This window comes from Lytechinus pictus, chromosome 17 (assembly GCF_037042905.1).
Source record: "Lytechinus pictus isolate F3 Inbred chromosome 17, Lp3.0, whole genome shotgun sequence".
NCBI lineage: Eukaryota > Metazoa > Echinodermata > Echinoidea > Temnopleuroida > Toxopneustidae > Lytechinus > Lytechinus pictus.
The window spans coordinates 29,359,286-29,473,633 of record NC_087261.1 but is presented as its reverse complement, the minus strand read 5'-3'; the positions used below and the strand labels follow the sequence as shown (position 1 = coordinate 29,473,633).

Genomic DNA, 114,348 nt, shown 5'->3' with positions numbered 1-114,348 from the left:
GTAAATTGCAGGGAACTAAAATAAAACCAGGTGGATTGTAAATAGGGACCAATCAAGTTCTGGATAAATTCTTAATCCTAAGAATATAAATATTTGAATCTCTAGAGACTTAGAAATAAATCATTTTAAAGGTCAAGTCCACCTCAGAAAAATGTTGATTTGGATCCATAGAGAAGAATCAGACAAGCATAATGCTGAAAATTTAATCAAAATCGGATATAAAACTAGAAAGTTATAACATTTTAAAGTTTCGCTTATTTTTCACAAAATAGTTATATGCACAATTTAGTCACATGCAAATGAGAGAATCGATGATGTCGATAATACAATTTTTCTAGTTTTACAGATTTGACAATAAGGACCAACTTGACTGAACCATAAAATGTTAAACAATGGTAATTCGACAAGTTCAGGGAGAAATTAAACCTTGTTTCACAGGACAATGATAAAAAATAAGAATATTTCATATTTCATATAACAAAAATAGTAAAGAAATAGTGAGTGATGTCATCAGTTCCCTCATTTGCATACCGACCAGGATGTGCATATAATTTTTTTGTGAAATTAAGCGAAATTTAAAAATGTCATAGCTTTCTTATTTTACATCCTATTTTGACGAAATTTTCAGTGTTATGTTTGTTGATTTTCCTCTTTTTATTCAAATCGTCTTTTTGTTAGGATGGACTTGTCCTTTAAGATTTAAAAATGAATCTTTAGGATCCAAAATAAATCCAAAATTCGATTGGGTTAGTTAAAAGTCCCTGCAATTTAGAGTCTAACGTTCTAAGGTAGATTATGGAGATACGATTCATTGATTTTTATATATTCTTGTTTGCAAAGCCCTTCATTAACAGATTGCAACAATGTATCCAAGAAACATTATTTCCATATACCATCCGAAGAACCATAACTTGTCATTCCAACATACCCAAATGTTCGTAAAAATACTTGCATGACAATTGCACAGTAACTGTAACCGCATACAAAGAATTGAACCATCCCTGAAAAAAAGTGAGACAGAAAAATCTATTGAAAGATTGAAGATTTTTTTTTTAAGTGTTTTTTGTATGGTAGGTTGGCCATTTCCATTATTTTATGTGAGTGATCTATTCTTTTAATCTAAGAATGTGTTTGGTTACTAAAATCATCATCACCACAATTTTTTTTTTTATTTATGATGTAACTTAACCAAGGTTTGTGAACATGGTGAGAGGATTGAACATCCCCTCTTATTTATTTTTAAAATAAAGAACCCGGATTAAAAGTAAAAAGATATATTCTTTAAAAAAGTATAAAAGGAGATGGCGAGGATGAAAACTAATTCCATGAAACTAGATAAAAATTCTTAACTCTAAAACGTGAAGTGTATAGTAATAATAATAATAATAATATAGAGTATTTATAAAGCGCCAAATCCACATTGATTATGTGCTCAAGGCGCTGAAATATACTTGGTATATTATTATTACCCCGGCTGTAGCTGAGCGGCCATATAGGCGCTAAAGCATTCAAGGAATAAATCCTACCGGGTACCCATTCACCTCACCTGGGTCGAGTGCAGCACAATGTGGATAAAATTTCATGCCGAAGGAAATTACGCCATGGCTGGGACATAGTAGTGACATATTCTAAAGCACAAAAAGAGCAATATATTTCAGTCATATTGAACCAAAACTAAAGGGATTGTTAAACTCGTTCAGTATAGATTTTTTTTTTTTTTTTTTGTAGCTAGTGCCAGTAATTATATATGCAACACTTTAGGTCATTCAGACAGTAATCACCTGATAAACTGATGTATGTTTTGATTTATCCAGGAAAAAAGTAAACATTATGGTGGAAAAATAAATTAATCCATCTGGACTTACTTAAACAGAAAACAGCTTCACGTCCGATCCGGGACGCTTTTCCCAATTCTACATTCTGAATTTCAAGAATAAAAAAACCATATCCCATACGATTTTTTTATCAATTGTTAATCCTAAGGATAAACTTTTGAAATAAAAATTTTAAAATTCAAATCTTTCTAGCTTCATACCTTAATCCACAAGGTTTAAATCTAAATCTAATATTTGGCTGGTCACTTTCCATTCCCGACGTGGGTTTATTTGAAATCCTGGTAATTTAGATTGTAGGGTGTATAATGTATCTTTTAACTGCATGAAGGTGAATATCATCGACTCATAGTGATGCTTTAGATTGGTCAATAGCACTCGAATTTCAGGGATTTCAAATAAATTCAAAAGGACTGTAATTTGGAACAACCAAATTTTAGATCTAGTTTGAATCCTAAAATTATTATTTTTTTTTTTAATCTCGAGGAAGTTGAAATGCAATCCTCTGAGATTTAAAAATAACTCGATGGGATGCTCACTGTCAGGAATTTACTTTAAATCTCTTGGATTTTAAGTTAGCATCCCATGGTATGCTATTGATTGCTTAGTTGAACCCTGATTCTTAGTGGTATGCTCTTATTGGGAAATCGATTTTATAAAGTATATTTATATGCAAATCTTCAGCCAGGCACGGAATAATAGCCCATGATGTGTTACACTCGAAATTCTTTAGATTGAAATTCTATCTAGTCATGCTAGTAGACTGTGGTCAGGTACCAATCCAAATTCGATCGAAAGTTTCAATCGAAAAAGATTGAATTATAAATCTATAAGATTGTAAACCTTAATCCAACATTGAATTGGTCCCTGATCAAAAATTATTTCAATCTAAGTAATTTAGAGAGTCGTTCTACATACTATTGTTTTAATTCATACCTCATAAGTTTTATAATGCATTTTTTCAGTAATGATTGATCATGTTTATGGTATAAGAGTCCGCAAACTTAAGTGATATGATAAACTGTGATATAACATTATGATTTGAACTGATTGATTTATGATGATGCTTTGATACAAATAAATGTTGATGTGATCATTTCATTTGTCTCTTGAAAAAGGAAACACACATGCCAATATTTTGCTTTATTATTTCTGCTTTGAACAAAAATGTGTTTGGAAAGAACGTTGGTGTAATTTGAAATTGTGCGGCTTTGAATGGTATATAAATGCCTCCACACAGCTTGTAATTGATCCACGAATCGATTTTCTTGTTTGTTTATTTTCTGCAAATGAACATGGAAAATAACTTTTCAATTGATTTCCAAATTAAGTTTCAGAATATCAATATAAGAAGTTTGGAGTAAATGACCAATTGGTTTCAAAATTCGTGGCCAATCGAAATTCAAATTGGTATAACGTCACTACGACTAGATATCCTATTTACTTACGGAGATGGTAGCATAATTATAGATTTGAACATAAGTATATATTTGTACGATGATTTCGAACTTGACACAGTAACATTAATTCAATTTATCAATATTTGCATCAAATTTCACTACTTTTTATTCCAAATCGGGTCATAGAGCAATCGTGGGGTGTGCAGTAGCCTTTACCCTAAAAGTTTTGGGCTATTTTGAAGCACAAGAAGACTTATTATCAAGGCCGTCATGATCTCGTCATATAGAATCAACGACCCTTCTACATGCGCTGTTTCTATCCAACTCTGATGGGGACATTGGTGTACATTGTCTGGGGGCGCCACGGGGAGGTGGGGACGAACAAATGTGAAAGAGAGAAAAAAAGGTTAAAGAACAAGTCCACCCCAACAAAAAGTTAATTTAAATAAAAAGAGAAAATCAAACAAGCATAACACTGAAAATTTTGTCAAAATCGGATGTAAAATATTAAGAAAGTTATGATATTTTTAAGTTTCGCTTAATTTCACAGAACAGTTATATGCACATCCTGGTCGGTATACAAATGAGGGGACTGATGTTATCACTCACTCACTACTATCTCTTTGTATTTTATTATAAGAAATAAAATATGTTATAATTTTCTCCTCATTACCCTGTAAAACAAAGTATCATTTCTCTCTGAGCATGTGGTATTACCATTGTTATAATATTTATAGTTCGGTTATGATGGTCCTTAATGTCAAACTAGTAAAAATTGAGATGTTGTATAATTTTGAAAATGAAAAACAAAAGAAATAATCAGTGATGGACATCATTGACCCTCTCATTTGCATGTCATAGAGTTGTGCATATAACTGTTTTGTGAAAACTAAGCGAAATGTTAATGTCATAACTGTTTTATTTTACATTCGATTTTGGTGACATTGGAAGCATTATGCTTGTTTGATATTTCTCTATTGATTCAAATCAATAGTTTTCTGGGGTGGACTTGACCTTTGAAATAAAGAGATTGAAAGAAAGAACGAAGAAGGTTGAACGAATAGATCTGGATCGGTGTATAATAGCCTGATGTCACCAACGAACGTTGAGGGCAGAAATCCAGCAACACCGATCGCTTTTGATCATGGTCATGATGATAAAAACATGTTCATAATAGTAATGACATAATTACAGCACAATCTGCAATTAAGTAAGAATTGCGTGGCGACGCTTTATCAAGGGAAAGTTTATGTCTACTTATAGGTCTCATAACTACGGAGCCTTTAAAGTGCCAACGACTTGACGACTTGGCGAGATTCTTTATCTTGATATGTCGACAAAATAACCATATTATGTCGACATGGCGAGATACGTTATCTCGCCTAGTCGACTTATAAAAAGTTATATGTCAACTTGGCGAGATATTTGGACTCTCGCTGGGCTTTGGACATATAATGTTTAATAAGTCGACTTGGCAAGATAAAAAATCTCGCCATGTTGACATTTAACTATTTATAAGTCGAATTGGCGAGATAACGTATCTCGCCATGTCGACATATAACTTTTTTTAAGTCGACTTGGCGAGATAACGTATCTCGCCATGTCGTCAAGTCGATGGCACTTTAAAGGCTCCGTACATAACACAAAGGTTAGCAATTGATCGTACGCTTGATTTTCACCTTTATATGTACATTGTATCCACTGCAATCAATCGTAAAAATATTATTTTATGATGATTGCTAAACTTTGTGTCCCGGGCCCCTAAATTACAAAACATCTCACTTTTAATTATTCAAATTTCGTCAAATATCTGTCAGGTCCCATGTTTTTGGTCATAATTCATTTGTTTATTTATTTTCATTCTTCTTATTTTCCCCCTTTTGAGAAACATTTGGGCTGTCAACAAAGTATAGATTAGACAGAAATATATTTAGATTCGAAAAAAAAATATATATATATATGATCTTGCTAAATGTATAAAAGGGAGTACATGATGCTTTTGACTCTCGTATTACAGGTTTGAGGGTGACAGATAAACCACGCCAAGCAAACACGCAATTTTTTGGCGTACATATGGGATGGGGGTCATGGAACCCAAAAAATCCCGTCGAAGAACTGGAAAAGAAAGGAAATTAAAAAATGGTTAACTATGAAATTTTTTTTCCAAGATATAGGATATCATTTTCCCATTATGTCGTTTACATTACTTTGTAATGTTTTTTCATGTCTAATCCATCAAAATTTGGTTTCGGTAATAAAAAGGTCAACATTTTTACTTCCTCACTTCGCTTCCTCACCGAAATTACCATTCCAATTGTGGTATAGAACATTATTTGAAAATAAAATTACCCATGCCTATTGTGGATGGCAACGACCGTTTAAAATCATCTGTTAATTGATGTTGTGTATTTGAGGTTTATCGAGAGAGATTGAATAGAGAATTCTATTATTATGTCAACGTCTAGGGAATAGGGGGTTGATGTGACAATTGCGTTTTTTTCACAATCGCGACGGGGACGGATTCTACAACACAGACAATCTATTAAAAATTACCGTCAAATCACAATCTTGAGAAGTCTTTGTCGAAAATTTGTGAACAGGGACAAGTTAATCTTCGCAAGATTCTTATACCCTTTTCATACTGCCCTCTTCATTTTTCACCTGCGAACTTCTCCGCGTCGCATTCCTCACTTCACCGGCGAAGAAAAAAATATACCCTTTCGCACTGACATTTCTTCCCCGGCGAAAGTAAACGGGCGATTGCAGAACAGACGAAAGAAAATTGTAAACATTACTTCTTACCTATTACAAAAGGTATAAAAAATTAATTACAACATATTTTGGGAGTATTATGAGAAAGACGAACAATATCACCTTGTTTTTATATTTTAGCGCATTTTATACATGTGAAAATTGCTTTTTAATAAATATTGTTAGTAAAAAAAAAATTATGTTCGAGGTTATCTACTTGGCCATAGCATTCAGCTGAGCTTGCAACTATCGCGCGCGGAATCTCGGTACAGGGGACTTCGGGAGAGAACAAATTGACCGCTGACGTCATTAAAGAGGAGAAGTTCTCCGGTTTGCTTTCATACTGGCCTTTTCACCGGCGAATTTCGCCGGTGAAACAGTTTCGCCAGTGAAGTTTTTCCACCTCTAGAGGTGGAGAAGTTCGCCGGCGAACTTCACCGGTGAAGTTCTCCTGTGTACCTTTCATACTGGACACTTTCCCCTTCGCTGGCGAACTTCGCCGGTGATGTTCGCCGGTGAAAAGCGCAATATGAAAGGGGTATTAGCTGACGAACATTACAAATTTGTCGTTTGTCAAGAGACCAGCTCGAAACTGCTGTTTTGATTCACCAATTTTCGACAAAGACTGCTTTGTCATGAAGGGCTTTTGGCAGTAGGTTTTTCAATGTTGTAGATTGTCGCGATCGTGAGAACTCCCTATTTAATGACCTTAAGAGGTGTTGATATCTACGGTTTATCGTAGTTATGGGACAGAAAAAAAAACGGATGGATTGTTTCATTTACACCTATTCCCACTTACACATAAACACACCCCCATCCACTTCACAACAGATACAAAACACGACACGTCCCTGCATAGTGCAAGAGTGGTATCTTGGAAGAATGACGTCAGTCGGAAAAAAAGGGGAGGTGTTTGCATGTTTTGTTTTGGTTTTGTTTATTTTCCATGGAAATTCATGTAGACGTCATAATACGAGAAGGCATATTCACATTTTTTTTTAGATGTCAGTTGCAAAAAGATTGCATTTGAAAGTTAGATCAGGAATTTAACCTTTAAATGCCATGCATTTAATCAAAATATGAATGTTATTTTGCACTATTCGAAGAAGAGTTTCTGTTTCTGTTCATGGTATTCTCCCGTAGGAACACGGCGGGACAGCACTTTGCTGGTAAACGCCAAGCTGGTATGAAACCAATTACCTACATTATGAAATATTTTACGTCTAGGTTAATCAGTCATAATGGCTGACCTTATAGACGACAGATATTACTCTCGGGCCTTTTTATCGAAATTGAGACAATGGCAGACGGGATTCGAACTCACGGCTTTGCGATTATGAGTCCAATGCTCTAACCACTGGACCACACGACCCAAGTTCTTCCCTACTAGAGAGAATTGTAATGTCACAAATGCTCTGTCGTCCCATGGAAAGAAAAAACTGTGGAATAAATCAGTTTGTTGAAATATATAGAGTAACCTTCTTTTAAAACATTAATATTTCATGAATCGGGGGCTATGTGACTCCAGTTCGTTTCGAATTATATCCTTAGAGCATGCTGAAAATATTTTATATCAATTAAATAGTCCATTTCAAAAAGCAAAAAAAAAATCAGTCCCATTCTTTCCTCATTGGATGGTAATGCTCCATTACTATGTTTACTTTACCATAATGGAAATAGAACGCAAATTTATTCATGTTTACAATATGATATCCCTTGTTAAAATGAAAAGTATATAGGCCTAGAGTGCAAATAAAACGAATATTAACCCTACAAAATGAAAATACAGTTGGTTATAAACGAAAAGGACAGAGCAATTTTCATTACAAAGGTAATGACCTTCAACTTTACCACGGGAGAACAGTATTTTCCCCACGTTTGCTAAATCCTAATCAATATTTTCACACGAATTTCTGTTCCGCCCAACGATGATTAACAATTCCATTATCGAAATATATATCAGTTCATTTTCTATTGATACGTTGCCCACCGCAGACGAATAGGCAGAGGTCAAAATGTATTGGAATAAGGGAATTATATTAGGAATAATCTTTATAGAATGTTTTTTCCTTTGCTTTGGTAAGTATAGAATAAATTATTAATTGTAATATATTGGTTCGCTTCAAACTGCGATTTGAAACATTACAATGGATATTTCATGTTTGCCATCCTCGTTTGCTAGGTTAGAGGGCTGTTTTGACAGTCAACCTCATAGTTTGACATGGAATCTGACTTCATATGGGACCGTCCACTATCTGTATGCAAAATCATGTAAATGGGACGAAGCCATCCAATCTTTTCAGAATGAGCACTTAAAATGGCCCCAGTCATAACGAAACACTTTAAAGATAGCCCACATCCCTGTCTCCACAGAGTGCCTTATTAGTTCATTCAGCACTATGCTCTTCTACAGCCGTCGCGATGCGTCGGCTCCTATCCCCTTTATACCCCCGTCACACTTATTCGGAATAAGCAGGAATCGAGCAGAAGCTGGAAAGAAAAAATATTCAAAAAATCTAGAAATTTTTGGGAGGAACTTATGAATTCATCAAACTGGAGTTGAAATTCAGTAAATTGACCAGGTGTATCATCATACACTAGTCAAAATGAACCGCAATGGAGTCAGATTGATAATTCGTGCTACGTTCTTGGACATTCTAGGGGCATTCTAAATATTCTGACTGCATTCTGAGTGCATTCGAAATACTTTGTCATTTATTTTGGCCGTCCCGAAGGTTTTGGTCATGTGCAAAACATTCGAGGGGTATTCTCGAACGATGTTGGAAGTAGATTTAAATGACCAATTGGTGGTCAAACAATAGTCCTTTCATTCAGGCCAATTCTGCTTGATTCGGAATAAGTGTGATGGGGGCTTTACATGGACCTGGCCACGGAGGATTATCTGCTGTTACTGGGGGTGCTGTGACAATGCCCAGCACCACCAGTAATAATAGACTAATCCTACGTGGATAGGTCCCTGCCCCTTTATAAAGGCCGCTCCCATTTTTGTTCAATATATTCTTTATTAAACAACCGAATACTATCCGACTTTGGGACAGCTACCGGATACCCATTTACTACACCTGGGTGAAGAATAGGAATGCAGAAATCCGTCTTGCCAAAGGACGAGAGTGTCAAGGTGGGATTCGAACCCCGGACCTTAAGGTTCAAAGTCAGGAAACCTAATAGATATAATGATAGATATGATAATGACACAATATCCTGGAAAATTCTTGAGTGAGGCACTTTTAATACATTGCATTATGTTGCAATATTATTATTACTAATATTAATATTAACATATTGATATTAGTATTAATATCATTATTACTATCATTATTGTTGTTATTATTATGATCAATATTATTATTAATATTATTATCATTATTTTCATTATTATTATTATCATTATTAGCTGTAGTAGTAGTAGAAGTATTATATTCATTGTTATTATCATCATCGTTTTATTTGTATTTCATATAACATTTTAGCATCAGCAATAAGAGATTTGGATCTATCTTCAACTACATGTACTCTGCATAAGTAACAGTCAGGACTGGTACTCTTATTTGGTCTACCTCCGTTGTGCAAATCTTACGACCTCACCTGCCAAAAAAATAATTTGCGCAAAGTAGCGCCACACCTTCTCGTGGTCTCTTTCTCGGTTGGCAATTCAAAATACTATGGACAATAAAACTTCAAAACAGCAGATGGTTGTCGTCGTCAGAAATTGAACTTTGTCTTGATAAACGAGTTGGGTGTATAGTTTTTAAAATAAGAGGTATTTCACATTTTGCATTCCAGCATTTTGACATTAAAATTTGGTAGAGAATGATAAAATATCGCCACCACACACTGGGTTGAAATCGGTCCATGGCGGGGGGCCCAAAATATTATGGAAACTTAATGAGCCTCATTGTAATCAATGTATAATTGGCCTGGTTCTAAATATTATGAACCAGGGAAAATGAAAGATAGACACCGTTCTCATTATTTGCTAGCGTTCCTATTTGATCACCCGAAAGTTGTTTTCAAAATCACTTCACATAAAGCGGTCTTGTTGCTATGGGAACACTCTCAGTGGGGTGACGTGTTTCGCGCAAAATTTGAAACCGCAGCGTAGAAGTGTGTGGAGTAGCGCGCTCGAAATGTGCGAAGATCGCTTCCCGAAGAACGATTGTGTCCTCACGCTAAAACCACTCTAAAGAGGCGAAGCGATCTTTAAAACTACATCGCGAGGTGGTTTTCTGAACCGGTTTGGAAGATCGCTTCTAAGACCGCTTCGACGGTTCTCATTACACATTAAACTAGTTTCCACTAAACGAGTTTCCAGTAAACTTGTTTTAGGACGGTAGTGAGAACGGTGTTTTACATGTTCATTGGTTCATTATGTATTAACGAGGTCATATTTTGGGCCTCGTTTTCAGATTCTTACCAAATTTTGGTTGTGGCGGTGTTTTCTACCGAAATCTGCTATCAAAAGTGCTCAAATGCACAAAAAATTGTTATTCATCACTTCGGTACTAAAAATTGTGGAAGAGCCGTGGTGTAATGGTTCGGACTCTCGCCTTGTAAACAGAGGGTCGTGTGTTCGAATCCCACCGCGGTCTAGCATCCTTTGGCAAGGCGTTAATCCACACTTTGCCACTCTCGACCCAGGTGCTAATTGGGTACCTGGTAGGATGCGAAATATATTGTATGTTTGATTTTGCCAGCGCCACAATGAGGCTGCGATGAATGCAAGGAATGCTCCCCGGGGAGTGGAAATTGTGCACTTTTCGTGCGGGATTAAAATGAACCCAATGACCGGGGTAATAATATGCTGTAATGCGCTTTGAGCCATTCTGGGGAAAGCGCTTGATAAAAATTGTCTATTATTATTATTATTATTAATTCTTTATGTCGACGTAATTCTTAAGGAAAAGAAGGATTATTATATTACTGTTTTATAAGTTAAAGAACATTGGTGAAAAATCATTTCATTTACTCAACAGGTCAAAATGAAGGTGACGTGAGACTCATCAACGGTGAAGATGATCTTTCTGGATTTGTTGAGATCTACCACAGCAACCAATGGGGCAGAGTTTGCAATCAAGGCTGGGGCCTAGACAGTTCAATAGTAACATGTGTCCAGTTAGGTTCGTTTCTACGCCTATGCACTTAATGTTGTGGTTTGTTCTCTGATTTCTCTCCCATATTTTCTATGTTCCCAGTAGACATCTCTGCTAGCTCCCTTTTAATGATTTTTCACGTTATTTCCCTTTTTCTTTTCAGTGGTTTTTCGTGTATGCATCCGCCCAAAATAGGGTGTTGGAGGCACTATGTTTTCTGGTCGTCTCTACTTCGATCGATCCATTTTTGTTCTCGCGATAGCTAGAGAACCGCTAGACTGGTCAACGTAAAACTTGGTCTAGCTATGAATAATGATGTTACAATAGTGTAGCCACTTCAGCTTATTAGCCTCTCCATTTTAAATGCCAAGCGCGTAGCCAGACCTTATGTTCTACTTGACAATTATTTGACTCCTATGCACCAGTACCATAAGTACTTGCTTTTACCTGTAATTCCCTAAGCACAGCTAATTGCTGTTGAGCTCCGCCACCTATCGGAGAAAGCTGAAGAACAAGAAGAAGTAGCTAGATGGCTACAGGCTCCATAAAAAACTCTTTGGTATTAATCGGCCTTGTATCAAACCACGACCAGGCGCAAATCCAGAGTCGGACTTTTACCATGTATAACGGGGTGCAAATGTGCCTTGAAAATTGACAAGCAAAATAGGTCATCGTTCATTTTACGGGGTGCACATCACTCTCCAGCCTCCGACCTCCCGTTCTAGGCGCTCTTACCACCATATCTAGAGTAAGAGTGATCTGACTGATTTCGACACCACGTGAGAAGTAGCAGCGACGCCCCCCCCCCCCCAATGATTTTCAAATAGGGAAACGGTTGTTACAAAATAAAATAAGGGGAAAAGAACAGGAAGAAATGAATGACAGGGGGAGGTATGTACCTTTATCTGTACAATATATGATTATCTCAATCTTTACAAAAATATGGCATCACATCTTGGTAGTCATCCACCCCCCCCCCCCCTTAAGATACCCCTGACTCCGCACTTGGATTCCAATAATCGATCCATCCACGGCCGTGTTAGATTTTCTCTCACGGTGATATCATCACTGTCTGAAACGTATTTCACATAGGTCATATCAGCAATATTATCGTTATGGTCACTTTGTTCATGATATAGGCAATTATTTAATTTTACTTGAATTACTAGATTAAGCCTAATCATGATTTGCAAAAGATGATTTTAGCTCTGACATAACAACGCACCTGGCGTTTTCCAAAACCCATTGAAAGTGATTTTGCCCTTTTTTGGAAAAATACCTCAGGTTTTGACCACCACAGGTTATTGTCCTGATGGGTGTTTCATAAAGCTGCTCGTAAGTTAACAGCGACTTTAAGAACGACTGGTGATCCTTTCTTCTTCAATGGAGATTATTAAGCGCTCAAGAAAGGTTCAGCGGTCGTTCTTAAAGTCGCTATTAACTTACGAACAACTGTATGAAATGGCCTCCTGAACTCTGATTTATACATAGGCTATTCAATTATAAACTGTGTATGAAATAAAGAAATATTGCTTGTGTCTAGCCAATTATACCAGCAAATATGAATATTTGTTCATGTTGAATACTATTATTAATTTTTTCGATATCTTAATAGGCCACAATGGTGCCTTGGACTCGCCATCTATACCCCAGGACTTGGTCCGTCCTGCTAGCGGACAGGTGTGGCTTCTCAGGGTAACCTGTATGGGTGATGATACCATGGTGCCTCAGCAAGCCCGCCTGGTTGACTGTCCGGGCGGACAGACCTGGCTCGGCTCTGGGACAACTAACCCCTGCGAGAGCGCATACGTCAACTGTGTGCCATATGGTAAATTACTTATGTTAAAATTCATATTGATTAATGAAAATTAGCAAAAATAATGGACGCAGACGAAACCGAGAAGAATAGGTGGAGGCGATTAGTAGAAGTGTTTCAATATGACTGTTTTCTTTTCACTAGACCTGAAAAAATATAGGGCCTGACTATGGTGTGAATTCTCAAATCCAGGACCTTTTTTTAAACTTCTTAACCTGCTGAGGATTTTTCAATTTAATGTAAATGTTTCCTTTGGAATTTTGGGTTTAATCTTTTTGTTCTTTCACTTTCTCAAATTAGTGATTATACATGTATTGGATCGACACAGCGCTGTGCATATATACGATTTTTTTTTTCTCTCACTTCTTTTGCAGTAAACCCATCCCAGTACTTTCAAACATATGACAATATTTGATAAATAAATAAGAAGAATATAGAAATATATAACATTTCTATAAACTGGTAATTGCTCCATGAAATCGGTTGGCATTGCCTCATTAATTGTGTCAGCTATGGCAATTTTAGTAAAGGTTTATTTATGATTGGCCACTCTCTGATTAATAGTGTAATAAGTGTTCGAAAAATGAACGATAACTTGTCAGCATTATCGACAGAGCAGGGGGGTCGATTTCAGAAACGGGTGTGTTTACAATACATGCAGCCACATAAAAAGCGCTCGCCCTAATTTCATGTACCTGATTGGCTCATAGTCAAGTTGCGTTTGAATTTTAGTTAGGCCCTACGTTTATTTGCAACTCTCTCTGCAACCGATTCCATATCAAGGCTCGTGATGAATATTCAATGAATAAACTACGGGGGAGTTGGCGGAAATTTGTTATCCTCGATAATCGCCATTGAAAATATCTTTCCATATAGAGAAGGGATACAGAGGGTGTTACTGGGATACCCAACAGCGTATATTAGCAGATTTTGCTTCTTGTTCCAACAAGGAACTGTGTCACGACTGTGTTACGTCTAGTTCCGGTGAGTATCTAGTTCCTGCATATTTTTATTCCCCTGAAGAGTTGTAGTTTTCAATTTGAATTTAAAGCAAAAGGAAGAATTATATGATATTGTTCAAAATAGCGAGGTAAAGGAAATAGTTAGAGTGCCGCACCAGAAATCATCAACGATACACCATGTCACACTTGCCTCTGACACCGCCCTTGCCCTCAGTATAGTCTTAGTCTTACCATGTAGAATTTTGCATTAGCGTATCTTGCTTCATATATAAATGTCGTAAAAATAACATGAAATCATTTTGGGAAATCATTGTGATGAATTTTCCAGTTTGGTAGTACGCTTTTGAAGTACAGCTGAGGCCAGAAATTTACATACACCCAGGAAAATAAAATAAAAATTGACACTTGCCAAACATTATACAATTTAATGTATATTATAAAATAATTGTGCTATCATGACGAATTTGATATCACACATAGTATTTCATCACATTGCTTTGTCATCAGGAGCTGAAAAATATTTAGGTGTATTTTTACCCAAATAAATTCTTCATATTTTAGACAAATATAAGATAAAAACTTGACAAAATCATTCCATATTTGTGCTAGATACTTAACACAGACAATTCAGATTACACCTTTCCGGTGTGTTGGCTCAGTTGGTAGAGCGTCCGTCTCACAACCGGGAGGTCGGGGGTTCAAACCCCGGCCGCGTCAGACCAATAGACGTTAAAAGATGGGAGGTGCTGCTACCCTGTTTGGCGTTCAACGATTAAAAGGATAGAGCCTCTTCAGCGGCTGCTGGGCCCATGATCAATAATAGGGCAAAGTAAATTTTCCGAGTATATCATTTCATGTCTATTTCGAGCAATAAAATACGGAATTTCATTTTTCTCAATCATGTGAAAGAACTTAATACATTCTTTCATTTGATACCAAATTTGTCATGGTAGTATTTATATTTTTGAAGATGTTTGGCAAACGAACAAATTTTACTAAATTCCATGGGTGTATGTAAAACTGTATATCCCTACCTGAAATAATACAGTGCCCCCACCGTGTGTTCACACTGTGGAACACAATAAAAAATCCCGTCACACTGACGAATGTGAGCATTTTAACAGTGTGAATCACAATCATATTGACATAGTCGACCATGATTGTGAACACACTGTGCGCAGTCATGCTGTGAAAATATCTTCACTCTGTTGAATTTGGGCATTTTGATGGTGTGAATATTTTTTTCACATCATCCACTATGCGAACACACTGTGATTACACTGCGTGATACTGCGTTCTTTCCTGCGGGATATTCGCCACCTCCTTTCATATTATAAACACACAATGACAATTATTTGTTAAATCGATTGATTCATATCTACTGTGGATATGTTATGATGATTATAGAACTTATGTATTGACGTCATCACGCCGCCATTTTAAAGCCTGAAGTTGTGGGATTATGACGTCATTATGCATAAGGTCTAATGACATAATAAAAAAAATACCACTGCGAGAGCTTGAAATACAAAATAAACATGACTTTAAAACTATATATAGACTATGGTTTTTTTTCATTGTATTTGGTTGTTCTGAAGTCGAATACACGTCACAAATGTATAAAGGCATGATGTAGTCAACCGTAGTACGTATTCTTCTAGAAGTGGCACAAGTCTATATACATTTCAGTTAAAATATAATAGCAAGAAATAATTAATTAAATTCAAATGATTACTCTTCCATCATCATTTGTTTTAATTGTTCTGTTTTTAACAGGTCCTGTACCTGGCGCAGGGATCGGTAAGCAATCAATATTTACAATTAATCATTAGTGCTATATACTACTAATATCAATAAATGCTTTTTAGTAGTAACAGTAGTAGTAGCAGCAACAGTAGTAGTAGTGGTAGTAATAGTAGTAGTAGTAGTAGGAGTAGTAGTAGTAGTAGTAAAAGTAGTAGTAGTAGCAGCAGAACTATTGTTATTATTATTATCATTATGATTATTATCATCATCATAAATATACTTGTTGTTATTAGTAGTAGTTATGCTGGTATTGTTCTAGTAGTAGTTGTTATAGAAGAAGTGGTAGAATGAAAAATCGCAGTAGTAGTAGTAGTAGTAGATGTAGCACTAAAGACAAATACTCTATTTTTACCACTTTCTAGTTTGTAACCATTGTCAACATTATTTTATTTTTGTTGTTGTTACCATCAACATCATCATGTTATTACACTTTTTTAATCTAAAACGATTTATTCTAGTAGTAAGTACAGCATCTGAGGAGCTCTGGCAAAGCAGTAAAATACTTGTATATAGAAATAGTTTTTGCGCTATATAATGCATATTATCATTATCATTAGTATTATTATTATTATTATTGTCATTATTATCATTGCTGTTGTTGTTATTCTCATTATTAATGTTATTATTTTTTATGTCATTAATATTATTATTAGAAGTAGTATATAATAGTAATATTAGCAGTAGTAGTACCTAGTAGTAGTAGTAGTAGTAGTAGTAGTAGTAGTAGTAGTAATAGTAGCAGTAATAGTAGTAGTAGTAGTAGTAGTAGTAGTAGTAATAGTAGCAGTAATAGTAGTAGTAGTAGTAGTAGTAGTAGTAGTAGTAGTAGTATCATCATTATTATTGCCGTTAGTTTTGGTCTGTCTATTATTTACTTAGGATGTTACCGCGAGGACATGACATGTTGTTATTCTCATTATTATTGTTATTATTTTTTATGTCATTAATATTATTATTAGAAGTAGTATATAATAGTAATATTAGCAGTAGTAGTACCTAGTAGTAGTAGTAGTAGTAGTAGTAGTAGTAGTAGTAGTAGTAGTAATAGTAGCAGTAATAGTAGTAGTAGTAGTAGTAGTAATAGTAGCAGTAATAGTAGTAGTAGTAGTAGTAGTAGTAGTAGTAGTAGTAGTAGTAGTAGTAGTATCATCATTATTATTGCCGTTAGTTTTGGTCTGTCTATTATTTACTTAGGATGTTACCGCGAGGACATGACCACATCAAGGTGTCTAGAATTGTGTTGTTCAAGGGAGCAAGAGCAGTATCTATACGCAGGCCTGGAATCCTCTAGTGAATGCTTCTGCGGGAATGCCAATTCGGATTTCGCCTCCACCCAGCCGAATCCACTACCGGATGGAGGTTGTAACCAGCGATGTTCTGGAGACTATGGAACGCGATGTGGCACGGTGTTTAAAATTCAGATATATGATTGCGGTAAGTGGCATCAAATATTCAAATATATTACTAGTGATGAGTAAATAGCATTGGTTAGAATGTTTTGGTTGATTTCGACCATTATTTCGGTCGGAAATATAAATCATTTTCAAAATATTGGTTGGTTTGAGCAGTCTGTGTGTACTTTATGTTATTTCTTACTCTTACTCCCAATGTTCTAAACATACTAAAATAATATATGGAAATAAAATCAGAAAGCATGAATCAAATGTGAATGAATGGTGGACACTCCAGAATGTAAGCAAGACAATTCAGTTTTTGGGTGAAAAAGGGGGGAAAGTGACTATATGTACAAGTCGGAAGAGTCGTAAAAAAAAGAAAAATCCTGTTTGTAGATTACACTGGAAGTATACACTGCAGTACAACGATTTGACCTGAACTAGCATTCATAAGGTTATGATAAATGATAAACTTGTCATTGTGTTGTGAACAAATTTGATTTTTTAAATACCAAGCCTGATTATAAATATAATCATCAACAAGGGGTATACAAAAAATGCAAGCAAATGTTACCTAACAAAGGAAAAGGACAATAATCATGTTAATTTAGAGAATGAAGTCATACTGTTATTCTTTTTCGAAAAGTTATGCTTGATAGTGAGATACTTTATGATTATTATCATCATTTGGCTTCCTTTTCTTTGTTTTACCAGATGCCTGGAACGGACGTGGTAAGTAACCTTTAATTGCAAATATTATTCATTAATAACGGTTACCAGAGGGATTGTAAAAATCTACATGACGTATATTACCTGATATTGATACACATGAACGAATAAGTATTCGGTAACCCCTATCAGCATAGTAAATTCAGCTTCAAAAATAAGGAGACAATATTAATTAAACAAATGAACAGGAATTCTAGCAAAAAAAATAGACTTGGGGTAAACTCGTTTAACCTTACAAATATCAGTAATACATTAGGCCAATGTATAATTGTGATACTGATGGGCCTATCCAACATAGATGTTATACTTTATTTTGGTTAATAGCATTGGAGGATTTTAAGAAAAAACCAAAAATAGGGGGAGGGGAGTATGTATTCGCCTGTGTTTCTTACCGATATGAACAAAGTAATAATGTAAATAAAGTCCGGAAATCGCTTTGTTTAGACCCTGATATTATTTGGGGAAAGCCCTGTTACCCATTGGGGCGATTGCGCTGTAACTGTTGTTCAATTTTCATGTTTCCTGTAAATCAATACCAGACATGATTTGTTTGTCCGTATTTATTTCCATATAGAAATAATAAAATAATTATGTACATGTACATGTTCAAATTTAACATATTTAACATCATATAAAATATGAAGGATGGCCCATTCGAGCGGTATTTACAAATTACCACTGTTCTTCCATTGGGTTCTTTATAACGTGACTACATGCATAAAACATATTAAGATATACAGTTACAATACATTGGAGCGTTGTGGCCCAGTGGATTAGTCTCCGGACTTTGAAACAGAGGGTTGTGGGTTCGAATCCCAGCCATGGCGTAATTTCCTTCGGCAAGAAATTTATCCACATTGTGCTGCACTCAACCCAGGTGAGGTGAATGGGTACCTGGCAGGAATTTATTCCTTGAAATGCGTGTGCGCTGTAATCTTAGTAATTACGGCTGCCAAGCTACAGCTGGGGTAATAATATCCAAGTCCTTTGGAAGCGCATAGAGACATTATTCATAATCGTGATATGCGCTATACAAGAACTGTTTATTATTATTATTATTATTATTACATGAAAGAAAATACAAAGACAATCACCCGACCTCACCCACCCCTAAAAACAATGCAACAAGAGGCAGACACAATTATACGGAAAACCAAGATACAATTGAATATTGGATTAAAATGAATGGATCGTTGAACTAGAAGACAAATGAATTGGTAATTAATTATAAATTGTAGCCCCCCCCCCCCCTAAACACACGAATTTTCGTTTACAGCTATTTGATTTCGGTTTTGGGGGACTAAGGAGATTTACTGTACGCAGAGAGCATGGATATGATTTACGAGAAAACGTTGTTTTCATATAATTATTCACATAGGCCCTTCTAGTGACATGGTTGATCTTCTCTAGACGTGACACGGGTCGCGGAATTTGAGCGGCGGGCTGCAGCCCTTTCATGTTTTTTTTTTCAATTCATCATGAACGAAAAAAAAACATCTGCTTTTGCATGTTCATCTTCCCCAACCCACTTTCAAACGTTTCGCATCCCATGCTTAAGCTTTTTTTCTCTCTCTTTACCATTGAAGATGTTCGATGTCCAGTTCCACCAGCGCCTGAGAATGGTATGGTGGACGGCACAGCAAGGGACTTTGCCCCTGGTGACGTCGTATCATTCTCTTGTATCGAGGGATATAGCATCGTAGGGCAAGCTACATCACTGACCTGTGGTACCAATGGCGAATGGAACTCGGGTCCGCCAATGTGTCAAGGTAAGCTGAACTATTGTTGGTCCTGTACTTTTGAGGTTGATTTGAATAAAGTTATTTGTTATGTTTCGTTTTAGTTTTTTTCTTCTATCAGTCTCTCTCAATAATACCGCCGAACGTAGAGAGAGGCAAGGTTCCGGGCCCCATCTCACAAAGAATCGCAATTGATCTGATAAATAACTATGGAAAGTCAGCAACGTCAACTTCTGAAGTGAATGATTGTTCAAAATATTTTCTAGATAAACTGCATATTCATACATTCATTGTTTCCTTGAAATTTTAATGTGATTTTGTCCGTTTTCAAAGGACATTGTACAAGTCTTCTGTAGGAAAAATATGACATTGGTGGAATTCCATACAGTTAAGATTGATCGGATCAATAGTAACTCTTTGTAAGACGGGGCTCTGTAAAATGATCATTTGAAATATTTTTAACGTTGGTGTCTGACATTTCAGAGCAGAGATCGAGTAAGAATGTTTTCTTCTGAACGGGAGCAGTTAATGTTTATCGAACTTGAATATACATTGCGTAGACATAGGCAGAAAACAAGAGCTCACTGGTTATAAAACTTCTGTTATTCTACGCAGTACAACTCTCTCTCGAGATATTCACTATAATTTTGACGCCCTCTATCTTCGATGATTAGTAAAGTCATAATCTTGCTCCTGAACGCGTAGTTATTCAGAAGTCTCTGTACAATAATGCCGGATAATTACCTTTGCTTTAGCAGAGCAGCAATATGACGTATCTCCAAGAGGCACTGCTGAGCACTGCGTTTCAAGAAACACATTTCTACAAGGTCCATATTTCCTTCATCTGGCTCAAGACCAGTGCGATGAGGACCAAGGAAGCCGACGGTGCGAAGTGGATTTCGAACCTCCAACCGTCTGATTCAAATACGTGATAATAGAGAACGGGCCCCAAAGCGTGATAACCGTTCCCCTTTTGCCTTCATCAGTCAATAGGGGGTTCAGGAAGACTTTCTTTAATCATCGTCGTGGCAGGATTTTGATTGTGTTAAACATTGATAAATATTAAATACAGTAATTGTAAGGGATAATTTAATATAGTCAAAATGTTTTGAATGAATGTATGTAATTTATACTTATATGACTTAAGAGTGAAAGCAATATATCATGTTTTTAAATGTTTTAATTCTAAAACGTATTGATTAGAATGAAATAGCGTATTGAATTATTGGAAGCAATATTTTAATATCATTATGAATGATATGAGTTAATATCTGAATGTATGTAACATGTACATGTACCTATATGACTTAAGAGCGAATGTGATATATCATGTATATAATCCTAAAACGTAATGATTAGAGTGAAATAGTGTATTGATTAAAAATAAATGGTAAATGGTAAATTTAAAGAAATCTGAACAGGTACGGATATAACTTTAGGCTGTTAGGACAATGGAATTATGATCATATTATTGTTATATACATTGTTACATACAATTATAATGTGTTTCGCTTAAATTTTCCTTGGTTTAATAATGCAACATTTTAGTTGATGTAGGGTGAGCATTTTTTATGTATTATGGGAAAGAGTTTTTATAGCTATTTTTCATTAATGTAGCCAGAAATTAACCTTAAAAATAAAATTGTGTGCGTGTTGTTACATTCGGGAAGGGGCGATCACGGTGTATATTACTAGTAGGCCTATGGTTTTTAATGAAGCAAAATTATCTCCTGTCTAGTCAGGGCTGCTAAGTTTTTCAATCAGGATGTTATGTAAATCTACATCTTCAAATAGGCAGTTTGAATGTTACGAAGGTTGAAATATGTCATAACGGCGTTACACAGAATTATCTGGGTGTAGATGACGTCATCGTGAACCGATGACCTTAGCTCGAATGATAAGTGATATGAGCATTGGAAAACAAAAATATTGAGAAGGGAATGAACACAGTTTCTTGTAGCGACAATTGCCATGCTGATGGTGGTTTATATTCTGTAGTTGTTTTTTTTTTCTTCTATTAATTGGAGAAAAGCCCACAACCACTTTCCACAAAATATGCCTAAACTACGGTTCTCGATAGAGACATTAAAGCATTTATGGTAAACGCTTGTTAGTTGTTACACTCTAAAAACTGGAGTGCTAATTTAGCTCTTAAGGAGCGTGTATAGTGACTGCACTTCGGAGTGCTGATTTTCTCGTTCAAATTTGAACTAAAAAATCAGCACTCCGAAGTGCAGTCACTATACACGCTCTTTAAGAGCTGAATTAGCACTTCGTTTTTTAGAGTGTACTTTAAAAAAAATTTGATTGGTTTATTACTAGCATGATTTGTGACAATTTTATAAAAACATAAGGGGACAAGAAAAGGGTGAACTAGCATCATTTATGAGATAATGTAGTGGCATGACGGTTGAATATTTTTTTCACGAAACGTGGATTGTAATCATTGACCACTTTTTTAACGAATAACGAATTAAAAAAATAATAATCATGACTTTTCGTGAATAGTGTTTCGTTTTCGGAGATGACCTTAAGCCGTCGGTCCTCTGGTTGATTGCTTACAAGCAATCATGCTCTCTTAGCAATCATATTTAAAAAAAAAAAAAAAAAATCACCACCAATAATCTTTTCTCTACTATGCTATTGTTTTATGTTGTGTTGCCTTTACATTTTGTCTTACATGCCTTTTTTCCGGGCATAAGGTTGTCATGGTTTAAAAAAAAAATAGTAATAAATCGCAAGTCCCAAATATCCGCTTCTGATATTGGTTGAAAATTAAAGTTGTGTTTGTTTCTTGAGTTGGTCCAAAATTTACGGGGTGTCATTGATTAGATTGAAATAGAGTTGACTTTGATTTCAATTTTATAGGTTGCTTTTGATTGCAAATACTATATTTTACCAGCCATTTCGCACACGCTTTTTGCAATGTTTAGAATATATTGAAAATACCCGTCAAGTCGCAATGGACAAATTAGAGGTCATTGTCGAACGTTTGTGGATCAGGATGGCACATCGACTTAAGAATCCAGAACGGACGAGAAATTACAATATGTCATGTGTCCAAGACGACACTGCTTTGTTATGAAAGGTGTTTGACAAAAGATTATCTTCGTTAAAGAAAGCGTCTGCGAAATGATTGCTAAAATACCCTATTCTTTCTGCTTGGGGCCATTGGACAAATTTAGACATAGTTGTTGATATTGACTTTGCTTCCTTGTTTGCAGTTGACATTTGCAGAATCTTTTAGGGGGTTCCAACTTAATTGATAACATACTAGCGGGAGCTCCAAATGTCACAATATATCATAAAAATATGTCCTCGGATTGATTGCGCACCTGGGTCCTTTAAAAAGAGTTGCGATTGATCCATTCAACCATGTCTATGAAATGCCAACAACACCTTCATCTAACATCCATGTTTGTCCAAATTATTTCCTAGATATGATGTACGATAATTCATGCATTCACCATTGTCTTGACAATTCAATGTGCTTCCTCTTTTGTTTACAAATGACATTGCGCAAATAAAGAAATAGAAATATATGACGATGATGGATTTCAAGAAGTTCATTGGATCATTCGTACCTCTTTGTCAGACGGAGCCCTGATCAAGCGATTAATCGTTGATGTTAAAATTTGAGTTACCAGACCAAGGTCACTCACATATGATCACAGTTTATATTTAAAACATGATTGCAAAATTCAAGCTTGTTGTACGAATTGAGTATTTTAAATTCAATTTATTAATATACAACCTTCTTTACAAGCCTTTTTTTTCATTCAATATTTCGTTTCATTGACATGAACCTGTGCGAACATATTAAATAGTTATCATGCTAAAATGTAAAGATCCTGTCTTTATATAATACGTTTCATAACCAATGTAATAATATATTTCAATACATTGTAGGAGTGGTCTGCCCTCTTCTCCCCGACTATCCAAATGCTATTCCAAGTACAACCGAGAGGGCGTATGACACTGTTGTGACTTTTGAGTGTGAGGAAAATTATCGTCATGTCCGAAATGAACTTTCATTCTTAACATGCAGCGGCGATGCGTCATGGACCGGGACTACGCCACTTTGCAGAGGTAATGTATCGTGTCATAGCAAAATCATTTAGCGTTTTCATAATTCTATTTCATCAAACGCAAATTGCTCTTTCCTGGTAAACGAGCTAATCATTCTTCAACTACTCTTCATCATGTCAACGCAGCTATCATGTAATGTTTTGAAAGCATTTCCGAAATGTTGCGTTGATATTTTTCAAGTACTCTTCTTAAGAAGATTTTTAAGCATTGTTGCATAATAACATTCCTCATTTTTGTTGTTGTCGTTTAGTGTTTTCAAATATCGCAATAACATTTCCAAAACATAAAACATTCCAAAAATAATATTTCAAATATGAAGCTACTCCTCAACAAACAAATTCATTTTATTGATAATCACAACATAGTACCTTTTGACATCCTGAAAAATTATTTTTATAACCTTAACAAGCAATGGTTATGTTATTGTTGATTTGTATTTTTAATCAAAACTGATGAATATTTGGTCCCCTGCCTTATTAAGTTGTACGAAAATCTTACGGATTTAACTTTTATTCTATTCTCCATACAGATGAGAGTGACTGTAATGTTCTTCAGGACTATCTCAATGCGATCCCGAGTCTCGTGGATGAAACAGCATTGGGGACGAGAATCACGTTTACGTGTAGTCCAGGACTAAGACTAGGAGACAACGAGACTATGATCAAGACATGTACAGAGAACCAAAGATGGATAGGACAGGATCCAGTTTGTGATGGTCAGTAATTATTTCCTCTGAATGAGGCCATGGGGTGTGATTTACACTCTCTGGGGGTAAAAAACAATTTGGATTGTTTGTGGTTTGATTATACCTGGGCCCCTTCTTGCAAAACAGAAGGAAAATAGGGTTAGTTTTTTTACTCACCTGAAGGATGTGTCCAAAGCTCCGAACAATCAAGCAGTTAGAAACCAGTTACAGCAGTGCTACATGTAGCTTGCATTGGTTGAGTCCACTGGAAAATGTCGAACGGTAACCATGGTAACTGGCCATAAACTACCGATAGAGTTCGGAGTGACTCACGATGACTCACGAGTCGCGACTCTTTGCAAACCGCGAAAGTTTAAGTTCAGATATTATTGCACGGTCCCGGTGAAAACAATGAAAGATGCATGGAATCCAATGTATAAATGTTAATCCAATAATGAGTGAAATCAAAGTATAGATACAAAATCCACATAGGAATTCCAAGAGAGATGAGAAAATACTCCAGTTGATGGAAATGAAGAAAAAATGACTTAACTCCTGATAACAAATACGTGACGTAAACACATGTAGGCCGTTACAAACTGGACAGTGTTTTAAAAGCAAGTGTCTGATTAATCGATCACGTTGAATTAAGCAAACTTGGCAAATCGGTGACCAAATTCAAAGATGGCGTTTATTGGCTGAATTAATTGATGACGTGAGATTATGCTGAACGCTGATTGGTTAAATAATGAAGATACGCTTTGATTGGTCTGTATAAAGTTCGGCGAACTAAATAATGACATGTGATTGTCATGCGGTGCGCTTGACACAAAACTTCCTTTATATGATACAGTCTAGCGCGAGGAAAGTTTGAAACAAGATCAAGAAGTTCAAGAATGTCTGCATACGCGTGAATGAAGAAACGTAGTCAAAACAAACAAGGTGAAATGAACTACATGTAAGTGTTGTCTGCTGACCTTTCAAGCAGTTCGAAGCAAAACATATTAACACAGTCTTGTTTTGAAGAAAGTTTTATGCAGATAAATCAGTTTGGGCACTACACTAGCAAAGAGTTGCGGTCGATCCGATCACAGGGCCGTAGCTAGAGGGGGGTATGGGGGGTGTGACACCCCCCCCCCCCCCCAACATTCGTGGCAGTCGGCAAAATCATGTACCAGTTGGCAAAATGGAAGATAGGGGAGAAAAAGAAAGAAAGAAAGAGAGAGAGAGGGGGGAAAGAGAGAAAGAAAGAAAGAAAGAAAGAAATAAAGAAAGAAAGAAAGAAAGAAAGAAAGAAAGAAAGAAAGAAAGAAAGAAAGAAAGAAAGAAAGAAAGAAAGAAAGAAAGAAAAGGAAAGAAAAATAGGGGTACTAACTTCGAAGAAGGTTACGACTTTTAGAGTAAAGACAACCAATTGGCAAATCCAAGTCCATGTAGCCAGGCTTAGAGCCCTACTAGTCAGCAAAATACTAAGTACAAAACAGATGGAGCTATAATAACACACAAAGTAAGCCCCCGGTCCTCCCCCAATATGAACAAGCTTGTTAGTTTGCAAATTATACCACAATTATTGACGATTTAACAAACACATTAGTTTTGTCAAATCAGAGGCAAGACTAGCTACATAAATATTGGGTGAGATGAATTTCCAAGGTTTAAGTTGAATAATCAAAGCCAAAGTATAGTTGGCAAATTATAAAGTGGGCCTATTAAAGTGGCAGAACACTATACGCTCTACCAGTCAGCAAAGTGATGTACAAGTACTGCCCCGTTTCAGATCTGAAAAGAACAGAACACATGACTTAAAAAAACTGGTAACTCTGCAGTTGGCAAATTCATGAAGACAAGTCTACAACTTGTAGACTTGTCTACAAGTTTGCAGTTGGCAAAAAACACAAAAATGTTTTAAGTTATTTTTACTAACTTTTTTTTTAATTTATGGTGTCAGAAGGTGCTTAGGGTGGGTATTGGGGCAGGTTGGGGTTGCATCATTCCTGGTGCTCGCATTGTCTGACTAATGAGATATATAGTCCTGTTGTATTTTAAGCCCATAAAGATTATGCACCAAACTATCTCCTTGCACTTCAAGTTATCATTGTTTTATGTAGTGACATATGCTTTTTTCATGACTATATACTTAAAGTGATTGCCCCCTTTTAAGGCCTTAATAAAACATTTCTAGTCTGTGCTTACGTTCGCATTGGTGTGGACCGATATAGATACCGGGCTGGTGTTAAATCAACACCGGCGTTTTTGCAGTGCACGAATTCCTAAAGACAGTCCTTAAAATTTCCCTTTTTCTGATCTAATTATAACAAAATTTCAGCTCGCGCTTCGCGCTCGTATCACTTAATTAGTGAAATAGTAAATTCCTACAAACAAGCCATAGAATGCCCCTCTTCAGGTCTGAATTTCAAAAATTGTCAGCTCGCGCTTCTCGCCCGCAATATTTCATTAGTGAAATACGTATCATGTTCATGATTACAATGACCACAAAAGTGCTTCATGTGCCAGTGTAATTCTAACAAAATCAGCAAACGCTTGGCGCTCGCATTAGATGACTATGATGAGATACGTACGCACTTCATAAATTCCAAAAGATAGTCCTGAAAATGTCCCTTTTTAGGGTTAAGTTATACAAAAAATTTCAGCTCGTGCTTCGCGCTCGCATTGTTTGTTTTGTAAGACAGGTACGTATCATGATTACAAAACTTTGCTTATTATGTCCCTTTTTAGGACTGAATATCAAACATTTTCAGCTCGCGCTTTGCCCTCGCATTATTTGATCACTAAGATACATATCCTTTTAATGGCACAGTCCTTAAAATGTCTCTATCAGGTCAGTATACCTGGCAATTGAGCGCACTTCGCGCGCCCACTTAATGACTCTAAATTTTTGCTGGTGCCCCCCCCCCCCCCAATGCCGTGACCCACGGTACGCCACTGTTAGCAGTAGCAATTTTAGTTGAGACATCTTGCACAGAAGGTCAATTAAAAATTAACAAATCTTTGATTTTGATATTATTAATGCATAGGGTATATCATTATACTGCAAGTTAGCAACTACGGCACACTGACTAGCCTTTCTATTTTGATCCAAAATGTTTATTTTTAAAGTGCAAATATCTTTGTATATCTTTGTATAATTTATTCACCAAATGCCACTAATTCAATTCTAAAAATTCAAAATCTTTTAGCATGTGATTATTGTAGGGGGGGCACATCCCCCATCAGACTCCCCCTGTGCTCACGTTGGCGCTGTCACGCCAAATTCAGTTGGCAAATTTAGCTGGTACACCCCCCCCAACAAAATGCTTCTGGCTACGGCCCTGTCCGATCATCCACAACTTTGAAAAACCAGCATGTTATCATTTAAAATGCATGTTTGTTCAGAGTATTTTCTATAATGTGCATGTATATTCAAACAAATATGTTTACAAAGGACATCGTGTAAATTTCCCATGTAAAAAAATATGACACTGATGGATTTCCATAATTGTAGTCGAAAGTAATTGTACGAGAGATGCCCTGGTGTAACGTTGTGAGTGATTAGAAATCAATCGTTAATTATAACTGCTTGAGTCACCCGCCCTTGTTTTGGGGTTTTTTTTTCGTGTGTGTATTTTTCTACAAATAATTGCGCCATCTTGTGCTTTTGGTGAAAGCACTGTCAACAACAGACGCTTTCCATCGACCTTCCAATGTTTGTCATGGCCCTGGGAAGCGGGGGTACTAGGGATGCTGAAGCACCCAAAAATTTCCTTGGGGGTGTTACGTGTATTATTCTCCAAAAGCAGCACCCCCATGTATTCTGGAAGATGTGTAAAACGGAAAATCGTAGCCAAAATGACCTTCATTTTGTAGTAGTAGAAGTGAAACTTCTTTTTTTTTTACTTTGCTTTGCTTTTCAAATTTGCCGGTAACAATTTTAGCAAATTTTTTTTTGTGAAAACCTTTTTTTTTTTCTTCAAAATTTAGATCATCACCCTCATTGAAAAAATAAAGTTCCCAGGGGCCTATGTTTTTTGTTGCAGAATTCGGATGATTTAAGGGAAAAGGCCCTGAACTGGATTCCAGGGACTAGATCGGCCTACCTTTCACGATGAACTGGCTCAAACTTTGGCGAAGTTATCCAGCAATAACCACCTCTCCCCCCTTCCTTTCCCGCCATTTCGATCCGTTTCCTTAAGAGCACCACGAGACCATTTCATAAAGACCTAAATCAATTATAGCTTTGCCATTATCGTTACTACCATGGAAATAATGATTATGATTGGTTGCTGAGCCCTGGTAGGTACTAAAATGGCCAAGTTAATACCATGGTTGTACACATTCAAGATTTGGTTTTTCTTTGCCGAATTATTCCCATCATGGATGGTGAGTAGCATATTTTGTAAGTAACTGTGTTTTTTTTTGGGTTCTGTTAGATATTGATGAATGCGAAGATAGCCCCTGTCAGAATGGAGGAAGATGTCGGAATACCGAGGGAGATTACGGCTGCATATGTACATCAGGATTTACAGGCAAGGATTGCCAATTTGCAGATGGTAAGTTCAAAATAGGTTCCATTACATTTACTCCGGCGACAATTGCTCCGATGGAAAATCTGTACGTTAAGCCAGACATTAAGCCTAACCTCCATAAGTAAATAAACACTAATCTTTATCTTTATATTATTCCAGGGGCCGCGGAAGCAGGGGGCATGGTCAGCCACCCTCCCCCCCCCCCCCCCCCCCCCCACTTTGAAAACCGTTCCGCGGCCCCTGTATTCTGATTCTAAATCTCTAAGATATTAAGACAGGAAATATTAAGACAGGAGCAAATGTCGTGTCACCTCAAAAACCAATTAGGCATATTAAAAATATTTTTTAAGGAAAATTTAATACGTATACAAAATTATGCGCGTGTAAAGAGGTGGATCCAGTACTATATAAATGCGGGAAACATTTTTTTTTTTTTTAATGGGAACATTTTTTTACTGAAAGAGATATCGATGTTCTCGTTGACATTGCATAACGTCATTTTTGCAAGTTTTTGATTGACACTACAGAGTTAAGTCCTGCAGTGTATCCACCTTTCACAAATGAAAAAAGAAACACATTAAGAAGTAATTCATGTACGTATGAAATAATGTAAATTGGGGTCTTTGTAATGACATAATCATAGATAGAGGGGAGAGATCATTCTAATACCGCGTATGTACAAGCATGTACGTATGGTAATCGTTTATTGCAAAATGTTGCATGTATCAAATGACTTTTAAAAGCAGTGACTGGTTTGTTAATTTCACGAACATCCATTCAATGTATTACTAATTTTCGCAATTCAGTTTTCGTAACTTATTTTGCCCAATAGGTTAAGATATTAAATAAATTATACCGTGTTGATTTCATTAAGTTCATTCTTTCTTAACAGTTATCTCACCGTCGACTCCTGCGGGCAATGGTAAGAAATCAGTATAGTTTACTTTTTGTTATATTATTGCTTGTTATATTTATTATTATATGACGCCTAGACAGATCCTTGTGATTTGATTGGTTGTTTGATATCGTTCATTCAGCCCATTTTACAATGACGTCATCAACCGTGCAATTTTAGATCCATTCATCGTGCAATTTTGGATCCATACGATTTTGTCCATTGCACTCGCGCATCGAGACTGCATCTACAGGCACCAGCAGTGCGCATGTTGTAATGACGTAACAATCAACAGACCAAACTCGCACTGCATGAGCATGTTTTGCATCGAAATTCATAAATTTCATATGAAAATAAAATCAATTTTTAGGTGTCATATAAACCAACTAATGAATGTTTTTTATTCGTGCAATGGACAGAATACTTCATTCGGTGAAAGATGAAATAATGATCCATTCAACTCGGCTACGCCTCGTTGAATGGATAATTTCATCTTTCACCTCATGAAGTATTCTGTCCATTGCACTCATAAACATTCATTATTTGTATACTGTAGTATTACTTTTATCATCATTATTATTAGTAGTAGTAGTAGTTGACGCAGCAGCAGTAGTAGAAGTGAAAGTAGAAGTAGTGGCAGCAGTATTATTAGTAGATGTATTATTAATATTATTATTGTTATTATTACCATGTTTTGGTGGTGGTTTCGTAATATAATCATTATCATAACCATTTCCGTTTGTTAGTTTTATCTCGCATTGATTTTTGCAATAATTGCCACGGTCTTTCTACAAATCCCTAAAATAAATTCTTATTCAAAATGACAACACAGTCAATCTTACAGGTTTCTCGAGAGCATTCTTCCAAAACACTGTTTCCCTGTTTTTTTTTTCCATTCTCATCGCATAATAGTAATCAAACTACTCACGTGTGTCTACAAAAATAATTAATCAACAGAGTCCCGGCTAATTAATTAAACAAAATGACTTTGAAAACACACTCTAGTTTGTATTAAGAGCTATGGTAATAAGTGAGCAATTATATGTGTCCAATTTGCAATATTGAGTGACTTAACAAAGCACTTTTATTGATTTAGCATTAACAAAATTAACATGATGCCAAATAAAGATGCGTTTTTTATTTTTTTTTCCACAACTCTCCCTTTCTTTCCAGGAACCAATGTAGGAGGAATAGGTAAGTCTTCGGCAGTGAAGTAAACACTAAACACTGCAGTGTTAATACAGCACCATTCGGTGTTGTGAGATGGCCGTATCTTTCCCTTGTGTTAATGTATACACCGTATAGTTTGAAAATAGCACCTTGTGTCGATTTAACCGACAGTATCACACCGCTGTGTGTTAGACAAATACAAATAGAGTGTATATAATGCATATTGCTGCCCCCTCAATCCACCCACGGATGTAGTTTTGTATATTTTATATATTTTACATATTTTATAATGTATCGTTTAACATTGAATGTAGAAGAAATGGCTATCAAAAGGTGAAGGTTTTTGACATGCTGAATGAATTCAACAGTTGCATATATTAACGAGGGAAATATTGTGAATTGTCTGCTTTGAATGATATTTAGACACTTAAGACATATTTTTTTCTAATGAAGGACCATTTTGAGAGGGTATATTATTGTTTGTTACTTTATCATTTGCGTACTCTCAGTTATGTTTCCTTTCTTTTGTTTCAGGAGGCGAAGAAGGTGGATTTCCTACCTGGGCTTGGGTTACTATTCTCATTGTATCTGTCGTTGTTCTACTAATATTAATTGCTTGGTTAATAATCTATCGAAGGTAAATAAATCTTTGCATCGTGCTATGGTAATTTCCATATAAAAGGTTTAATTGTAAATATTATTCAACATAGACTGTCTGAATTGAATGGCAATTTGGAAGAAATAATAATAGAGTTTCCGGACAATATGTTTGCTCCAATAATATCAATCATGGCATTAACTCTTGTAATGATCATTCTTTTTACTCTTAAAATATAAATGATTCATATTGGATCAGACTCCATGATATTATTTATCCCGTAAATATGGTATACACCATGTGACATATAATTCTTGATCATCCATAAAAAATCAATAATGACAACAGTAGTCCTAGAAGTGGTAGTAGTAGTAGTAGTAGTAGTAGCAGCAGCAGTGAAGACGTAATAGTAACAGTAGTGGTAGTAGTAGTAGTAGAAGTAGTAGTAGTAGTAGTAGTAGTAGTAGTAGCAGCAGTAGCAGCATTGAAGAAGAAGTAGTAAAGTAGTAGTAGTGGTAGTAGTAGTAGTAGTAGTAGTAGTAGCAGCAGCAGCAGCAGCAGTGAAGAAATAGTAGTAGTAGTAGTAGTAGTAGTAATAGTAGTAGTAGCAGTAGTAGCAGTAGAAGTAGTAGTAGTAGCAGAAGTAGCAGCAGCAGCATCAGTAGTAGTAGTAGTAGTAGTAGTAGTAGTAGTAGTAGTAGTAGTAGAAGTAGTAGTAGCAGAAGTAGTAGTAGTAGCAGAAGTAGCAGCAGCAGCAGTAGTTGTAGTAGTAGTAGTAGTAGTAGTAGTAGTAGTAGTAGTAGTAATAGTAGTAGTAGTAGTAGTAGTAGTAGTAGTAGTAGTAGTAGTAGAAGGAGTAGAAGGAGCTGTAAAAGTGGGACACTAGGAAGAGTGAGAATAAAGTTTGTATTAGTAGAAGTTCGATTTTTTTTTTTATTGATTGGTTGTTTTTGTTATTGTTGTATTACATGTAGTAATTTTCACCAACATTAATTTATGAATAGCAAAAGGAAATCTAAAAGAGCCGATCCCAGATTGCTACCCCATAAGACAGCAGCGGTTTCACCCCGCCTACACCATGCCGATGGCTACCACAGTGGGCGCTCCTCCCGACATGGCAGCGGTTTCAAACCTAACAACAAGCATTCAGGGGAGTACGAGAACAATGCTTACACCGATTCATTGCCAGCTTTCACCAGTGCGACGCAGAACCAAACCCCATCGTCTCATCGAGTCACAGTTCCACCGGGCCCGTCTATCGGTATGTTGTCATGGTTACCATTGCTGATCAAGATGCAATTAGAAGATTAATTATGAAGTATATTAGCGACATGCAATCAACCCATTACAACAACAGGAAATTTGTCCACAAATCACCTTCATTTTCTTTTCACTAGACTTATTGATGTTTTAATGGCAGATGTCGGGAAAGATCAGTTTTAAAGTGATGATGATGATGATATTGATGGTGACGATGATGATAGTGATGATGATTATGATGACGATGATAGCGATGATGATGTTGGTGATGATGATGATGATTATGATGATGATGATGATGATGGTGATGAATATGATGATGATAATTATGGTAATAACGATGATAATGATGGTGATGAATATGATGATGATAATGATGGTGATAACGATGATGATGATGATGATTATGGCAATGGTGAGGAGGATAATGATAATGACGGTGAGGAGGATAATGATAATGACGGTGATAATGATGATGATGATCGTGATGATAATGATGGTGGTGGTGGTGGTGGTGGAGATGATGATGATGATGGTAATAATGGTGGTCGTGGTGGATATGATCGATGTTGGCGATGATGACGACGGTGATGAGGATGATAGTTATTATGCTGATTGTGATGTGATGATGATCATCATCATCATTATCATCATGATAATAAAGGTGATGGAGAAAGTGATTCCGATGATACAAAAGGAGGTTAACACGTTAAGAAGAGATGAAGATAAAAATATTTTTGGTAAACATGACGATTATGATAGTGTGATTGTTGCTTTGATTTTGCTGATGATCATCATTTACAGATCATCATCTACAAAAACAAATTTGGCAATGAAAATCCAAGTTTGCAATTTAAACTCTATGGTTTATTGAAGTTCGTAACCCTGGTAAAATCAATCAACATTTTTTTTCTCTGTTCACGCAGAGGTAACTACATGCATGGTCTAACTGCCAGGCGTACTATCAAGATATTTGAGCTATTACTTTGTTAGTTATTACTTGAAGGCTTTATCGTTTTTATGTTCATTTCATAAGCTACTATTACAAAGCAAAATAATTCCACATGTGAAAGTCATATATATACTTTTTTTTATAATACATGTGCGTCATACTGGTATTGGCAAAGAACTGAGATATTGTTGACGAAAATACATACACATCTTTCCAGCATCAGTTGTTACATGCATGATTTGCCTTGTTATTCTTCCTAGGAGCTGGTATCGCTAGGAACGTTGATAGACTACCTGAGAACACCCAGCACCGGGACAGAAGTGCCTTTCAAGCTCCTCGTGACCGACAGAGAACAGCTGCTAAACCACTGGTCGTCCTTGCCCAAGCTGCATCATCGCCACAATCATCGACCACTTCGACACCTATATTGTCCCGTCGTACTCCTGCAGGCCCTTCGGGAAATCCTCCATCATCAGGTACTAACCTAGACAGACCAGTTTCTCGCAACCCTTCTGCAGTATCTTCTGCTCCTCGTCCCGTTGCCCGTAACCCTTCCGACGAGTCAACTTCCGGTCGACCGGTTTCCCGAAACCCTTCTGCTGTGTCAACTGAAACACGACCAGTCGGTCGTAATCCTTCTGCGGTGTCATCTGCTGCACGACCAGAGAGTCGTCATGCTCCCGCAGCATTACCTGCTGCTCAACCAGTTGCTCGTAGTCCTTCAGCTTTGTCAACTTCAAATAGGCCAGCAGCCGTTGGACCGACTGAGGTAACCGCTGCTCGGCCTCCTTTTTTTACATGACGCTTCCTCTTTTGCCTTCTTCCAAATAATGTTTGATTACATATATACTTCTAATAACCACGTCTGAGATCAAACGGAATATCATCAAAGTACAATTTATTCATGAATGTGACGCTATCTTCTGTGTAATAATTAAACCATTATGTATGTTTTGATTGCAATTGAGCATTCGAAAGTATTCTAAAATATATTTCTATCGAATAATGATCAACTGTAAAGTATTTTTTTTTGTTCTGTCTTATTCTGTTTTCACTATAGATCGCTAGTCCTCGACCACTATCTCCCGTAGCGCGGCCTATCACACTGAATCAATCTCCCGCATCTCGCCCTATCCCCCTAGACCAATATCCCTCATCTAGACCTGTCAACTTGAGCCAATCCCCCGGAACATCAGTGGAGGAATCCCCTGTTCACATCGTACCGATATCTCCATCTCCAACCAAACCAATCAGACGATTCCCATCCAATGTGGAAGCACCACCACCGGTATCGGTCAAACCAGTGCAACCACCACCGACTAGTGCACCTAAATCACCACCACCAGTTGCACCCAAGCCTGTGTTGGCTCCGAACGCTGTTAGGGTTCTTCCACCAAAGGCAGCTCGCGCCGTACCTCGATCAACGAACAAAGTTCTTCCCGCGGCACATCTAAATACGAATCCTTCAACGGACGAAGACGACGTCGACACAAGGAGATCCCGATTGAATGTAGAAAAGCAGAACAAGAAGTTGCCTGTCTATAATGAAAACCTTGATAGTGAACTGCAAAGGGCTCTGCTGAACAGGAGAAAGTTTTCAACGTCAGACGAAGAAAGTATGGATGACAGGGGTCCGTTGCTTTCTTCTTCTGGACTTCGTCCTGGACCATCTTCGGGAGCCCTTGCGCCCCAAAGAGCCCAGGCTGGTCCTTCAAGACAAGAGCCATCTCCTGGGGAGCTTGCGGGAGCGCCTCTCGGAGACTCACCAAGATCAGTGTCTCCTGTTGACTCGTTGGATGGTCAAGCTGATGGAAAGAAAGGAGAAGACAAAGAGGGAGAAAATAAAGAAAAGGACATGCTAGATGATTTCTTTGATGGCGTAAAAGAAAAGTTTGATGATTGCACGGTTTCATAGAAGAATGTCAAGCACTGGCGCTCATAGGTTTGATTTTAATTTGCATACACAATTTTGAGTGTTCTCTTGCATTTAATATGATCACCTCTCGTTTTCGTTATCCTTGTAATTGATATATAAAACGCAAATTTTCGAAGTAAAATATGATGGCCTTCTTGATCAAAAGCATTCTTGGTGCAATTATTTTATTTTTTTCAACGAGCATTTCCTTTATACGTTCATGTTAATCCATTGTATCTATCAACTTAATCGCCACATGGGGATGGATAGTATGTATAAAGTAGGGATATTTATTTGTAAATAATATGCAAAAAAGCGTTGCAGTGTGATGAAGTAACGATTGGGTGTTCGTTAGGTTATATCAGATTTGTAGATTTTTTTGTAAAAAATTGTATTATGCCTCTAGGAAAGGAACCCTTTTCTGTTGTAGATGTATCAATACTAATGTGGTCATTTATTACTTAATATTCCGTTTATCTTAAGGTCCAAATGAAACATATCTTATTACATAATAAGGTTGCGCTAATCAAAAAATTCAGCTACGCCTTAAAATACAACTGAAACAGAAAAAAATAAAATAATCTATTCATGCAGCTGAATGGACATATCGCTATGGCCAACAATACAAATTCTGAACTCTGGTTGAACTTTAACAGTCGTGTAAATTTATGAAATAACTATGGGTAGCTGAATGCAACGCAAATCACTGTAATCAAATAATCAGTTTATCAATACTTTTGGCACTCAACTCCATGAAAATTGACGTACAGTGAAGAATACATTTAGTTTTCTCCAATATCAAAACATCAACATCAAAATTTGCTCAATGTCCTTTAAAAAAAAGAAGCATATACTCAATTGACAATAAAACAGTGAATGTATGAATATATATCATTTTTAGAAAATATTTTGAAAAAGATTTATTTTAGATGTTGACCTTGCTGGCTTTCCATAGTTGCGATTGATCGGATCAAGTAAAACAGAATGTGTTGTAGGTGTAAACAATTTTGTTCACACTCTTAAGCTTCCCATAAATCTAGCCTTGACTTTAATAGACCATGGTTTGAGTTAAGGTTCAGAATATTGGGTATTGACTAGGACGATTATACTCATATAAACCGGCAAGCAAAATTAATTAAAATTAATTTATACTTTACAAAGATCGCAATCATTCTAAACGTATCTCGATTCAAAATGAGGCGGAAACGAACTAAATAGTCTTAATGACATTTTGATAATCATTCTTAGGCAGGTAATCAATTCAACTTTTAAAAAAAGTAATCGATATATATTTTCAAGGGCCTTACTAAATAAAATGAAGCGTTCTCTTTATGGAAATACATAATCCGATGTTCATTTTTCAAGTGGTATTTAATTAAATGGAGAAAAATTGAGATTATGCCCTCACGATAAATTATTGTCTAATATTCCATTGAAATTTGGTTCATTGATTTGTAAATACATTTTTTGTATCATTTTATGTCATGCTATACGTTTTATGTATTTGTCAAATGTATATCACTCTTTATTATACCTTATACGACCTTGAGGCATGCATAATGATAGATTTCAAAATGAGTGCCCGTTGATCGAGCTGAATCTCTTGTTTCGATTGGGGGTTTTCACACGTACATCCATGCATATTATTATATTATTTTATCATAACCAATGTTTCCAGTGTGAAGATTTTGAGTTTTTTTTGTTGGATATGTTCTATATATTCATTTTATTTTGTGAATGTTACCACTAGAGGCTTCTCTTTTGGTGATTAAAAAAGCATCAGTATAACAACCAGAAGTAAATCGTACTCCGATTTGATTTGGATATAAAAATTTCCACTCCAATGCTCTTGACAAGTTAAAAATATGTTTCATGGATTTAAATCGAATCCATACTTATGTATTTATATATTTTTATCATTTATTTAATAACTTTTATTTACCTTGTACCGTAGGGCGGGCCTGTTTTTTCGAGAAAAAAAATGCTTTACAAAGGTGCCCTGCAATTTTTTTTGCATCATTCAACGTTAAAATAGAGCATAAAAACATAAACTACAAACATAACGTCAAGAACTTTATCAAAAACTATTTACAACATGAAACAAAAACACCGAGAGTGGATAAATTTAGAAAGTGTTTACATGTGTGACGGCCCGGAGGATGTTGATTTAAATTTGAAAGCAAAGGAAAGGTTTCACTACAAAATGAAGGCCGTTTTGTAATATTCGTCCCTATAAATTTTACAAGCAAAAAAATGGATTCACTACAAAATGAGGATCACTTTCGCCCCCAAATATTTTACAAGCAAAAAAGGGGGGTTCTGTGCAAAATTCAGGTCATTTTGATTACATTTTGTCGTACCATCCAACATTTCTGGGGGTGATGCCTATGGAAAATAATACACGCAGCACTCCCAAGGAAACCTTGGGGGGAAACCTTGGGGGTGCTGAAACACCCACAGCTGCACCCCCGCTTCCCAGGGCCAGGTCAGCGACAGGCATGACAAGACGAGTGCTGACTTTAGATTTAAATCTTGATTTTTTATTTTTTTTTGCATATTTGCCCATATCAAATTTGATATGGGCAAATAACATAATTGTTGGGAACAAATCAAATCAAGAGTTCAGGAGAGCGTGTCATTGGATCGTGATCCGACAAGTAAGTTGTCAGATCTGACAACTTTTCTCGATTTTCATTGAAAACAGGCGATGTTACTGCAGTAGCCTTCGGATAAAACAGGGATTGTGGAATGAAACGTCCGACAAGTCCTTTCATAAAACGCTCCCAGGCCGGTTAATAACAATGACCACATCATATCTAATTTTGAAAATACAATTTACAGTGTAGATTATTTGGGGTATTCGTATAATCAATTATATTGTAATTAGAAATGATATGCATGTAGTGGTTTCGGTTATGTAAAGCATGCTATTAATTTTATTACATGTATTAAAATACTATTGAAATTGAATTATCTATGCTCCTGGGTTTAATTGATTCGTGTCCATACACGTGTATTCCTTTGAAAAAAGACCCGTGTATTTGTTCGATACTAATACGAAAATGAATCGTCATGAAAAGTTAAAAAGGGATCATTTGACATAATAATTAAACGTTGATGCCGCGCCGTTCCTAAGAGATGCATTCATGAACTTGGCCATTTGTGTACACGATCAAAACATTGCTGGTTCAATTTCCTCATTCACATCGAAATATTGCTTCATAAACTATCATATCTCATTATTAAACTCAATGAATAGGGACATTTTGCATAAGCGACGGGGACATGCTAAAGAACAAATGGAAATGCGCTGAAAATTCCCCCTTAATTGACAATACACAGTTTGGAGGTCTACGTCGAACATTGATGAACCAGGAGAGCAGTTTCGTTGTAAGTTTTGGAGCTGACGAAAAATCACACATATGTCATTATTACAAAATCACGGACAAAACTGTTGCTCTGATCCACCAGCTCAAAAAAAAAACTGCTTTTTGTGAATGCCACTTTGCAATAAAACTGGAAGAATGATAATGACAATTTCGTTGATTGGAGATTCGTGGTCTAGTGGTTCTGACTCTCCCCTTTCAAACAGAAGGTTGTGGGTTCGAATCCTAGCCATGGCGTGTTTTCCTTCAGCAAGAAATTTATCCACACTGTGTTGCACACAACCCAGATGAGGTGAATGGATACCCGACAGGATTAATTCCTTGAATACACGGGCGCTGAAAGGCAGCTCGAGCTAAAGCCGGGGTAAACAATAGTAATAACAATGCGCCTCGGAATAGACTGTTTCTAGATAGATGGCGCTATACAAATGCCTATTATTAGTATTATTAGTATTATTGGTGCGCACTTGGCAGTAAATTCCGAGTCATTGTACATTAATGTTCGTCTTCGTGGGTACCTTCAGTTCCACTTGTGAAATCTTAATATTTGACTTGCAAATACCAGTGCTTGGTTTAATATAAAATAATCATAGTAGTCTCTACCTGATTATAAGTTCGACTGAATTTGAATACTAATGTTTATTTCTAGAATTTCACTTGGCTGGCGCTATGAGCGTGTTTGGACGGTGTATGTGCTCTGCAAAATATACACTATTGATATTGTTATATCACTATATCACAGCTCCGCCTTGTCAGTGGCTCAATCGAACACACTAAAAATGAAACATTATAGATTAAAGTCCATCAAATATAACTTAATACAAAACTGATCGTTTTAGACTACTGATCGCTATAATCCATCGCGATTGATTTATGGTAAAAAAATGTTTCCGCAACAATTACTTCATAAAACCTTTTTCAAGCTAGGTTTGGTGTAACTATGTTATGGTAAATTCAGATTAGGTTTATTAAAATAAAAACACTCAGAACTTTAGCTGAACAATGACTACACTGAAGAACACCAGAAGAACAGTGGCATAATGTATAAAAAGTTGCAAGGGAGCAACAATCTCTACATTTTTATTACAAAAATCTATTTTTTTTATATATTTTGACATGATATTCGGAGAATGATATCATATTTTCCCAGGCCTTCTCTCTGATATTTTATTATTTCCTTTCCTCTTTTTTAAAGGTAAACGCTAGTTTTGGTAACGATATCAAAATGAGTTCGTACAGAATCCAATGAAATGACCACCAAAGTGTCTGTTTGTATAAATAAAACGCATGTGCCAAAGGATTCTGGAAGAAATTGTGTAATTGCTGAGAAATCAGCAAATAAGCACAGGATTCGGGTAGAGCGTCGGGCCCGACGCTCAAAGCAATAATTATACACTGTCCCACGTGCGCTTATCTGTGTTGGGGAAGTTCAGTCTGAACATTTTTCAGCGTAGATTTCAAGATTTCACAAAGTTCAGTTTATGTAACTGTACCAGATCTAGATCCTCGATGATATACTGACAATTAAGCCTGGTTTTACAGACTTTCTCATGAAATCAGTGTTTACTGCAACTACTGGAATTTCTCTTTAATCTTGGTCGTGCCTTTCTTTAAGTGGGGAAGGGGGGCTCCCCCCAAGCACCCAACCTGCACGCCACCTATCACCAACACAGATATGCACATGTGAGACACTGTTGTGTTATTGTGTGGGGAGGACACCTGGCTGGGATGCTATGATTTTTGTTTCAATTTCTGAGGAATGATACATTTTCAACCTGAGGCATTTGGCACATGTTATGTATTCAGACATACAAACATTTTGGATGTCATTTCATTTGACTCTGTTCGAACCCATTTGTATATTATATATTACCATAAGTGACACTCACGCGGTTTATTTCAATCATTTTTTTAGGTATATGATCCCTGAAACTTGGGTCGTGTGCCTCTTCGCTTTAATAAATTAGATTGTTTCTGGAAGGAAACCAATTTGGATAATTCTTTGATATGAATAATTAAACTGATTTATAATGATGGCTTTGTTCAATCAGCCAAGACGACGAAGTGAATGAGAAAGAGATGTCTTTGTTTGGATGGAATATTTTAAGAGCTTGACTCCAAAAGGCACTAAATCCAGTTGACCAAAAATTATTTTTATACATACAGATATGTATCTTAGACGTGAGATTCAAATGCACCATATCGCATATGAAAATATTTTGTGGAAGGTTGGCAAAAATGGATTACAAATTTGAATTTTATTTCAAAACGAGCTAAATTCAAAACAGATCTATTTTAAAAGGAGCTACATGAAAATCAACCAAGTGGTAGATTAATTTCATCACTTTTAATTAACATTATGCATTCAGGTTTTTAAGTACATATTGTGGAATCAAGTTCACGTCAACAGTGCAAGGTTTTTATATAAGTAACATAGTTTGTTGATTTTAATGAACATTTTTTTTATTTAGCTCCTTTCGTAATAAGACATCATAAATTGTTTTCCTTAGAAAAGTTAAAACAAAAATAAATACCAATATTTTCCTTTTCCAAATTTAAAAAAAAAAAGTAAAATATGTTCTGCTTCCAATATTTATGTATTTAATATTCAATATCTATTATTGAACATGTTAAAGTTTGCAATGAAAAGACGAGTCGCACCCGGTGAGCGAAGCTTGTATACATTGGTTTCATATCATGTTTTCCTCTATTTCAGCATCACCAGTATCACTCTAATGGTAAAATCCTTGTTTTCTATTAATTTCTTCTACATTCGACTTGTCCGTGACTCCAACGTGCCGAATGAAACATCTTCAGCAAAAGAAATACTCTCCATATGCAACCAGATACCGTATCCCGCATTAAAAACTAATTACATTAGGAGTTCTCGCTACGTGTCAATTGGCTTTTGGTAGTGACAGGTTTTGAGAGCACGAACTGCATTACCCCCCCCCCCCCCTTATATCTTGCATGCACCCTTAGAATCTCTGTTACCATCATATTGTTTCTATCATCAGCCTCCGCTTCTCCTAGCGTCCATTTCCATGGTAACACCTATATCGCCTTACAGACACATGCGCAGAAGCGGACATCATCTCGCCTCGCTCGAGCCTCATTCGATGGCCATTTGGCATCGAAGAAGTATCTGAACTCGCGTAGAATCACTCTAACAGTGATTGCTTGGTCTGTTTCATCTTGATATACCATTTTTGTCGGGATATCTCTCTTTGAAAAAAAAACCTGGAAAGACAAGTGGATACAATTGTCGGAATCTTAAGCAGCTCGCCTCATTCCCAATTCATCAATATCGATTATTGAGAAAAATGGCTTTACCAGCTAATAAGGTGAGTTCAATAATTGTTTGTATTGTGCTTTGCTTAATGATGGTATGTTTTAATAGCTCAGTCGGTAGAGCGGGGTTTCGGATTACGGTGACCATGGTTCGATTACCAAGTGGTGCGCTAGTGCCCTTTGGTAAGGCATTTATCCTCATTACCAGGTCCCTCGGAGAGGACCTTAAGCCGTTGGTCCCCTGGTTGCTTGCTCACAGGCATTTGTGCTTTCTTAGCAGTCAGGTAAAAACCATGGTATGAATATCTTATGTTCCTGAATGAGCTTGATTTCACTTATTCGAAAAGGGAGGTGTCAATTTAGATTGAGAGAGAGTGATTTCTGTGTACACAGCAAAACAAAATTTGAGGACACGGAGAAATGCACTGATTGTGAAAATTTTGAGAAAATAGCAGCAAATACGACATGGACAACGTGGGTGAAAAATGGAAAGGAGAGAGGGAGGGAGAGAACGGCATGATACAGAAAGAAACAAGTATAAATGCAAGAAATATTATTACAAGTATATATATGGTTGATTCCAGTAAAGGGTTCTGGGGAATGTGGGTTCCTCTGTCGTCGTAAGAAAACACATAGAACATGCATTTGATGTAGATATGATGCAAAGTGAGTGAGCATATTAGTTGGTTTTTGATACGATTACATTCTGTAATAGTCTATGAAGATGTGTAATTTATTTCAAATATCAAAAATAAATTTGACAAAAAGTATGATGTTGATAAGGCGAAGTAATTTCAAGAGAAGACGAACATTTGGATTTCCTTCTTTCTCCCGAACTAAGGTAAATCTGGAAAACCACCTGTTTTGACAATTTCTGTCTTTAAAAATGGTCTTAAAAAGTTGCGGTAATAGCAAATTAACATTAATCGTAAAAATCGTGAAAATTACCCCCCCCCCCTGCAAAACGAGAGATGAGATTAAATATTTTGCTCATAATTGGGTTGCCAAGGTGATATATGTCAAGTAATTCAACAGTATCAACTCACTTTTTGGCAACACTATGGACATACACGACGGTCGACCTGGCCGGTGTAGCGGCGGATCCGGTGCTAGGCAGATTGTCTTTGCGTGTGTAGTGGCAGAGCTGGTTCCACTGGCGGATTCGGTATCCGCCGGCAGTTATCGTTCTTTAATACTCATAACTATATTTGCCGGGTTTCCGCGGTTTGATTTCCTTATTATTTATTTTCCTACTAAAATAGATGAAAACATTGTAGATCCTATATAATTTTGAAGGAAATGGGTCTAGTGTGCATGCAGATTGAGAAACGATTGCAAGAACGACATCTGCCAAAAATTAGTTCTGGATCCGTCGGAGTTGGAACACTATCTGCCGATAAGGATATAGCTAGATATTGAACATACATGTAAGACCAAAGAAAAACAAAATACTGGAGTGCTTAACTGTTGACACAAGATAACCACAAGTTTGTAATTTTCAACAACATCTAAATACATGCCAGTGATACTTTGTTTTCAACGCTGACTGGGAAATTATCATGCATTAATATCCACTAAAATCCAATTTTTGCGTTTGCTCCACATACCTTCCTTACTCTTGCCTACACGTCCTTTAAATTGTTACGAATATTTGTTTCGTAATCAACTTTTTTAAAACAATTTACGCGTAGGGATCAGCATTTTACCAAAAGAAATCCTTCTTAGCTGTTTTTGTTTAATTTTTTTTTATAAAGCATATACTCACATGAGCACTAACTTGAATTGTTTAATACCTTATTTTTTATTTTTCTAAGAAGATAATATGAGTACTAACCAATATTTTTTGTATATCATATTACCCATTAAAAATGAAATAATTGATAAAAGAAAGGAAGGTGGAATGAGGGAGATGTAGAGATGGATAAAGAGAGAGAGGGGGGTGGAGAGAGAGAGAGAGAGAGAAAGGGGGAGTGAGGAGAGGAGGAAGTATAGTGATTGGAATTGTATATGCTCATTACAATACTGGAAAGTGAAAAAAAAGAGAGAAAGGCGATCTCGGAACAAAAGGAAAGAAAGGAAAATGAGAAAAGGGACCTAATAATAATACAATAATAATAATAAATGCACCTTCAAAGTAAAATATCCGATACGTGTATACTACGATTCTAAGATGTACGCAGTAGACATGGGCCTAGATTTTTTTCCAATCTTTGAGTGATTGCTTTAGTGGTTATCGATGAATAAGATTGAATATCTTAGTTCCCATTGTATTTCAGATCACAATGGGCCAACTTCTATTCAATTTCCAATGCACGTGCGGGCAATTTCAAGCTCTAATCGAGCATTCGTGAGCAATCGATATTACGTCGAATTCGACCCGCGGTCTATCATCGTAAAAAATGTCATGTAATACTTGTAGGTATTCATTAAGTATGCCCTATTCATTGCCCATAAAATTTCAGCTAATGACGAAAATTGAGAGAATTATGTGATTGGCGTTTGGTGCTTATTGGACAGCGTATACAGTTAAATATCATGATAATACTATGTATTGAATAATAATGAGATCTAGCGGATATTTGTTTCATTATACACACAATAAAGGCCTACTTAAAAGAAATGAATTTATTATCAAATATTTTGAGATCGGTTAGTTTAGTTATTTTTAACAATTTTTAACATACAAATAATAAACACAAAAATACAAATCAATGATAAAAGAAAACCACTAAAAATAATGAACTTGTGGTTTTAAATGGGGGATATCGATACAAACAAAATTCGATAATGTTCATATTCTCTTCTGTAATAATAAGTTATGAAACAATTTAAACGAGTGATTAAGTGAGTATATGCTTTACATAAAGAAACGAAAATAATGCCAGCTGGAAATTCTTCTTAAAATGCTGATCCTACGTAAGACGTTTTAAAACGTTGATTTCAAAGCAAGTATTCGTAAAATTAAAAGGACATGCAGGCAATAGAAAGGAAAGTATGTGGAGCAAACATTTGATTTTTGGGGAAGATTGATGCGTGGTCATTTCCCAGAAAGTGTATAGAAATAAATTATCACTTGAACGTATTTGAATGTTGTTAAAAGATATGAGCTGGCTGTATTTTTTTTTTCCAGATTCATTTTGTTTCAACATTCAAGCATTCCATAATTTTGTTTCTCTTTAGTCCTAAGTTGAATTGCTAGCGATATCCTGAATAAAAACTGATCTATTATTGTGGTCTGTATAAAACTTGACTTTTGATTAACTAATTATGTCAAACTACGCTGATATTTTGTAAAAAAAAATTATTTGAAATAAAAGAAGTTACGTACATCATGATTTTATAAAAAGACGTCACTGACCATTGTTTTCCTCGACTTGCTATTAAGTTATTGGGTTTTTTTTTTCGATTTAAGTTCATCAGAATCACTATATTGATCATATTTGGACTGAGCTTGACTTATTTGTGCTTAGTAATCAGTGGCAGAAGTAATCATACAAAAATTGTCGTTTTGTAGTATTCTTTCTGGAAAAAAATGTGTTTGTATTGATATATGTATTGTTTTAAAATACAAACAAAAACAAAATAAAATAAAAAAAATGAAATAAAAATATACAATTAAAAAAAATGTAGCTCAACTATGATACTAGTTTTTTGTTTATTTAATCTATACAATCCATATTAAACTCTTATGCTCTGAGTTATATCACTCATGTACATTACATGTTGTATTTACTCTGTATTCAATATAGGCTGAATATTTTTTATATACTATTATGTTCACATTTATTATGTTTGTATATCTTTTGTAAATATGTTTCTATGTTTGTACTCTCATACCCCGAGAGGGGGTCGATAGAGTCAATAAACCTTATCTTATCTTATCTTATAAAATCATTAAATAGCTCTGTAAATTAATCCGAGTGCGGACATAATACATGTAACGTGGGCATGGTGGGGGTGGAGGTGAATTCCGACCCCGAGTCTCTTTTTTTCAGGTTGATTAAACTGTTACTAAAATCTTTTATTCTAGAATATACAGTAGTAGCCAACAATGCTATGTCCATTCCTTCCTTTACTCCATGTTCTTTCTGCGATGCCCCAGCTAGAATTTTTAATACTATTGAATAAGGCATTTTTTAAAGATTTTACAGAGTTTCTTTTTCAGTTCTCTTCATATTAGAAGAAAATATTCCTTGTATCCTGTCTACATGATTCGAAAGATCATTTACCAAGTTCACTTTATATTTCGTTATTTACATTATTTACGTATTCGAGAGATCAGCGTCCAACAAGCCAAGCTTCTCAGCTGGTCTCTCTTTTCATTTCACCCCTTTCTTTTTTTAATATACACAAGAATACTCATGCTTTTAAGAATGTTAAGTTTTATGAAATGATGATATAAGTATCGTATTTTGTTCGTATAATTTACATTACCCAATTTTAGCAAATGTAAGGTCGTTACTTTTATTCATTTTTGTAATTGTATTTATGTATTTGTATTTATGTATTTATGACTTGTATTTGAAAAATGGAAAGAAAAGAAATGAAATAAATCAATAAATCTAATCTAATCTAACCTAATCTACAATAATTTAAGGATTTTGTTAATAATATCGGATGTCAAGTAAATTTGGGGATAATTTGAATTTGCACATATTTTCTCAAAGCGACGATATATATAAAGTATATAACTGGCGTTATGACAATGAGAGAGCAGATGCTACATGTATCACATTTGTTTTTATCTTTTCATTCAAGTTCAATTAAAATAAACCTTTATTTTTTTCCATTTTCACAAGATATCAATTTACAATATAATCCACATAAAATCATTTATCATATAAGACTATAAGTGTATAAAAGATTTGTTAATAGAAGAAGGCTTAATTCCTTAAAAGCAAAAATCCTGTGGCGGGATATGCCTGTAACACAAATACAAAACGAGAAAGGAAGTAAGGCTACGAAAGGGTATGAAGAAGAAAGGCAATGGAAATGGATCTTGGCATATGCTATCATTTTTTCCATCAAATAAAATGTTTAGCCTGTACTATTTCAGTTGCTCTGTAATAGTAGAATCACTGTTATTATAATCCATTGTGATTTAATGAAGTCTTTCTTTATAATGATCAAACTTATACAAACTTTCATATCTTATATTTCATATAAAATAATTAAATAGAGTGTGACACCATTGCCCCCCGCTTCGAAAACATTTGTGACATATGATTACGATGGAAACAAAACATTTTTGTTTGATTTTCTTTATCTATTCAGAATTTTCCAACCTACTTGTTTTTTAGGTTCATTTTGCTTTTTAATATAATGATAGCACGAATTACTTAGTTCCTTGTTTTCTGCTATGTTACTTATCTTGCCTGGAAATGCTTTTCTGATTTCATTTATTTTGTTTATTTACTTACTTTTTATCAGTTTTTTTTTATTCATTTATTCGTTTATTATTCGTTTATTCATTTATTTTTAATAGTTTTATTGATAAATGTTTTTTTTTTCTTTATATAGCAATTCATGTATTCCTAAGAATTAAATAAATACAAAAGATAAATGAAATTATCATAACACAAATTTTCAGTCTATGGAGTATAATAATACAGTATAATGTTATAAACCGAATACAAATAAATGTTTGGGCAGATAGCACCCTCTTTGGCAGAATTTATAAAATTTGTGGTTTGAACGGAAAAGAAAGAGTGCGAGAACGTCGGAGTGTCTCTCCCCGATACACTGCGTTTATTGTAGAGTGTGTTTTGGTGGGGTTGTGTGGGTTAGGCTTCGGTGTCTGTGTGAGGGTGTGTGTGAGGGATGTATGGAGAGGTGATGAGTCTAGGGATGAGTGTGCGTGCATGGATATGAGTAGGCCTAGGTAGGCGTGTGCAAATCGCTCAGATTTATCAAGTCACCGTGTAGAGCCTTCATCATTTATTACTCTCAGTACTACCTGATGCGAGTTCGTGCTTTTCGCCGCAGTTTTGTCCCTATCCATGTTCTGTTTTCCCGAGGACAAATCTGGGTAAATTTTCAAGTGATAAACTGGATGGATATATGTACCTAGGTTTATGCTGTTCCTGTCGTGTACATCGAGTTTAGTATGTTTATAAGGAAAGTTACTATAAAGCAATAACTTATCAAGCTCTGTGGCACACTCCGTCTATACGAATATTATAAGTTTGATAACGATGCAGTAACTACGTTGTACTGGGTACAAACAACGGAAACACAAATTAAATGTATTATCCCTAAAAGATTTATCTTATAAGTCATATTCCCCTTTAGTGCATGGTATTATCATGCAATCATGCCTTGATTGCATTGTGAGACCACGCATCCCTTAAAGGACGAACCCAACCCAACAAAAAGTTGATTTCAATAAAAATGAAAAATTCCAACAAGCATAACACTGAAAATTTCATCAAAATCGGATGTAAAATAAGAAAGTTACGACATGTTAAAGTTTCGCTTAATTTCTCAAAACAGTTATATGCACATCCTGGCTGGTTTGCAAATGAGGAGACTATGATGTCATCCACTCACTATTTCTTTTGTATATTATTATATGAAATATAAAATATTATTAATTCCTCCCTGAACATGTGGAATTAGCATTGTTTAATACTATATGGTTCAGTCAAGTTGGTCCTTATTGTCAAATCTATAAAAAATCAAATATTGCATAATTCAAAAAAAAAAAAAAAAAAATAGTGAGTGATGGACATTATCGACTTACTCACCTAGTTGTGCATATCACTGTTTTGTGTGAAAATAAGCAAAACTTTAAAATATCATAACTTTCTTATTTTGAATCCGATTTCGATGAAATTTTCAGCGTTTTGCTAGTTTAATTTTTCTCTATTTGTTCAAGTCAGCATTTTCCTGGGGTAGACTTGACCTTTAAACACTTGTTTTGAAAAGATTGTGGAGAACTACACTTTGTTCACTTTCAAATATTGTTTGTATTCCCCGCCAATTTTAAATCCTCCAAATCACCATTAAATATCTTATTTATAGATTGAAATCAAACAAAGGAGAGCGGAATTCAATGTCTAGCCAGTATAATATGCCAATGTGGAATTCCCTTTTATCAAAGTGGTATATATGTTTTTTTTCTTTTATTTTCCTTATCATCCAAAAAGCCTTTTTATAATAAATAGGAAATGATTTTATCATCTGCATACTGAGTATTTTTCTAAAATATTTCCTAGAAAACTTATACTTTTGATGTGATTATTTTTGTAAAGCCGAGCTGTCAGCATTTCAATGAAGAACAAAAGAAAATGTTTTAAGAAGTGCATGCTTCATAAGGTTCATATTGTTAATATGTTACTTAATCCATATTTAATGTCTAATTATATCAATAAATGGTAATTTGCATTTTTTTACGTGGTATTTTGAACAGCAACCATACAGATGCAAACACGACATTAAAACAATTGTGGCATACTTGCACAATGTGCATGGAATTGGAATGGATGTGGGTGTGTGTGGGTGGGTGTGTGTGTGTATGTGTGTGAGCGCATGGGTGGGCATGCATGGGGGGAATAGCGGGCGAGGGTATATGAAGACGGAGAGGATGCGATAGAAAAAAAAGGAAAGATGGTCCCGTTTGGCCCCAATAATATACGTATTCCATCTGTGGTATTATTACGAAATCATAATAATATTTCATTTAATTTCATTCATTAACGCGTTGAAATTCATAATCACCTTTAACAGATGACACATCTACCTTAGTTTCTTTTTTCTTGTAGAAATGTCCTAAATGTCAAATGCTTTCAATAATTTATTTTGCTTTTCCTCACAGTTCATCGCTTGTTTGATTTTCCTGGGATCAGTGGCTTTTACCCGAGGCGCTGAGAATTGTAAGTAGGCAATGTCGACATTGAACAGTTCTATAGATGTGGCATTAAGCACAAATCATCATCTTCATCATCATCAATACCATTACCATTATGATCGTTATCGTCGTCGTCATCATCACCATTATCATCACCATCATCACCACCACCATCGTTATCATTATCATCGCCGTCATCATAATTTTTATCATCATCAATATCATTACTTTCATACTAATAATAATCCCCAACATCAACCTCATTATTACCACCACAACTACCACCAACAGTATTATCATCTTCATCATCATCATCATCACCATCATCATCATCATAATCATCATCATCATCACCATCATCGTCGTAATCATCACCACCACCACCGCCTTATCCTTCACCGCCGCCACCTCCACCACAACCGTCACAACCATCACAACCATCATCATTACCTCGTCACCAAAACACCAACTCCATCATCGTTGTCACCATCATCACCATCATCTCCACCACCACCATCATCAACATTATCTTCTTCTTCATCATCATCATATCCATGACCATCATCATCATCTTAACTATCCCCATTATCACCTCCATCGCCATCCCTATCGTTCTTATCTTCTTTTTTCTATACTTTCTGCTTTATTTAATCTTCTCCTTATTTCAAAAGGAGGTTGTTGTTTTGCAAACAGTGCTGTTACATTGTTTACACATTTTTTTGAAATATGGAACTATTTAAACGTGACAAGGACGGTTTTTGTTTCCAGCGCTATTCCTTGCTGTTCATCAACGATTTACTGCAAATGAGTCGTATTTTATTCTAAAATCAATGTGGATCGTATTATACAGTGCCCTGGTAACGATTTCGTTTTGACTGAGGGTGCTGATGTAAATTTGACAAGCGAATTTCACTCTAAAATGGAGGTGATTTTTGGTCCCGGGAAATTTGACAAGCAAAAAAAAACGAAAAAAAAAACGATTCACTACAAAATGAAGTTCATTTTGGTCCCGAGACATTTGATTAGCAAAAAAAATACTTTTAACTACAAAATGAAGGTCACTTTTGTGCCAAGAAATTTGACAGGCAAAAAAAAAGGGTTTCACTAAAATGAAGGTAATATTGGGTTACTGTATATTTTTCCATTTTGTCACATTTTTAGAATTCCAGGGGGTGCTGCCTTTGGAAAATAATACACGCAGCACCCCTGCTTCCCAGGGCCGTGGTATCATAGACGATAATGCTTCACAATGAGGATTGACTCAACTCTATACCAAGTAAAAACAATTATAAATTATCCACGGAGCATAATGAGATATCTTTCACTTTATTACAAAAACTCTAATTAAGATAATGTAATTACCATAATTGGTTTGGAATGAAAGACCTTTCGAAGGGGCATCTGAATGAGCGACGGAAGCTTCTGAATGCAGCGAATTGGAAATTTCGCGTGGGTTCGTTAAAGGTTGCAAAATTCGAAAACAATTTTCATTGTTGCAAACAGTTGGTAGCGTTCGCAAAACAGACATAAGCATTGGCAAACGGGTGTAATACAATATCACAAAAGTTATCTTTTACTCGCCAATGATACACGGCTCCTATATAGACTCACTGATGAAAAGTGTGCCTCTAGAATTTAACGAATATATATAAAAAAATCAAAGAATTCTGTATCGGCGTCATAATGTAGAAACAAAAGAAGACTTAAGAAAAACGCCATGAGGAAATATAATCGTCAAAATTTTCGGTCATAGACCTTCTTCAGGGATGATTTTATTATATTTTATATATATATATATATATATATATATATATATATATATATATATATATATATATATATATATATATATATATATATTGTAGCCGAACCGACTTTCATTCCTGACGAACTAGTTCTTTTCGGCTGCAATATGCAATATCATTCTATCATTTAGTATCTCCGTAATTTCATTTTCCGCTTTCTCAGTTATTTCTGTACTTTCAGTATCCCCACTCATCACAGTATTTCGGTAAATTCAATATTCTCACTCCTTCTAGCCAGTACTTCCAACACTTTCGTACTTTTGCTTTTTCGACCATGCATTTTTGTAACTCCGTACCACGAAATAACGACAAGCATGAGAGCAAAGTCTAAATATTTTAAAACTTTAATAAGGAAATCATGCTCATCCTGACGCAATTGGTTTTAGTAAAAAAATTGACAGTTTCCTGCAGAAATCTTTTACTGCCAAGCATATTTCATGCCTCAAAATTAAGCATGAAGCCCGATTGTACTCCACAGTTGAGGAGAGGGCTGTCAGGCCGTAGAATATAAACTCGTTAAAAAAAATAATTAAATTCATATATAGAAATAAATCTTTTTAGCAACGGCAATGGTAATTGCCACTTCGATTTATACCCGAACAATGAAGAATAATTAACAATACATCTAACATAAACATCAATATTTATCAGCAAGTAGTGCTTAAATTCATTTTTAAAGAAAAAAATACCTAATCGATTACATGGATTAAAAGTTATTATAAGCTCTTCACCGTTCCAAAACCATGCTGAGCATTAAATAAACCTTTGATTTTGTTACACAACTCCCTCCTGAGAAAAGCTCGGTCCCTGATCAATTTCAAAACAGAAATATACCAAGATGTCAATTAAAACAAAACTGCACTATATACATGGTCTACTTACAACTTTCAATAGGTTAAACATTGCTATCCGTACTTGTAAAAACGATTTAGATTCTATCGCTCTCCTTGTTCTTAACTACACAATGCTAAATCGTTACGTACAAAACTTAATTTCTAACAAAATGGTTATCCACAGTCATAATGGTTACTTCACTGATCTCATCCTTTAACAAATTAATCCGACGAACTGAAAAGCTTTAGCAACAACATGTACGCAAAATGATAACAAGAACGTAACAAGTTTGACAACTTTGAGTCCAATTTTATTATAAAATTAATGTTCAGTGCAACAATGGCTTTCAAACTTAGTCATGTTAGTAGGTTATCAGTCCTTTGGAAACATAGCTGGCTAGACTAGATTGCCATTAAGCCCAGCCGTTTTCAGCATCACGTATTCCGAATGCGTTTCCGGAGGTCTTCCCTTCTTCGGTGCAACAAACATCGTGGTGGTACTTGACAACGGTTGTGCGAATAGCAAGGTTTTTGGTTCAACACCCAGGCGCCTGTTCATGCGAACCGTCTGTGATCTCTGTCGCTTTCCTCACGCTTATTATCTGGTCTAAATATCTCCCGCTGACCTGCGCGGCTGGTCGTAAGTCTCCCGTATTACTGTCTTGCCGCGCATGACCGACTTTCTCACGGTCAAGCAACCTGCTCTCAGGCGAGTTTTCTTTTCTCTGCAACTGCAACGCAGTCCTAGTTGACCGGAAGTGGTTACACCGGTCGTTCAGTATTACGTTCGTACAATGATGAAAACGAGGTTTTACTTATCTTTCCCATGTCTTTACCGATAGGTGATGTCAGGAGTAAGAACTGCAGCTGTGTAATGCCGAAGCTCTATGACTGCCCTCAGGTTGATCTGTTCCTGAACCCTCTACCTGATGGTTGTTCCCTCTTCAAAGATGAGATGGCAGGACCGAATTTCTCCAATCTCAGCTGCGGAACGAGCGATACCTTCAATCCGTTACCTCATGGGGTATGTGTGTGTATGTGTGTGTATTTGAGTTTTGTCAGACGTGTATCAATCAGATATGATTATTTACGTCTGGGACCGACCTTTAACGTCACCATCCGAAAGACGGTAAATGTAAATCATTATTTACTTTGATTCGAGAGGGCGCTATATCTAAATCCGAATGGCTGGGAAATGCTACATTTGGGTACAAATGCATTCAATGTAGTATTGTAACGTTCGATGATACTTGAGTAATACTTCTCATTACTGCCCTTTTGCCAAATTTATATACAGGGTTTAATGTCATACACAGCTAACTTGGCATAATTGCCCCAACGTTGTGAAGTACCTGCCTGGCATAAATTAATTCTTTTAAATGTTTGCTCGATGTAAAAGGCCTGCTGGTTAATGTGGAACTCCCCTTTGCAAGCGCAAAGAGACTTTAAATTAACACGCAATGCGCTATACAAAAACTGAATAATTATTATTCATAGGTAAATCACATCATTCACCCTCAGAATTATGAATTAAAGTCTTTCTCGTAGTTGACCGAATTGTCGACCTCTTCGTCGACGTCAGTGCTGTCACGGATATAGTATTCACTGGAATATAATAAAACAGTGAAATCATAGTAAGTGGTAGCAGCAGGGAAAATAGTTCGAGGAGAATGAGGTGGTACGCATGGAACTAGCTGGTAGGATGTGTTATACCACTGTATAGAATTAGTAGAATAGCAGTAGTAGTAGTAGTAGAAGTAGGAGTAGTAGTAGTAGGAGGAGGAGGAGGAGGAAGAGGAGTAGTAGGAGTAGTAGAAGTAGTAGTACTAGGAGTAGTATATTAGTAGAAGTGGTAGTACTAGTAGTAATAGTAGTAGTAGTAGTAGTAGTAGGAGGAGGAGGAGGAGGAAGAAGAGTAGGAGGAGTAGGATGGGTAGGAGTAGTAGTAGTAGTAGTAGTATGGGTAGTAGTAGTACATAAGTGATCCCTGTAAATTGATGGATATGTATTCAGTCAGACTGCAGGTCCCAAGAAAGTGGCTTCTTTCATCCAAGTGATATTCATGACTTGAGATGTTTTGCATATTTAATGAGCTTGATGCGGACCAAAACACCTCTTTTCATTCAGTCATTGCTGCTCTAATTGTGCATCGAAATTCATGAATTTGGTACCATTGTAAAGAAGAAGAATCATTCTTTCAGGTCATGTGTTTGGATTTATTCAAATATTTTGTAATATAGGTTAAAATTTTGATCTAAAATATGCTACAAAATAAATATTTTCATCTGACAAAAGCTGATATTTTCACACTTTATTTTTGTTTGAGCCCAAATGATTTTTATATCATGATAAAGCTGAATATGTATGCTTTGAAATGATATAGGTTTTAAAATAAGAATTGGTTTAATCGGGTCAAGATCACATTTTTCATTTGCCAAGTACATAAAGCAGTTTGAAAACAAGAATACTGCACTCTGATTGGTCAAAGAGACCACACAATGGCAAATTCCAACGGTCCCAGTGCATGGGCTCGTGGGAAGGTCACACTTCCCATGTGGTAATCTCCTCAAATACCCCGCGCCTGTTGTTCTGTGAACCTTATCCAGCCAATCAGAACTCTGGATTTCATGCAAGTACAAAATTTCAGAAATCTCGTCTTGTACCTTGGTGGGAAAAGTGTGATCTTGACCCGATTAAAAGGTGCCGCATATCAAGAGTGGCATTGTGAGAAAGTACAGAAGTTCAGCTTTATGGTGATATAGATATCATTGAGGCTCAAAATAAAAAGTTTTGCACAATTTGCAAAAGAAAACAGAGGAAGAAAATTCAGTTTTGAGGCACATTTTCAGGCCAGAAATTTACTTATTTAACAAAATATTGTATACAAAATAAATGACCAATATGAAAGAGTAACTTTAACTCTATCTGATGGTGCAATAATATTTCATTTAACTTGAGGTTAAAACAGGTAAATTCTTAGAGAAAGAAAATCTCACGAATCACGAGATTTTGCAAGGAGGAGGATTCAGCCACGAGATGATTTGGATGAATCTGGCCTTTTTGCTCATTAGCATAGGGACCTGCGGTCTGACTGTATTATATATTTACCAGGGTTGGCACGTTTTAAACTGGGCGTTTTAAAACGCGTTTTAAAACGCGTTTTAAAGCACCGCATAGACTTGTGTGTTATAAATTGTCATGGTTAGATGAATGTGTTTTTTTAATACTTTTATTTTTTCAGCTAGGTGTATTATTGTCTTCTAACTAGCTAAAACTTTTTCTAACCACCACTGTTTTTCTCCTCTTTCTGTTTCCCCTCTCCATTGCTTTGTCAACTTACTTTCCTACCTGTTAAATTGTGCACATCAATCCATAAGAATAATCTCTTTTTAAAGGTCAAGTTCACCCCAGAAAAATGTTTATTTGAATAAATGGGGTAAAATCAAACAAGCATAACGCAGGAAATTTCATCAAAAGAGGATGTAAAAAAAGAAAGTTTTGACATTTTTGAGTATCGCATATTTTTTACAAAACAATGATATGCACAACTCAGTGACATGCAAATTAGACAGTCAATGATGTCCCTCACTCACTACTTCTTTTGTTTTTATTGTTTGAATCATATGATATTTCATTTTGTACATATTTGACGATAAGGACCAACTTGACTGAACCATATAGTATTAACCAATGTTAATTCCACCTGGAGGAATTCAGGGAGGAATAAATCGAGGTTTCACTGGACAATGAGGAGAAAATTTGAATATTTCACATTTCATATGATAAAATACAGAAGAAATAGTGAGTGAGTGATGTCATCAGTCTCCTCATTTACATACTGATCAGGATGTGCATTTAAACGTTTTGTTAAATTAAGTAAAACTTTAAAATGTCAGTACTTTCTTATTTTACATCCGATTTTGATGAATTTCTCAGTTATGCTTGTTTAATTTTTCTCTCTTTATTCAAATCAACTTTTTGTTGGGCTCGACTTGTCCTTTAACAAACATATTTTAGTGTTCTGCTCACATTTTGGACAGGGAAAAAAACACTATTAGAAATAAACTCAAATAAACGTAATAGTAGTACTTAAATGAAGTGGAAGTGTTGCACAAGCATAACAATATTTTACAAATAGACTATACAACTGACATCTTACTCTTGAGGAACATGTGATAGCAGGTGAAAATTTGCAATTCGTTAAGATGTAGAAAAGTACTTTAAACAGTATAAGAAAATCAGCTAGCAAACTTTAACCCTAACAGTGCTAGGAGACCTTAATTGCCCCCTCAAAAATATATATGATAAATCCATAACATGACAAGGTCACGTCATATCGTTTGACCATTTTTGGGATGCACGTATGGGTATGCGGTTATATGTCTAATATGTCTAATATGCATTTGATCAGAATTCCTCAATTAATAAAAATAAGCAGATCAAAGGTTTATTTATAGATTTTAAACTAATCTTGTATTTCATGCACTAAAATTGGCGTAATTGGTTCAAATGAAATAAAGCATATTGATAAGCATTGAAAATCCATAGACAATGTCATTTTCTACCATTGTGCAAATTCTTGTCGCCCCCCCCCCCCCTTTAGATTAACAAGACTCAAAATATCCAGGGACTACATGTACTTGTACAATGAATGAGGATTAATTTTATAAAATGTATACTTACATGTAGTTCAGTGTTTTTTTTTTTTAATAATTCAATTTCTATTTTGTTTGTAATTGGGGAAATATCAACTTTTATATTGAAAATTCAGTAAGAAAATTGTAGTCTTCTCTTACTTACTCAAAAAATGAGCAAAGAACATCAAGAGCTTAAATCATAATGTATAGTTTAATCGATTTACAAAAAAAAGTGTATAATTCGTTGAAAAAAAAAGATTTAAAGCGTTTTTAAAAAATAAAAAACCGTTTTATTTGTTTTTTTAATAAAAACAGTTTTTCATTACAACCCTAATATTTACATTCTTGATAAAGGTATCCTTCATAGCTAATGGCAAGTGGATCGAGTTCGAGAACGAAGCTTGCAACGAGGAATTCTACTTCATTGTCGATCTTGATGGAGGAAAACTGGTAAGATCTTGATTTCATTATTCAGTTATAGATGTGCGAGTGAGCATGAGTGTTGGTGTCGGTGTGCGGATGGACGAATGAGTGGGAGATATTTGTTGATTGAAGAATGAATTGCAAGAGAGGCTATTAAGTTAATTTATTTTGTAATTACTTGAAAGAAGTGAGCACAAATATTGCAAGAGTGATAAAAAAGACATATTACCCCAAAATTGAATGGATTAATCCCTACTGGAAAGAATAACGTGTACCACAGAGAGTACTACAGTGTAGTGTGTTCAAAGTGTGGAGCACGATGTGAAATCACCTTCACATGGTTAAATTTGAGCATTTCAACAGTGTGAATCACACATTCACTTAGCCAATCATGTGAACACGCAGTGAACAATCACACTGTCGAGTTGTCCACAGTGTGAAAATATCTTCACACCGAGCATTTTAACAGTGTGAATGATATTTAAAAATATGACCACAATGTGATCACACTGTGTAGTATTGTTTTCTTTCCAGCAGGGATGAGCGAGTGAGTTCAATTGTTTATTGAGTGAATGAGTGTTTGAAAGAGTGAGTGAGTGAGTGAGTGAGTTAGTGAATGTGTGAGTGAGAGAGAGCTGGTGAATGTTTAAGTGAGTGAGTGAATGAGCAATTGAGTGAGTGTTGGTGTGAGAGTGCAAGTGTGGGTGTGTGCGTGGTGAGGATGTGTTAATGAATGTGAGAGTGAGTGGGTGTTTGAGTGAGTGTGTGACTGAGCGGGTGGGTGGGGGAGCGTGTGAGCGGGTGAGTTTTTGAGTGAGAGCGAGTGTGTAGTGAGTGGGCGAGTGAGTGTAAGTGGGTTAGTGAACGTGGGTATAATCGGGTCAATGGGATAGCTTGTGAGTGTTTTGAATTGAAAAGTAAGCTTATTATGTGAAAGATGTTGAGCTTAGTGGGTTCAGAATTTGTGAGTGAGTGAATAATGTGGGTAAAATAATGACTAAGTCAGTGAGGGGTGAGTGTGGATGCATTTAAACTGTGTGTGCTTGGAAACACAGAAACTGGGGAAAGTATGCTGTACATGTATATGTATGTGTGGGGGAAAACACAAAAGGTGCTAAGAGTGTGGGTGATGGGTGTGCCAGAAATTTGATGAGTATGCAAGTGATGATCGAGTGAGTGTAACACCATTTATCAGAGTAGCCAACTTATATCTAGCCTTAAGACAAGGCCCGTGTCTGATATGACGCGTAAATAAAACACTGGGCGACTATTAAGGAAAAGACCTATCGCTCAAACCGTGGTGAACGAGCCAGCCATCTGTGGTCGTTTGATCTTGCGCTCATCTGGGTTCCACCAGTTCTCTCCTTCGACCGCTCATCTCGTTTCAGCCACTTTTTGACGGAGAATATTACCAAGTCACGAGGCCTTGTCAGAAGGCTAGCTTTTATCATGCATGTTTTGTGACTAAAAGTTAGCCAATCAAATGGAAATGTTTGTCTACAGGTGAAGACTGTGAGGCTGGAGGATATGGCCCCTACTGCTACTTCCGGTCACAATGTGAGCTTCGAGTTCGCCTATGGGTACACTGTCCCGTGCACCGATCAACCCACCATCAATACCCTCCTCTGGCAGTACATCACCCCAGTGGTACGTATCAGCATATTTGTTTTCACTACCTTAAAACAATGGGGAATTTCACCCCGACGAAAAGTTTGTTGTAAAAATACAAGAAAAAATGATTAAAAAGTATTGGTCAAGGTTAGAGGAAAATCCATCACAGATTAAGAAAGTTTTTGATAGATTTTGATATATATATATATTTTTTTGGGGGGGTTGCTACATCATCTGCGAGCAGTTTCTCCATATGGTATATAAAAAAAAAATCATAAATTTATTTTTTTATGGTTCATGATGACTACATTAGGGTTTTTTTCCAGTTTCAGGACAGGGTTTGAATTATAATTTGTCAGTTGATGCACTGCAGGTACAATCAAAAATCTTTTTTCAATTTTTGCTTCTTTTTTTTAAATGGTATTTCTATGAATTTTAGTACAAGTTATATGGGAAAGCTGTTAGCATATGAAGTCACAATTAACAAAATAACCCTAAATACATACATGTAGTTTTTCAATCTTTGATGGATTTCCTTCAAACCTTCATTCAAAATATTATTTTAATCTCTCTCTCTCATGCAGCTTTTTGTGTAATCATGATTGCACACCGTTAACTCAATCAGGAATCACCTGACATTTTTAAAGCTAATGGGTTATTTAAAGAGAAATTCCAGTAGTTGCAGTAAACACTGATTTCATGAGAAAGTCTGTAAAACCAGGCTTAATTGTCAGTATATCATCGAGGATCTAGATCTGGTACAGTTACATAAACTGAACTTTGTGAAATCTTGAAATCTACGCTGAATAATGTTCAGACTGAACTTCCCAAACACAGATAAGCGCACGTGGGACAGTGTATAATTATTGCTTTGAGCGTCGGGCCCGACGCTCTACCCGAATCCTGTGCTTATTTGCTGATTTCTCAGCAATTACACAATTTCTTCCAGAATCCTTTGGCGCATGCGTTTTATTTATACAAACAGACACTTTGGTGGTCATTTCATTGGATTCTGTGCGAACTCATTTTGATATCGTTACCAAAACTAGCATTTACCTTTAATATCTGCGATAAGATGGCTGCGCTTTTGGACGCTAAAGTGAACACTTTATGCTATGGAGGAAAACAATCACCTTTTATCTATTACGAAGCATAGAATGTTGATTATGGAATCATTATTTTTTAGGGTTTCTTCTTGGAGTAATGTTGCATGCTCTGGCAGTCACACAGTGCAGATTTTTTAAAACTTCCACGAAGTTACTTAATCCTCTTAAAACTCGAAAGTTAAAAGCTGTACATAGTTTTAAACATCACCCGCTGATGTTGGGAGACGTCAAATACACTATGTGCGTTGTGAAGTTTGAATATAACGCAAAAAGGTGTCGAGATTTTCGAGATAACAAACAAAACCAATATCATAACGCTCGTGAATATTATAGGATATATTGGATCTGTGATTACATACATGTATTATTCCATTTAGACTCCATGAATCTCCAAAGAAGTAGAGGGATCAGCTAAGAGAAAGAGAGAGGGTTTGGTGTAGTCTTTAAACACAACACCGACATGTTTAGATTTAAAATAATTTCTTCCGATGTTTTTTTTTTATATTGATGTAAATTGCTTGTATTCCTGATTGAATAAAACAATGAAAACTTCGATTTTTTTTTTTAAAACATGTTGTATGAAGATTTACCCATATGATGCCTAGTGATTTAAGATGACCTTGTGACTTTTTTTTTCTTTCAATCTTTATTGATCAAAAAATAAATCACAGTACAAATCAAACAAATCAACAAGCTATTTACATGATTAAACAGAGCAGCACTTACGTACATGTAGGTATATACTTGTCAAGACAGATACATAAAACAAATTAGATATCAAATCTCCACTTTTTAAAATGTACAGGTAATTTACCATTTTTTCTTCGCCAAAACATATTCAATATCCTGATGACCTTGTGACTTCAGACAGTACGCGTCAAAACCTAATTTCCACTGTCGTGCAATGCGTTACGATTGGCCTTTCTGCTGATCGCAACATTTTTAACCATCAAGTTTTGTGTGTGCGGGTGTGCGTGTGTGTGTGTGTACAAACAAAACGATTACAACGACCGACCTTGAAGATCTGATGAGATCTGACACGATCATTACGATTACACCACGATTTAGACCACGATTTCAATCGTAGCTCGAGTCGTAACAGCGGGAACTAGGTTTTAGGTGAAATGAAAAAGCGTGCAGTTTGTATCATTGTTATCACCATGGATACAGGAATATGCCGAAGGTGATGATCTGTCAATAGTTTGGAATCGTCTCAACTTCACGGATGATGTCTTCACCCACAATGAGACCAAGTACTTCAAGGCATCCTATCTCTTCATCCATTTCATGTGGATCCCGATCAATAGTAGGTTCAGACTGTCTATGACTGGCTGCAACGAAATTGGTAAGATGCCGTTGGAGAGGATCCAGGAAGGGGCACACACCCCTTCCTCCCCCTCCTTGCCTTTGTTTAAAATTAAAATATTTTCTGTCTGCGGTACTTTCTTGCATGTAGACCCTATGGCCCGTATTCTGAAGTCAGGTTTAACTTAGACCACGGTCTAACTCTGTGCTAAAATTATTGGGAGCCAAAAATTCAACAACAACAAATGTTTATGCTGTATTTGTTTTTTACTATTTTGTTTCCTTTTTGCTTTCATAATGAGGAAAAATGCTTCAGTTTTCATTCCAATACAATTATGAACAGTTTGGGTGTCATATGAGTTAATAAATTGGATGTGTACTGTTGGGGATTTGTGTCCCAATTGGTTATCCATAGTTAAACCACAACTTTATTCAAGGGTTTAATTCAAACCCGAGTTCAGAATACTAGCCTATGTCTGAAATTTAAAAAAAAAATCGTAAAATATGAATAACAGTGATTGGGGAGTTGTACAAGTGTGACATCGTATAGAGTCACACACATCGTACATGCTGTTCGCATTGCCAATCGGAGGATTCCACATCATTAGTGATCTCATCATTCAAATGTTCATGAGGTTTTTATAATTCCTTTATTTTTTTCTAAAAATTGCATTGATTATTCTCTCTGATTGTTCTGTTTTCACACGAGCTCACAGCCCCGTCCCATGGTTTCACCCTCCTTTCATAATTTTAATTTATTTCATAATTTCCAGATGACCTAAAGAAATTGGAGTAGTGTTTGCAGATATTTGTTAGACATGGAGTTAATTTTTAATGTTTTTAGATAGATCTGTAATCATAAATATTTGAAATATATCATTGTTTGAATGTTTGTTAACTTTCTTTCAGGCAAGGACATAGACCCAGCTCTGGATTACCTCAATAACTTGGTAATAGATAATTATTCTACTTTTCTCCCCCTAGATGAATTGACAATGACAAAATTTAAGCACTTTAATTAATCAAAACAAGGGCAGAATAAGGTTAATAACAGCCGTATCTCTATGTTGAATTTGCGTTAAGATGATAAGTCGAGTACTTTTGATTGGTTTTAATATTTCACAGTTATAAAGTAAAAGCCAATATTGTATCGATGTTCGTTGATTTACCAATTTGGGCAAAAGACAGTAATTAGCACGCTTTTTATTTAGAATGCATGCATGAATAGTATTCGTTGACTCCACTTCAATGTAATAGGAAAATCAATCTTACCTGCTTACGATCAATCGTAAAGGTATTGTTTGTTTAATTCCCATATACTTACAACTGGTATCAATTACAGAATTGATTTCATTTATATGTTGCAGCTCACATTTCTAATTCGAGTATTTTGTGCAGTGTCATTTTTATGTGACATCATAATCACGTCGTCATGTGTTTGTATTGGTATATATTACAAAGTCAAATTGGTGTATAGTTTAGCTACCAGTAACGTTCTATTCGCCTGTCCTAGCTCAAATGATATTTTGAATCTATTTGCCGTTTTGTTGGAGTTATTGTGGTGTTTTGCCGTGCACTGCTGTTGTCTCACTTTAAAATTCACGATTTTATCGGTTTGTAGTTTTGTGGAAGTTTCAATGTATTATTCGCACACTATCGTAATAAAGCATTGTATAGATAGATTGTTTACTTTTAATATTCAGATTTCATTTTGCACATCACTTAATTGAATTAAATGTATGACAAACCCAAAGGGGAGCAATTCGTAAGTATCATTTTGTACCCATGAATTTCCTTCATTCCTGGGTATAATGAGGGGCTTAAATTTCTAGTGAATGAATAATAATGTGAAAATGATAGTAAACGCTAGAGGATACCCACTTACAATCATGTATTCTAGTATTCTTTAAGGACAAGTCTACCCCAACAAGAACTTGATTTGAATAAAAAGAGAAAAAATTAACAAGCATAACACTGAAAATTTCATCAAAATCGGATGTAAAATAAGAAAGTTATGGCATTTTAAAGTTTCGCTTCATTTCACAAAACAGTTGTATGCACATCTCGGTCGGTATGCAAATGAGGAACTGATGACATCACTCACTATTTCTTTTGTATTTTATTATATAAAATATGAAATATTTTTATTTTCTCGTCATTGTCATGTGAAATGAAGTTTCATTCCTCCCTGAACACGTGGAATTCCATTATTTTAACATTTTGTGCTTCAGGCAAGGAGGTCCTAATCGTCAAATTCGTAACAATTGAAATATTGTATAATTCAAACAATGAAAAACAAAAGAAATAGTGAGTGAGTGAGTGAGTGAGTGACATCATCGACTCTCTCATTTGGATGTAACTGGCTCGTTCATATAACTATTTTGTAAAAAATAAGCGAAACTTTGAAATGTCATAACTTTCTTATTTTACATCCGATTTTGATGAAATTTTCAGCATTGTGCTTGTCTGATTTTTCTCTATTGATGCAAATCAACATTTTTCTGAAGTGGACTTGACCTTTATTAACAATCAGCAATTATCTGAAATGCTTTTTATCTGAAGAATGAATTATAAATTGTTCAATTAAGTTTGTAGATCAGTGCGAAACTTCGTAAATATAGCATCAATCTATTTCACTTTACATTGTTTTCCCTGAATAAGGTTTCGAAGTAACTCTCAATCTATTCTTAGCAATCAAGTCCAGATCGTAGGGGCTTGGGTAATTTCAATTTCCATGCGATTTCGTGAGAGGATAGTCGGTCACTTAATGGGGGCAACCCTCTCCTTTATAGCCCGCTGTGCAAAATTCGAGATTCGAAGAGGACCCCCCCCCCCCCTCCCCTGCAGATCGCCGCCCGTTTATATTACAAAGTTAATAGTCATGAAGCGTTAAAAGTAGTAATGATGAGTATTGTAATAGTTATTATAATAATAAGATATCACTCAGAATAGTACACCCTTAAAAAAAGTTTACCCAATATTAGGTAAAATAGGAACATGCATGCTTATTGGGTAAAAGGATACCAAATATTGGGTAAATTTTACGCAATGTTGCGTTGAAATTTACCATTCAAACATGCATTTTGCCTAATATTGGGAGGAAAATGACCCAGGAAACATACATGTTCCCTTTCTGTTCGATATTGGATAAATTTTTACTCTTTTGTTTTTAGAGTGTAATTATCATGATGATAATCATAATCATCATATTAATATCCATTGCGATAACTGTAATATTCATTATGATGATATTGCATTAAAGTCCAGTCTTCCTCATTTAATTTTACGATGCAAAATCATTGCTACGAAAAGTGGGTCTTTTTTTTTTTTACTGTTCAAATACTAGTCATATCGCAATGCATTGTAATATACAAGAAAGTCGATCAAAACACGGAGCGACACTAAAAAAGGTTTCCATGACAATCGCTGGCATTGGCATGATAAAAAGAGCAATAGGTGAAGTGGACAGGAGAAATTGACGAGGTTGTTCAATGCATTAAGCTGATTGGAATCGCTATCTTTTTCGATATGATAATTACTTGAGTACCAATAAAAGTCACACTCCAATGATGTTATCTTCAGTATTGAGACCTGTCAAATCCTTTTATATTGCCTTGATCTTTTAATTATTTATTACCATTTTTGTAGAAAGGAAATGGTTCTCCTCACCTCGCGTACTCTACGTTTAATACTAAACCCTCCAACATGTCCAAAGTCGCAAATTCGGGATGCATAATACTCATCAATCCAGTTGAGATACTCAGTTTATTTTAACACGATAACAGATCATAGGAATATGAGATCTGTCAAGTTACTGTCGTCCATATAAATTTAGCAATCGCAATGATAAGTTTTTCGATCGTCCATATGAATTTAGCAATCGCAATGATAAGTTTTTCGATCGTCCATATTTTTTTATTTATTTTTTTTTGTGTGTGTTAATGAGAGAAAAATAGCCTCTTTACTTCAACGATGTCATGGTTCGGTCTCACATTTATATCTAAAATTTGCACCACCAAAAGACAATATCCGTGCTTTTCGACTTACACTCCTCAAGCGAAAACGCAAGCAAAACTGCAGAAAGGAAACATTATATAGAGAAAATAACAAGTATCAGTCATGCGCTGATTTAAAGGAAAGGAGTTAAATTTCAAAACAAAAATTCCAAGAACATCCCCTCCTGAATTAATAACAGTGCCTAAGTATGATTGCTGCCATCACCAATAATACAAGTGTATAGGCGTGCAACATAATAATGTCTTTAAGATTACGGGTATGAAAAACATTCCTTTTCAAGGAGTTGAATTAAAATTCGTTGGTTATGTTCGAAGCTGCATTTCCCCTTTCCATCGCGCTTAAGATTTATTTGTTACGAACAATAAACGAGAAGATATAAGAAAAATTGACGATATTTTGCCAAAATAATGTTTAGAGGTTTGATGGCAAAAGTCATCGTTTTATTGAAGTATCGCATTTTACTGTTTCCCTCCTACATGTACGTATCCTTCGTTAAATGGACTGTTGTCCCACCATAGTGCCCCGTTGATATCTTATATTTATCTTATCATTCCTATTTCATTAGTACTCTTCTCATAACCATTATTAATACATATTATTTTTAAAAATTTCAATTAACATCTCTAATTTGCTTTCATGATTATTCTTCTGTTTCGGGGGCATTCTTCGCCTCCTACCCATTCTGTTTTCACTTCTCTTTCTTTTGTTCTTTCTTTCTGTCCTGTCTCCCTTCCTTCCTTCGTTCCTTCCTTTCTTCCTTTCTTTCTTTCATCCTTTCTTTCTTTCCTTCTTTCTCTCCACTGTGTTCCCACCCCCACCCCAATCCCCCTCTCTCCTTATCGCTATATCTTTCTATCAAGCCCTCATCATTTTTTTTCTCTCTCTCTCTCTCTTTCTCTCTCTTTCTTTATCATCCATGGTATGATTCCTATTTTGCATATCGTCATCATCCTCCTGCCCGCCCCCTCGCTCTTTACCTATCCCCCACTATCTTCCAGCTCAGCGTCACCAACGACACCCTAGAGATCGCCGAGGGTATCATGGTGTCCAGTCCTTCCCTTCGATCACGGAACAACCTGACCGATGACGAGGTCGCCCTCTTCCTCGACGCCTTTGAACTCTTCGAGAATAAATCCCTCGACCTTTCCAACAAAACGGAGCTAGCACAAAATCTTACACAGGTGAGTTCATCCTCAATCCTACAGCCACACCGGCGAAATTAATTGCTAATTTGAAAGCGGAATCCTGATTGGTTCCTAGTCAGTCTACTGAGCAAAATGAGCATGTAACGATGACCTTGATAGGCCACTCAATCGTCAATCTTTGTGTTACTGGGCCAAGACCAATCAAAGCTACCATGTCAATTTCCAATGACCATACTTTCGATCGCTTTTTAGAGTGTTTTGATGGTGTGACTAGGGCACAGGACAAATTACCAATTCGTCCACTCACCACATCGGTGAGTCCTTCGTTTATTCTAGTGCCATTCCGTCTATCAACATTTCGTCTATCTACCATTTGGTCCAATCATCACTTTGTCGAATCACCAGTTCGTCTATGATCATTTCATCTCATAACCAGTTGGTCAAACATTCGACTTATTTTCACTCCTTTTACCAAATTAACACTTAGTCTAATTAGACCAAATGGTTTATGGACTGCATGGCTATTGGCCTAACTGGTTAGGCCTATTAGAAGAAATGGTGAGTGGACGAAATGGCAATCAGGCCATGTGGATACTGGACGAACTGATGATAGACCAAATGATAGTAGACGAGTTGGCAATTGGACGAATTGGGCCAAATGAAAATAAACTAAGCACAATACATGTATTCGCATGCATTTGATATTCAGGATTGGGCACTATTTATTTATTTATTTATTTCTGATATTTTGACAGGGTAGCCCATTTACCAATAAGTAGTGGTCTTCCATGGGGCCCTGAATAACAATAAACATATTTACAAAATGCATAACGTATGTACAGAATGTTACGGCATTAAGAATATTCAGTGATTGAAGTTTGCCTAGCTCGGAGTGATGAGAAGTGCCCGTCTGGACGGAGTTACTCCGACCTACCTCGACCAAGGAGGTAGGTCGGAGTAACCCTGTCCAAACGTGCACTTCTCCTACCTTTTCTCCGACTGGGCTTCCTCTGAGCCCAGTTCCACCGACCAAAATAGCCTACGATTGGGTGATGACAAGATTAAGGGTTTGGAATGTGAATCGATTCATAATATAATTTTACTACGGTAATGATCCAACGCCTGAACGAGGCTATCATGAAGCCGCCTATCGGGGTAATACAAAAATGAAATAAAATAAAACGCCGAACAAAAACTAAACAAAAAATTAACGTTGTTATAAAATTAGATTCTGATGTTGGCGTAGAGGTTTATATAACGTGCAAACGTAATATATAATTTCCTGTACATTTCTTTCGTTCTTCTCTATAATGTTTTCTTGTTCGTGAAATTTTTGGGGCAGTTCTTGGAGGAACCCCCCCCCCAAAAAAAAAAAAAATAATAATAATAATAATAATAATAATTACAAATAAATAAATAAAAAATACGCCTCATATCTATAGCACAATGGTCGTAGGCATAAATTAACTTCCTTCCAATATTGCTTTATTACAGGGATTGGCTGAAGTCGCCTCGAAGATTGTGGGTGCTATATCGTCCGCCATCATACCACAAGAAAATGTAAGTAACCATGGGAACGCATAAAACAGTTCGTGCCAAGTTGAATAAAAAAATAGCTCGTTGTAGACACAAGCTGGAGCCGTACGTATACTATAGAGCAAACTTTAGTAAATCAGTGAAGAGTATGAAATAAGGTCAATGTTATGCGTAGGCCTATATTAGTATAAATATAACTATCGGTTGTCATAATAATGAATGGTGTGCTTAAAAGAGTCTAAACTGTTTCATCTTTATCATATTGACTTGATTTACTGTTTTACTTATTCTGTATTTTGTTAAAAACGAAATTAAACGTTGTCATAGTAAACGAAACGAAATAAAATAAAAAGATATGAAACGTTATGACATGGCGTGAAATAAATCAAATTAGATTAAATTGAATTAAATTGAATGAAACGAAAGGAAATAAAGCAAAATAACGGGGAATGACATGACAAGAAATTAAATGATTTCAATTTATATATGACATTTTCGAAAGGAATCGGGGACGAATAGTTCAAATCACTATTTTGTCTTATAATTGAAACTGAAAAGAAAATTCTATTCTGACCGCAAAGTAGATTTCATTTAAACAGAAGAAAATATATAGAAAGCAAAATAAACCACGACCACAAAGAATGATCGCAAAAGAAATGCAATCCGTACAGACATACACGATTGAAATTTTGAAATTGTTGGGGCAAAATCTGTGTGACGTCATTTACTGCATAAGAATAGATATCCCAAACTGTATTGGCATTCGAAATTCAAACCTTCTTGATCAATTTGTATTTTCATAGAGGCCTGTGTGAAAACTGAGTCATTTTCAATTTTTGACATGAGAAAAAGTGGCATTTTAAGAAATGAAAAAATGACAAATAAAATTCACCACAATCTTTGATTTTTTTCAAGCATTACAGAAATAATTTCTTGATATTAAGAAATTAGTCATTGGTATGAAAAAAGGGTATTAATGTCAAGAATTGCATATTTGAATTCAATAATGGCTTTTTACGCCAACACTTACGATAAATCGTCAAGGGTCCCGTTTTATGAAAACTTGTTATAATGACAAATGCACAATACTTTTCTCGGCCAATCAGACTGAAGGATTTCAGTAGCTTTTAATAGTTATTGCTGATTTGTTATTTTAACAAGTTTTATCGAACGGGCCCCATACATTTCATTAAACAAATGGTCAAAAAAGTGCCAAATACAAGCCAAATACCAAATAAAAACTATAATGATAATCATTGATTTTTTATCGTATACGTGCTAATATCGTATACGTGGGTGCGTCGTGGTCTAGTGGTTCTGACTCTTGCCTTTGAAACAGAGGGTCGTGGGTTCAAATCGTAGCCATGGCGTGTTTTCCTTCAGCAAGAAATTTATCCACACTGTGCTGCACTCGACCCAGGTGAGGTGAATGGGTACCCGGCAGGAATGATTCCTTGAATGCACTGAGCGCCGGTGATGGTAGCTCGAGCTAAAGCCGGGGTAATAATAGCAGCGCTTTGTATCCTCTGGCAAAAAGCGCTTTATAAATCCAGCTATCATTATTATTATTATTATTAAGAGCTTAAGCGAAAATTATTGACACAACTTAAAATGAATTGCTCAGGAGTGACAATTCATTAACCATTCTTCTTCACAGGAAGGATATGCATACACCACCCCAGCTGGGCCTTACACGACAGCGGCTAATACAGATAGTACGAATGAAGATCACCGTATTGCAGATCAACAGGCTAAAGCCGTTCTGGCCATCGAACAGGCGATCGGGGTCGTCACTGCCCGGGCTGGCAATGCCACCATCGTCGCTGTAACGGAGAATGTTGGTGAGTGGAATGCGTTATCGAGATTCGATAATGGAACTGTGAACAGGAATTGATAGTCCTGTTTTGATGGTGGTCATGATTGATAATGATGTAGGCCTAATGATGATGATGATGATGGTGATGATAATGATAATGACGATTATGAAGGTGAGGATGATTTTGTTGCTGGTGACAGTGGTGGTGATGAGGGTGATCGACGTTGGGGATGATGCTAATGTTGGTGATGATGGTGATATTATGATGATGACGACGATGATAATGTTGGTGATGATGGTGATATATAAGATGACGATGACGATGATGTTGGTGATGATTTTGACGGTGGGCATGACCGTACGAAGACGGGAGGAGGGCAAGTGGGTAGATCCCACTTCAAATTCCTACTGAAAATTTTCACAAAATCTCTCGAAATCCCTTAATTTTGCTGTTGGGAAATGCAAAAGCGCCCGATATAATGATGATGACGCCACGTTGATGATGATGTTAATAGTGATGGTGATGACGATGAGGCCACTAATGTTGACCAGGGCGCTGTCTCGTCAAGTACCCAGAAATTGGTAATCCTTTGGGTTTGCTGCTGTTCCTAAAAGAAGTCGCTGGATGAATACTACAGATTTCTTTAATTATCCACTTGATCACTGGCGGATCCAGGGGGCACAGTCGGCCCGTGCCCCCCCCCCCCCCCCTCTGAGAAGCAAAATAAACATTAGTAATGTAAAAGTTTCGTCAAAACATAAGTGTGCCCTCCCCCCCCCCCTTTGAAAGTGAAGATTTTTTTCTTTTTTTTGCTTGTCAAATTTTTCCTCGGAAAAATGTGCCCCCCCCCCTTGGAAAATCATGGATCCGCCCCTGCACTTGATCCTCTTATTATTGAATGCTTGGAATGATTAATGCTGATTGCTGATAGATGTATCCACTTTTTTTTATGTCATGTTTAAGTTGTCCTGTCTGCCCCTTTACCGGACACGAGTCAAACAGACGGCAAACTGGAGATCACCTTTCCTCGAGACCCCACTGGCGCACAAGGGCGGGACGGTTCCGGGGATGAGGGTGTGGTGGCTCCGGTGAACATCGAGGTTGACCTGTCAGTCATAGAAGATATTCTTCAGCGTGCACAATCATCAGACGCGAATAACACTGATAGCACACCAACAAGTCCACGTGAGTAGCCCACTGCAAATAAGAATGGACATATTGTATAGGCCTACTTAGCGACGGTGGCACCAACTTGCCAAGCCGCTTAAAAGTTGAAGTTGAGGCAAAACAAGTGCCAGCTTGGGGCAAATGCCCCTACCCGCTGAATACCCACTGACCATTCATTTTATTTTTTTTGTCCTATGCAAGCAAAAAACGAAAAGTCAATCAAGATCTTAAAAAGGTGGGTGCATGTGTAGGGCTTTTTTCAGGTCAAAATCATTTAAGGATTTTTCACAAAGAGTGACCAGTTTCTCAAACTGATCATGATCTGCAAATACCCATGGGCCACCGTGAGTACCCTCCCCCATGTGCCAAGCATAATGGTTGTTCAATTGAATAGGAAAGTTATTGAAATTCAAGTGTTTAAGCTATGTACAGGGGTTCCTGGTGATGACACAGGCTGGGGAGGCAGTCCTAGGAGCGAGCGATGTCTATCCTTATCGAATTAAATGATACGTGTGAGATTATTATAGCAATGCAAAATTTAAGCAAATATATATTTTTATATATAGGCCTATATATATTTACAAAAAAAGTATTTGTTTCAATTTCAGAGGTTATTTGGGGTAAATGATTTCTTTTTCACATTTCATAAATCTTTAATACCCTATAATAGATTTTAGATAGGTCTAATTGATGACATTTGTATGTGACGTATACTTCATGTACCCCCCCCCCCCCCACTAAAATATTATCATGGCCCCATGTCTGAAAAAACCTAAATTATTTCTGATTGTTTAATCAAGCCTGTCATTATTTCAAGGATCCACTATTTTCTGAGTGTGGGGCCCCCTTTAAAACAGTATTTCATAATTTATTTCAATTATTGTTTTGACCATTGTAGCTCGCTTTACAGCCTTGCTTATTGAGACAGAGGATTTCCTGGCTACAAACCAGACTGCAGATCTTAATATATCTGCACCTGTTAAGTAAGTGAGTTAGAATAATCAGAAAGTTTACTTTTAAAAGTTATTTTTCTTAAAAGCTGTAATCCCGATGCTTATGGAAAAAACTAACTTTGATGTACGGTTGGCCTAAAAACAGTTTTTCCCTTTGCTTTAATATACATAATGTGACTAAAAAATGTTCTTTTTCCCCCAAAGGTTATACTCAGAATGATATTTTTCTTAATGTGTACTCTGGACTGGAAATATTTTTATATTAAAGTGATTGGTTAACATTGGTTTGACTTTTAAAAAATCTGAGCTAGAAGGTCACACTTGTCACCTGTGTCTGTGATATGTTACAAAAATGAAGCCCAGAACAAATTGCATTCGAAAATAAGTATTTAGTGCTTCAAAAATTGAAATATAATGTGACCGAAAACACCATCTTAATTTCATCCCATACACTTATGTGTACTATTTAGGCGTCTATAAGACGCCTATTAACAAAATCGGGGTTTGCCTTGTAGTTTTAGCTTTTCATTCTCAATAATGGTTGTTTTCAGGGTTTATTAGTTCTAATACATGCACTTGTACACATGTTTCATCTTGGTTTGAGAATTTGTTAAATCGGCTGCTCACAAAGTTAAACAATACCTTTAAAAGGTAGTAAAGCTCACTGAGTCAGGCACTGAAAAGTTCATTATAATCTGATAAGGTACATGTATAACAAAGTTATTAGTTATTTTGTAAGGTTTAGCAATATTTGATGGAAATCTTAATGATGTTACGAACCCCCATATTTGGATTATGTAATTTAAATGAAAATGATGTTGATGTTTATTTATTTTTCAATGACAGTGATGGAGAAAAAATGATTTCAACTTCGAACTTCATAAACTCAAACATCTTTTCGCTCACAGTATTTGTTGATGGAAGTTCCTACTCTATTCCAGTTGAGTTCCAGTGGGAAAACAAGCGCGTAAGTTTTAATAATCCTTAATGTCTCAGTCATTTTTTCACTTCGGCTGTCTTGGATTCTTTAGATGTTTATAAAAACCACAGAACTCCAATTTTGGGCAAATAGAGTGTTCATTATCTACGGCAACAGAGTTTCCATGGTCTCATACTGTATCTGTAACAGTTACACGAGCTGCATGAAATATTTAGTGTTAGAAGTAGAAGTAGTAGTAGTAGTAGTAATAGTAGTGGTAGTACTAGAAGTAGTAGTAGTAGTAGTAGTAGTAGTAGTAGTAGTAGTAGTAGTAGTAGTAGTAGTAGTAGTAGTAGTAGTAGTAGTAATAGTAGTGGTAGTAGTAGTAGTAGTAGTAGTAGTAGTAGTAGTAGTAGAAGTAGTAGTAGTGGTGGTAGTGGTGGTGGTAGTAGTAGTAGTAGTAGTTGTAGTAGTAGTAGTAGTACTAGAAGTAGTAGTAGTAGTAGTAGTAGTAGTAGTAGTAGTAGTAGTAGTAGTAGTAGTAATAGTAGTGGTAGTAGTAGTAGTAGTAGTGGTAGTAGTAGTAGTAGTAGTAGTAGTACTAGTACTAGTACTAGTAGTAGTAGAAGAAGAAAAAGAAGAAGAAGAAGATGATGATGATGATGATGATGATGATGATGGTGGTGATGGTGGTGGGGTGGTGGTGGTGGTGGTGGTGATGATGATGATGATGATGATGGTGATGGTGATGATGTTGATGATCTCTGACCGTACTTAAGTTTGGACAAATAAATTATTGTCTTTTTGATCAGGTGTGGAAATAAATTTGAATTTAAGTTTGTAGATGGGTGAATTGAAATGATGTTTATGTTGATGCTTAATAGTCTTAATTGATCTCATTTGTGAGCCTGGCACTATCAATCTCTCGGCTACCACTCAAAGCAGCGTCAAGTACGTTCACCCTCTGATTAGTGCTATCACCATGGCAGGGACACACTCTCTTGACAGAAACTTCAAATGAAGGAAACAATATGTTATGTTCATTGTTTTGTAGGAAGTGGAACCAAGTCAAAATGTATCCCACCGCCGGAATAGTGAGAGCGCATGCGTGTGGCTTAATGAGGAAGAGTAAGTTTTGTTCAGTATTAAATAAATAGTAAGTTGATGGTCAGTTTTAAATTAAATTTTTTGGGGAATAAACATAATAAATAATTAAATGTGTACATCAAAACCAGTTTTAAAATACATAGGCCTACAGTATATATATTTTTTTAGTTGATTATCTGGAGAATGTGATAAATAGGGGGGGGGGTGTACATGTATGTTAATGACAGTCTAGATGAAATAAGATATTGCGGTGAAACAGAAATTCCATAGACCCTCTAGTCATGATAGTCGGAAGATATAAATTGGAACGCTTTATCTAGATCAAATTTGATGCCATCGTGGGGGCGTTGTGCTCTAGTGGTTACGACTCTCGTCTTTCAATCTGAGGGACGTGGGTTCGATTGCCAGCCATGGCGTGTTTTTCTTCAGCAAGAGATCTACCCACATTGTGCTGCACTCGATCCAGGTACGGTGAATGGGTACCCGGTAGGAAGAAATTCCTCGAATTCTTGAGGGCCCGATCAAGGTAGCCGTGCTAAAGCCGGGGGTACTAATAACGTTATCAAGTTAAGCAGCGCACACTAGAAGAACAGTTTTCGGAACTGAAGTGGCTATCTTGGCTAGAATATGACGTTATTATTATCCTTATTATTATTATTATTATTATAATTATTATTGTTGTTGTTGTTATCATAATCAGTATTATTATTATATCTCTATTACTCTATCTATTGAGCTTCAATTTTTCTTTAAACCTTACTTATCATCTTAGGGAATGGACCGACGAAGGATGTACTACTATCCAATTGACGGGTGCAACGGACTGCATATGTGGACATACAACCAGCTTTGCTGTCTTGGTTCAGGTCGTTGACTTTGAGGTACTATACCTACAGTACTATTGTTTGAAAAATCAATCTTCAAAGGGAACCAAAACCTAAGAAGAGAAGCAATCCTATTGGAAAGGGTTAAATGAGAAGAACAATTAAAAAACAAGTTCTTAAAAACTGGTTATGAAATAAGCAGGTTATGGACGTTTAAAAAGTCTTATTGTGCTTTCTATGGGAATCCTCAAATTGGCAAACATGCTTCAAAATAGCTGATATTTGTGGACAACTCTCCATTTGTTTTGTGCATAAATTTTCAGATTTCCCCCTTTATTTTACATATTTCACATCATCTCCTCCTGGCCTTGACATATGTGGTGTGAATTATATTTTCCCATGACATATGTTGTACTCAGAAGGAGGCAAGATGCAATTTGAAAGATAATGAGGAAAATCTGAAAATTTGTATACAAAACAAATGGAGAGTTGTCCACAAAATCAGCCATTTTGAAGCACGTTCGCCAATTCAAGTATCCCCATAGGAAGTACAACAGGAGTTTTTTAAAACTTCCATAACTCGCTTATTCTATAACCGATTTTGATCAAACAAGGTTTAGATTGGTCCTCTCATTTTATTCTTTCTGATAAGATAGATTTTCTCCTTGTATTTTGGTTTCCTTTAATTACCTCAGCATACATTAAGAAAATGTAGATGGGTCATTCCGTCGGGTTGGATCTAAGAATTACAACATGTCCATGCATCATCATTATTTTCAGAGTGAAGATCAATTCAGATGTGGCTAAGTTCTGATGTGGCAATGTGAAGAAGGTCTCCTACCATAGTACTTCATTTTAATTGATCTTGAAATCTTTTTTCTGGATTTGTCGAAGTTCAAATTGATTTTTTGAACAGTGTTAAGATGAGACAAGTTTCTGTTTCGCTTTTTATTTCTGGTACGTCCCAAAATTGGGCCAACCCAATGGAACAACCCAGATTGAAAACTCTTAAATCAGCATTCATAAATTGATGACAGTGATTGAAATCAATGACATTTTTCCCCCTTATACATGTACATGTATAATGCCACATTATGACCTGTCTTTCTTCACAAACATACTGCTTCCATAGGCATCCATTTACTAATTACCAGAGTTATTATCAACTATGACTGCGACAAGATTTATTCAATTTGTATAATGCCTTATTCTCATGCTTTGTTATAATTTGTTGAATGTTTTTATTTTGATATAATTATTTCAATAGATATGAGTAAATGAAATTAATGTCAATAATATGAATAAGCATGAATATCCATTCACTTGATTTGATTTAATTACTTTAATTTGGCATAAAGCCATTTTGGAAATCACATTTAGTGTTCTAGCATACATGAATGTCTCTTCAAAATACAGAAGTCTATATGAGCATAGATTTCTCAAAAGTAAGAAATTTCTTTCATTTCCCCAAATTGTCACTTTTTCTATGCACTCTTTAGGCCCTGTTGGTAGAGAAAGATACAAGTATAGGTTCTTGAAGCATTTCAAATGAAAAGATGTACTGACAGAAAGTATTGATTTTGTATTTATTTTATTTTTTATCCTATAGATAAGCAAGGCTGATACACTGGCAATGACCGTTCTGTCCTACATAGGGATTGGCTTATCCATCTTGTGTCTTGTCATAGCTCTCTTTATTTTCTTTACTGTTGGGTAAGTGGACAGTAATTTGTTTTGTATTAAGCAGTTTTTTATTTGTCAACAACTTCAATTCATACACAAAATAAAATACATACGTCAAATACAATATCATATCTTTACAAATTAATATATGAATACATTGAAAACTCATATAATTACCAATTAACATTTTCTCTGTTTTTCCTTTAGTGTAACAATAAAACCTAATAAACACAACGTACCCACATCTTTTGTTCTAGTGTCAAATATTCACAACATACTGTAAGAGTTTTCCAAATACACAAAATCAATCATTAATACAACCTAGTCGAATTGAAGCCATTAACATGGATTTCCCATACCCCCCCCCACCTTGGCCTCATTTCGCAAATATTTTATATCAAATATAATCGATTTTCTCAAATATTTCATTTTTTGTATTAAGTAGTTTTTTATTGACAACTTCAATTCATATACAAAATAAAATATATATATAACAAATAGGAGTTTGGTGTCTTTACAAATTGATAAATACATTGACAACTCATAAATATTAAATATAATCAATCATGGATTCGTCTGTTACATATTCAAATGCCCATAAATGGGGGTGCCTTGTAATCACATTTTTTTCTTGAGGACAGGAAACCGCCATTGATTTTTTTTTAGACCAGTAGACTGGTGAACCAAAGAAAAAATTAGGGGTCCACTGGTACGGAAGAAATCGCACTGATAGCAGGCAGCATTTGTTGGTCACCATTGGAGTGTTGGATTCGAATCAACCCTTACACTGTCATTTTGACCAGCTGGTATAAGACCAACTGGTATAGGACTTTTGGTATGAGACCAACCGGTATAAGACGAACTGGAATAGAACTATGTTATGAGACCAGCTAGTATAAGACCAACTGGTTTAGAACTACTGATATGAGACCAGCTGATATAAGAACCAACTGGTATAAGATCAGCTGATATTAAGACCAACTGGTATCAGATCAAATAATATAAGGCCATCTGGTATGAAGTCAAATGGTATCCACTTCATATAAGACTAACTGATATAAAACCAGATGATATAAGACCAACTGGTATATATCAAACGTATGTACTTGTAGACAAACTTGAATGAAGCATGCTGAAACTGGGAGAAGATCAACTGATATAAGACCAACCGGTATAAGATAAACTGATATAAGACCAACCGGTATAAGTTCAACTGGTATAATGCTTTTTTTATAACACACGGTGGATGAAAGTTATTAGTGGGTTTATGAATGACTGGTTCTCAAGAGCTAAATCAACAAAAGTGAAAATTTGGTGTATATCATTTTCTAGAAGAAAGAGTCACCAGTCTTTCTTAAAGTCATTGTAACTTACAAACAGCTTAATAAAAATGCCAGCTGCTGACATAAGAACCTGTTCGTATAAGACCAATTGATATAAGACCAACTTGCGCGATTAAACAAAAGTTTGATTTTATGTACATAATGAATTTAAATCACTGAGCATTATTGTTTTATTCATTATTTCAGAGCCCTGCGCACATCTGAACGCAATATGATTCATCGCAACTTGATGATTGCTCTTCTTCTGGCCTATATTGTTTTCTTAGGTGGTATCAACTATGGCACTCCTATTCCGGTTAGTACTAAAATCGTATCATGTTATTCATACAAGCCCTATACACCTGTACATCATTAGAGCGTTAATAAGAGTTGGCGCACACTAGGAGGTGTGGTGGATAAGTCTCTCCGGACTATGAACCTTAAGATCCATGGTTCGAATCTCAAAACAGCGCTTGTGATCTTTGGCAGGTCATTTATCTACATTTGCAACTCTCTACCCGCGTAGTGAATAGTAAATGGTACCACGTATAGGAAGAAATTCTTTGAATGCTTGAGCGTAACCCAGCTAAAGCCGGGGTAATGATAATGTTATCAAGTTAAGCAGGGTTCGCTGGATTAATAGTTTTCAGAACTGGCGTGGCTACCCCGGGTAAATATGATGTTTTTATTACAGGCATTTTTAAAACACAAGGCCGATGTTATTACCAAGGATGTTTCGAAAAAAAAAATTTAATTATCTTTTGGTTAATACTAATGCCTAATTAGTGCTAGCGAACTAATGCTTAATTATGTCTCTTTATAAAATAGCGATCCATGAGATAACGATCAATTGTCTGTTTCATGTTACAGGACAGGTGTTACCCTATTGGAATAAACCGTGTCCTCCATTGTGGAAAGCAATGTGAAATCACAAAGTTAAATTTGAGCATTTCAACATTGTGCATCACAAAGTAAACCGTGTGAACACACAGTCATACTGTCGAGGTGTCCACAGTGTGAAAATATTTTCATACTGTTGAATTTGAACATCTTAACAGTGTGAATTAAATCATTACATGCTTGGTCCACTATGTGAACACACTGTGATGCTGTGTTCTATCCACAAGGGCTCACTTATATATATTCAGTGATTAATTTTTGTATCATTATATCTATTGCAGGTCATGTGTACCATAGTTGCAGCCTTATTGCATTATCTCTACCTTGCTGTGTTTGCGTGGATGCTCATTGAAGGGATCCATCTTTACCTCATGCTTGTCAAGGTATTAAGAATAAAAATGTTCATAGTAAACATAACTGTGCTAGTTGTTGCGACAACTGAGGAATGAGTTGGAACTGAATGCAATAGAATGACCATCACTTTGGGCAAACCTGTGCAAAGTGGGCATAGTCTGCCGTTTTATAGCTGTTTGTGGCTGCTTCATGTAATATTAACGCATATTTAGAAAACTTTTGGCATATTCCACTGTTTTCTAATCGTTCTTTTCAAAAAGGCAATAAAATGACTACAATACAACTGTAGATAGGGAGATAAAAGGGCTACAAAACAGCAAAAAAAATTACTCACTTCCAAAAAATATGTGTCAAATAATTCTGGTAGGAAATGAGTAAATAGAACTAAACAAAACAGGCTGGGATCCTATTTGTTATTTGTATCTTTGATAATAACAAATATATTTACACCAACAACATAGCATAGTCTTATACATATTTAATTAAATATATATATTACCCACATCATATGAAAATAGCACTGAGTTGCACTCAAATTCAAAAAGATAATAATTTTGCTTCTCATATCAGCAAGAATCGCTAATTTTCTTCTTTTTTCCGTTATTAGAAATAAAATCAGATATTGATAAGTTACGACATGGAATAGATGATCACTGCAAGGTTGTAATAGAATGATACTAGTTCGTATTTTTAACGGCTATTTTGTTGTTTTCATCACATTTTTTTTTATCAAACTAGGTATTTGGATCTGAAGGAAGTAAGCAGATATACTACTTAATTATTGGCTGGGGTGCTCCAATCATTGTAGTCGTTATCTCTGTGGGCATTAGGTATAAAGAATACGGAACATCTGAAATGTAAGTAGAACCATTGCAATTCAAACCATCTCACTGCATATTTGCATACATGTACATGCATTTTTAATATGGCACCTTTTCTGGGTGGTTATAAATTATTATCACAGTGATAATTCAAATGCATTCCATGTAAAAAACATGATAATGATAAACAAGATGGATCATTATTACAATTGAACTAAATATGAAGCATAGCATTATGAATAAAGAGTGTTTTATTATGCAATCAATTACAATAAGTATGACACTAAAAAGCACCAGTGCTTTGCTCATATTTGCTCTTCAGAAAGAACAGGACGAATGGTAATGGGTTATCTAATAATGGGATCTCTGATATTGAGATCAGTAATGGAATCTGTATAAATGGAATCCATGTAAATTAGATCAATAAACATTGGATATACGACAATTTTATACAATTATGATAATTGGATTAAAATAATGAATTTGGTGACAGAGTGGCTTCTTATATAATGGCATCTGTGGAATATGAATATGTGATAATGGGAACTATAATAGTGAAAAATGCATAATGGGATCTGTAATAATGCAATGTATTATAATGGTATCTGTAAAACACCAATACATGGTAATGGGATCTGTTGTAATGAATCCGTAATGTAAATGCACTGCAAAAACACAGGTGTTGATTTAACACCAGCCTGGAATCTATATATGTCCACACCAGAGAAGTGTAAAACTACACCGGTTTGGTTTCGGTCTAACACCAGATAGGTGTTTATACAACACAAATTAGTATTAAAACAGCATGGGTTTGATTCCAAACTGGTGTTGTTTCGATACTTCTCTGGTGTGGACATATATAGATTCCGGGCTGGTGTTAAATCAACACCGGAGTTTTTGCAGTGTGGGATTTGTAAAAGTAGAATCCATGATAATAGGACTATGATAATGGGTCTTTGATAATGAGATCTCAGATCATTAGATCTAATATGATCTATGATAATAGTTCTATGATAAGTGGATACATTACTTATTACTTCAGTATTGGAAGCTATAATAATAGGCTCTGCATGTGTTTCGATTTTTTTTTAATGAATTGATTCTATTAGTGTTTAATTTTATATAATATACGGTATGTCTGTTTGCAGGTGTTGGCTGAAGCCTGGCTCAAGTGTTATCTGGGCTTTTGTTGGACCAGTGATCGCCGTTATACTCGTAAGCTATGATTTACATTTTGGTGATGATGACAATGGTGATGATGATGGTGGTGGTGATGATGATGATGATGATGATTATGATGATGATGATGGTGATTATGATGATGATGACGATGATGATGATGGTGGTGGTGGTGGTGGCGGTGATGGTGATGGTGCAGGGAGTGCAGTGGGCACAAGCCACAATCTCACATTTTTTGGTTCAGTTCTAAATACATGTAAATAATATTCTTTAGTATGTAATACCCCTCTCTTTGATGTATTCATTTATATATCATTTATCTATTTTGTTATTCATTTGTAGTATTATTCATACAAGGTAGCATATGTGTTACAAAACTGCTTTTTCCAGCTCTGTATTGTATGTCTATCATTTATATTTGTGGTGATTTATACAAGGTACGTGTAGCTTTCTGTAATGGCATTGTTCATATAACATATTAGTTGTTATTATTAAACAAGTGATGATGAAAGTGATGATTTCAAAACTAAATCATAGTTTCAGTTGAAGACCTTTTCATTTTCGTATCAAGACTCCATGTGGGTATCCTTCTGTGATAGAAAATTATGGATCTCCCCCAGATAATGATGATGATTATGATGATGATGGTGGTGATGGTGGTGGTGGTGATGTTGATGATAATGATGATGATGATGATGATAATGGACTATGGTTTTGATTACAACATTTTATGATGATGTATATATTTATTGAACAAGAACTATGCTCTTATCACCAAAGTTGTTACGAAAAGTGGATCTTGCACTTACTTATTCAGCATTTTGATTTTCATTAGTTTAATGATGTTCATTTTTGTTTATCATATCTTTAATTTTGTCTTTTAAATAGTTTAATCTATTTGTACTTTGTATGGTTCTGCGTATCATCTATCGATCTTCAGCTATCAACGCGGATTGCCCTGTCGACCAAGTCAAGTATGAATCCATTTGTATTCTTTTTCTTTCAACTCATAAATCAGTCATGCGTTAAACAAATATGTAACTAACCACCACAGAACCATCAATGAATCTTAATTTGTATATATATATATATATATATATATATATATATATATATATATATATATATATATATATATATATATATATATATATAGTAATATTATGTAACCTATTGAAGTATTTTAATTAAATGCCCCTTTTAATCCTTGATGTAGTGTAAAACACCCATTAAATGAAACTATTTTATATTAAAGGAAACCCAAGAAAAGAAGAAATCTTATTGAAAAGAGTAAAACAAGAGGAACAATTTAAAACAAGTTTCATCAAAATCGATTGTAAAATGAGCAATTTGGCAAGGTGCAATTTGAAAGATAATGGGGAATATCTTAAAAATTAAAGGACAAGTCCACCCCAGCAAAAAGTTGACTTGAATAAAAGAGAAAAATCCAGTAAACATAACACTGAAAATTTCATCAAAATCGGATGTAAAATAAGAAAGTTATGACATTTCAAAGTTTCGCTTAATTTCACAAAATAGTTATATGCACATCCTGGTCGGTATGCAAATGAGGAGACTGATGACGTCATCCACTCACTATTTCTTTTGTATTTTATTATGTGAAATATGAAATATTCAAATTTTCTCCCCATTGTCAAGTGACACATAGATTAATTCCTCCCTGAACATGTATAATTAGCATTGTTTGATATTATATGGTTCAGTCAAGTTGATCCTTATTGTCAGATCTGTAAAAAATGAAATATTGTATAATTCAAACAATAAAACAAACAAAAGAAATAGTGAGTGAGGGACATCATCGACTGTCTCATTTGCATGCCACTGAGTTGTGCATATCACTGTTTTGTGAAAAATAAACGAAACTTTAAAATTTCATAACTTTCTTATTTTACATCCGATTTTGATGACATTTTCAGCGTTATTCTAGTTTGATTTTTCTCTTTTTATTCAAATCAACTTTTTGCTGGGGTGGACTTGCCCTTTAAGAAGTGTAATACACCCATTAAATGAAACTATTTTATATTAAAGGAAACCCAAGAAAAGAAGCAATCTTATTGCAAAGAGTAAAACAAGAGGAACAATTTAAAACAAGTTTCATCAAAATCGATTGTAAAATGAGCAATTTGGCAAGGTGCAATTTGAAAGATAATGGGGAATATCTTAAAAATTAAGTACAGAACAAATGGAGAGTTGTCCACAAAATCAGCCATTTTGAAGCATGTTTGAGGATCCCCAAAGAAAGTACAACAAGACCTTTTAAACGTCCATAACTTGCTTATTTCACAACCGATTTTGATGAAACTTGTTTTAAATTGTTCCTCTCATTTTATTCTTTCCAATAAGATTGTTTCTCTTCTTGGGTTTTGGTTTCCTTTAACAACATTTCGATAACTCCTGAGAGCCAATGAAATACTGGCATTCGATTAGCCATTAGCAAATTTGTCATTGAAAACTGTATATCTGTTATACAAGTTTTATGTCACAAGAGATGCAACTAATTACTTCACTCTTGTTTCTTTCACGTTGCCTAGAGCTGCAGCCAAGGGATCGCTTGCTCTTTTGCCGATTCTTGGAATCACATGGTGTTTGGGTATATTTGCTCTTGGAAATGAGACAATCGTATTCCAGTATCTCTTTGTGATTTGCAATAGCACTCAGGGTATCCTTCTCTTCGTGTTTCACTGTCTCTTGAACTCTGAGGTAAGGACAGGAAGTACAATCAGTTATTTTATTTATATATTAATTACTCTTTTATTTACTTATTTATCTATTAATCTATGTATAAATCTTTTGTACTTATTCATTTAATTGTTTCATGCATGCTCAAATTCACAATAACAGCTATAATAAGATATAAATGTACAGGAAAAAATACAACATTTGTTAATAAATAGAAATATGTTGCAGCATAAGCTTGAAACTTGAGATGTTGTCAAACCTCTATTTATCGATAGTTTTAGTGAGGGTTCCATGTCATTTGTTTATACGATAATTGCTCCTGTTTTGTTCGTATATTATTAAGCAAAACATCACAAGCTTCAAACCTAAATCATGATCCTCATATATGATTCTGAACCTTAAACCCCATTCAGCAGTTGTGGTAAAAAAAACAAATGTCAAGTTATGCAATGAGGTACCGTAATATATATCCATATTTTATAGTAGGAATGGAGCTTAAGTGTTTTACGCTGCTGCTTTCTTCAATGATTCTCCACTGTTAGCAAAGCTTTGTCCTTATTTTTTTTAAATGATTGTATATAGATGGGGTCGAAGCTTTATGTCTCTTTCCTCCCCCCCCCCCCAAAAAAAAAAAAAAAAAAAAAAAACTGATTTTTATATTAAATATAAAATAATGAATATTCAAATAGCAATATACAAAAAATTAGTAAATTTGATTTATTGATAACAGAATAAATTGATACATAAATGAATAATTATCTGAATCGGAAAGTAAGTGGATACTAAATAAATTGATTGAATGATTGATTGATTGATTGATTGATTACTTGCTTGATCGATCGATCGATCGATTGATTGATTGGTTGATTGATGTATTGATTGATTGATTGAATGATTTATTTATTTATTTATTCATTCATTCATTCATTACCCATTTTAAAATAACAAAGATCTACTTTTTTAAATGAATTGTTTCTATTAAATCAATCCTTTTTCGTTATACGAGTGCCTCTTTTGTATTCTTATAAACCATAATTGCAAATTTGAAGCATCCGTTCCTTTTTTGATTAAAATCAAAGCTTCTGATTTCACCAAAACTATTGCCCGAAGGAATGTGTGAAAGATACTCATATTTCTTTTAAAGTAGGCTCAACTGGAGTTTGAGCATTAATGAATTACTGTTTTCTGTTGTAATATGTATCCTCTATGATCTGTCTTGGGCACCAGAATCAAGATTGTCACCCAAGATCAATGAAAGTATTCTTTTCTTGTTCTTCTCTGATCAGGTGAGGAACGCTTTGAAGCGTGAACAAGAGAAGATGGGTTGGTCCACTGCTGGCACGGCTACACTGAGCAAGAGGGCAAAGGTACCTCATATAAATTATGATATTAGTTTCTGAATATTATGTTAAAATTTAATACAAAATCAGATTCTTGCATTAAAAAGGACAATTTTTTTCCTCGCTTTCCCAAATTTTGCCTTAAGTGTCTTGCCTTGCCCCCCCCCCTCAAAAATTTTGCCTCATTACTTCCAAGCAAAAGGATACTACTTTTTAGCAGGATTTAGATGTATTCTCTATTAACACTTGTATTCTATACCTTAAATTGTTCATGATGATATTTTTTATGTTTTAGGTTCATCCCGAGGACACTGCTAATAGCACATCCAAGAGCCTAACGCAGGGTATGTGTTATTATGAAATGAAGAAGGAGAAGATGATAAAGGTGGAGAAAATTAATAAATAAAACAATATGAGGAGAAGGGGGTGAATGAAGAAAACGAAAATAAAAGAAGATAAAAAAGAAGAAGAAAATAACAAAATGAAAAAGGAGAAGGAGGAAAAAGAAGAAAAAGGAAAAAGGAGACAAAGAAAGTAGAAGAACCAGAAGAAAGAGACAAAGAAGAAGAAAAGGGGAAAAAAGACAAATAAGACGGGGAAAAGAAGAAGAAAAATAAGACAAGGAAAGTAGAAGAACAAGAAGAAGGGGAAAATAACAAAATAAATATGACAAATATAGTAGAAGAAGGGAGAGGTGAAGGTAAAGAAGTTGGATGATGAGAAGAAAAAAAAGAAAACTTGGTAAAAAAAAGATGTAGAGAAAATTTAAATACTATAATTATTTTTCTATTTCACATTGTATTCTGAAAAAAATGTCTTTACAATAATTTGAGAAAAATTATTATTAAGCCTTTACTGTTACAAAGGTATATCATTTTCCCCCCTTTTATCCTTTATTGTGAACAGGTGCCACAAAAACCACTAGTGACAATGAGAAATCAGTCGCAATATACGACTCATCCATGGTAATGTATTGTTTTCTTTATTAATCAAGCAATGTCTCAACTAAGGGTGTAAATACAAGATTCAGAGAGCATTTTTTTTTTAGAATTAAAACCCCATTTTTGGTAAATAGTCACAAATATATCAAACTGTCAGTAGCTTTTGGAAACGTACAATTTCATGTCCATTGGTAAAGTAATTGATAATAATAGAGACGCAGAGACTTGACATTAGGAAAACAATGAGGAAGTACGTTTGGCCCTAAAACGCCTTATTTGGTCAATTATAAGAAGTAAACATGCATTTTAGTAGGTGTCTTTCCTTTTGTAGGTTGCCCTCAATGTGCCCGAATAGCTTGCTATCATTAGTTTGAGATTACAGTGCATATATTTCGTTTTATAAGGCAGACCTTTTTGGAAAGTATACCCTGATTGTGAAAGCAAACCTTTAGATAATGAAGACTTCAAGGTTATCCCAACATGGAAATATAATTCCGAGTATATTTAATGCATTGTTCTCCAGTTTTATTCATTAATTTATTCATGATTTACTTATTACAAATGGTAACACAATGCGGGCAGCAGCCTAGTTCAGCTATAAAACGGCTTTATGTATGTAATTATCTAGAATTATGTCCTCTGTTAAATCTTGTGTCATGTATATCTTCCCACAAAGTGGAAAATGTCCTTCTTAGTAAGATATTTGAAAAAAGATGCATGGCATTTAAATCTGTCATGATGAATTCATTCTTAGGGACGCCCAGCCAGACCAAAGAAGAACAGAAAGGTAACCATGGCTACGTCAGTGTTCACTAAACATGCTAAAGATTCTTTAAAAAAGTGAATTGCTTTCAAAAATCGCTAGCTGCAAAATGAAAAAGGCTTATCTTTGCTTGTGCTAATTTTTTTTTTTAAATTGATTAAAAGATTTTATCCTCTACCATTTGCTGAACCTGTTAACGACTGAAAATTGGCTTTTCCTACAAAATACCTATGGCTCGTATTCTGAAATTGGGTCTAATTTAATCTCTCGGCTCCAATGAGTAAAACAATAGTACTACTACAGTGCGTATCCAAAAAGAGTTTACACTTTGAAAAAGCCCTGGGAATTAAAAGATATACAACATGTGGGTAATTTTTTGTCACATATAATCTTGTGTTTGGGTCTCATCTATCCAATGAAAGTAAAGGTTGTGACAGAATGTTACACTTGAGTGAGCACTGTCCTTGGAAAGCTCGCAGAAATCTGTTTGCGCAGAAATGCTCGTGTTTACGCTGTGTCAAGAGGAAAGGGCGAAATCAAACTTACCCTGCGAAACATTTCTCATACATTTCACTTGCACTTTTAGTCAATTGAAATAAAACGGAAACATTCAAGCATTTTGTAACAATTTTGCCACCCAAATTGAAGTTTCAACACTTAGTAAGCACAACCTTTACCCTTTTTGTGCCAGCTGGATCTGAGGACATAACTGAATCTGAACAAAAGTTTAAATCAGACATCTCCATTTCATTTTTTCATTCAATACTTGTTTCTCTACACTTTTCCCAAGCTTGACAATGATTAACAAAATGAAAATCAAGCCTAAGCCATTTCATGTAAATCACAGCTCAGTGTAAAGCAAATATCGTCACGATTGCATCGGTGTGTGGGGGAGTGGGGTGGGGTGCAATACACTCTTCGAAGTGTTTTGGGCAAGGAAACAAGTTAAAAAGGTGAAAGATATAATCAAATCAATTTTACTAGCTAAATACCACGTGTTCTTCATGATTAAGGTCTACTTTTATTCGCATAACTATATCAAAGTTTTGCGCAAATCATTTTTCACTAACTTTTCAAAAGTAAGTGGTGCTCACTCAAGCAGAAATATTCTTTGACAGTTATATCGTCATTTGCTTAAATGGATCTGTACCAATTTCAAAATGTGGAAAAATCTTCAGGATATTACAAATGTATAATTTTACAGGATTTTTTCTAAGTGTAAACTTTTTTTTGTATACGCACTGTATAGTAACTTTGCTATCCAATAGTAACTTCCCTGAAATCCTTGATTCCGATTGGCTGATTGGCACCGTTGCCATGACAGTTACCATTGGATGATAGAGTCGCTATGATAGTAATGTTTGTGTAACAGAGCCCTGGTCTAAAGTTGTGGTCTAACTATGGATAGCCTAAATGTATTTTGACAGGTGCGTGTATCTCTTTTACAGTACAATTTCACTGTGTCAGCTCATAATTGACTGATGACGAATAATTAATGCAAAAGTTTTCTTCATCCTCAAAACAAGAGTAAAGAGCCAAGAAAAGAAAAAAACTTTTAATATGACAGCAATTTTGAAATTATTGGCATCCCATCATTTTAAAACAGCTGGATCATGGATACAATTATTTCAGGATACGGGCCTACTCAGTAATCAACACACAAATAGTATTCTGCCTTCAATTATTATACCACCGGGGATATTGAGTAAAACAACTAGTGTATATACATATATACATAATTTCAAAGATATAAGCTACAATATACAACTATGCACGAATTGAAATCACTTTACCGCTTACCAGCTAAACATTTGCTCTAGAAATTCACAAACCTCAAAACTTTAATGAACAGAAACATACAACTCTGGACCATTTTTGTGAATTATTTGTTCGCATATTACTAGCTTGTTAGTTGTTAAGTCTACATATGTGATATGAATGCAAATGAATTTATACAAACTTTTGCAAAATGGGCAGCAAATAGAAATTGGAAAAATATATGTTCCAGATATGTAGGTTTCATCACTGTCATCAATCTGTTTATTTTTTTTGATATTTTTCTGTATTTTTTTGTGTAATTATTTGAATTCTGAAATCTGGAGGACATGAAAGTAATTAACCTGTCATTATTACTGGCAAATTTACCATAATGCTATTTAATGTACTTATTAAAAATGTAGCCATGAAATTTAAGTTCTTGTGCTTAACTACCTTATATCATGATAATTTTCCTAAGTTTTTGTTACCATAGTAACTAAATATTTGTGTGAGGTATTTGAAAATGATACTTGAGGAAATGCAATGATAAAAAAATGTTCACTTCACAAAAAATGCACCTCAGTTACACTTCTTAAAATATTATACCTATTTGCATGTTCTCAATTTGTATTACTTTATGGTATTTCTTTTAAATGTTTTTTCCATGTTGTTGATTTTAGCCCAGTTATTTTTTTTATACAAAAAAGTTGATATTTTTTTTATAATTCATACATTTAGTATTTGATAATATACCACTGTATTTGTAAAAGCAAATGCTTTATTTTCATTCATTTTTCCAATGCAGTGTTAACAAACAGCTTTACTTAAAATATTCACGCACATAAGTAGTAGCTAAATGTTGGAGATAGCGCACGTGAAAATTAAAATTGTTACCTTCCTCTATAATTATTATTTGTGAAATCCATGTGCTCATTTTAAAAACTAATTTAAAGACTGAATTGCAGAATTAAAATTCTACATCCCCTGTCTGAAAAAAAGCAAATTTCAAAATTATTTCGGAAAAAATGTACTTAAATAGAAATCTGTTTTCATCTTTATTGAATTTCGAAATCACCGCTCACTAGTATATATGTATGCCCCCTAAATCATTCACTAATTTACCCACTGCATAATGTGACCAGCAGCTGCCCAAACACCAACAATGAAACTGCCATTGAAGGTTCTATTTAAGGGGCCAAAACAATAATTTGGTCTTCAAAACGGGAAAATTAAAATTAGAAAATCAACTTACCAGAGATTGTAATTGTTCATCATACTGTTTACATTTTTGAAGTTGTAAAGTCAGATAAAAGACAGGGTATAATATTTTCTTTAATAACCATTAATAATTTTACTTCATGGAATTTGTATTCTAATATGCAAATGCGAATTGTTCAAAACTTGCGTCGTAGTCAGACTCATACCGTGTTGTGTTCTGCGGGGCTTAACATCTTTATCACCATTATTCTCCCCTTACCAGAACAAGGGGGCTACGGATCCCAATTCCAAGAACAAACCGGGACCCAGGAAGACCGACTCAGAGTTCTCCCTGCCTGGGCAGATCGGTGAGAACTTGGACGAGGCTCAGACGAGCTCCATACGACAGGTGAATCTCGCTATTACCCCTCCCGTTCATGTTACCGGTGGTGATGGTGATGATGATGATCCAAACCATGAGGACACACGTGCCATTTTTGAGTGAGAGACGATGAGCAGCTAGGTAGGCTCATCACTCAATGAGCATTTATCACTACCTTAATCAACCCATGTTTAACCTATTTGGAACAATAAATTCTTTTAAGTCATATTCGGTCACTTTATATTCCTCAAATTAGCAACAACCATAGTTTTCCTTCAATCTCTTAATTCTAACTCTGTTTTGAAGTTGGGGTTTCTTGAAGGTTTGAAGGTAGAAATTTGCCAATTTGATTTGAAGATAGCGTTTCTTAATATTTCATTGGTATTGCCAATTTAATGACTTTAATGATTCCCTTCCTAAACATATTTTTTTTATCATTGTGACAAAATTATTGGAAAGCAATTCAAATAGGACATGACAAGTACATGTCTCATACTTTACTTCTTTTTCATTTTCTGTAATTATATGATTTTGGGGATCGAAGGTCACTGATGTCGCAAGATTCATACACGTATATCACAATATGAAGAAAAAAAAAAGTGAATGTCATATCAACACTCAAAAATTTCTTGCCCAAAAAAAATATATCACTTTACAGTTTCTTTAGGAAGAATGTCCCAAATACTTACAGTATTCTAGCAGATATTTTGTTCTATCACTTTAATGGTTTTTATCACTATTCCATAAAGGACTGGGGGCTCTTTCAACAAGTACATTATCCAAAATTGATTCAGTTAGTAGCCTACTTCTATAAAATAATAGTTACTTCCTGATAATCATTCAACTTGCCTGCGATGAATGCCTAAATTATGTTCATGAACTCCATAAATTCCATTGAAGATCCGATGAAGTGTAGAGTGAAAGGGCCTTAAACTATATTTTGGATATTTTGACATTATATTATGCTTTTAATTATTTTTATCATGAAGTTATGTCTTTTAAATATCAGGGAGGTGATGTGCCTTTAGTAAGGTTTGATCAAAATACAAATTTTAATTATATTTTAATTTGCTCCAATTGGCATTATACTTTAGTATGAAGTTCGTTCATAAAACAGATTTATGTCTTCACAACATTCAGATATCTTATGCAGTTAGGCCTGTGACATAAAGATCAATGAAATCATTTCTCCGATGCTACACTGTATGATTCTTATTGTATACATTTCTCTTTTACAGAAATGATGCCAGGATTGCAGCATTTTTTTTTCAAAGTTTGTTATCAATCGGTGATTGCCTCCCTGTGTTATAATTGTATGGATCTATGGGAACTCCAGTCCTGTGGACTACTTCCTTATTCCATGTATCAAACTCATTTTTCTTATATTATTCTTAAAGTAATTTGGTCCAAAAAAAAATCGCCCCCCAAAAAATGAAGTCGATTTTGGTATAATTTCTTGATTTTGAATAAGCCTATTGACCTCATTTTGATAGGGTGTTGCCTATATGGTGTATGACAGACGCAGCACCCCCAGAAAAAAAAACTTGTTGAGAGGGTGCTCCGGCATGCATAGCAACCCCTCTTACAAGGGCCACTCAAATAGCAAAAACAATTTGACTAAAAGAGGGGCCTAAAATAAAACTTTCCACCGTCTAAAAATCAAGGGAATCCACAAAACAAGATGACTCATTAGATCCAAATATATGTGCCCTCCACCGCAAAACGAGCCATAAGTCTGATGGGAGTTTTTGCAAAAAGAGGATGGGAGTGGGGTTGAAAACGTATTTGTCATAGTTTCTAAACTCCAAAAATGTGATAGTTAAATATACCATCTGTCTAAATTTCTCAGTCTGATAATGGTCTACAAATTACGTTTTGGGGGTTTCAAAAGGTCGTGTTCCCACTATTGATGAAAGGCAAAGACTATTTGCTTCCTTCATTAGCTATACAAGACTGACCATAACTAAAAGAAGATTCTTTGTCATACTTATGATGAAATGATATAAACAAATGAAAAAAAGGATTTTATGTACTTAAATATTGTATAAGTTTGAGCTTAATCTACGTGCATTGATTCCTTCAAAATAAAAAAAAATGTTTGATATCTTTGTATCAGTGGCGTACGCACGATTTTCGAAAGGGGGTTCAAGCTAAATGAATTTTTTACAACCCCCCCCCCCCCCCAAAAAAAAAGGGTCTTGACCACAAATTGTAGGTCGTGTCAATACCCCCGGTATTACAATAAAATTTCAGGGGAGTTGGAATTCTGAGAGGGGGGTTGGATATCACAAAAATTGAAGGGGGGTTGAACACCTGTAACCACCCCTCTGTGTACGCCACTGCTTTGTATCCATCAATGGAAAAGTTCTTGAACATCCAAACTTGATGTTTGGAATTTGAAACCACCAAACGTTTTGAACCGTAGTAGCTGAAAATTGAACTCAGTTCGGCATGCTTGAGCGATCTTACATTATTTTCATCGTTATATTGGTTGGTGACTCCTCTATCTTTCTTACATTCAAAATTTTATTATATTGAAATTTCTTCATCACATTAAGGCAATTAAAGTTTTATGAACATTGCTTTGTAATCTACTTTTTCAAACAGAGTAAAAACACGAAAGTAAAATTTGCTAACTTATTTGCAGTTATAACTTGTTTTCGGTGGAGTGTCATATACATATTTTTTTGTTCTTTATGTGTTTCAGTCGCACGGTTACATTTTTTTTATAAGGGCATGCTATTTTCAAAGCAATGAAATTCCAGCCTGGATTTTGGCATGCATGTAGAGCATTTTCTTGTATTATCGCTGTGATTTTGGCATGCCATTATATTCAAGCATCCAATTGACTCATTCACTAATAATACATTGCCTACTTGAACCGTGTGGTCCATGTACAAAGTCTATGGAATTTGTACAAGTCAGAAGTCAACTGGTTAAGAGGCTTTCCAAACTAGTTGTACAACCGTCCGTGACCATTTGGCTATTAAAACATAGTTGCATATTATCACTGGTTTTGCATTGAGCCATAGTCATGATAGTGAATGCCCCTTAATGAAAATGATTTACTTTGCAAATTTTACTGTAAGATGTTTCAGGTCCATTCATTCTGAAGTCAGATTTGACTCAGACCCTGGTCTTCATGTATAAGGTGAATCGTGCTAAAATTATGAGAGGCAAAAAAAATGTCAAGAATTTGTTTACATTGTGCTCCTCTTATGTTTATTGAGTTCTTTCTCCGTGCCTAAATGGGAAAGTAAAATATTGTATTTAACATTTTCATTCCGCTACGAATTGCCGAAGTAAATTTAGCCCCTACTTTTGGGGAAATATCTCGGGATGTGCTATCCATAGTTAAAAGCATGGATTCAAATTCAAATTCATTTTATTTTTCAACAGGAAATATAATACAAATTGATTTTTATTATTTGTAATTACATTCACAAGCATTGGACCAGGATTTAATTTGAACCTGACTTCAGAATATGGACCAGTCTATATTTTATTTTAAGCATATATTTATAACCACCTCATTGATTTTAAGTTAGAATTGCATGGTCTTTGACAGTAGGTAGAATAATTAAGGATGTATGTACACTTCGTGTAGTACCTGCATTATGTCGGTGCATTTACAGTGCATCCCAGAAAGAAACAAAACCAAGAGCTATCAATGATTCATTATAACTTAATCACAAATACAGTGGACAAAGTACCTCTCACTATTAAGCTTAGCATCCCTTCTTTGACTTGGTATAAGATTCCTCATTCAAACATGAGTGAGTAAAAACAATATGAAGAAAGGATACAAAAAGCCACTTGTCAGAGGTATCTGTATTTCGAAAAGGTCACATGTCTAAAAGTTCATTATTTGCTCTTTATTGTTTTGTTTAAGCCTCAATCACAGAAAATGATCAAAATTTTTTTTTCATAATGCCTGAATTTCAATAATTTTATGAAGTGAAGACGTTTTAATACCAGTGAGTTTTCAGACCTTTTCAACCCTTTGTTTTGCTGGCAATCATCAATGCATGGAGTTTTTTCTTAAATATACAAATCCACAGGCGGGAATCTGTGAAAATACGTTTGAAATTATGCAAATAAAAGCAGTATTTTAAAGAAACAAAACTTTGTTATTTCTTGGCCATTTTCTATCATATTTATCATTTCAAGAAATAATTTGAATGTTGCACTGTGATAATGATAAATTCATTGATTTAATTATAGAGAATGCTGCCAAATTTGGACTCCCATAATGAAACCACAACTTTGGACCATGGTTAAAGTTAAACCTGACTTTAGAATACTGGCCTAAGTGACATGTTAAAATACTGCTCAACCAGTCCCTGGTTCTTTTACCCACAATCCAACACTTAAATCATCTAGACTTATGGAAAGAAAAAAAAATAAAAAATAAAAATAAAATAATTTCTCATATACTCTTTTACGACATTTTATGCAACAAATTGTTGCCAAGTCATTGCAGTTCTCCGCCAAACCTTCGGTTATGGTTCAAATGGCCTTCATAATTCAAACCAAATATTTCAGTGTGTTTTAATTATGTTAGTATGTTATCAAAAAGGGAAAAACATATGTATCAAGACTAATCTGTATTGCAATATCCTATCAGAGGGCACCCACTGCGCGATTAATAGATGCCAGCTTTACTTATATTTTGTAAACCAATAGAAACCAAAGAACACTCTGTGTATGTGTAAATATATTTTAAAAATGTATATACAAAAGACAAATATCATAGTGGCCTATTATAGGGCACCAACATTGTGATTGACCTTCTACTTAGGTCGACAGCTTATCCTTTATTGGTAATAAACCGAGATGACATTTAAGTCGTTGCGTACTGGACCCCAGAGAGCGTTTTATGAGAATATTACTATCAGTTATTGCCATACTGGTGCTATGAGGTAACTATAGGAAAAAAATTAAGTCAGTGGAAATCATGAAATGTGGCCTGGCTGCTCAAAACCAACAAGAAGCCGCCAGGGAAGGTTCTCTGTAAATAGCCAAAATAGCAATTTAGTCTTAAAAAAGAAAACAATAATAATAATAATAATAATAAACCGCATTTGAAAGAGTTATTCTTTAGTTTCATATTGTAAGAATTTCTAGTTGAAAAGATGGATATAAAACAAGATACAATAGTTTCGTTAGCCCAAGAGTTTGTGCATTACTTGGAAGTCAATCCGAAATTAAACAGTATGCATATCTCATTCTTCAGTTAACCTTGAACTACAAACGTTATTTTTTCCATTTTATTTAAATAATAACTACTTGTAGGTTACTGTTGATCAATTACGATAAGCTATATTTCATTTTAAAGCTTTGGATGCCCCCCCCCCCCACAAAAAAAAAAAAAAAAAAGATAATAATAATAATGATAACAATGATAACTCAATGGAAGTCTACACATTTATTTTGGGTGACTTTTTGTTGGATTTGGGGTGGCTGGCCACAATTAATGCTCCCATGCCAGGTCCTTGCCCAGGGCCTATTGGAATTTCGGATTTTGATAATCAATGGGTTTCAAACGTTCTGTTCCTGACATACAGGAGATTAAGACGGAGCGAGAGATGGAACAGGGTGGATGGAAGATCAACGAAAAGAAACATGTCCAGAGGACCTTCGTTCGCCTGGGGGATTCCCAGTAAGGAAGCCCAGCATCTACAAAGGTGTCGGGTGCTCACAAACGGTCCGTTACACAGCACCTGCAAGTACACTATAAGGTGTTGTGTGCTACAACTATTACAGCACCTACACCTAGATGGCGTGTGCTGCATTTTAATAACAATGCGCACATTTGTTTTGTGTTTTACAATTACCGTAGTAACGTACATCTACTCTTCAATGCTACAGTCACGCCAACGACATGAAACCAACCAATGGTCATTTGAAGTGACATGATACCTTTGTCTTTTATATATCTTAAAGGAGAATGAAACTCTTGGAGCAAGTTAACTTTTGTGAAAGCAGAAAAATCAAAGAATAAGATCAACAAAAGTTTGAGTAAAATAGGACTAGCAATAGAAGAGTTACGAGCATTTGAATGTCGAGATCACTAATGCTATGGAGATCCTCCCATTGGCAATGCGACCAAGATCTATGATGTCACAGATGAACAACTCTCCCCTTTTGGACACTGGAAATATACCCCAAAACATCTCTTTTTGCTCATTCTAATCATATGACAAACGATTCATCAATGATATAATGTTGTGAAACCTCTGTACTTATCCTCTCATAAAGAGAACACCTCACCTTGTGATAGACTCTATAAAAGTGAGAATATAAGTGAAATAAGTACTAAAGTAATGAGGGAGTTGTACGTGTGTGACATCACAGATCTTGGTCGCATTGCCAATGGGAGGATCTACATGGCATTAGTGATCTCAATATTTAAATGCTCATAACTTTCTTATTATTCATTCAATCTTCCTCAAACTTTCAACAATATGTTTCTTTGATTTTTCTCTTTGATATGGATTCAACTGGTTTCAAGGGTTTCATTCTCCTTTAAGTCATTTTAGCCAGTGTGACTCAAATAGGCATATTGGGTTTCGTCTGCTATACCATTGGCTGTATAATTATTGAGAACCTATACATATCAGGTGATACTTGTATATAATAAATTGCAATGTTGCACTTTGATTTTTGTTTCCACATGTGTGCAAGTCAGATAAACAAGGAACGTCAAAAAATACGGTAAAAAAAAGTGGAACTGACCAGTTGTGACAGAGAAATCACGTTTTTTAGAATTTAACCTTCAAATCAATATTTAAAAATGTTCACAATGTTTGAAATGCATGAACGCATCAGATTAGCAGAAAGAATTGGGTTACATGTTTATGGAGAGATTTTGCAAATCACCTTGTTAACCAAAAGGGGGAAAAAATCAGCATTCATCAATTGTTATTTGTTTCAAATAATATGTTTACAAGAATATCTATAAAGAAAGCTTAGTTGTTAGTTAAAGTGTGTAATCTGTATGAAATTGATGTTTAGAAAGAGTAATATAAATTTGTGTGATTAATTTTTATTTTTATGTGTACATTAGAGATTAGAGATACACTGAGATAAAGTTAATAATGTTGCTAACCAGGGGCTATTCAGCTGTATTGGTGTTGACATGGATGACCAGACAAAAAAGTACAACATTAAAGTACACGCTGGCGCATGTGACGCGTTAAGGATGCTTTAAAAAATGCTCAAAATCAGAAAAAGGGGTCTGTTTCTAGAAATTGAAGCTAAAGTACAATTATTTTGGGGTTGTTATTACACCGTTTTCTCCCCATATTTGTCTGGATCCAAGAATTTTGAAAATTGATAGATAGATAGATAGATAGATAATTTTAACTTCTAACTGTTCATATTGATATTTTTAAAATGCATATTTATTGATTTTACATTGAAATGTGATTTTTTTTTTAATGTATTTATTGATGTTGCAATTAGATGAACAGTTTAAGATTATTGTTCTTCATTCAAAAATTTTGTTCTGCTTTTTCAACCCATTGGAGAAATAAAAAAATAACAACTTTAATAAATTGATATTTGAAGTTGGCATATATTAAGGTTACACTTTCTGTACATGGTTATTGATGTCTCTACACTGCATGTTTTGTGAAAAAGTATATATATAAATCAAGTTAATTTAGTATGCCTTATTGACCATATAATCCATTTCATCTAAACCGTCTTTCAGCAAAATGTCTTTCGATGTCACAGCTCTTGTATATATTATCTTATATATTTAATCTATATTTTAACTACATATATATTAATCTAAAAGGGGGCATTACCTATTTCAGAAATTTATTGATTGATTGAGAACAAAGTAAAAGAAGTGTACTTATTTTCTACAGTATGATGAGTATATATTTTCATAATCTAATCTAAGTTGGTGACTCAGTTATAGATGTACCATCTGGACAAGAAGACTACGTACCCCAACCCCCTTCTTTGGTCTTTATGTACTTTTCTTGATATTCATGTATGTAAAATCATTTTTATGTGTATTTCCCGAATTGGTTTAGGGGATTTTGTGAAAAAGAAATACTTTCTTATTATTATGTGGAAATTGATAGATTGAAAAATTGTTTTTTTTTTATGTTTAAGAGCTCATATTTTGACCTATGTTCTCTGCAGTATCGTAAGCTTGCCATATGATTTGTTTGTGATTCTCTTATTATGCTTATGGGAGTTTGTTTTATACCTTGGTACATAGCAAAAAAAATGTGGTGTTAACCGGTGTACATAGAGGGCCACATCAGTTTAATTGACAGTGTTATGACACCACCTTTGGTTGTTACATTTACACTCTCTTGTGTTCTGTTCAATCTCTAGGGTGTAATTTTAAAACCTCGGGGTGTGGTCCTCTACTAACACGAACTGGTGACAGTTTTAGCACCACAGTTTTTACAGTGTAAGAGGTCGTAAATCATATTCATATCCATATTTGATCGGACATGATCGTTGTAAATTATGTGACTTTAGTCCACTGTTGTGAAACCTTAAAATGAAGAAAAAAAGGATTTGTCAAATAGACAATAACAATGAATTGCCATAAAATGAATAGAAATTATTTGACTTACATTTTAATAGCAAATCATGTTCAATTACACTACTAGTGAATTATATTTATATGTTGCTATCTAATGTTGAAATCCTTACCTATATTGTCCTAAAGATCACAAAATAATGGTCAATTAATATTAATTTCAACAATTCATATTTATCAGTTATTTCTTGGCATTAAAATCACCGTAGAAATTTAGAATGGATGAGTGGAGATGTGGGCAACATGTTAATGGGTAGATATTACAATTTAAAACGATTTTTATTCTTTTAGTCATTTGGGTTCTTGCGTGGAGGGGACAGTGAAGTTATGCTGAATCATTAAATATCTTCTTCTTGTCGCATATGTACCTTTTAATTATTTTAAATGCATGTGATCGTGGTATTGAAATACAATTTTTGTTGAACATAAGATTGCATTTTCATGTTACCCCCCCCCTCCCCCTCCCCCTACACACACCTTATTAATTCCCCCATCAGGTCCATCTTCCCTTCATTACCCAACTCCCCACCCCCCTCCTTTATTTTCCTCCCTTTTCTTCTCTTTTACATCTACCTCACACCCTCCTATTCTTTTCTTTTTAATTTCTACCCCCCCCCCCACCCTCTCTTCAATCTTTTCTAATTATCCTCATTTTCCCTTTCCCCAACTTGCTGTCTTTTCCCATCTTGCTCCTTGATTTGTGCACTTCCTCTTTTCTTGTGACTCGCTACCCTTTCCTCGCCCCCCCCCCCTTAAACCTTTAGATGTATCCGACCTCGGAGTACCCACGGCAACCATAACGGGGGGCTTCCAAATAAAGATCGAGAACAACATAATTTTAATGGTTATGCATTGAGGAAGCTGTGTTGCTATGTCATGCATAACTAAATACAAGAAAGAAAAAACACCCAAACTGAATGGATCTTTCGTTTCGAAATGCGAATGGACATTTTCTTATGTAGAGTGTTTTGGTCGCCCAAATAGATCGTTAAAGGTGAACTAAACTTTAGATGAGAAAGGGGAGCAAATTAATTAAGTGAAATAATCACTAGGGTCGGCTAATTTATAAAGTAAATATCTTTACATTGCATTTTAACCATGTTTTAGTCCTTTTGGCCTAATATGTTTGTGAAATCATGTTTCTTATCTTTTTCTCTTAAATATTAAATGTTTTTCTGTATCGCATTCTTGACTTGTATTGGTTTATTTATTTAACATTTCAGTGGTATCGAGTGTGAACTCCGACTTATCCATAAACGAGGAAGTTTCACATCTGATACATATTTTTTAACTAAGGTTCAAGCTTTCCAGACATTTTTTCCAGACAAAATTCCAGGTTCTCCTGAATAATCCTGTGTAAAAAAGTGTGCAAACGTTTTAAATGAAATGAGATTGGGGTTGTAGTGAACATTATTCTTGAAGAAGGGGGTTAATTTGCAGAGGTTTGAAAGGGGAGATGAAGATGAAATGGAATCACAGGAATGATAGAGGGATGATTAGTAGATTACGCGAAGCTTGGGAGGAGGAATGAAAAATTGGGTGAGATTGAGAAGAGGTTTGCGGGGGATGACGTCAGAGTGTTTTGACCGAAGGGTAAAAGAACGTACTGACGCAGTCACACTTCCCCCATGGCGGACAGCGAGTCGAAAACTGCCATTTCATTTTTTTTGTAGCAGCTACTTATAGGTGATTGGATAAAAAATGAATATAACGGCTGTTTTCCACTCGCCGTAGGGGAAATATGAATACAGCCTTATTACAAAATGCAATTTTCACTAGATGGAAGGCGATGTGTTTGTTTTGTTTAGTTTTTTGTTTAAAATTAAAAAGAACATGTGTGAAACAGTTAAATTACCCAGCTTCCCTAAATAAAAAATGTAGGACTTTTTTTCTTCCTGTTATTCCTTCCACTTTTGGGTGGTAGGATCACTTTAAGGAAGGAACACCCCCCCCCCCCCCCCCTCCAGGCCCTCCCAGTTGTGCCGCTGTTGAGTTTAGGTCGTTAATAAAAAGAGAAACGAGACGAAAGAGGGGTTCGTGGTAGGTTCATCCTATGGCAATTCCTTAAAATGTGTACGTCCGACCCCTGGACCTTCATTAAATTTTATTTCCTTTATATTATTTTTAAACCTTTTTCCTTCTCCTTATGTTCCACGATTTTATGTTTTAACCAGTAAATCGTTTGTAGATATTGTGATTCCTGATGATTTACTTGAATGAAAACTTAAATGTAAAAACTATCAATATTATCATTTTCAACAAAGAATATATTTCAAACGATTATAAACATGCAATATTTGTTTGTCAATATTGTGATTCCTGATCATTTATTTCAATGAAAACTAATATGCAAAACAAAATATATATATTTATATTATCATAATCAACAAAAAATATTGTAAAGGATCATAAACGTGCAATATTTTTGTGCGACTTCCTCGTCAATGCCGCAGTCGGACCGGCGAAACACTTTAACCGATCGAAATTATTACGTTAATTCGAATGGTCTATCATCGCTCGGTTTGGATTCGATTTGCCAGTGTAACTGTAACACTATGTGGATACTGATAAGCGAAAGTAAAAAAGTGCCAGAACTTCCGTGTTATGCATCTAGTTTCGGTAATTATTTTCGTGCTTTTTATGTTTTCTCTTCTTGTTAATCAACTTGTTGTTGCGAATAATTTTACCAATATAGTAGACAGTAGTATGAACTACAAATATTACTAACAAAATATGCTCGTCTACCAATTCTACGAAATAGATGATATTCTATCACTGTTCAATAAGAAATTGAGTCGACCGTTTGTTTTAAGGTCACGCCCACCCCAGAAACAATTTGATTTGAATCTATAGAGAAAAAAAGCGTTATACTGAAAATTTAATCAAAATCAGATGTAAAATACGAAGGTGACTTCTTCCTTGCTCTTTTTATAGTTTTAATTATACAAATATTTCAATTTGGCAGATTTGACAATGAGGTCCCTCTTAATTGAACCGAAAAAAAATGCTAAAGTAGTGGTAATTCCGCATGTTCTGGGAGGAATGAAATTTAGTTTCACATGACAATGAGAAAATTAGAACATTTCGTATTTAATATAACGAATACAAAATAAATATACTGAGTGCCGGATGATGTCAACAGTGTTCTCATTTGCATTTCAAACCAACTATTTTTGTTTGGCTGGCCTTGCCCTTTAACTATACACAGACAAATTTCTCCATGAATTACCTTTAGAGTGCAAATGTCGAAGTCATGGTAGTATAGCATTAATTATCGAATAAAGAAAAAAAATCATCTGTAACTGGCTATCAATAAGCTGGTAATACACAGAAAGGTGTATATACAAGGAACTGTCTAACCGTTTATAGATATTCTAATAATTGTTTATAATAACTTATAAAAGTTATTGTAGTATCGTACAATATATATACACTCCTAGAAAAAAAATCTTATAGGGATCTATGCTTGTCCCGTATTTGGAACCTTTTAATGTCCCCTAGAAGAATCTAAATCACCTTAAACACTCGATGGTTCCAAATACAGGACAAAATGGTTCAAATTTGCCCCTTTTTTCTAAGAATCTAGGAAAACAATGCCGTCCTGGATTTTTTGATAATCGAAAAGGAAGCCCACCGTTTCTGCCTAGGGCAATGTCGTTTTACTTAAGAACAAAATATACATGATTATCCTTATCTATGTCAACTTCAATTTCATTTTCTTGTTTTTCCAAGACAAAATAATCCGGAGAGTCGGATTGATTTTCATCTTGTTTTTCCAACACAAAATAATCCGGAGAATCAGGGCCATCGTATTTCCGAACAGAACTTTTTGGATCATCCAGTTTACCATAATCATTCCCTCCGACCGTCTGTAGGTCAAGAGCCAGAGGGCGCTTCAGTCTGTCGTATTCTTCATCAGGAGATAGTGACGGATTTGCTGTCTCGCCCCCCATGCCGGTTTGCGCGGCAGGAGTACCATCACAGTGCCGTTGGCTGTGGCTTCCTCCAGAAAGACATTGGTCATTGTTCTTAATTCTGGAATCAGGTTCCTCTCTGAAGAATTGAAATGGCTTGGTATTGTTCGGCCTCTGGGGTGTATCCTGGTGGTGGCTACTATTGCCACCTTGTGGGGGAAGCTCAGCAAGTTCGTAGGTGTGGTAGTCTCCAAGCTCCTTACCGCCATGAAGAAAGTGGTAAGCCGATTCGTTGTTGGTCTCGAGGTCGACGCAGTTTGCCATGTTTGCGACATTCGATGGTGTTAGGTCGTGGTGTGGTAGTTGCCGACATTTGACTCCATTATCAGGGGAAGGTCGTCTTTTTCTTCTGCGTAATGAAAATTGCAATGACCTATTGGCACGCATTTTAAAGCCCATTTTACCTTAGTTCTATTTCTGTGCTAAAATTATTGGGAGCCGACAAAAAGTGAAAATGCTCTTTACAGTGTACCTATCTTAAGTTTGCTGTATTATTTTCTGATGATTTAATGGTTAGGGAAATTATTTTAGATATTATTCCCAGAAACAAGTTATGAATTAATCGAGTGTCAAATTAGCTGGTAAATTAAACTTTTACTGTTCGAAATGCGGTCACATATTTAAACCACAACATTGGAATTAAACCCGGATTCAGAATACGGGTTATGGTGTGAGGGCAGTCACATATCAAGTCTGAAAAATAGATTTACTAAATGGGAGCTAGAAAACTGACCAACGGAGTGTACAGATTACTAGCTAGTCTTAAAAACATACCGTTTGAGATAATAATAATTCAACCGATAAATTCGTCTATAATCTTATTTGTGCAGGGAAACTCAAATGTTTTGAGGGAAAGAGTATTTGTTTTTGGTGTTTTTGCAGTAGTTTCTGCATTTTATTCACAAATCAATAACAAATAAAAAAAAATTGATACAATAACAATGACATAAATGAGTACATTTTTGTGTGACAATCGAAAATATAAATAAGGTATATAAGACTGATAACTACATAAATGAAGCATGTAAGGTAGTAAAGTGTGTAAAAATACAGGGGCCAGCTATAATAAGCAGGTAACTGCTTAAAACATTAGCAGCCACGAGGGAGGGCTACATGGGAACCGTAGTAGGTTATTAATATAATTCTAAATAAATAAAATTATGAATTTGTCACTTGCCTGAATAATTATTCCGGTATCAATGTATTCAGTAGCAGATTACATGTGTTCAATCAAGTGGACTTTTATTATAAGACTACTGCGCATAGTGTTTATATAGCGTTGCATTTTGAGTAAGGAACCTGGTCTGAGAGGTGGTGCTAATTTAGCTGCTCGTCCGTATTAGGTTTCAAAATTATTTTAATGTTATGCTTTATAGAATGTTATGGAATAATTCGAAGTGAATAATCTAACTTACCTTCGTTTGAAAAAAGATATAGACATGACGAGTATAATAACGGTTATGCACACTAGTGGTATGGCTATATAGAGGGTACCTGAGAAACGAGAATGTCAAAAATGAAGAGAGGTAGGGGGTGACAATGATAGATAACTGTATGATAACACATTTGTTAAATGCAGTTTTCTTTCATTCAGCCATGATTTCACTTTCTTAATTTGAGATTTGCATCTATGTGCTCCTTTGCTATGTAACCCCCAATAATAATAATAATAATAAATGCTATATATATGTATGTGTGTGAGGGTGTGTGTGTGTGTGTGAGGGTGGGGGTGTGTGTGTTGGAGATGTCGTGGTGTAGTGGTTTAGTTACTTGACTCTTAAACCAAGGGTCATGGGTTCGAATCCCACCTGGCGCTTTTGTGATTTAGCAACGCACTTATCCACGTTTGTCACTATCCACCCAGGTGTTAAATGGGTACAAAGTATTTATTTATTTCAATATATTTAACCAGGGTAGCCCACTCAGCAATAAACTGGTCTCCCGTGGGGCCCTGGAATACATGATAAAAACAAGTATAAAAATATTTAAATACATATGAAATATACACAGAAATATTCTAAATAACTTAACTCATATCATAACAGAAAACAGAGTAGCAAGCATACGGCATCCTTAAAAACATGATACTAATTAACAAATTACATACAAAGCAATACATATAAATAAAATAAATTAGATAGACATGGAAAAGTTGATTTCAAATTAAAAGGCAATAATAAAATTTAAAATTTGAAAAGATGCACTTTCAGTTTCTGTTTAAAGATTGATAGAGATTTTGACTGTTTTAAATCAAATGGCAAGTTGTTCCAAAGTAAAATCGCTGAGTAAGATAAAGAGTGTTTAAAAAATTCGGTATGAGTTTTTGGGGTGATCAAATTATCTTTTGCTGCATATATAGTGTTAAAACAATGAGAGTCACTTGTAAAAGTAAACACATTACGATAGAATTCCGATGACAGACCATTGATACATCTTTACATAAAAATACACTTAAAATAGGTAACGCGATCGTTGAAGGGGAGCCATTGGAGTTCACGAAACATTTATTTTGAGAAGGTATAAAAATTACATTTTAGGATTAATCTAGCCGCTCTTTTTTTGAAGTTTGATTATACGATCTGTGTGCATATTGAAAAGCAACCCCCAGATTTCACAGCAATAATCAAAGTGTGATTGGACTAAACATAGGTATAGAGTCTTGAGGGTATTTTGGTCAACATAAGGCCTAACTAACCCTTCTTAGTATACTTAGGCTGACATACACCTTTTTACATACATTATCAACTTGGTATGACCAAGATAGGTGTTGATCAATTATGACTCCAAGACATTTTATCGTTGTACACCGTTCTATAACATCTCCATTAAATTTGATAATTACATTTTCCATAGAAATATTAGATAGATTTTGGGGTGTCCCTACTAACATAAACTTTGTTTTATCCGTGTTAAGTTTTAGTTTATTTACGTTTAACCACTCTTTTAAGGAATTCATATCATCTTGAAGCTTATATTGAATATCTTGTGCAGACGTACTGTGAACATATAATGTGGTGTCGTCTGCGTACATGGTAATACTACAATATTTCAGGGTATGAACCAAATCATCGATGTATATCAAAAAAAGGAGCAGCACAAGGACGGACCCTTGTGGTACTCCTAGCGAAACAGATTGCTCATCTGAGAGAGTGCCTCGTACAGCTACTCTTTGGGTTCTATCATTGAGATAAGAATTAAACCACGTAATAACTTTATCTGAACATCCAATACGACGTAGGATATGAACGTCAACGTGATAAGATTGGCACGTGTGCACCGATAAATGGTTGCCTGGCCAGGATACTCCCCAGGAAGTGGAGATGGGGCACTTTGTGTGTGGAACAGTAATGGATCCTGTGACCGGGGTAATGATAATTACAATGTAAAGCGCTTAGAAACCAACGTATGAAGCGTTATATAAATGTAACTATTATTAGTATTATCGTTATATACTATATATATATGAATAAATGAATATATCAATAAACAAGAAAGAAAGAAAGAAAGAAAGATAAAAGAAAGAAAGAAAGAAAGAAAGAAATGAATGAATCAAGAAAATAAAAAAATTATCAAACAAAAAAAAGACAAAGGAAAGGCGAGAAACAGAAAGCTGGCAAAATATGAAACTATTTTCAGAATATTGTGTCCAAATCTATTATGAAATTTGATTTTTGCATTAAAAAGTTCAAATATTTTTGCTCACTACCTACTTTTTAAGAATTTTTGCCCCAAACGCCATGTTTGGGCCCCTCAAAGTTTTTGGCTACGCTACTGATTCATCAGGATTCACTTACGCAGTTGATGGTGGGCAATGAGTGTCGAAGATTCCACCCTTTCGGAACTCGTTAAGTAGGACGTCATTTGTGTAAAGGACAAAGTTGTCTTGAAACCCTCTGACATCGATGATTCTGTCTCTATTGAAGGGATTCCTGTAAAAACCGAAGTGCTACTTGACATAGCCTCAGACCTATCTGTCATAACTGAAGTGCTTCTCGACATAGTCGACGCGCTTTCTGCCATATCGGAAGCGCTCTCTGTCGACTGGAAAATGGACAAATAACTGCAGTTGCCAGGATCGACGAACTGTGCTGCGTCGTACGAAGCAGTAAGGGTTTTGGTACAATCCTGTACATGGAAGAAGTAAATACCAAAACAGTCTCATTTTTGGTTGCTTTTTGGTAATTCACGTATCTTGTGAATGATTGACAGAATTTAGGATTCTGAAAGTTTCTTCCATAAATCGACTTATTACTGATATGAATGAAATAGTGAGCCACAGAGGCATGACGACGAACGAGGGCTTGTAACTTTTTTTTTTCGAAGTCCACTTGGCATTGCATGACACTTGATACCCCGCAATGTTACCTTATAAAGTTGATAAATGTAAGTCAACATCGACTTCGAAAAAATAAGTACCTCACAATTTTGTCAAGTGTAAAGAAAGAAGAAGAAAGAAAAAAATAAAAGAAAATGTTATTGGTCATGTTGCTCTGTGATTAAAAAAAAGCACTATGAAAACATAAGCACTGTAATAACAAGTTGTGTAATCTTTTTCAAAAATTGTTTAAACTTCTTTTTTTTTTCATTTCAAATTATCAGAATGTATTGTTTCTGGTGAAAATAAAATGCTTACATCAGAGAATTGTTGATCGTAATCTATGCATAAATCGCATCGGTAATTCCTATGCCCCATCATGTGCCTACAGTCACAACAAATCTCACAGTGCTGAACGAACCCGAGAACCGTCTGTCTGCTGTGTCCTTTACACGTGTTCATTGATGGTTGGCCACATGTATAAACCCTACAGCACGTCTTATTGATATGATCTAAATCAAATACATAAGCGTTTAAAGAGTTATTACCAACAATAAATGCAAGCCTTGGGGATGAAGCCTTTAATTGTACACCGAATTCTAAAGTCTTCGCATTGTAGGACTTCCATCAGTGGCAAAAGTGCGCGCAAGTCAATATTCATTATAGATAGAGAGTGCGGTCAACCTGGTTTGTATGGGTAAGAGAGCCCATTCAAAAGAAATGGCGCATGCGCAAGCAAAGGGGTAGTTGTTCTTGCAAGTGTGTAACGACCCACCCCCCCCCCCCCCCCATGAAACGGCTTTCAAGAAATTGCGTCTCGTTTAAGGCGTCCTTCAAGTCGATTCTAGAAGACTCAAAAGTGATTTTTTTTTTTCTTGTAGTATTAATCGATTTTTTTCCAGTCGTTTATCTTCAGACAGTTGTTAAACATTGTCGATTGAGATAGTCGAGATGTTGATGGTGATGCTTGCCATGGTTTGTAAAGTTTTTTAAGCTATTAACCAGGATTTGTTTCGAAAGTTTTTCATTAAATAAAGTATTGCATTTGACTTTGTGAAAAACTGAAATATGAAAAGATAGTTCGTTTTACAATTTGTTTAGGCAGCTTTTTTGGAAATGTTTATTAGTACTCCTATTGTAGGTGTAATAGTGCAAATGAAAAAAAAACATTGTAGTACTATCATGCTCACTGGCGTAAAGATGGGGGCGGGGAAAGGGATTTTTCTAGACCAATAAAACAAGACGAAGGAAAGTGACAAAGGTGCAATATAATATTGTTTTCTGAATATTGTAATAAAATTCACGTGCGTGCACGTAAAGAAACGGGTGCAACGCACGGAACGAATGTCCATCGTTCCATTTATAATGGCAGTTGCAGTATGTAAGGCCTGGCGTGAGGACTTACGTGGCGTGCCAAGAGCTCCCGAACATCGCCGTTCTTGAGATACTGTGTACATTTGTTTAGTGTAACCCAGAATCCTAAAATGTCTCTGGTTTAATGGGTCAGATGCATAAAAAGTAGCAATTGCCTTTTCTAGGCTTTTGCTTGATTCCATATGCATAAAAATAAGCCAGCAAATGCTTTTGCTAGTAAGTTCAAGCAATCGGTAACTGACTGCAAGCATTTCCTTGAGGATAAAGCTATTGGTAAAAAGCATACGCATAAAGCGAACATTTCGCTTGTGCGTTTTATAAGCATTTGCTTTGGTTTTATCAAGCTCCGTCAGAGCAGCTTGAACGTTTGCTTGATCAGGGCGTTCGCGATTTTTAATCATGTTTATGCACCTGAGAGAGAACCCCAAGGTGTACCGTACCCTACATGTACATGTTTTCTTCCTAATAGGTGCAAATCAAATACCAAATATATAAGTTTATCAAAATGAAATAAGTAAGTTTGACACCACGTCTGAGGAAAAGATGTCACAATACCTTTGCGTACGAGTCCTGCCTTTTCTGTGAGTAGTGTTCGCACCAGCGCGCTGCAGCGTGATGTTGCTATTGTGCAAACCGCGAGCAATTGCTTTCTGAAGGCAAGAAAATGGTTCAAGCACTAGCAAAGGATTATGCATATGAAATAAAGCTATTGCTGAAGCATGATAATTTGCTTTGCTTGTTGCCAGCAATTGCTACTTTTTATGCATGTGACCCATTGCATGAATTGTGCATAATGGTTTTTCGAGAAATAACAGAGATACAGTGTGAGTGCATAAGAACTAATATAATTACCGTCGAATGAGTCGAGACAGACCGCACTTTATACCTCGGTCACATTTGCTCTACGGCGGCCGCACGGCGAGTCGAAAACAGCCGTTTTAACTTTTTTTGTTCCAGCTACATATAGGTGGTTTGAATAAAAAAATAATAATAAAACGGCGGTTTTCGACTCGCCGTACGGCCGCCGTAGAGCAAATGTGACCGTGGTATTACTGCGGGGAAACTCTCTAGTATGCATCGATTCCTTTGAACATGCAATTAAAATCACAATGGAGAGCTGAGAGGCTTCTGTCGAAAGTTTATGGACCGGGACAGCATCGGAATCTCTTGACTCTGGGCAAAAACTTATTTGCAATTTGTCCAGTGCAAATCTTCGGATGGTCTGCTGCCCCAGACAGTCCACCAACTTTCGACAAAAGATTCTCAGCTCTCCGTTGTGATTTTAGTTGCATTTTTAAAGGAATCGATGCGTTGTAGAGAGCTTCCCCGTAGTAAATGCGAAAACTGCCTAGTAAGGAGAGAGAGACGGGAAAGAACCTATCACAATTTTTTTGGTAAAAATCTATTACAAATTTGGATTTCCGTGATAAAAATTTCGAAATTCTTGCTCGTGTCCTTCGCTCGCTCGCATTTTTATGATTTGCCCAATACGCCATATCTGGAACCCTCAATTTTGTTAGGTCATTGCGCCACTGATCATGCTTAAGAATTTTCCAGGAATTTGGTGGATAACATTTTCGCACATTCGTCGGCCTATAATAACTCTACCAACGTATTTATTTATGAACAAGATACGAAGCAACTCACCCAAGTGTCTACTCATCTGGCCTGCAACGTGATTATCGGAAAGACCGCTTTGGAAAAGCCAACCAAGCATGAGTAGGATGATTCTTACACGTACCGTATCCATCTTACCAAAGTCTTTTCAGGTTTACACCCCAATCAGCAATCGGTCGTTTCAAACATAAACTCTGTTTTGAGTCTGAAAAATGGCCACTTTCAATAATCTCTACCATCGGACAGTTTTATATCATTTTCCTGATTGCAATATGTATCTCTGGAATAGTCGGACCAATGATCATCCTCCCTAAAACAAAATAAATTTTCTTTTTAAAGAATCAGTCAAGGAAAAAATGGTGATCACGGTTCCACTGGAAGAGTATAGACGATATCCGACCAAGGTTGATAATGATTGTGCTCTTTTCGGTAGTAATATAAATAATGTATTGGTAATTAATACTTCGGTTTCTCTTTCGTAAGACCAAATAGAGGATACTTTCAGCGGCGGATGCAGTACTTCATAAAGATGGTTGTCCATGAGACCTCCTCCCTTACCGTAAACAAAATAGATTTTCTTTTTAAAAAATCAGTCAAGGAAAAAGGGTGATCACGCCACCACTGGAAGAGTAATCGTCTACTAGACGATATCCGACCAATGTTGATAATGATTGTGCTCTACTCGGTAGTAATATAAATAATGTATTGGTAATTACTTCCGTTTCTCTTTCGTATGACCTAATAGGGGATACTTTCAGCGGCGGATGCAGTATTTCATAGAGATGGCTGTCCATGATACCTCCTTCCTTACCGAAAAAATAGATTTTCTTTTTTTTTTTAATCAGTCAAGGAAAAAAAGGTTAATCGCAGTTCAACTGACATTTTCTATGCAATAATTTTAATGAAATTAATGTATTTCAGGCCTACATGTACACTTAAAAAAAAAATATTGGGTAAATGTTTTACCACCACGAGGGTAATTATGTGTCCCACCAATTGGGGCATTATTCTTACCCAATGCGGGAAGCAAATTGTCCAGTAAGAAAAAAAAAATAATAAAAAGCAGCAATCACTTTAGAATGAGCAATATTTTCATCACATTGAATAAAAAAAAGGCCCCCAAAAAAGGCCAAATGTTGGTTGGACACATAATTACCCTCATGGAACACTTTTACCCTGTATTTTTAAAAGTATACGCTTGCATGATCCGAGCGGAATCGATCGAGACAAAAATAAAATTTGATGCGGTCTGGGCGTATGTGCGCGTGAGTGTGCAAAGTATTGCATAGTTGTGCGTGAGTGTGTAAGGACCTCCTTCTGTCGATATAAATTTATCGACAATTTATCCTTCAACCGGGGTCCGGGAAGTACCCAGTCCAGAAACCGTGCAATTCAATTCCTCATCTAGTTTCAAGTCGTTTCACATGGAACTCACATGCAGGGGCGTCGATCCATAATGGGGGCGGGGCGACATTGGAAAAAATATCAAAATCTTCCCCCCCAAAAAAAAAAAAATTAGAAATTTGTGTGTTTAAATGGTAATTTTATGCCAATTTTCATTGTTTTATAATGCATTTCAATGCCTTTTTAAATCATATATTTCAAATGCATATTATAAAGTTTTCAAATCATTCTGGGTAAATCCATATGTCTCCCCCCTCCCCTTCCTAGTACTTCCAATGGGGTGATCACTCCCTGCGAAAGAGGAAATGAAGGAATAAATAAATCTCTAGTCCCTGAATTCGGCAGCCGTGGGACATTGTTTCACTTTCAATATTTTGTCGATGTATATTAATTTCGTAATCTTAGAAACTAAAATTGATTGGCTAAGACGTGAATTAGGTTCTACTACATTTAGTAAGCTCTCTCATTTGCATATCACTGAGTTGTATTTATACACTGTATAGCTGCATGTTTTGTGAAAAATAAGCGAAATTTGAAAATGTCATAACTTTCTTATTTTACCTCCGATTTTGATGAAATTTTAAGCTTTATGCTTGATTGGTTTTTCTCTATTGATTCAAATCAAAATTTTCTCCAGGTGAACTTGACCTTTAAATCTAAGTTTGAGAGGTATTCGGTAATCAGCAAACTAATTTATTGCCGCAGTGCTGTTCCATTTAGTAAGCGGTGTTATTGCGCGTTTTTATTACATATACCTCGAGACTCCAACCCATTTTAACTCATAAAATCAAGTCATTTTAAATCACCTGTCCTCTTCTTATATAGTCTGAAATATTAATCATCATAGTACTGTCTAATACCTTTCTAATAACGGCGGACGCACACACCCACACACAATACACATAGATTTAGATTTAGATTGATTTATTTCCGTATTAATATAATCAAATGATTTTATATTACTTTATTGAAATCACAATAAAGGAAAGAAATTTACAAAGTCAATACAATATATAATAAAGATTAAGATAGGCCCAGGTCATGACGCATAACTGTCGATGCAGGGCATTAGTATAAAACTTAATGTACAATTTAGATGTAACAGGTACATAACATATACATAGAACATATCGTTAAAAATGAGAATGTGAAATAATAATTACAGACAAAGTTGGGGATAAATATTAGGGAAAAAGAGAAAAATAATTATTCATATATGCACTTAGTTTACAAATATTAGGTTGGGGCCAATCTCCAAAGCGTAGGCAAATATCGGGAATAATTCCGACCATAATCATGACAATACTAATCTGATAGGCTTACCATTGAAATAAAAATTATGGATAATGAATGACATCAATACATATTCAATACATATTCAATATAATACAGACAGATCAATGACATTTCGTAACAAATATTGAATATAAATTAAACAAAACTAAAGTGTGTTGCAATAATTTTATTTTTGAAAAGAATGTAGAAATGAACGGAGGGACTTGCCAAAAAAAGCAAAGCTTGTATAGAATGCAAGTCCCTAAACTTAGTTTCAACACTAATTATAAACAAACTATATATATAACCATATACAAAAATGGAGACGGACACGGAAGACGAACTTAAAACAAGTAGCGAATAAGCGACAACAAAAGTAAGAGAAAATAGTTCAAACAATAATAATTACAGTGATAACAAAAATAATTAACAAAAAATACTTACAAAATTATAATAGGGAGGGAAAAGTGGCAAAGGAAAGAAAGAGGGAGATAAGGGAGGTGCAAATAAAAACTGCAAATGAAAAGAGGAACATGGCAGGTGCACGGGTCGTAATGTATTGTATCATGTTGTCGTGTCGTTTTTTTTTTTAATAAGTAATGTGAGACAAATTTATTGGTAGTTAAAGGTTAAGTTATTTTACAGTTTTAGTCTAGGTTATGTGTAAGCTTGACTTGTTGGTGTGGAGTATTGACAAATTAGCATATTTTTAAGTTTGCGTTTAAAAATATTTAGGCTTGGAGATTATTTAAAGTCGTTAGGCAGGGAATTCCAATACACAGGTCCAAAAAAAGATAACAGAGTTTTTTGCTAATATAGTACGGGTTGGGGGTAGGTGATAACAGTTACGTTGTCTTTTTGGGTAATCGTGTATAGAGGAGTTTTTACAGAACATATTTGAAACAAAATTTTGGGAGATCATCTTTGCTTGGTTTATACATAATTGGGCGAGTTGGAAAAGATATAAATCGCTCACTTTAAGAATATTATTTTGGAAGAATAGTATATCTGTGTGTGATCTGAATTGGGTTTGAAAATTATTCTAAGAGCCTTCTACTGCAGCAACAGTATTTTTTGTAATTGGGTTTGGATTGCACAACCCCATGCCAAAATGTCATA

General features: G+C 35.4%; 3 protein-coding genes across 8 annotated transcripts; 2 read left to right on the top strand and 1 right to left on the bottom strand.

Moving 5' to 3' along the window:
• The first annotated feature begins 15,650 nt into the window (after positions 1 to 15,650).
• LOC129280882 (proline-rich protein 36-like) lies at positions 15,651 to 35,785 on the top strand. The gene is made up of 13 exons (XM_064112625.1): positions 15,651 to 15,672; positions 16,873 to 17,112; positions 17,787 to 17,804; positions 19,388 to 19,570; positions 23,450 to 23,629; positions 24,159 to 24,344; positions 28,742 to 28,861; positions 29,730 to 29,759; positions 30,906 to 30,926; positions 31,437 to 31,539; positions 32,505 to 32,761; positions 33,973 to 34,481; positions 34,773 to 35,785. Exons 2-13 carry the CDS (start codon positions 16,890 to 16,892, stop codon positions 35,625 to 35,627), a joined length of 2,685 nt encoding a protein of 894 aa, XP_063968695.1. The 5' UTR covers positions 15,651 to 15,672; positions 16,873 to 16,889; the 3' UTR covers positions 35,628 to 35,785.
• A 6,342-nt stretch (positions 35,786 to 42,127) lies between these two features.
• LOC129279794 (adhesion G-protein coupled receptor G7-like) lies at positions 42,128 to 96,693 on the top strand. Of its 6 annotated transcripts, XM_064112283.1 has the most exons (29): positions 42,132 to 42,357; positions 50,121 to 50,178; positions 53,634 to 53,815; positions 57,783 to 57,878; positions 59,355 to 59,498; positions 61,739 to 61,913; positions 62,783 to 62,823; positions 66,889 to 67,071; positions 68,530 to 68,595; positions 70,229 to 70,412; positions 71,352 to 71,573; positions 72,454 to 72,538; positions 73,355 to 73,475; positions 74,482 to 74,555; positions 75,307 to 75,415; positions 76,968 to 77,071; positions 78,571 to 78,679; positions 79,545 to 79,646; positions 80,356 to 80,474; positions 81,587 to 81,653; positions 82,506 to 82,591; positions 84,170 to 84,338; positions 85,604 to 85,684; positions 85,953 to 86,001; positions 86,564 to 86,622; positions 87,353 to 87,385; positions 90,600 to 90,725; positions 91,937 to 91,986; positions 96,266 to 96,332. In XM_064112283.1, exons 1-28 carry the CDS (start codon positions 42,337 to 42,339, stop codon positions 91,940 to 91,942), a joined length of 2,871 nt encoding a protein of 956 aa, XP_063968353.1. In that variant the 5' UTR covers positions 42,132 to 42,336; the 3' UTR covers positions 91,943 to 91,986; positions 96,266 to 96,332. The 6 variants fall into 6 exon arrangements, with proteins under 6 accessions (XP_054771830.2, XP_063968353.1, XP_063968350.1 ...); XM_064112280.1 differs by lacking the exon at positions 91,937 to 91,986 and having other exon boundaries at positions 96,266 to 96,444; XM_064112281.1 differs by lacking the exon at positions 91,937 to 91,986 and having other exon boundaries at positions 90,600 to 90,839; positions 96,266 to 96,337.
• A 4,880-nt stretch (positions 96,694 to 101,573) lies between these two features.
• On the bottom strand, positions 101,574 to 110,777 carry LOC135157210 (uncharacterized). Its single transcript, XM_064112133.1, has 5 exons — positions 110,581 to 110,777; positions 107,878 to 108,071; positions 107,039 to 107,369; positions 104,660 to 104,738; positions 101,574 to 103,593 (listed from the first exon to the last, which is right to left on the bottom strand). The coding sequence occupies exons 1-5, from the start codon at positions 110,681 to 110,683 to the stop codon at positions 102,930 to 102,932; spliced, it is 1,371 nt and encodes a 456-aa protein (XP_063968203.1). The 5' UTR covers positions 110,684 to 110,777; the 3' UTR covers positions 101,574 to 102,929.
• Between the last annotated feature and the right edge of the window lie 3,571 nt (positions 110,778 to 114,348).

Bases quoted from the DNA above. Each gene is read 5' to 3' on its own strand.
- LOC129280882 (XM_064112625.1), top strand. From the start codon at position 16,890: ATGACCACATCAAGGTGTCTAGAATTGTGTTGTTCAAGGGAGCAAGAG. The intron at 24,345-28,741 runs GTCAGTAATTAT...GGGTTCTGTTAG, and splicing joins ACAGGATCCAGTTTGTGATG to ATATTGATGAATGCGAAGAT. The intron at 32,762-33,972 runs GTATGTTGTCAT...TATTCTTCCTAG, and splicing joins TCCACCGGGCCCGTCTATCG to GAGCTGGTATCGCTAGGAAC.
- LOC135157210 (XM_064112133.1), bottom strand. From the start codon at position 110,683: ATGGATACGGTACGTGTAAGAATCATCCTACTCATGCTTGGTTGGCTT. The intron at 108,072-110,580 runs GTGAGTTGCTTC...TATTTGATTTAG, and splicing joins CCAGATGAGTAGACACTTGG to ATCATATCAATAAGACGTGC. The intron at 103,594-104,659 runs GTAAGTTAGATT...TTCATTACGCAG, and splicing joins ATATCTTTTTTCAAACGAAG to AAGAAAAAGACGACCTTCCC.
- LOC129279794 (XM_064112280.1), top strand. From the start codon at position 42,337: ATGGCTTTACCAGCTAATAAG. The intron at 57,879-59,354 runs GTAAGATCTTGA...GTTTGTCTACAG, and splicing joins ATCTTGATGGAGGAAAACTG to GTGAAGACTGTGAGGCTGGA. The intron at 75,416-76,967 runs GTACTATACCTA...TTTATCCTATAG, and splicing joins TTCAGGTCGTTGACTTTGAG to ATAAGCAAGGCTGATACACT.